The sequence below is a fragment of the Neopsephotus bourkii genome, unplaced genomic scaffold, assembly GCF_033783945.1.
Source record: "Neopsephotus bourkii isolate Nb327-2 ecotype Australia unplaced genomic scaffold, CSIRO-AGI_Nbou_v1 NB_196, whole genome shotgun sequence".
Taxonomy (NCBI): Eukaryota; Metazoa; Chordata; class Aves; order Psittaciformes; family Psittacidae; genus Neopsephotus; species Neopsephotus bourkii.
In genome coordinates, this window is record NW_026900709.1 from 1447192 (window position 1) to 1591370 (window position 144179).

The 144179-nt window shown below is 40.7% G+C and overlaps 2 protein-coding genes across 4 annotated transcripts; one reads left to right on the forward strand and one right to left on the reverse strand.

The window, feature by feature from the left end:
- The first annotated feature begins 5316 nt into the window (after positions 1-5316).
- On the forward strand, positions 5317-120746 carry MYO1B (myosin IB). Of its 3 annotated transcripts, XM_061376529.1 has the most exons (31): positions 5317-5431; positions 21498-21638; positions 37013-37128; positions 56948-57042; positions 60433-60537; positions 63465-63511; positions 66133-66196; positions 74530-74628; positions 74974-75077; positions 75828-75975; positions 76665-76783; positions 77567-77653; positions 77963-78028; positions 89551-89655; positions 91138-91200; positions 91951-92151; positions 94488-94714; positions 94877-95077; positions 96508-96601; positions 97056-97205; positions 99725-99793; positions 101452-101538; positions 101839-101925; positions 104642-104728; positions 107851-107925; positions 108326-108460; positions 109357-109463; positions 112467-112599; positions 114108-114260; positions 115203-115330; positions 117752-120746. In XM_061376529.1, the coding sequence occupies exons 2-31, from the start codon at positions 21504-21506 to the stop codon at positions 117873-117875; spliced, it is 3411 nt and encodes a 1136-aa protein (XP_061232513.1). In that variant the 5' UTR covers positions 5317-5431; positions 21498-21503; the 3' UTR covers positions 117876-120746. The 3 variants fall into 3 exon arrangements, with proteins under 3 accessions (XP_061232513.1, XP_061232522.1, XP_061232531.1); XM_061376538.1 differs by lacking the exon at positions 101839-101925; XM_061376547.1 differs by lacking the exons at positions 101839-101925; positions 104642-104728.
- A 15522-nt stretch (positions 120747-136268) lies between these two features.
- Positions 136269-137228, reverse strand: TSSK6 (testis specific serine kinase 6). Its single transcript, XM_061375653.1, has one exon. The coding sequence runs from the start codon at positions 137170-137172 to the stop codon at positions 136339-136341; it is 834 nt and encodes a 277-aa protein (XP_061231637.1). The 5' UTR covers positions 137173-137228; the 3' UTR covers positions 136269-136338.
- Positions 137229-144179: the final 6951 nt, after the last annotated feature.

The window sequence follows — 144179 nt, forward strand, 5'->3', positions numbered from 1 at the left end:
AGGCACTGTAGCAGGGAAATTTGCATAAGGTTTGTTTAAAAATAGCGAGAGAAGAAAACCTGTTTGGGGTCTCCTGGTTTCATGGCTCAATGTGCTGATCCAGCAGCTGGTGTATCTATCAGACACTGCAGTATCTGCTTCCCCGGGGAGTTCATTTTTCTGTGCGCTGCATTGCAGGTACTTACAAAGAGAAACCAGAAAATGATCACCCAAGTTGGTAAGAGGGAGATGCTCAGCCCTTCAGAGCAGATGAACCACGCTGAGGTTCATTTTGCCTGGTGGGTATTGGGTACAGCTACTGAGATCACTGAATCAGACTGAGGATGTTAGCATGCAAACATACAGGCTAGGCTGGAGAACTCTGATAGCTTGCATCAAGCACCAAACTGATGTCAAGCCTGAATTAGAAAAGAAGTGAGTGCTGCTTCTCAGATCCTGTCCTGTGCTTAATGACAACACAGGGTGAAATCTCCTACGGGTGACCTCTCCTCTTGGATTCTAGGTCTAGACCCTCAGGCTGTCTTATGTAGGTCTTTGCTGCAAAGGATAAAAATACCGTGCTAACTGAAGGCATATTGCTGTGCCTGGATAAAAAGGGGAAGTCCCTATTTGGCACAGTGAGGAGACATTATGGCAAAATGGAAAGCTGACAGTGTTTTGACAGGTGGGAATATAAATCCTGCATAAGATCCACCATTGGAGAAAGCAGATGATCTCAGTACTGAATTTAATCTGTGCTTTCCAAAGCACTTGAGGAGCATTCCAACAAGTGGCTGTACAGAGCCACTGCTTGTTCATTATAACTTACATGCAGTTTAATTTGCCACAGATGGGTGAAGGATGAGCTGTGTTCATGTACAGTCTTTGCTTTCTGGTTTTCCAGTCACGGAACTGGAATTCTCTGGACCAACGGCAGCTTGCTTGTTGAATCATTCACTTGGGTGCAGATAGAGTTCAAACCTGTAGCCGTTTTCCATGACAAAGAAGCCAGACACTTACTATTTTTAAAACCCTGTGCTCGGTCTTAGAGCAAGATTACCTGTGGTGGTGTTATGAGTACTGGGTTTTTTTTGCTTGAAGTGGAAAAGTATTACAGTTCCTGTAAGGGATATTCTCATAACTTCTGGTATGCACCCAGTCCCACTGATTTAGAACAGAGGTATAGCTGCAACGTATTCAGAGGGCATGGAATTTTCTCACTTTTTCCTGGGTGTAGGAAAAATGGCTAAGCTTGGACTGGTGGCTAAGTATGAGATTAGGAGTGTGAACATCTAAATTGTGTTTTCAGCTCTGAGAAGGAACAGCTGTATTTATTTTATTTTATTTATTTAATTTAATTTTATTTTATTTTTGCTTGGTGCCTCAGTTTCCTCATTTATAAATAGGAATAATTTGAACTCACTTAGTTTGTCTCTCCATATATGAGAATTGTATACCCAAACAAGATGAAATAATAAGTCACATAAATCAGTAACTATCTTTGACGACTGAAAGAAATATTAAGAAAAGCAAGGATTGGTTTTATTTTGTTTTCTCTCTCTCTTTTTATTTTAACTGTTGAAAGCTAATTTGAAGTTATAGATAAGGATATTTGTCTCAAGTATTGATTTTTTAATTACAGCATTTAAATTTAACCAACTAAATTCATTTGAGAGTGCTTCTCTCTCCCATCCAATTTTATCTAGTAATGTCAGATGTTTCTGTATTTCTAGTGAGCTACTTCATCCTAGAGCCATGGACACTACTGAGACTAGATTACTATCCTGCCTTGCTGCAGTTCCTGACAGGCAGTACAAATTATGGTTCATAGTAGTTCTGGTTTTGTTCTCTGAAGTGCCTGGCTCAGCTGTTCTTTGCCTGCTTTTCTAGGCAAGCTTGGCTAGGAGGTACTTCTAGCCATTAACTAGTGCTCTTCTAATTGCCAGGGACTGTCACAGACAAATGCAAGGGCTGTTTTGTGTTTGATTCGTGGGCTGTCAGTCTAAACGGGACCATGAAACGCCACAGTTTTGCCCTTACAGTCTTAGCAACAGCTGGTTTTACAGTTGGGTTTGTGTCTGACTTGCTTGGCCTGTGAAGCTGTAGGCTGTAATCAAGAAAGGATAGTGTCCACCCTGTGGAAATGTCGAAAAAAAGAAAAGGAAAATAAAAAGGGGTTGTCTGTAAATAAGCAGCTCCTAAACTGCTCTGGTGGACATGGATGTCTGCCACAGCTTCTGGTGAGGCCGTGATTTGGGAACTGCGAAACAGGGATGCAGCCACATTCCCATTTTCTCTCTGAAATTGCTGTAGGCTCCTGCCAAATGAAGCCTCTGCCCTTTCAGAATGACGTATGTGTGTGCTAAAGAAAGCACATTTAATGGTTCAGTATTTGGAAATTCCTCTTAAATATCCTCTAGGTTAACTAGTGTTCAAAAGAGACCTGAATGTGTGTTGAATACTGATCATCCCTGATCACTTACACACTGATACACCATTTGGCTTTAAGAAATGTGGTATTTCCAGAAGAAAAGAATTCTTGGTATCTGCCTGTACATCTTTTAGCTTATTTTAATATTATTTTCTTTACGTTTACTGCGGATTTCTGCCAGTGGTAATTATGGTAGTCCAGTAGATGTAGTAAAAAGCATCATAGAATGGTTTGGGTTGGAAAGGACCTTAAAACCCCTGCCATGGGCAGGCACACCTTCCACTAGCTCAGGTTGCTCCAAGCCCTGTCCAACCTGGCCTCGAACACTGCCAGGGATGGGGCAGACACAGCTTCTCTGAGCAACCTTTTCCAGTGCCTCAACACCCTCAGAGGGAAGAATTTCTTTCTTGAATCTAATTTAAATCACCCTTCTTTCAGTTTAAAACCATTGCCCCAAATCCTACACCTACATGCCTTGTAAAAAGTTCCTATCCAGATTTCTTGTTAGGCCCCCTTTAGGTAGTGGGAGCCAGCAATAACGTCTCCCTGGAGCCTTCCCTTCTTCAGGCTGAACAAGTCCAGCTCTCTCAGACTGTCTTTGTCTGGGAGGTGCTCCAGTGATAGGCTTCTAATTCACATTGTATTAAGAGCAAGAACGTAAAACTGCCTCAGAATAAGGATGGGTAATAAGATATCTTCTTTCACATGGAGCTGAAACAAGGTGGGAGCAGAGTGGTGGAAGACTAGGGACGAACTCTGGATAGTTTTGGTTTGTTTCCTGGAGGACCTTCACAAGGATACTAACTATTATCCATGTTATAAATGATACCAAATACCACCACCTGTTACAGATGGACATTGTTATTTACGGGAATCTAAGCACCAAAGAGGCACAAAGAGTGCGGCTGATAAGTAACCACCATTAACCCTTTTTGAACCGCAGCTGTAAGGCTGTGGCAGGAAAGCTACACTGCTTTTGTCCTGTGCCGATGTGTCTCTTTGGATGGAATGGGGAATTTTAACTTCTGAGGTAGAAGATGGTGTATTTTCATGCCAATGCAATAACTTTTGATAATTTTCATATGTAAAGTTGAAATAGATACTTTGTGCAATATTTGCAGTGACTGCCTGGTGTTGCTACTTAATGTTCTGGGTGCGGTTTTGGTAAACAGCATTGGCTGGACAGTGACTGCTTTCCTTACAAAAACTGGAATTTAGTTTTCATTTAGATATGAAGTAAAAATAAAGTACTTTTCCCCCTTCATTAATTGGGAAAGAATGCAATAACAAAGCCACAGAACAGCAGCAAAGTCACGAGCAAAGTGACGTTAACCTGAATGAAGAACAGGGCAAAAGGATGGAGTCATGGTGTGGTTCAGGAATGGTTCTTGACTCTTCCAGACCACCCCAAACCTAAATTACTTTACTGAGAATACCTGCATCACACTGTCACTGTTTCTGAGTTTTAACCAAGCCTTAAGTTTTTCAGCGAGTATTTTGTTGAAGCAGTTTTTGACCACTTCTAATGAAAGCAGTCATTATTTTTACAGATTAAAAATGAGAGGGTGAGCCAAATCTTAGGAGCTAATTTCCAGGTAATAAAATAGTGATGAGTTATGAATCAGTATTCACTTTGAAATAACTAAAGTGTTTTAACAAGAAGGGCTTTAAAAATGCATTTTGCATCTTCACTGCGTGTTTCTGATCATATTGAACCTGGTGATGTATGCTGCATTTCTTCCACATACTGTGCAGAGTTCTGGTGTGTGCAGCTGAGATCCTCTTCGCTGTTACCTGTCCAACACAGGGTTAGCTTGTAGTTGAGTTGAAGCTTGTTGTTGTTTAAAAACAACCCAGGTTGAAAAGAGCCTACTTTCAAACATGGAAAAAATAACAATGAGATAACATGGAAGTTGGCTCATTAGGAAAAAGCCCATGCGGTGAAACTCTTCATGGGGGTTTTTTGCTGGAAAGTGTGTGTGATCTGTAAACCTAAATACTGCCCTGTCTCAGCTGGGGAGGTTTTTGGGGGTGGGGAGAAACTTCTGCTTACTTGCCCACAGACCTGGTTTCAAGCCAGAGAATGGCCACACGGTATGAACACAGCCCTTAGGGTTTTTCCTTTCTTTCCCTCTTTTTACACAATGGGGCAGTCGCCCTACATTGTTGATGGCTTATGTGCTTATCAGGGGCAGGGCTGGGCAAATAACATGCGTTACCCGCTGTAAATACTTTTGGGTGCTTACATTTAAAATGCTGGCATGTTTTCAGGAGGTGCTGAAAACGACCTTGCAGGAATCCCGCTGGGGATGTTAGAAGCAGAATCACTGAATCAGCTAGGTTGGAAAAGACCTTTTAAGATCACTAAGTCCAGCCATTACCCCAGAACTGCCAAGTCTACCGCTAAAGCATGTCACAAGGGCTACACGGTTTTTGAACACTTCCAGCGATTCCATCGCTTTCCCGGGCAGCCTGTTCCGATGCCTGATCATCCTTCCTGTGAAGAAATTGTTCCTAAACTCCAATCTAAACCTCCCCTAGTGCAGCTCGAGGCCGTTTCCTCTTGCCCTATCACTCGTTACTTGGGTCAGTTTCTTTGGTTAGTTTCTGAAGGCTGAGGGCGAAGTGTGCAGGCGACAAGACCAACACCGGGGTAAGCCGCACGTGGAGGTGGGTAAGCATCCCCCACAGCTCACGGGACGGGAGGACTGTGCCTGGAGGGGACCGGGACCGGGACAGGCCCCGGCCCCGGGAAGGGCTGCGGGGCTGGGCTCCACCGAGGGGCACCCAGACAGGCCCCGGCGCAGGGAGCGGTGCCCGCCGGGCGGCGCTGCGGAGCCGGGACCGGGGCCGAGTCCGGGACCGGGGCGGGTGGTGGCGCCTCCGCCCCTGCCGTGTGCGGCGGGGAGGGGCCGGGGCTGTGCCCCGCTCCGCGTCGCCTCGGCAGGGCAGCGTCTGCCGGCGGCTCGGGGCGGGAGGCGGTTGCCTCGGCACGGCGGGCAGCGCCCTTGGGCGGCACAGGTACGGCTCCCCTGGCACCCACCCCCTGTGCCCGCACCGCCGGACAGGGCCCCTTTGTCCTGCGGGTCCGGCGGGTTGTGGGACTGCGGAGCGGGACGGGACGCGCGGGGTGGGTCGGGGTCGGTGCTGCAGAGGTCCTGGCGTAACGGGGTTTCGGCGCCGCGTGCTTTGCAGTTAGGGGGCAGCGGTGCCGGGGTGCGGGTGCCGAGCACGGGAACCTCGGCGCGTCCTGGGCGTCCCTTACCGGGACAAACTGCGGCTTGGGACGATGTACGGGCGCTGTGGCTTCGCTCAGCATCTGCTGGATGGCTGTGGGCTTCAGGCGTCTTATTGTAGGCATGAATGCTGGTGTGCACACACGCAGAGATGGTCCGGATCTTACTCTTTAAAATAATGATGTGTGTGTGTGTGTGTGCGCGTGCTTTTTCTGGAAAGAAAGGGACTGTGGCATCTGTTTCTTCTTGTCTGAAATAATTACCGTGTGTGCGCGGCTTTGCCTAATTCAAAAGAGCGGGCTCGGGTTTGGGGAGAGGGGAGGACCGTGGGAAGAATGCTGGTAGCTCGGAGCAGGATGATGAATTCTGCCGTCGGGTAACTCTGGGAGGAGAGACTTGAGGAAGGGCTTTCCAGGGCAGGGTCGTTGTCCCAGAGAGCTTCCCTGAGGGGGCAGTTGCTGTGGCCTCCGAACTAAGACCGTCTGTGTGCGGTTAGGGAGGCTGAGGCTGCCGGGATTCGGTGCAGGACATCTGCTGCCGCTGTGTTTTGGGAAGGGCATCCCTTTGTTCCTCGCAGCGGCCAGACTCCTTGTGCAACACAATGGCCATCCCGGCAGGGCCACAGGCAGCGGGGCTGGTGGTGCTGTCACAAAGTGCATATAGGTACAGCGTGCATTTCTCTTGCCCATGGTACTCGTATGCTCGTACCTCCGTGTACACACATGGTGTTTTGTTTTTTCTTTTTGAGTAATTTAAGCCTTTGCAATTTCAGAGAGTGTGATTGCATCAGTTTTTATGTATTTAATCTAGATCGCCATCCTAAAGGACAAGCATAAGGTTAACGAAATAAAGGCTAACTACTCTGATGTTGGAGAAACTAATTAAAACATATCCCGATCAGAAATTACCACTGAAAAATGTGTAAAGGTCAGGAAAACCGGCTGACTTTGCAGTTTTTGTGTTGAATCATGAGTTTCCCATATCCGGCTGTCCTATTGTTAATTGTGAATTAAGGCTGGCAACAAGCTGCCCATCCTGGATGAATCATCACTTTGTCAAACCCGATGTCAAAAACAAGGCTTTCCCCCAAAGTGCGCAGTGTGAGTGAACAGAAATAGTCTGACCCATCTGTTAAAGTAGAGTTCAGGCTTGGCCGCTTTTAAATGTATTAAAGGTAACGGTGTTCTTCTCTTCATATGTTTTTGTTTCCAGTTGTTCCTGCCTGAGTTTGAGAGTGTCTCTAATTTAGTGCTTAAAGCAGTGCACTGCCTCTGGCTTGATTCTGTGTGAAGGTGTAATGGTTGGAGCGTTCCTGTTATTCCCAGAATAACATACAGTGGCCACCACTCATGTCAATGTTAACCCTCGTGTAGCACTTACTGGTTAGGTTAGGTTACCACAAGTTCCCTCTGGTCCTCAGGAAAGAAGATGTTTCTGAAAACACCTACTTGGTGTTAGGGGATGTATTTTATGTACATCTTAAAAGCTTCATGTGGGCACTACAAACTGAGTGCTCAGCAAGGTGGAGATGAAAGAACTCCCAAAAGCATCTTCAATCACAGAAACTTGCCTTTTATTCTTTCCTTTTTTGTAAGAGGCCTGTTAAGTTGTGTCTGTGGGGAGGATCTCTGAGGAAACAATGCCAGGGGACAAGTAGTTTAGTTTAGCTGTGTGTGTTGGCCCTCTCAAAAGTTGTGCAAGACTAGATGTGATTCCCTTTGGAAGGGAAATGTACATTGCAAGCCTACTGGTGCTAATGAGGGAAGGGAAAATAAAAGTCTGGCAAATGAGAGGAGGAAGTGGGAGAGAGAAATTGGAAAATAAGCAAAGCCATTAATTTTTCCCACTGTGCACTCTTAAGAAACTGCTGGCAATGTACTGGAGATGCTCTGCCTCATGGAAGTGTCATGGACTTGCTTCACATGATCCTCTGAGATCATCTGGTTTCTCTGAGCTCTGTGGGAACAGAAATTCCTCGTGTTGGAGTCTGATCTCATCTTCCTTCGGCAGCAGTACTAACAGTGGCTTGGGAATCTGGGAGGAAGGTGAAGAAAGCACAAGTGGGATCATTTGGAGAACAGCTTAGTGCTTGTGTAGGCCAATCTGGACACTGCGTTTCCTCCTTTCACTTGCCCTATGTGGTCAGAGCTGGGACAAGCGCTAACATACCCGCCAAAGTTAAGTGCTCTGTCAGTCTGCTAAGTGTATTTAAGTGCAGCTAACGTGTCAGACCACCCTATAAATCTTACCTTACATTTCAGTCATCGTTTTTACTGTGCTAATGAAGAACAAACTGGAATGGAAAATGGTGACTTGAGTGATGGTGTGCGTCAAGCCTGGGGAATTTATTGAGTTTGATGAAAGACAAAAAGAAAGGCTTTTTTTCCCATCCCTAATAGCGATGTACGTAGTCTTACATTCTCAGAGCCTCCTGAGTGGCTTCTCCTGTTTGTTGGGGGAATACTGGCGCAGAATGTAGGCAGGCTGCAGTGGTGATGGTCAGCCCTTAAGTCTGTAACCTGATCCACAGCTTTTTCTCTTCAACTGGGAAAGGAAGTAACAGCTCCCGTTACACCCTTATGTAACCTTCTCATTCATATCCTCCAAAAAGGAGGAAATCAGAGCTGAGTTTCTGATATATAAACTAACATCAAGGCATGCTTTGTCATAAAGAGGCAGTAAAGAACAACATTAATCTTTTGTTTTGCAGTTCCTTGGGGAAAAGGAAAAGGTAGAAATAAAAGATTTTTCTTTTGCACTGATGGAATAGCGGAAGGGGCTGCAACTCTTTGTCCTATGCTGTGAGGCAGCTGTTAAGAAGGATACTGGAACAGCAACAAGGGTCTTTTCATGACTCTTTCCTGGTGTGTTTGAGCGTTAGTCTCAAAACATTCACCCTTTACAGCTGTGCCCCATTTTGCTTGTAGATTGTGAAAGCTTTGATCATTTGGTTTGTATGAGTCCAGATTTTGGTGTCTGAACAAAGTGTGGAGACCAGGATCTCCTCTTTGCTGTTGGACTTAAACTCCATCTCAGAGGAGAATGGTGAAGGAAGGGGAGGTTCTCAACTCTTGCCCAGCTACTTTCACATATATAAACTATATAAAAGAAGCATAGTAGATGTTTCCCCTTTGAATAGGAAAAGTACCTCTGCTCAGTGAGCAAATAAAGGGCTTTCTGTGGCCCCGTCTGGGGTTTCCAGGTTCCATACCTCAGTAGGGACACTAACTCATTTCTACATTTTTGCCTTTGGTTTCCTGCCAGGCTGTTTTTTTTTTTTCTCTAACCAAGCGGCTTCTAGTTCTTTACTTACCTCTTAGACCTGCTTCTCATCCTCCAGAAACCACTGGTATATCATGCTTGTTGTAATCATACCCTGTATCTGGGAAGCAGGTGAGTGTGAAATGTGTGGCTTGATTGTCAGGGACCCACCTGGCCTGTGACAGGCTCTTCTGGAGCAGAGCTTTTATGTGTGACCATTTCCAGTGATTCCTGCCATTTTTGGTCCTTTGCTCTTTCTTTGAAGAAACCTGTCTTGCAACCAAGCAGTTTATATTGCCTTTTGCTTACCTTTCTTTAAAGTAACTGTAGAGTGTTTGGAGTTGATGATTTCAGACAAATATATCATCCATCTGCAATCCTAGAACCATCCAAATAGTCCTTTGCCATGAGAAGAGCTAGCGGCATAGATTTTAGAGACAACTGTGCAGTCTTTTTGTCTCTCTCAACTCCTTGTTGCTGGGAAATTTCCCATTTGGTACCAGCAAGTAAACTTGTGTCAATTTCTTGTTCTATTTTAAGCCTGCTAGTGAAGTCAGTGTGGTGATGGAAGTGTTTGAGTGGGAAAGGCTGAAGTTTAAAACTGTAGTTTCTGAGACAAAGAATTATCAAGCCTCCTTTTCAGATGCAAACTCACTGGGGAGACCTTTTGAGCAGAGATGTAGCAGGTATAATTGATCCTGGCGTCAGGATCCTTTCCAGTGGAAAACCTATGCACACACAAGTAACACACACTAATGCTCCAGCCTTTGGGATGAAAGCAATCAAGAGGTGGCCTCTAGCCTAAGCAGCCAGATTTAACATTTCAACAAACAAGCTGAAGGCCCAAGATAAGAGATCCAAATATCCAGAGTCCCAAGGAGTGAGAAACGTTTACTGTCACAAGGATTTTCTCCTTTGCAGGGGTAGGTGTATCATGGGGTTTCAGTAGTTGCCTTGTCCCCAACATTGTGCTGCTCTGTCTCAGAATTGCTTTGGTGTGGGTGTACTAATAAACTTTTGCCTTGTTCTCCCTGTCCTGTAGAGGCAGCAGTCCTTACGGGAGTCTTGTACTAGCAGAAATCCTTATGTTGTTGGGCAAGAGGATGATGGAAGGAAAGATACCAGGAAGAAAGAAATATGAGGAACAGATGCTGAGTAATAGAAGGGTTGGTGGGTGCTCTACTGTCAGCATTACATGCTGTAGATTTCTTTATTTTCTAAATACAGGCAGCAAGAAGAGACTCATTTTTCCCTGCTGTCAGCAGAACTCAGTTTTTAAAAGTTTGTGACCACAGCCTGGTCAGCATTGGTACAAGTTTCCTGGGCCCACAAGTATGCTCTGCGCACGAGTTCTCCAGATTGTTACTTTCTGCTTATCTTTTTCTGTAATTTTCCATGATTTGCGTAGTTTGTATGCTCTAATGTGCTACTGGGCGTACTCTGAATTAGGATTAAGAGTAATTAAACTGCAGGATTTACTATAATGGAAAGAGGTAGAGAGCAGTCGCATCCTGAAATGTTCCTACTCTTCCATATGTATTTTCTTTATGGAGTCCGTTCTTTCTCATGTCTACAAGAGCATAGTGGTGTTTAGGTATCTTTGTAAAGACTTGGCCTTAAGGTAACCAGTTTTTATGCACAGTGGAGCATATGTAAGGTCCTGATACTGTAGTTTAATCTTTTCCACTGACCTTTGAAAACCTGCACCTCAGAAGTGAAATGAGGAAACTCCTGGGTGAGGAAGTGTTGAATTCTGTGTCTTGGGAAAGCACAAGCAAAGGAAGTTGCACTTACTCACTGTATTTTAATGCCTTTGTGTTAAAACCATTTGTAGGACAGTTGAGGGTGTCCTTTTAGATCAAAGAGGTATCCTCAAAGTCCTTATTGCATAAGGACTCTTTGGATGGCACTGTAATGATAAATTAGTTCTTTTAAGAAGAGCTGTTGAAGGGAGTGAAGTTGGTATAAACCCTCTCCCTTGTTCTTCTGCAGAAGCAAGTAAGCCGCTTAACAGAGAGGCACTGGTGACCCTGTGTGAGAGATGAAGAGGTGCTATTTCCTCTGGGAGCAGTTAACTGTGCACCAAATAACTTTGCTAGAGTTTTGTGTTTGAGGGTGGAGAAAAAACCTTTTTCTAGCAGAGCTCATGCTTACCTGATGTGAAAGGAGGAGCATCTGGGATAACTTGCAGCAGGAATACCAGCTGCTCTACCTTTTCATCAAGAGAGGTTTGGAGAGGTGACAAGGAAGATGAAAGGGTTGAAAAGCAGGTTATTTTGGGGAGTAGTTAAACCTACAAGGTAAACAAGTTAAACCTACAGCTAAACCAGTAACCAACTGGTTACTTGAGTGTCTGGAAACCCTCCCTAGTTTTTATAGATGAGGATGGATCTATGACTGATGGACCAGTCGGCTTTGTTGCACAGGGTAAGCTAGGGAAGTGCTAATTCCAGGTGAAACTTTGGAGAAGGAAAAAGAGTAGTGGAGGGAGTGAAAATGAAAATGAATCCCTTTCTTTCTGAAGGGATATTCCTGGTTGTGGTGAGAAAATATCGCTGCCATGATGTGTCAGGAATCACCTGGACAGCCTTGGTTAACCCTGCTCAGCAAAGCTGGGCTCAAATAGGAGTGGGAGCAAAAAAGGACTATTGGGATGGTCAAGGGGATGGGGAAGCCGCCAGTAGGAAAAAGATCAATACTGGCTGTCCTAATCAGAATGAGCACTATAAGATGATCCGCTCTAAATATTTTCCTGTGAGGGAGCAAACACATTTAAATTTAAAACCAAACCAAAACCTCAGTAACATTAGCACAAGGAGCAAGAAGTGGATATTAGCTGACCATGAATAAATGTAGGATACACTGCCGGAACTATTTCTCATGAAACATTAGAAGGCTGAAAAATCTCATTCTGAGTAGTGCAGTATAGTAGTCATGATCGCATGATACAGTGGTTTTGGCTTGGGTCTTGGACATGCAGAACAGATACAGCTACTATTGCCATTGTTCAGTTCACAGATTGTGAGGCTGCGGGATTTAAAAGGACTCTGGAGATTACTTTCAATGATCAAAGAGTGCAAAGCTGTGTTAAAGTTCATTCCAGGAGAACATTTTCTGGCAAGCAAGGGTAGAGCTGGAGCTCTTCGTACCTAACAGATTTCTGACACAGGGAAAGCTTGCCTGTATCTGATATGAAAAGATCTTTTTGCTTCTTAAAACTGCCAGGTGATAGTTCTCACTGAAACAGAGTGAGGAAAACTCAGTACCTGTAAGTGTATGTTGAATTTGTCTGCTGTGAGATGGGCTTTTTTCCTTCTGTGGGAGGGAGCTGCTTTCTACTGATGTTTTAGGGAGGTGTCCCTCTCTGAACGTGTGAAGTGTTACCATTTCATTTGGAAATGCCTCTGTTTATCACGCTAGATGTTAATAAAAACATTGCTGGTTTCTAGCTTAATGGGCGTCTGGACAGGAGTGGCTCCTGTGCATTGAAATGCAGCTTCTTGAACTGCTCTTATTAAGAGAGTTCAAGATGATAAGAGATACACAAAAATAGCTGGAGATACCTTAAATTAAAAATCGATGAGTTTTATCCTGTGATTTCAGGTGTTCTACTGAAAATGACTGTTATGAATGGAAATGACAAAACTGGATGTAGCTCAGCATTTAAGAGAAGCAAACATGTCTAAACAGAACATGTAATTTATCTAAGCCTCCTCTGCCCTTTAATAGATGCCTTTTTAGCTTGGGTTTGGGGCACATAATGCTTCCTCTTCCTGCAACACTTCCATCCAATTTTTTTTTATCCTCCCTCCCCTTCATTAAAAATGGCAGTGTTTTGCTGAAGAGAAATTGATGTGCAGAGTAGACAGCAATGGCAAATGGTGGGGTGAAGCCTTGCACTGTTCTGTTACCCTGGCAGCTAGTCCAGGGAGAAATGGGACTAATCAAATCTGACTTCCCGCAGGTTTTTCTCTTGTGACAGATTGACTTGCAAAGAAGCAATAATTTCCACTTCAAGCTTTTCTACAGCTAGGGAATTTTGTGGAGCTGTTCTTCTGCAATGGCTCTGTGGTACTTAATAACTGGTTTGCTCTCCTTGCAACCCACGTCTCTGATGGGATGCTTATGCTTAGATCTCGTCTCCTAAATATGTACAGATATTACAGGGAGCCCATCGGTGAGATTTCCAGGAGAGGGAAATTGCAACAGGCACCATTTGGGTGGTGTTCAAGTGTCTTTTCCTTCTGTCTTAAATGGAAAAGGAAAGTGAAGGTGACAGTGTTTTCAGCCATGTAAATTTTAGCATCACCCAGATTTTTACTGCTTGGAACAGAATATGGGTGCATGGAAACTTGGACCTTGCTCTGTGGGTAACTCAGTGTGTGTGATGATGGTGCCAGCTGCTCTAGGAATTAGAGGTGTACTCAGTTATCATGGGTGGCTTGGTGGTGGGTAGATAGGGGCACCAATGCCTCTCTGGGATCTGGATTTCCTGATGCTCTTGATTAGCTTTGTGTTGTCTGTGCCTGGTTTAAGTCTGGTTCAGTGACTTCCATGGGGACATTCTGTGGCTGTTTTTCCTTCTGCTGTTGACAGCTAAGTGAACCTGCAGTGTTACCTGTTCTGTTCTTTCATAGTCTGCATATCTCCAAGGCTTATCATTGACTGCTTAACACGCAATGCACACAAGTATTTGAGGAGAAGATTAGCATGTACTCTAGTATTTTAACCCTGTAGTATCAAGACATCTCTTGACACGCACCTTACTGATGCAATATAAATCGATGTTCACTTCAGTTGCCCTGCTGTGAGCAGATTTCTTTCGGCTGTGTCAGGGATATGTGGTTCATGTGCTGTCTGAAGGAAAGTGAGCCTTGCTCTCTGCCCACATGCTTGTGTGGATGGGAAGGTAAAAATCCTATATATATATAATACATAATAAGAGTACAAATGAAAGATCTGGCTTACAGCTGATTGCTGGATGGCTCCCAGAGGAGTGAAACCTCAGTTGAAAGACATGTTTAGACTTTGTGAGGGCTGGTTGGTTTTAAGTGGTGTTTTGTGAGGATCTTCTACCAGGGGCTCTTTTGAACGCAGGCTCTGGTGTTGTAGCAAGCTACTGGTGTGTGACATATAACAAACAAAGAAGATCCCCCAAAACAAATAAGCGCTACCTTGGTTTTTGTGCCCCTGTTCTGCAAGAGCTATGCAAACAACCTTTGGATTGGGCTGGATCCCCAATAATTGGCAGAAAACTTAAGCGGAAGCTTGAAAGATGAAGGTAATAAGTTTAAAAGGGCAATCCCTGCTTAGTGGAGTTGGGATATCCAGTAGTGAAAGCTAATTTTTGTGGGTTTTTTTGTTTTTTGTTTTTTTTTTTTTTTTGGGTTGGTTTTTTTTTAAAGAATGAGGGTGTTTTCTTTGTGTTTGTGTTCTGTACTGCCAAAAAATCATGTGAAGCGCGCTCTCGGTCTAAAATCTAGTCTTTGGTTTAGGGGAAGAAGGCAGGACCTTTGACAGCTTCTGGTTTTGCAGTCACATTTTGCTTCTTGCTTTCAAAAAGATTCCAGAGAATCTTAGCAAGGTATGTGCCAAGAAGAGACCCCCCCCTTACTGCTGAGTGATTCATCCCTTTCTGTAAATGGGGACCTGGGATGGTTATAAAGCTCTGTGGTTAGGCAATGACTAAGAAAAGCCTAAAAGTAAGAAACCACCATGGATCCTGTTTCTGCTGAGTCAGTGGGAATTTAACCAGAATTTTGGGTTGCAGACAGCCTTGTTAGTGAAGACCTATTGCCGGATGCATTGAGGCTGCCCAAGGTGTTCTCCCCATTAAACAGAAGTAATTTTTAAGGCAGAAAAAAAAAAAAAAAAGGAAAAAACCTAATCAGGCTCCATCAGAAAAGGCTTCTCCACATCTATAATCTTTGAAGCCTGCCAATAGAATCCAAAATGCAAAGGTATTTTTGCAGGTAAAAAATGGAGTATCAAATGTCTTTTAATGATTTTAAGACTGTGTTTTAGCAGGTGCCTTAGCAAAGGTGAAGGACCCAAATGTTTCCCCCCCCAAACCTAGTGTGACTGTATGACCAACCTAGATGAGGTAAAGCAAGGCTGCAGGTTGACTTAGGAAATAGATCAGCCCCTGAGCGCAATTACTGGTGGCAGTTACTCTGTTGTGGTTGCAAAATAATTACTAGAAGTAATTTGAAAACCTGTACTGCTGGGATTATAAAGCAGAAACAGTAGAACAGATACACCCCACGGTGTCTTACAGCAGGTAATATCCGTGCTAATGTTATTCCAGCTAGTATACAAAATTAGCAGAAAATAGAGAAATGCAAACACAACTCCTCACTCCTTTGCCCATGTTCATCAATTAGTCTTTTATTAGGGAGGAGGAGGAGGGTGAAGCTGTATCTCCTGCATGCATGGCTCAGGTTATTTTGGCTTTGTGGTGAGGTACTGTGCATTTTTCATGTGACATGAGAGTGGTGCATAGTCTCGTCATGAAGGATATGAACAGAGACATGGAAGAGACATCTCACTTTTTGGGGGGTTAATAATGATTAATTACTGCTTAATGTAGATTGTAACCAAATTGATGCAAAAATAAGAAATCCAGCCAAAACTCCCAACACCCCCCTCCCAAACCAACCCGAAATACTCTCCCCCTTAACAAACCCCCAAAAAACCCTCAAAAAACAACCACTAAAGCTCTCTCCTCTGCATTTATAAGGACCTGAGTCCTGCTAATGAAGAAAGCTTCAGCCACTGTTTATGTCAGTAGGAGATAATGTCCCAGAGAACAGTTCGTACACGTCCTAGTGAAATCTAATTATTACACTGTCAGTTATTCTAAACTGGAGCTAAGCCTCTGTTGTTAAAACTCCTAAAAGATGACGTTGCTTCATGTGGTTGCCAGCTGTTTGCTGAGCAGTACTTCAAGTGGCCTGTTTTCTTGAAAATTACCAAATCTTTAGCTAAATGTGTGGCATTGGGTAGCAAGAGCCAGCGGAGCATTTGTTTCTGCTATGGAATTCTGCCGGACAAATCTGTCATCTGAATTGCAGTCAGTGGTGCACAACTGGCCTAATCTGATGTTGCTAAAGGGCCGTTCCCATTTAGCTGATGCTGAATGCAAACATTACTGCAGTCCAATACAAATATAGCCCATAATGCCACATTTTCATCTGAAATTCACTGAAGCTGTTTGTTGTGAAGTACTCAAGGAATCTACTGCATGTTCGGTGCCTACAGAAAATAAAAAGAAATTGCACAAGGCTCTCAAATAATGCTGGTAGGTAAGATGTGAGAAATGTTAGCTAATTCAAAGCCCCAAATGATAAGCGTTTTCGCATTGGGAAACAACCGATTTGTTCAATAGGACTGTGGGAACAAAAGGAATTCAGAAGATATTCAGACATTGGCCTTTGCAAAGGGAAAGATGGAGATTCAGAGGAAGCAGTATCTATTGCAGTATCTATTAACATTCCTTCCTGCAGTCTGTCTCTCAGGTGTCTCAAGTCCACATTCTTGCAGGAAGAAATCATGAGCTGTAACACTGTGCTGCTTTATGGTGCTTGTTTCTTCACCGTGTTGATGAGACATAGCAACATCTGTGAGCTGAGCAGGAGGGTGCAGGTGTTCCTAGCAGGCAGCAGATAGGAAATGCTGGGTACATTGCTCCCCTGTAGCATCTGAAGACTAAAATGTTAGGGGATGTAGAGGGAAATCAAAGATTTCCTTTGGATGATATCAGTGTTTTTTCATACATGCTGACGTAGGGAAATCTAGCTGTGTGTAATAGTTCAGCACTGTAATAGTCAGCTGCAGAAAGGTGTTTCCAATGAACTTGCACCTTCTGTGCATCAGTCAGAGGCCAGTGATGTGTGGAGCTCACTAGGCAGCAGAATAGGATGAATCTGAACCCTGCCTCTTGTTAAATTAGTACTTAGGCTTGTCATAAGTGGTACAGGATGGCTGTAGTCCCTTTTGCTTTTGTTTGGTAATGACAGGCCCTTCCTAGCTGCTTTTTTGCAGCAGTGGCCTGACTGTCTCCACTCTGTGTGGGTTGATTGCTCCGACAGAGAAAAAAGGGAGTGGGTGGGCAAGCGTAATCACAGCCTGTAAGGAGCTCGGGATCAGACCTGGAACAGGGAATCAGTTTGAACTCTGCTATTGATTTGCTGATGGTGCAGGTTGCCCCTCTCAACAATTAGCAAAGAAAAAGGTGGTTATTTTCTACAATGAGTTGGTGGTAGTGAAGCAAAAGGCTTGTTTGTTTGTTTGTTTGTTTTTAATAGTCAAAGCTAGAAGCATATATCGGGTACATCTGTTGTGTCAATTTTGATGGTAGGGAAATTGCCGTTTTGCTACAATGCCACAAAAGAAAAACAAGCTACTTCTGCAGTGAGTGGTAATTCCAATGCAGCAAACGCAAACGTGTGCTAAGGACTGCACATCTGTAGGAAGCTGCTGACAGTTGTTGCTGTTTTACTGCATGAGGCTGTTGTGTAAAACCTTGGACAATTCTCTAACATGCTGTATGCCAATAATGGGGTATTACTTCATTTCCCCCTTAGAGAATGTGGGAACTTAATTGTACAAGGCTTTTGGGGTTTTGACTATTCTCTGTATCATCTTCTATTTACAGTTTTTGTTAGCTCTTGTTTCAGGTTGGGCAATGGTGAGGCTGCTCTGGTTGTGGAATAGTGGTATTGTTAATTTGCCATCCTTGTGGCTAAGAGGGACAAGAAAGTTTTAAATTTAACTGACCTATCTGAATGGCAGTCCCGGGCCTTGCAAGTAGTAGATACAACTGTCTGTGTTTCAAAATGCTATGTGTAGCGTGGGAGCATGTGAATAAAAGCATTTTACAGACTTAGCATGCTCCTCCCGAGCATGTTGTCCAACATAAAAACAGATCAGGCTGTGAAAGATTGCTGAATAATATGTTTTCATTTTTCTGAGAATGGAAATGTGTTGAAAGTTTTCTCACTCCATTGAATTAATGCCTAGATAGGAGACCAAAGTGAGGAAGAACAGATCTGACAAATGGAGAGCAGGGAGATGTTCTGAAATGCTGCTGATGTTTGCTTTGGGGATAAGAAGGGTAAATGTGGGAGATGGCTTAAGTGGGTGTGGGAGAGATCAGGCAATGTTTGAGGAAGAATATGACTGGCAGACTGCAAGCGTTACAAGAATTTGGGGATTTTTGCTGAGCTATTTTGTTGCTATACTAATAATTTGCAGCTGCAATCTTTATACAACACTCGTTTTCCTTGATGTCAACAGAATGAGACGTCGCAGTCACAAGAGCAAGGTAGTAGGTAAATCGGGGGAGTACTGCTTATATTTTGAGGGTATTCTTTATTGAATTTCCAGTTTGAAATTACAGTAGAGTTCAAGTGGAGCCTCACAGCAGTACCTCCATGTACCTTCCCCTATTCAGCAGTCTTTGTTTGAAAATCACTAAAGGTGTCCTTGTTTTAAAGGACACAGCCCATTCTAGTTCTTTCCTGGAACCTAATTTCCTGTTTGCCAGTGTTTGCTCTCTCACCAGCACAGCTGTGGTTTCAATCCTTACTGATCTCTAATGCACTGGGAGCATGTTTTGGTCCCATTCCTCTCATACTTCTGGTTCTTGAAATGGTTCTTGAGAAACATTCATCTTTTTAAAGGTTCATGGATACAAGCATAGGTAGAAGCCGCTTACTTTTATGTCCCATTCAAATGGCAGTGATCACGCTGTCACCAGCACTGGTGGGAAAGGGTTTTCAGCTGCAAGGCATCCTTGAATGTATGGCAAATATAAATACTTGGACATGGATTTGGATTCAGTTTCTGAGCTTAGTGACATATTGCTAAAATCTTGACTAAAGTTTAGTCTTGCAAAGCAGCAAGAGTTTGATTTTTATTTTTATTTTTTTCTGGTAATGGCGTTTTTTTGGGTGTTTTTTTAACAGTTCCTTTTAAAATTGTTATTTGCTGTTTTGAAAATGCTGTATATATTAATCTAATAATACTTCTAAGAGATGAAATTCAATTACTGATTAAGTTACATATATTTGCTTAATGTATGAAACATGGTTGGCTTTTCTTAACAGTGTTTTTTTTCCCCACTTGTTACCTCAGATAGACCATCAAATTATCCCACAAGTTTGCTGGATTTCCCTTTGCTGTTTGCTGAGCCAGAGCAGGGATTATGATTGCGTTCATAGCACAAAGTGGGGGCTAACAACATTGTTATAGCAGAATACTCTTAAATCGTGCATCAGTGTATGAAACAGTCTTTAATGAATATTTTGCAATGGCTAAGCTATTGCAAGTATCAGTGTTAAATGAGGTGTCTAGGCATATTGTGAGCTACATTTCTAATATTTTCTAGTTTGCAAGTTAATGGAAATATTTCAACCATAGTATGATGTTAAATTATTGTGGAAAAAAGCAAGTTGAAAATTAACCTTTGACCATAAAATGGAACTTTTCAAATGTATTGGTAAATTAATATTTGTATACAACTTTCTGATCCAGCTTTTAGTAGTAGCTATAGCGCTTTAGTGCACCTCTTCTGCAGAATGTGCCTCTGAATTTTGGAATAAGTGAATGTTCTTGATGGGTTTGGCTGCTGTTGCTCTTGAAATTCCCAAGCAGTGATGCATGAAGTGTGGTAGGTGGTATGTAATTTCACAGTGGTAGATGAGGTATACTACTCAGAACTTAAATTTTAGGCTGACATTGCCCACATTAGGATTTTTATGTTGTCTCTTTTTTGTTTGTTTTTGGCTACAAACCCAATATTTAATAAGTTCCATACTTAAGAAGGAGCCTTCAAAATTTTTTTGAGCATTAGCTGGTGTATAGGAAGTAATTAGGTCATTGAAACAAGACTGGTAGTTTAAAGAAGGGGTCTTAATGGGATGCAGAAGTTGAAGATACCTCTGAAAAGATTTTGTGAATGCTTAAATTTTTTTTTTTTGTGAACTTTTAAGAATAGAAGTATCTTTCTCTACAAAAAATATTTGTCCAGTGTTTTTGTTTAAAATAAAAGCTCCCTTGTTTGTTTAGCAGAGTTGACTCAGCTTTGGTTGGTTACCATAGTTCAGCACTGTTTTTGCATTTCCATGTGAATTTCTAGTAATTCCCAGGCTTGGTTCAGGTTTGGGGGGTCTTGTTCTATCACTTCCATTAGCTGCCTGTGGAGCTGTGCTTCTCTTCGTTGAATTTGGAAAAACATCAAACACAACTTAAGTCTTGACCTCATATCTCTCAAATGCCACTCACTGCTCAAAAAATGAAATAACATGTAGTAAAGCGATGACTGTGGACAGAAGCAAGAGATAAAAAGCTTTGCTTGGTTAAAATTAGTTATGTGATGGGTAGCTACTATGGCAAGTTAAGGCTGAGTGTATGAGGTATTTTTAAGGTGCTTTGAGAAACAAGAACAAATATTTAGAATTAAAATAATTCTGCAGGGATAGGGGGAGACGGGACAGCCTGATAGCGTTTCATAGCTGGGAGGTTGCAGCTGACTGGTGAAGTTCTACTGTTGGTCTGTGTAGCTGTGCGGTGTCTGGTTCTTGGTTTTTGTTGTCAGCAAAGTTGTTCTCTCATCTGTGGTTCCCCGTTTGCAGGCCACCAGTGCTAACACAGCCATTTTTCAGTCTTGCAAAAGCTGAAAGCAGTAACTGTGTGCCTGGAGCTCTTGAGGAGCTTTGTTAATCCCTAGCCTTTGTATTGGGAGGATAAAAGGCTGGGAGGATCAAATAGGTGTTAAGTTTTGGCCTGACCTTGACTTCTTTGTCTGAATAACTTGGTGACTTTGATCCTGGTCGCCTGTTTAAGCCCAGCTTCCTTTTGCAGTCCAGTTATAGTGATGCAGAGTCTCCACTTGTCACTGGATTGTTGCTGCCCAACAAAAATGCTCCCTTAAGCAATAAAATTAAAAATGAATCCACAGCTTAATTGTCTCTGGTTAGGAAATGAAGTCATTTGGTAGCCTTGCATAACCAAGAGCAGTAGTGTACTGGAATATAGGCGCTTGTAGTGTACAGGGTTTATGAATTATGATAAAAGAGTGTGGTTTTTTTTGTCTCTGAGTGGGTTCACTTGGTTTCCATGTAAAACTTGATAGAGTTGAAGAAAAGCAAGTAAGGGTGAGAAAGAAATTCAGATTAGGGCATTGAGAAATTTAAACCCTAATTTGATAAACTGGAGATGTTGATGAAGCTCTTGATAAAACTTGGGTTTGTGTACACTTGAACACTGTAATGATGTAGTCCAAAAACTCTGGATATGGTGCCCACTGGAATCTTCATTCCTGTCTCTTGCAGTTTCATATTTAATGCATAACGGACTAGAAGGCATTGTTGACTCTTAGAAGTTAAAGTTTTGGAATTTTGTGTACTATCTGGGTAGACTAAATGACTTTGAGAACGTTCCTTGGAAAAATGGTTTCAAAGTAGTGTAATTCAACGGGTTTTTCACTTGTATTCCTCAAACAGTGTTACAGGATAATGCCTGTGAATAATTAGAATAATTTTGAGCTAACTTTGCTCTTTGTCTTTTTCTTGCTTCTTTCTTTGCAGGAGAAAATGGCCAAAATGGAGGTTAAGACGTCACTTTTAGATGACATGATAGGGGTGGGGGATATGGTTCTTTTAGAGCCGCTTAATGAAGATTCGTTCATCAATAATCTGAAAAAGCGCTTTGACCACAATGAAGTATATGTGAGTATACGTTAACAAATAGCATCCTGTGAGCAGCTATGTTGTAATTATTAAAATATGTGTTTGTTTATATGGATACACATAGACTGAATGTCTGAACATAATCTGTTATATTAGGGACATTTTTAACCTTTCTTTTGCTGCAGTCTTTTCTGTACTGTATTGTTTGCATTTGATCTTTTCTATCTAGGATATTTTTTCTTTTTCCCCTTGCACAATGTGGTGCATCTCTGATTTTCATAAAAACCAGCTCCAGAACTGGTGATGACAGTAACTTTGATAGTCCTATTGTCAGGGGACATCTCAGTTACAAATAATTCACTTTACAGGGAAGGCACTTCCATGATGTTAGAGCAGGTTGATGTTGAAACAATACATGTTTGGAATATGCTTGGGCTAGCTTATAAGTTGCCTGCTATCTTGGACTTGCAGAAAAAAATAGTGTTTATTAGAATGGTTGGACTTTAAAGTAGAAACAGTGATCTTGGCTATATGTGGAAGTAATCGAAATCTTCAGGCATATTAATCTAGGAGTGATGATAAGTAGGAGAGATGTTGTGAACTGATAGTTGAAACGCGGGCAGGGAATGAAGAGACAAACTAATTCCAGTGAAGCCTTTCATTTCCTGCTTCATCTTTGTTCCATTTTTGTTAAAATGTCCTCAGTATTGCATCTGTTGTACCGCTGAGGCTGTGAGAACTTGATGATTTGTAGACTTCTAAGACTGCTGGTGAAAGATAAGTCTTTTAAGAGTAAAGTTGAAATAGTTAAGCCAAAGCATAGCTACGATCTGCAAGTGCAGCTTACTACAATCAAATACATGTGCTCTGTACTTAATTATAACTTAGCCCTCCCCCCCCTTTAATTTTCAGTGTGTCTACATTTTTCCTTCATGTTAAGCATTTGAACCGTTGTGGCTTCATTCTACTTTTCCTTCTTCCAGTATGGGAGGACTGTCATTTTTATTTACTACTTCTGTCCCTTAGTTATAGTCTGTGCTTTTGTACTTTGCTATTCATGGTTTGCTGTGTCTTTCTGCTGGAGTAATGTTCCCTTTTCTGTAGGCATTAGCTTGGTAATGTGCAGTTAACCTCTGTCAGCTATTGTATCACCTCCACCTCCTTAAGTTTGGGCTGACAATTTAAAATAAGACAAGGACTCTCAGTATTCATTAAAACCTTGTTGGAGGAGAAACCAAAATGATCTGTATTTCTAAAGTTTGTTTCCATAATGGTTAAAAAACTAACACTGGTACCTGTGAGAGTTAGGTTTCCAAACATTTGTGTCTTAGATTTTCCTTGTGGCTTGAAGATGCGGTCTGGTCCCTCTTGATAACCCCTGGATGTTCATACAGGCAGGTAGATACCAGGGTTCCCTGCTGCTCTTTTGTCTTGCTTTTGGCAAGTCTTCCATCGTCAACAGTTGCAGTGGCTGCCTTCAGAGGGTTTTTTTAGTCAGTGGCTTGTGTGATTAACATGTTTCACATCAGTTTTAGGGTTAACTATATTCCTGATACCTACAGTAAAAGTGAGTGTTACTGAATCATCTCATTCACTTCAAGAAAATACGAAGGAGAAGAAAAGGAAAGGGAAGTATTTGCCCACAGATTGAAGAAGACAGTCTCTACCTTGCCCACTCTTTGGGTCATATTTGAAAGTTCTGTTTAAATCATTAAGGATGCAAACCTATTTTGTGAGGTAACACTAGACTACACAGTCTCTTAGAAATACTGCTGTAAGTCATGTGGGAGTGGATTTCTCATGGTGTTTTGTGTTTTTGTTTTGTTTTTTTTTTTTTTGGGGGGGGGTGTTTTGGTTTTTTCCCCACTGTAAATTACTATGAATTGGAAAGTATTTAATTACATGTTTCTATTTAATTTAGGCTGGATAGCTTTTTCTTGAAATAAATGTTTGAATGACAAATGGCTAATCTGTTTTATTTTTGTTATTGAGTGCTAGGCTGACAATCATGTTCAAACACACAGTTGTTTGAGGCAGTGACAGTGAAGCATGTTATTCCCCCCTGGTTCTGATTCAGCTGGGCCTGGCACTGGCATGCAGTGTAATTACCTGCATTATGTGCTTTGGCAGGTGATACAAGGTGTCACACTTCTTTTCCAATGTAGGATCCTCTGCCTTGCAGGTGGGAAAGCCTAGTACTTAAATGTGCTCTTTTGAGAGGTGTGAACTGTTGCCAGAACCCAGGGAGGTTTTTTTTTGTGGTATAGTTTTTGGTTAGTTTCTTTTTCTTTCTTTCCTAAATCGTTCTGGTGTAGTTGGTTGCACCATCATTTACCCTTTTTATCTCCAAGGTATTTTGATCAGGAGTTGTTTGTTCGTTTTTTTTTTTAAGGTCTTTCAAGTACTGTTTGTGAATCCACACTATGAAGGCAAAATATTGCAGATCTTTCCAAGCATGAAAACATTCACTACATCGGTGTTGGAAAGAGATGTTTATGTCTGTGCCACATCATGCTACCAGCTGTATGTTAGTTTGTGATCCTGCATGGTGTTATTTACTAAGTCACTTGAGGAACATTATCTCCTTTTCCTACCAGCTGAGTTCTGCTGCCCTACAAATTTCATGCCACTGTTGTGTATTGTAGAAGACTTTTTTAAAGTTGGAATGGTGCTCACAGTAACAACCACGTTAATTTTCAACTGCAAACTCTTCTCCTTATTGCAACCCACTCTCTTCTCCCCAGACTTCACCCATGAAAACTACACTTTCAATTTCTGTTTCTAGACTCAGATGAGCACAATAAAGCCTTTGTTCCATTTGGAAGTAACGTTTGTTTTACTGTGTAAAATCCATAGTTTCAATGCTGTCTTGGGGAAACCAGATTGGACTGTTAAAGTGCTACTGTTGGTGTGTAACAAAGACTGCAGATTTCTTCAGCTCTAACAATCTACATACACAAACTGACCTCTCAGGATGCTTTCCAAGGGCAGTAGGAATGGGTTTGTCTTTTTATGTCTCAGTTGTTGGGTTAAGTTCAGCTCTTATGTCAATGCTCTGTTGTAGGCATTGCCAAAAGTTGTGTCAAAGTTTAAAAAACTGCATCAAACTGAATCCATATGAATGGATTGAAATATTTCTGCAGCAGTAAACCAGGGCTTACTCAACATCAAATTCTAAGCAGTTTTCTGTAGACTGCCAGCTATATCTGTGCTACATATGTTAGTTTTAAAATGGAGTTGCAGTTATAACCTTCAAAAGGGTTTGTTGTGAGGAATGAGTTCTGTTAGCTTTGAAAATGCTGTAACATTGGGCAGACATTGCATAATTGTGTAGCCTGTCTTTATAGGTAAACCAACAAAAGGGGCTTATAAGAAAGATGGGGACAAACTTTTCAGTAGAGTGTGTTATGATAGGTAATGGTTTTAAACTAAAAGGGGTCGGATTTAGACTAGATAACAAGGAAGAAACTTTTACAATGAAGGTGGTAAAACACTGGAACAGGTTACCCAGAGAGGTGGTAGATGCCCCATCCCTGGAAACATTCAATGTCAGGTTGGACAGGGCTCTGTTAAAGATGGCCCTGGTCATTGCAAGGGGTTGTACTAGGTGACCTTTGAAGGTCCCTTCCAATCCAAACCATTCAATGAGATGTGAGAGTCAGATCGAGCCATCAGTGAACAGTGCCAAGTCTCTCCCTGTAGGCAAAGATGACAAGATAAATAGGCTTGTTCCACTGAAAGAAAATACAATTTTTGTCTTTTCCAGTCTCTTTCACAGTAGTAACGTTTGATGCTGGATGTTTGATATCGGAGATCCTAATGCCAGGTCCATTTACCCCTTTGAAATTCCAGATCTTCTCTGTAGGAGCTCCTTTTTGTGAGAGCATTGGGAGCTGGATCTCCTGGCAGCCCTCTTGTACCATCCTGGGTATGGTCACTGTAAACCCTTCAAGAAAAAATAGCAAAGTTTCATGCCATGGTGCAAACAGAGCAATGTTAGAGGACAGACTACAGCTTGGTTACCTGTTGTTCAACTTCATGTATATTTGGTGGAAAGTTTAATGGACTTGGGTGTTGGGTTGCATACCAGAGTGCAAAGCTGGAGGCTGTGCCTATAAAAATAAGCATAAAGGCTGGTGGAGTTGGAGCTAGGCCAAATACTCTACTAAAGACCATCAGATTCTGCAGTAATCTCATACTGAGTGGCTTTGGGGGGCAGGGCTCATTGAGTAACACACGTGTTAATTGGAAGTGGGAATCTTGGAGTTTAGTCATGTCTGGAAATGTGTGGGGTATGTCTGACCAAGAAAAATCTCATTAGAAAGCTGTGATTGTTTATTATATTCTTTTTGCAACTCTTAAACTTTTCATTGATGAAATCTGCATCACTTCTTCACAGAAGTTCTGTAAATATCACTTACAAAAGCGTGAGAGCTCTTCTGTAACTTTACAAAGCAAAAAGTGGCTCACGGGCAATGCAGTTAGCAAGCAGAAAACACCCACAATGCTGATTATTTGAAGGTTCCAGGGAGCAGTTTGCGCGGTTAAAATGCGTGACCCAGAGACCGCATGGAAAACTTCAAATACATTCATAAAATGCAGTTTGTGTGTGACCGATGAATTTTGACTCGTTCTGTTGAACTCCCTCCCTGAACTTTTTTGTTTTTAAAATTATTTATTTTTTTTTTTTTTAGGTTGGCAGAAATATGATGAGCCAATCCGGCTCAGCAGCTATTTCTCATTTGTATTTTGGGATGCTGACAAATGGGAGGGGGGGCATCTGTGTCTATACATGTATTTACAGTGACTCATGAATGGTAGAGTTTCGGGATAAACTGTAGTACATGTATCAGTCTGAAGCTCATTTTGGTGTTGGGTTTGTTGCTTTGTGAGGCGTGTGGAAGCAGCAAGGGAGGCGGTGAGGAGTCTGGAGGGAAGCAGAGCTGCGTAGGCTCATGGGAATCAGCCTTTGAAGGCCAGATACAGCTTTATTCTGCTGCCCTGCACATTTTTTCCCTGAAGTTATGTTGTTTCTTGAAGTCTTCCCAAATTTGCAGAGGTCAACATTTTGTTCCTTACAACAAAATGTTTGTTTGCTTTTCTTGTTCTTACAACAAAACAGAATCTGTCTCTGATGTCAGCATTTAATTTGTGTGTGGAGTTTGTGGGCTGCTTTGGGCAGGAACAGTCTTACGGTACTGAACACATGTTGTTTTATCACCGAGACGTTAAATATTTGGCATTCCAGTGTGATAACTCAGTTTTATCTGTTTGAGGTAGCATCCTTGTGGCTGCCTTCCGGTGGTGTGGCTGTTTGTTGTGATGTGCTTGTTTCACAGACTGAGCTGCTTCCTGTTGATATCTCGTGCTTTAATATTTTAGGAGTAGCCTTTTTGTTTCTGACTTGACCTTATTCCATTATATCTGTCTGTATTATTGATTCACCCCTTTTTCAGATACCTTTATAGTATTTATGAGTTCACTGAATTGGTGTCAAGTGTAGTGGCTTTGTTCCTACTGTACTCACGCCTGGCATTGCAGATGCTGCATTTGGAGGAAGAGGGTGGTGACAAAATTGTGGTGAACGAGACCAATTGCCTTGGTTTGCATCAGCCTTGTGTGTCTATCAGTCTGTATAACTTCATTGCTGTTGTGAAGAACTGAGTTTTGTGATATTGGGAGGATGTAAATGGAGCATGCTGGGAAAATCATTTATTGTAATATGATCAAATGATTGTTGAGGTTCAGTTTTATTCTCAACTTTATTACCTTCTCATGTCAGCATGATCATGTTGGTCAGTAGTATGTTGCTTTTGAAGACAGTTGGAGTCCTTTGTTTGGGTTTTGAAGAGGGCTGTTGTCCCCTGTGGTTTTGGATATGCCCTAGCTGCATACATGCCTGTCGGTATCAGGTCTGTGCCTTAGCAGAAGAGTCTATCCCTCTGCCAGACCCAGCCCTGCTCTCTTGTGCTTCAGTGTATTCACTTGTGTTTGTTCAGAGAGTCCATCCTGGACTGCTGGTCTTCCTTTGGGAGCTTGACATGAGTTGCAGGTGTCTGAGTCATTTCTTAGAGGCAGGATGGTTTAAGAGCAGCCATCCGCCCGCCTGTGATGGGAGCCCAGGGGACCCGCGCTTCCTCCGATCTCCTCATCCTCCCTCGGGGATTGCCTGTGTTGTTCTGAGCTATTTTCCCATCAGTGCCTCAACATTTTCCCTCTTTGAGGGAAGCTACTGAGTTGTAGTAATAATATTGTTGCAGCTGCCACAGGCTAGGACCTTGAAGCCTGCTGCTTCTCCTTCAGATGTGAAAAAAGGCTTGTGTGCCCAAGGCACATCTTTTCCCGGGATAGCTCGTGGTCTGAGAAGTGGTATTCTGCCTCCCTGTAAATCTTGCTTTACTTGTTATCTAGGTGGAAATCTTGTTGCTTCTCTGGCCGTTCACATCACCCGGCTCTGGTTGAACAAACTTCTTGACTTGCTCGGAGTTAGGAGTAAAGATTTTCATAGCCAGCAGGTTGGCTGCTGTGCACCTTGAAGTGCCTTGTGGGAGGAGAGTTACTTTTCTCAAGGCAGTGCTTTGTTTCCCTTCTTTTTTGTACTGCTCCCACAATTCTGAGCATAGCGTTTGAGGCACTTGTTTATAGGCTGTATGCAGTATCTGTATAAGGGAGTAAGAAAACATTAAGGATCATGGAAAGTTGTATGCATATTGTGGGCTGTGTGTTGGGATCTTCTCCTTCCTACACACTCTTACTAGCTTGTGATGTGACACTTTGAAAGAAGAGAGGAGGTGATATACGAAGTGCCTCCTGTAGGGCCCCAGGGACTGTTACGGTGTTGGCTCTGCTGCAGAATGCTGTGAAGAAATCCTCGCTAAGGTGATGATGACATTGTGGGCATTCACTGGTGGTTTCAGTGTATGTGACATGAAATAAAAACAGAAAAGGAAGATTTATGAAAGGTTAGCAAATAACAGAAGCAAGAGTGTCCAAGTGCTGTAAAAACATGGTTTTCACCCTGAAGAGCATAGGTTAGTCTTGGCTGCAGGATGGCAGGAGCCTCTCTTCCCTGCCTTCCTCCCCATTTTATTCATGCAGAATAGTGAAACATTTCTGAATGAGTGCTCTTGTTAATGTTTTCACCCATGGGTTCTTGGCATAGATGCTATCCACTCTCCAACTACTGTTTGCTTATGATAACAAGGTTTTATTTTTTGAGAAATGAGCAAGTACTGACGTTCGGGAGTATTTAAATGCCGTCCTAGTCAAAGTGTCTGCTTTGGGTTGACTTCCTCATCACTCACTTTATAGGTTTTCTATGTAATTTCATCCTGTGTAGGAATTTTATTTGTTTGCATAAAAACTTCCCAATGTAGTCAGAGGGGCGGATGGCTGAGATGATTAATCTGCTTCTTTAATAGCAACATTAGAGTCTGTCATAATGATCTCGAGGTTAGCAGCAATATTCACTGAGCTGTGGAGATTTCTGTGCCCTCAAGAAACTCGGAAGAGAAACCTCATAACCTGTGCACATGCATCCCCTTTAAGTACTCGTTTCAACTTGCCGTGTGTGTGTCTCTCTCTGGGAAATGATCTGCCCTTACTTCAGGGCTCAGATCTAAAGCAGGTTACAGTGTGATTAAGGGCTTGATCATGGCCGGCGTGAGTTACCTGTAGCATGTTCAGACTGCTGCTGTTTGCACAGGGACTTGCAGGATCAAGCCCATGCTGAAGAATAATTTAGCAGAACATGTATTACCTGTGTCATGATTGTTTGCTTTGGGATAGAGATACACGCTTCTGCCTTTGTGTTACCTGGGAGCTTTATTTCTTGTGTCATTATATCAGCCATCAATGCATTTAGTAGACGACTAAGGTACATTATTGCTGAATTTTGTCCCCTCTAGCAGGAAGATGGTTTTGCTTGAACTGTGGATACTGTTGCCTCAGTTTCTTCTTTTCCTTGATTTCTTTATTTTTCTTTTTTTTTCTTTTTTTTTTCCTAGATCTGTTCTTCCCTTCTGAGTTTCAGGAACTCATCCAATGCTCTTCTATGTAGTGTTCTTTACAGTCTTTACTGTCTTGTGCAGGTTTTACAAGGCTGTCTATCATGATTAGTAAGTGAATTAAGTGCATACAATAGCTACCAGGATTTGGGTTATTTTTATTGCAGCATACAGACTTTGCCCACTTTATTTCTGGGGCTTAAATGCAAAGTCCGGGAGGGTGGTCTTGAGTAAGAGAGCTTTAGTCATCATGGGGAACAGGCTGTGTTTGTTCAGACATTGAGTATTATATTTCTTTGCATGATTAGAAAGGACTCCATCTAAACAAGAGTGAAAAATAGTAACAAGGAGAAGGAGAGGTTGCTCTCTCTCTCTCTCTATATATATATATGTATAGGTGTGTATATATATATATATGGAGAGAGAAGGACTGCTTATGAGAGTCTGGTTTGTATTTTCAGTTTACTGCAGACTAGCTTTTGGAAAAATACCACTGGCCTCACAGTGAGGGGGTTGGAAACAGGCTTTCTTGTTTGTACAACTTGCTGATTACTGTGGCCTCTTTAGAGCTGATCAGGAACTTTGCAGAGATGCTGTATTTGCTGGAAAATATGAATGAGAGGAGACAAAACATGGAAGTTTCTTTTGCTAACTGAGGATTAGTGTTGTGATGCTGTGTTAATCCAACCTTTACTGCATATGGGAGAATGCACACAGAGGCTTCTGTTTGAGGAAACTTTGTTAGTTCCTGTTCTTTCCACTTGATCATTGCTCTTTGGGATCCTAGGCTTGTGTTGTGCCTGCGTAGTTGCTTGCAGATGGTACCCAGAAGCTCTGCTTGTGCTTCCAGATCACTGAAGCACAAGGAGCATTAGCCCAGTATTGGCTCAAGGCAAAGTGCAGCTGCACAGCTTGGGTCACAGGTAGAGTATGTGCTGTCATGCCCCTGGAATATGGCGGGATGAAATAATAGAATCATAGAATAGTTAGGGCTGGAAAGGACCTTAAGATCATCAAGTTCCAACCCCCCTGACACCTCACACTAAACCATGTCACCCAAGGCTCTGTCCAACCTGGCCTTGAACACTGCCAGGGATGGAGCATTTGCAACTTCCCTGGGCAACCATTCCAGTGCCTCACCACCCTAACAGGAAAGGACTTTCTCCTTATATCCAATCTAAACTTCCCCTGTTTAAGTTTTAACCCATTACCCCTTGTCCTACCACTACAGTCCCTAATGAAGAGTCCTTCCCCAGCTTCCCTATAGGCCCCCTTCACATACTGGAAGGCTGCTATGAGGTCTCCACACAGCCTTCTCTTCTCCAGGCTGAACAGTCCCAACTTTCTCAGCCTATCTTCATATGGGAGGTGCTCCAGTCCCCTGATCATTCTCGTGGCCCTCCTCTGGACTTGTTCCAACAGTTCCATGTCCTTTTTATGCTGAGGACACCAGAACTGCACACAATACTCCAAGTGAGGTCTCACGAGAGCAGAATAAAGGGGCAGGATCACCTCCTTATACCTGCTGGTCACACTCCTTTTGATGCAGCCCGGGATACGGTTGGCTTTCTGGGCTGCAAGTGCACACTGAAGCTGGCTCATGTTCATTTTCTCATTGACCAGCACCCCCAAGTCCTTCTCCACAGGGCTGCTCTGATTCTCTTCTCTGCCCGACCTGTAGCAGTGCCTGGGATTGCTCCGACCCAGGTGTAGGACCTTGCACTTGGCATGGTTAAACTTCATGAGGTTGGCATCAGCCCACCTCGCAAGCGTGTCAAGGTCCCTCTGGATGGCATTCCTTCCCTCCAGTGTATCAACCAAACCACACAGCTTGGTGTCATTGGCAAACTTGCTGAGGGCGCACTCAATCCCACTGTCCATGTCAGTGACAAATATGTTAAACAAGACCGGTCCCAACACCTATCCCTGAGGACACCAGTCGTTCCTGGTCTGCAGCCGGACATTGAGCCATTGACCACAACTCTTTGTGTGCGGCCATCCAGCCAGTTCTTTATCCACTGAGTGGTCCATTCATCAAATTGATGTCTCTCCAGTTTGAAATCCTAGTTTGTTTGTCTTTTTCAAGTACCCAGCCCACCCCTCCCTGTCTACATTGCTATACACAGTAATGCAGTAAATCAAAGCCTCAGAAATAGTAATGGTCTAAGGTGGCTTTACTTTTAGTCTTGAAGTTCCTCTTTTCCTTATTCTTTTCAAACATAGCATCTTGCAACTTCACGAGTGTTGCCAACCTGAAAAATACACAATGGACCAGAAGCAGGGTGCATTTAGGTATTTTACTGTGGCCAACCACAGTGAAAACCAAATTTGAGCACAGAGCAAGACTGTTCAAATAATAGATGATATTTTACTAAGGTACTGATCCAGCGGCTGCTGTTTATTAAAATGAGAGATTTCATTACAAAGTAACTTTGCAGTATTAAATTTGCCCAGTTCTGTTTGAGTTTGGGATGGTTCAGGAAACTGAGAACATGTAAGTACAGGCTTCCTCTGTGTCAGTCATCTCCTTGGCCTCGGCTATTCTGAGCATGCATCGACACATGTTCTTATGACCTGAACCCAGAACCGCAGTACTTCAGGCAAACATGAAAATGAGTATTGTATTAGAAATATAATTTTGCATATGTCACATTAGAAAAACCCGTAAAACCAAAACGTAGCTCCCCCCAGCAAAGAAAGTGCTGCTGAAGCCATGGTTCTGGATTTGTGCCAATAAAATCTAGTCACACTTCTCTTTGCTCTAACTTTAATGTCTCTCATTTCAGTGAATTGTTTTAGGGGCATGATGTAAAACTCTTAAAAAGTCATAGGAACCCTGTACATTTGAGCATAATCAATACTAAGGAAACATGCATTATACATATCTGGAGTATTAAAACTACTCTGCATGAATGGGAGAATCAGCATCCACACTAGCAATCTTATTTCACTAGAATGCTTTGTTTTCTATTTCTGTGTTCCAATAAAATGGAGCACAGAAAAAAATAAAATAGGGCAACCCCCCCCAAATAATAGGTTTAAAAAAATAGTAGGTTAAAAAAAATAACATAGGGTAACCTTTCTGGCCTTTGGGAATCGAGCACACTTGCAGAGTACATTATCAGTTGGGCATTTTAAAGCTGGAGTGACTTGTGTGCAGTAGGAATTTGTCTGGCCTGTTACTAGCTACCATGGGTAAGAAGCAATGAGTGTCTTTTAAACAGAGCTGACAAAAGTGATGTAGTGTGCGCTTCCAGGTTTGCGGCAAATCTGTGTAGATGCTTAATGATTTTAAACTCTGCAGAAGGTTGCTTTTGCTACAAATGCAGAGGAGCTTTTAAAGATATGAGGGCTGTATGATAACTCCTATGCTGCAGCTTCAGCTGATCTCAGTAATGTTCCCTGGCTCCCGCAGCTGCAATCTTCTCTCTTCTGGGTCCTTGTGGTATTGCAAGACTAACTTCACCAGGAGGAGAAATAGCTTTATTAGTATGCTCTATCCCAGGGTGTGAAATATTCTCCCATAAGCTCTACTTAGTGGTGTCATAAAAGCTCCCCTTCTTGAGTTGGCCTGTATTGCGTCTTCCTTGTGTATCAGATTTTACCATAGTGCTTGTGTGTCCTGGCTGCAGAGGTGTTTGGAACTTTCCCTGCACTCTCTGTAAGGGTTTTGCAATCTCTCAGCTAAAAAGGTCCACAGGGGTTTTAGGCAGTTTGCCAGTTTCTAGCAATAGCTTTTCCCACTGCTTGTCTGGGAACAAGCTGCTTGCTGCCTGTAGGTTTCTCCTAAGTGATGGGTGCCTCCTATTGTCTTGCTATTTCAGGCTTCCTCTTAAGCCAGTCTTAAAGCTGCTTGGGTTAGAAAGGCACAGGCGGCCTTGCAAGGCACATACAAGCTTGAAGTAGCAGCAGTATCTTGCCCCAAGAGGTTATGTTAGCTTTCAGTCCTATGGGGAGAAAATCAGGCATCAAAGTGTCCTGATCCATTGCATCTTGAACAGTACTTAGAAGCGATGTGTAACAGATATTATCATCTTTTCCAGCTGAATTGTGATTTGGAATTTTCTTCCTGCTTTGGGGTGTTAAACCCTTTGCTGAACAGGAATGAGCTGTATGTGTTGTTTTGGTGGAGAATGCAGAATGTGCTGACATTTGACCTGATAGACATTTCAATGCTCTTTTGCTGAGATGAAATGTTAGCCCATTACAGTGTTGCCATACTACGTGACAGATGGACTGATAAACAGCGAGTGAGAGTACTCTTGGTTTGGGTTCTGGACAAACATGCCAAAGAGGCAGAATTTTCCTTGTGAGTTATTGCATTAAAGCAGAAATTTGGAGGAAGGAGTATTATCAAGAGTCTCTAGTTAGCAAAACTTGAGAAGACAGCAGATCTTGTCCAGACTTGCATAACGAGACCATGTCAAAGCCAAGAAACAAACAAATCTCCTGCCTGCATTCTGTGTGTCCATCATCATGAGGCCTTTCCTCTGGGGTTTAATTTTTTTCCTTAAACAGGGAAAATGAAGAATCTCTTTAGTCTCTGGAGTGCCACAGTATGGTCTCCCACTACTCTTGGCATTTTTCTTTCATCACTGGAATGTTTCTATGCTTGTCCCTTGCTCAAGGATTTAAGCCATTTATGTTGTTTGTTTATAATAGAGTTCTGGTGGGAAGGCAGATGTTATGTGGGAAAGCTATTTTCCGGATCTGTTTATCCCTGTTATGTGGAATCTCACAGACCACCAGTAGCAAGTAGCTACTAAGCATCAGCTTTGAAATACTGGCATTTTTAGAAGAGGAAATGCATTAGTTCTTGTAAGCAGCTTTGCAGAAAAAAACAATGATTGCTTGGCATGTTTTGCCTTAGTGTTTAAAATGGACATGAGTATGTCTTTGTTTCTGTATAGCCATCTGACCTTTTGAAGTATTGGTATTTTAGGCAATGGTCTGTATTTGTTCGTGTCTGACAATAAACGGCTGACTTGAATTCCAAAAATACATTGTCTAAGCAATACTTAACCGTGAAGAGGGTTCTAAATAAATCTCATTTGAAAGCCTGTATTCAAAATTAAAAATCAGAGGTTTTGCTTTCACTCATCTTTCTCTACCTTGGTATCTCAGAGTACTTAAGGGAACTTAGCAATTACATTGTATGCTGTTACGGTGGCAGACGAGCTGAAAAGGGCAAGTCTTCAAGTTTCAAAGAATTTCTGTTTCAAAATACAGTCTTAAAGATCTGGTCTTTGTCTCTCTTCTGCTGATTCTTTCCAGTGTGGATTTCACGACAGGCTGATTTCACAAGTTGTGAGGATTTAGGAGGAAACAAATCAACATATTAATGTTTTATCAGGAAAGAGTCCTAAGTGGGGTATCCATGCACTTGTGATTGGCAGATGCTGGTTCTGTTTCATCCAGTGGGTAGTAAACACTACAAGGGTTAACTACAAGAGTCTCTGGAAGCCTCAGGCTATGTGTTTTGTCACTGCAGCCTAGTTTGCTCAACTCTGTTTTAAACAGGACAGAAAATGCCATGGGGGTTCACAGCTTACCTGTGCATATGCATGCTATAGAAAATGGGAAATCTTGCCCTCCTAGATTCCTGCTTAGGACCAGATTTAGTTAACATTTAGCAGATAATTGCTTTAGACAGGAAAGCTAGAAAGGGAAGTATTGCAGCAATCAATATTATTAATTTGTGACTGCAGCTGTGGAGGTAATTCAGTGCTCTGCTGAACCTGTTGGTGAGTAGCTCGGACTCCTCATGCCTCTGTTCCCCAATCAAAATGCATATTACAGCACATATTAATGCATATTACAGCACATATTACTTCTGTGACAAAAGTTATGGGGAGAAATCCAAATAGTGACTGCAAGATGTCGCTGCAAAAAATCACGTATCTCTGTAAACAGCACTGCTTTACTTCTATAGCTGCTAAAATGTAATCCAAATAACGGGAACCTCTGGCTTTTGTGTGCAGCCCTTACACCTCCCAAGATGCCCCTGGTTACTGGAAAATTGTGTTTCACCACCTGTTATTTGTTTCTTTCATGGCTGTGGAAAGAGCTACCGAACACTTGGGGCTTAATTAATCTTTGATCTGTACCTGCAGGCAGGGTGGAATGGGGGTTTGGCATTTTTTGCCACTCTGGTATATTCAAATGCAGCCTTTGCAGCTGACGGGAGGTGTAGGAAGCTGCAGGGCACCTCCCAGTAGGCTTGATGAGGGCAGTTTAATTGTGTCATGTGCTGACATGGTAATCATGGTGTACAGTATCAGTCTTCATTCGGCTCAGCAGTGAGTGGGACCTTACAGAGTAAAACAATGCGTTACTCCGTCTGCTTTCCAAGCGTGTGTAGAGTCTAGAAATAAAAATCATGCTTCATGTCTGCTAAGGAACTACATCAGGACTTTTGACTTGAATCCTAACAGTAAATGTCTTTGACAGAAACCTGTCAGAGGCTATTAGCCTTCAGGTTTCCTCTCCGTGAAGCTCTTCTGTGCCTGAGGCTTTGAAGAGGTAGAGTGAAGCGCCTCCTTGGGTGAGGGCATGCAGTCACAGTATCACAGTATCACAGTATGTTAGAGATTGGAAGGGACCTCAAAAGATCGTCTAGTCCAATCCCCCTGCCGGAGCAGGAACACCTAGATGAGGTTGCACAGGAACGTGTCCAGGCGGGTCTTGAATGTCTCCAAAGAAGGAGATTCCACAACCTCCCTGGGCAGCCTGTTCCCGTCTTCCATCACCCTCACCGAGAAGAAGTTTCTTCTCAAGTTTAAGTGGAACCTCTTGTGCTCCAATTTGTACCCATTTCCCCTTGTCCTTTCATTGTTTGCCACTGAGAAGAGCCTGGCTCCATCCTCGTGACACTCCCCCTTTATATATTTATATACACTAATAAGGTCACCCCTCAATCTCCTCTTCTTCAAACTACAGAGACCCAGCTCCCTCAGTCTTTCCTCATAAGGGAGATGCTCCACTCCCTTAATCATCTTAGTCGCCCTGTGCAAGTCCATCCCTGGCCTTGCTTTACATGGTTTTGTATGAGTGCCTGAGGGCTGCAGCAAAGCTTGTGTGACATTTGCCATGCAGATGGAGCAGTTCTTCAGGGACATCTGTGTCCTTTTTCCTTTCCCTCTCCCAGCTGAAATTTGTCACAGAAATGTGTAAGATTGGGCTTTCTTTTAAAATATGTTCATGAGAGGCTTTCTGTTATGTAAAATAGCTGCTTGGTAATTGCTGAGAACGATCTAAAAGGTGTTTCTGAGCATATGTACCTATTTTATTCATTGCTAGAATTAGGCTGTTTGGTTTTGCATGAGTATTAAATGAGAGAATAATATATAAGCATCAAAAGTATGTTAAAAGTAAATCCATGATAACTTTTCTGTTTTTCTTCATCAGACATACATTGGTAGCGTGGTGATATCAATAAATCCCTACCGATCTCTACCCATTTATACTCCCGAGAAAGTGGAAGAATACAGAAACCGAAACTTCTATGAACTCAGTCCTCACATGTAAGTACAATGAAGACGTTTTAGTTTTCATTCTGTCCTGGAACGGATGGTGCCAGCTGTCTGTCTCCTCTAAAGGTCTGTGTTGATTAAAGCAAACGAAACAAATATCACACCACCACTCCCCTAAAATGAGTTTTGATTAGTTCATCCTCATTTTAAAGAGAAGTCAAGATGAGCTGCTCTTTTTGTTTCATCTATTAAGATTCTGGTATATGCGTTTCAGAACATTTTCCTCTAATTGTTAGCAGTAACCTTTATTACTGCATTGTAAAGTAGTCTGTTTTCAAGGAAATCTGTTTTTTACAAAGTCCAGATTGCTTTGTGAAAGCCTCTAAGTGTCAAATATGTTTGAGTCATATAGTGTTAGTTTTGATATCTGAAACTCTTAATTTCTCTCTGCACAATGCAAAAAAATGAAAAAGCCCTCATGATAAATGCAGAAACATATTGGATGTGTCTGAATGGTAACTGTAGGGAAATAAAAGCTTGGTCTCCTCTGTGACGGGAGGAAATGAGCCCATTCTAAGAGGTCAGCCAAAGTGTCATGAATATATAATGCAAATTTTAAGGCTAAAATATACAGGCATACAATATTGCAAAGTACAATTTGCATATGATGTAAATTCCAAGTTGAAATTTAGGAATGTAAGACTGGGAAGTAGGTCTGAGCTCTTATTCTGACTTTCATTCACCTTCTACAAGTCTTCTGCAGGGGTGCACATATTGCAGAGAAGTCAGAGGCCTTTTCTTGTGGTTATATAGAACAGACATGACCCATATTATTTGGCTGTAATTATTGAGAGTAATGGAATGTGGTTAAGTCCCGTCCATAATAGGACAGGACTCTGATCATGGGTATGGTGGTATGGCTGAAAATGAGGTACCTGGTCTACAGGGTCTGTATGTTGCAGTAATGGTTTTATCTTGTTTGACATCATAGTGATGAGATTAAAGCCAGCTGTTTCTCTCCTCGTCGTGACACTAGGATAGAGAAGTGTTTCCAGTGTATTGGGAGGTTGCCACCTGACTTTTCAGTCACATATTTAGGAGATTTACTTCAGTGATCAGTGGTAGGATAAGTGCCTAAACATGGCCATATATTTATGCATCTTCCTTCAGCGTTAGCTTTTAGGTTAAAAGCAAATTATGCATGGAAAGAGTTCTGGAAGTTACATTGGTTAAAATGCAAACAGCAAAATCGTCAGATCAAATAAGCTTCAAGTAGGTCTTGGCCCTCTTTCATCTGAACTCTGGCTATGTCCAGGTTTTCTTCCTTTATGCTTTTGTTCAGCAAGCACAATTGCTTGCTAAATTAACACAGTTGCTTCCTAAAAGAACTTTCTGCTCTGCTGACTTTGTTCAGCTGCATAAAATTTGTTGTCATATGATGGAGGATTTTAAAAAGAAAATCTGAGAGTTAGTTTGACATTCTGAAAGTCAGTGCTATGTACTTGGTGTCCTGGCTTCAGCAGTAGTGGCCATTTTTCCCTTTTTTAAGTAGCTGGTACAGTGCTGTGTTTTTGACTTTCAGCCTGGGAACAGTGCTGATAACACCGATGCTTTTAGTTGTTGCTCAGTAATGTTTACTCTGACCAAGGACTTTGTGAGCCTCATGCTCTGCCAGGGAGGAGGGGAAGCCAGGAGGAAGCATAGACAGGACACCTGACCCAAACTGTCCAAAGGGGTATTCCATACCACAGCACATCATGCCCAGTGTGTAAACTGGGGGCAGTTACGCGGAAGGGCTAGATTGCTGCTCAGGTCAGGCTGGGTATTGGTTGGTGGGTGGTGGGTGGTTGTATTCTCTTCCCTTGTTATTTCCCTTATCATTATTATTATTGGTGGTGGCAGTAGTGATTTGTGTTATACCTTAGTTACTAAACTGTTCTTAACTCAACCCGTGGGAGGTACATTCTTTCAATACTCCTCCCCATCCTTCCAGGAGCAGGGGCGAGGAAGTAGGTGGGGGAGTGAGCGAGCGGCTGCGTGGTTCTGAGTTACAGGCTTAAACCACGACACTTGGTTACATGTTGAATCAAGTACATAATAATATATTGACCTCCACATTTTTCTTCCTCTGTTGAGAGATGGTTTTCCAGAATAGAAATGCTCAACAGTCATTCTTGTTGTATTTTGAGAATCTTAACTTGGTAGAAAAATGTTTCATAAACTTCATACATTGCTATTGACAATAACTGTGCGGTCAGGCTGCCATCTCAAAGCAAGAACTTCTGGAGTCCAAAAACACTAGAAAACCACATTAAGAGCAGTAGATAGGAGTGAGAAAATGTTGACTTTTTAACTTCTGTCAGGTCATCTCGACTGTGTGATGGGTTTTGCTTGCGAGTTTGGATAGAGTGCCAAGTCATTGAAAGTCTAAGACTAGTTTGTCATGGACAGATATGATCTCTCCACCAATTTTCTTTATTTGATATTGCTTCTGTATGAAAATTTTGTCTTCTGACACCTGCTAAGTAGGCAAAATATCTTTAAACATACAGGATTAGGAAATAGTGTTTCTTATAGTTTCTTTTACACAGTGTTTTCTTCTCAGACTGTAGAAGTATAAAATGATCCTACTTTATGGACACCTTGCTTCCCTTCCCACTTGTCTGTAGATTCTTATGAGAACTGTAGAATCAAGAGCATAAAGTGACTACTTTGTGCTAAAATTGGTTAACTTTCACCGTCTTTAAAACATACTTTTAAAATACTGTAGGTGTATGAAATAAGTGCAGTGTAGGCTGCCTTATGCCATCTCTGACAAGCCTAAACAACTTTTCATCCCTTTAATGTATAGCGCCTTGGACTGTAGTGTAAGGATTCATGCCATTCCAGTTGTTCACCCTGTGAACATAGAGGTGGTACTTGAATGCTGGTTAATAGACCATGAAGTGGGTTTACAGGGTGTCCATATAGTCCTGTTGCAGCCAAGCCTGGGCTGTTCACCAACGGGGCACTTACCATGCTGGTCAGTGCAGGCCAAGGACTGGGTCTGGGACAGAGCTGGCATCATCCCAGCCTTGGAGTTTGCAGCTAATTCCATGGTTGACTGATTTGGTAGTAGCAGGCTACAGTTAAAAGCAGGGTTCAGGCGTATCTGGGGACATTGCTACACTTCCACAAAGACCTTGGAATCCTCAAGGTGGTTTTTTTTAGCTGCTCAGGAACTTTAATGAAGAGCTACTGAGACACAAATTTCAATTTGTGGTATTTCTTGTGATGTGAAGCCCAACATTGATTTGTGGAGCTGTATGTACTGATTTTTCTTTGATGTGTAAATCTTCATTGAACCACGGCCTCTTCAGAAGAATTGATTGTGGGTAAGTTCACTGTATCATTTAAGTGGGCTTTGGGAAAAGACTTGTGGTTCCTATTGTGTCATCCTGAGCAAAGCAGAACTCTTGACCATTTATAAGGAAACTAATGCATATGACCCAGAAATAAAATGATATATAGCGTGTTTCATACTTCAACATCTCCTTTCTACAAATAATCTAATTTTATTACCAGTGCTAGCTAGAAAAAATGCAAACAATTTATTACAAGAAAATTCTAGCAGTGGTTTGGTTTGAGATTCCTATAGAAACCAGGTCTGTATGGCATCAAGTCTTCCATCAGAAATAAACATGCTGTCACCTGTTGGCGTGATTGCTCATATTCTCCAGGGTCTGTGATTTTGGACAGAATTCAGGTTTGGGAATCACAGGTTTTAAGTGTCAGCATCTCTAGATGAGACAGCTATGGGATATTCCCAGAGCTCTGGCTCTGTGTGGGAGCTCCTGGGAAACCAAGGAATCTAAGTAATGTTTTGATTATTTACCAGCAGTTTTGTGTGACCTTCTGTCTCTGCTTGAGGTGCATGCAGGGGTTTCGGTGTGGTGGACTGGTGTAGGGAGGATATGCATGAGAATACCAACTATCCCAGTAAAATAGTGGGCTTGGTGAGCAAATGAAAACAGAAGGAAAAAGGGAAGTGTATAATGACATGAAGGAATTCTGTACCTTAAGAAATTTTTCCCATAGATCATCACTGAAGGAAACATACCTACGGGAATGAAAAATCTGTTCATGAGTTTTCTTAGCTGTAATCTGAAAGAGGAGGGGAGCGAACACTGAGTCATCTGCTCTGTGTTTCCTCAAGAGCGTCTGCGAGAGTGACTGACGCTTTCAGTGACGCCAGTTAATTCTTAATTGCAGAGTTTGAGCAGCGTTGGGTTTTAGTTTGTTTTCTCATTGTAACAATCTTTGGAGACTGGAATAAGGCCATGGGCACACACTGCATGGGCAGCCAAACTGAATTTTTGTGAGAACGTTTCTGTTCAGGTGATTCGGGATCTTATTATACCTGATAAAATTATATATCGTGTTATACCCGATCAAAGAGATTTTATTTTAATAGTTCATTCCTCTCTAAATGCACCACTGTTGTGACATCATGTAATAAAGTGTTACTCCTCTAGGTCTCCTGGAATGCTTGTTTTCATAGTCTGTGGCTATTTTCATAGCTGTAATAGGAAGTTTACCAAACTCTTTAATTGTTGTTTGAAAATATTTTGTTAATCTTGCTGGCTTTGTCTTTATCTGCAAGGCAGGATCAAACTTGCCCCTGACTTCACAGGGCACAGTATGACATTTCAGTGTTCAAACAGTTTGCTGCTCGATATGTGCTGTCCTTACACAGAGCTGTTCTGCTCTTTCAGTTGATGTAATTACTCTTGCAGTTGATGTAATTGCTATGCTTACCTTGTTGGGTGAGCTAGACATGAGAGAGAACCAAGCTAACTTGCTAATTTACATTGATTTCCACCAGTGACAAAAGCAACTGTTGGCATCTTTGAAGGGAAGGCAATAGGCAATAAATCACTTATCATACCATTTATTTGTAACCATCATGCCCCATCACTTTCTTACTAGCTACAGATTTAAGGGATTGCAGAGTAGGTGCCTTCTTGCATTTCCTATCTTAGCGTCAGCTCCTTGCTCCTGTCAGCTTTCTGTCTCTGGCAGGTAGGGTGTGTTTTTGCTCCCCTTTATGTTCTGAAAAGCCTTTACCTGCTCACATCAGAAGAATCACAGGTTATTTTAAGTGGAGGGACAAAATAGAAAGTAGCAACTGTACTGCTAACAGCAAGCTACAAGCAAATAAGAGTTCAGAGTCAGTGTGTGTTTTTTAGCTATGGACTGAAGCATTTAAGGTGAATAACTGGGGCAGCAGGCAAATAGCCGAAGACAAATAGCTCTTATCAAACATGTATTTAATTCCACTTACGTAATGCTGCTGTATATTTTGTTTACTTGTTACTATTTTTGGATTAAAAGCTTTCAAATTCAGACAATTGAAACTTATGCAGGTCGCTGATAAAACCTAGCTTGCCTTTACAGAGGATACAAGCACAAAGATATCAACCTGCTGCCTATTACAATGCAAGAATGAGGAACTTATATGTCTCCCATTTCAGTGATCCTCATATTAGTAATTATTGGGACAAATTGTCACCCTGCAGGTATCTGCAATTACTCTGACAACAGAGATACAATTTGCTGTTTCCTTGACAAGTTTTGAGCTGGTGTAAGCAGTGAATACAGAAGTTACCCTTTTGCTTCTGGCTTATTTTGCTGGTATTCCAGGATTGCATGTCTTTGGAAACACTGAGGTTACAGTAGCTCTTTTTCCTCCTTGATTTAAAGCAAATATTTTTGTCTGAAGGGCATGATAAAGCCCCAGCTATGAAGGGTAGGTTTTGCCTGTGTGTAAAACTAAATTTTTCCTATAGGTAGCAGAGTTTTAACATACACAGTAGCTATCATTTTTTATGGAAGAAGGGGATGGTGGGGTGAGAGCCTGTACCATAATTTAGTGTCCTTTTTTGTTCTAGTATTTTTTTTTAACATTTCCTTTCCAGCTTGTCCTTTTTTTATCTTCATTGAATTTTGTTTTGGGCTTTTTTGGAGGGGTTAATTTGTATTATTTATTTATTGTTGTTGTTATTATTATTTATTTTTTATTTTTAAACCCCCACCATGGCTTTGTTCACCTCACAGCAATTATTAGCAATTATTATTTCTAATAGTCCTTGACTCCTTCAGAGGCTCAGTCTTTGAACTTGCTCATGTGGCTTAGCAGGGTGCCTCTATCAGAGATTTATAGCCAAGGGAAAATGATCACTTTAATGGTTAGTCGGCAGAATTAACCACTGGGCAGGGAGGGAACATCCATGGCTGACAGAAATCATAAATAGCAATTAGGGAGGACTGCCAGGACCTAATTGTTAAACCCATGCTAGGAACAAGTTGAAAAAAGGAGTAAAAAAAACCCTACAGAGAATATTGGAGTCTTATTTTGGAAGGGGTCAAACTTCTTACTTGCTTAATCTCTATAGAGCGGCAGTACTGGATATGGTGTATCCATAAATGTAAATCCCTCAAGTGTATAGATGAAAAGGGGGTGAAACATCACACTTCCTTCAAGAGTCAGAAGCACTTAATGCCTGAGAAAAGCCTCTTCTATTGCAGGCTGCTGGCACACCACCCATGGGATACACAGGTTCCTGAACTTTATACTTGTAGGAGATTTCAGAAGTCCTTCTGAGAAAACAGTTTTGAGAAAAGCAGTTGTGATGTGTCCATATTGGAATGGCCATTTGATTCTCTGAAGAACATTTTGGAAGTGGTGGGTGAACTGGAAGGCTGATGGTGTAAAGCAAGGTTTCTCTCACATACAACAATGAATTTAGCTTTTTCCTGAAATCTGAGCAGGGCTGTTTTAGTTGGTTTGGATGGAGGCAGCCATCTCTCTCACCCCAGTGCTTCAGAGGTGAGTGTAGTTTTATTGACAAGAGCAGTAGTTGGTTGGTTGCTGCTGGTATTAGATTGCACAAAATTTTGTAAGAATGGATAATAATGCAGAAACTGATTTATAGCAGGATGTGCAGTTGTAAAAAGGCTCAAAAAATGCAGCCAACACCCAAGAAATACGAGCAGCCTGGAAAAGCAATGTATAGATGAATGTTGTGCTTTATTTTAGCTTTTAAATGGTCTGGAGTGACATTTAGACGGGGTTCCGAAGTTCACTGGAATGAGCCTTTCTGCTGGTCCTCTAAGTAGTGCTGCCTAAATTAAGAGATGAAAAGGCCCTTCAAATTCTTTTTGTATGGCACTGATGCTGCTATTCTTCTGTAAGTGTCCAGGACACAGGATTTCCAATGTGAAAACATATGATGCTGTGTGTAGCTGCAGAGCTTTAGCATGGGTAAGGTGGAGCTGCCAGAGCTGCCTGCACCCAGGCTTGCCCAGACATCAGACAGTCTGGTGCTGTGGAGTCTAGATGGATTTTTATGTTGTTGAGGCATTTGAACACTCCCTAAGCTAAGGAGTGTATATACACGGAATAGAAAAAGCATCAAGACAAAACTGTCATAGAATCATAGAATAGTTAGGGATGAAAAGGATCATCTAGTTCCAACACTCTTGCCATGGGCAGGGATGCTTCACATGAGACTATATTGCCCAGGCTCCATCCAGCCTGGCCTTGAACACTGCCAAGGCTGTCCTCCCAAATACCCCAGGAGGCAGAAAGGACTCTGCCTCTGGTCTCACGCTCCAGCATCTTTTGGTCCCTCAGAAGCCGGAGCAGCATACACTGCCATGACAAGGTTGCTCAAAAGCGCCAGTTCCCCTGGCTCACAAACAGTGTTGGTCTCATAGCCATACCAGTTGGCAGTACTAGCAGCCCTGCTGCCAAAGCCCGCCCCCTCTGGGCAGGACCCACCTGGCTCCAGTGGCTCCTCCATCAGTTTCTCATTTGGGGAGCTTTGTGTGGTCCTGGCCAGCACTCACGTGTCCAGTGGGCTTCTTGAAGAAGCTTGCAAAAATGCAAGAATCGGGTACCTTTAAAACATGGCAAGTTTGTAAGGGAACCACATAACTCCATATCTGTTCCAGGTGCTTCTGTAACTTTATAATTGTCGTCACGGTGTATGAAAGAAAATAATGTTGGGGCATCCTTCATGAATTAATTGCTGGCTTAGAGCCTCCACAAAATGACTTTGTTTTCAGAACTGTTTTCAAATATTTACTCATACCTCTGTATACACAGCATACTTTCACATTTGACTTCAGTCATGTTGGGTATCGAGAGTCAAATGTTTTTAGTTATCTGTGATGATGTCTCTTCTTTCTTTTTTTTTTTTATTTATTTTTTTGCCTGTGAGTGTATTTGGTGTAGTCTGTGTTTATTTGTAAGCGTAAAAAAGTTCAGGATTTGGCTAGATTGGTAGAGCAAAGACAATTAGAAAAAAAAAAAGAAAGAATAAAAAGCCTTAGCGTATGTTGGATAGCTGGAGATGTGTGTTAATGCGCCAGTAGTCTAAACTAATGGTGACTTCTTTGCCAGATCCCGTTTCTCTCATTTTCCTGGAACTGGAGTGTTCTGGCCTGTGTTCACATTATGCCATTGGTATTTTTAGGACATAAAATGCTGAGATTCTTTAAAAATTAATTGGCATTTTCACCTGACACAAAAGGCTTGGGAATCCACTAGGGATGACTGAATTAAGTGGGCACTTAAAAGAACCTGCAGTAATTTTTCAGTTTTATAGTGCAGTTCTCCATATTGGGCAGACAAAGAACATAACTGTTCTTTGTCTCTTCTTAACGTTTCAAATAGTTCTCCTTCCAGCTCTACATTTGTACATCTGGGCTAGAACTAAGACTAGCCTTTTTTTGTGTTGCCTAACGAAATGGAGTTCTGATTAAAAAATTGACTGATGTTATGGTAGGACATGGAAATAAAAGCATTTTTGAGCGCTTTGTGCAGCTTTAAATGTAACCTGATTTTTTAAAAAGGATCCAACAGCTTCATTTTTCTTTTCATTAGAATTTTGGGATTTTTTGCATGCTGGAAAGAATGAGAAGTACTTATAAAGGAGGCACTACTGTGTTTTACTTCTTAAGTGCAGACTGGAAAAATGAGAGCAGGTAGAAGCCCTGTCAGAAATGAGAGAAATCCAATTTTATATTTTCATTATGCCTTTCCTGAATGGGCAGCATGGTACTCCCTTAAGATCTGGGATTTCAAATTGCAATTAAGAACATCTGTCATCCTTTCATTGAAAGTGCCTCATTGTGTTTAATGGTTGTCTTTTCTCCTTTTCTTTTTTTTTTTTTCCCCTTAGCAGTTTATAACACACCAGGAAATGCCCATCTGCTACGGTAGGAACCTTTGTCATGATTTTAGATGTAGCATAAACAAGGCTTAAAGAAACTTCAGTAAAATTCCAGCTCTTATGCCACCTTTAGCTGCAGAACATTTTTCCATTCAATCTCTTCTTATTGGCAACTTCATGCAAAAGGCTCTGATTTCTTCAACTCTGGGTACATCATAGTTTAATGCAGTTCGGGTTATTAAAGATAAACCTTTTCATGTCGTGAATCAGGAAATACACAGTCTTAATATTTACTGTCTAGCACACTAAATAATCTTTTACTTATGTTTTGAATAGATAAGAGAGCTGGAACTGGGCTTTACAAACAAAGGTCTGAAGTACAAAGACAGTTTAATTGTGGTCATTTCAGTAAATTCGTCCAAATTTGCATTTTTCTTGTATACAGCTTCCTTTTTATACACTACAGAAATGATTTTTAGTTGCTAAACCTTGTAGAGTTCCAACCGCAACTGATCATAGTTACTTCAAGGTGATTCTTAGTGAGGATATATCCACAAGACAAAAAAAGCTGTGTGCAGTTGTCATCTTCCTCGAGTACCAGCAAACCGACCAAGGACACAGATGAAATACATCATCCCTGGAAACAGTCCATGGGGGATAAACTGAAAATTAGAGTTTGAGCAGTCTGAAGAAGGCTTTTAATTTCTTGCTTTAGCCATTCGTGGATAATTTTGAGCATATATAGATATATATATACGCACACAAATCTTATGCACAAACTTAAGCAAATGCCTTTTTATAGACTGAATAGATATTTCAGCTTGATGCTGTACCTGAGCTAACAAGCTCTCAGAAGCTCAGATAAGCTTTAGTGCCTGCTGTGTGCAGGGGTTCATGAGAGGTGCTTTATTTGGAAAAGAGAGCTGGGAGGTGGAAAAGAAGCAGCCTTGTCCAACTTAACAAACCAAGTAGTTTTGTTAAGAAGAGGACTTAAGAGTTACTCCACTCCTCTGAGTGAAGCAGCAACATATCTATGTAATTTCATAGTGTTGACATTGCTCATCAGATGTTTTCCAGATAACTGCATTACTTTTATTGTCACTGTTTCTGCTAAAATTGTGGGCAGCTGCATGCTGGCTTTTGAGTTACAGAGCCTAGGTTTCAAATCTAATGATTAGCAACTTACTTTAGCTCACAAAAGCTGTAAGGATGTGGTAATACTCCTGTTTCTTCCAAACTGTAATGTGACTTTGGTGGAGCGCTTCGCATTTTTTCTGATGGCAAAATGTTGCCTTCCATTGCAGTCTATGACACTAATGCATGGCTGCCATTTCTTTGCCCATCTCACCAGGCAGAACTGTGAAGTCATTCCAAAATATATCTTTTATGTGATGTGCTGTAGCCCTTGGGTATGTGCAGCATTCTGGAGTTTAGTCATGCTACAGTATGCTGTTGTCCTGTGAGATGACACCTTTGAAAGCATGTCCCTTTCTGTAAAGTGAGTATGTTAAGCTGGACACTTCACTGGTTTTCTTCCCCTGAGTACTACAACATGTTTAATTACTTTAGAATAAAGGAATAAATTTGTTTTTCATTCCCCAGTTAGCAGAGTAGAGCAAGCTCGTCTGAGAGTATTTCTACTTCTGCAGTTAAGTTTTTTGCAGAGAGAGAAGTACCTGCATGAGCACATGGTAGCAATACATGCTGATTGTGAAAGCCAAAACCTGACTTGCTGTATCTCTGCTCCCACTGCATCAGGCAGAAATAACTCATTTCTACCTTCTGACTCGAGGGTGATGCTTCTTAGGGCTGCAAATAAAAGCAGGTGTTTCTTTTTGCTAAGCAGCATGGCATACTGCCTGTTTGCTAAACGTTTTTTTCCATGAAATCTGAAGAGCAGCACTCCCCACTCCTCTGCTTCAGGAAAACCTCACAACCAGTATAGATCTATTGTGGTTTCATTTGCAAGATCAATTGCAAATTGATCAAAGGCTGGCATTTTTACATGGAGCATCTGTGCTCTGCCACTGGTTTGAACAAGCTCAAACTATAAGGCCCAAAGATACTTCCTATTTAAAAAATAAATTTAAAAAGAAAGGAAAAAAAAGCAACTAATGGTATATTCCCATCTGTGCAGGAAGAGCCAAGCTATAATGATCATTGTTCCTTTAACAGGGTTATAGAGTCTTCTACATATTTCACTTAACCTCTACTTTGTGCCTGTTGTGTTTTTTTTTCTGAAATAGCTATGGATAATTATAAGGACCTGTGTTTAGCCACCGTCTGTGTTTTAAAGATGAGGAGTAATTGCTTCTGAGTGTTTTATTTTGGTGGAATATGTATTACCCTTCATCATTTAAGTCCAGCTGAATTACACTTTTATTGGGGAGTTTTAGCATACTATTCACACAGTGCAGGAGCATACTCAAAGCATGTCTTGTTCCACAGGAAAAGATTTCTTTTATGTAAACTTTGGCCAAAGCTGACATGAACTGAGCACATGTGTTTGACCAATAAACTTCCCTGTTTTTCAGACATAATTCTGTATTGGGTACAGAAACAAATTCAATTTTCTGTACAGTGTTGAGAGTCTGGTTATTTCAGCACAGAAGGGGAATGACTGTTTTCCCCTGTTCCCCCTTTAACTCCCTGTCCAGCCAACCCTTCATTTCCATATATATGAAGGAGCTCAGAGGTGCAATTCAAATCTGCTAGTACGCAGATGAAATGCCGAACTGGGAGTTTAAAGCATTTTGTACCCTCTAGTTAAACTCTGGTAGAAGCCAAGCACGGCAAATCAGTTTGCACCTCTCTTCCCTTCGTTTCCCGTTCAGCTGTCTGACCCCTTGCTACTCCATTTGAACTGGGGAATATGCTTTTAGTGGAATAAATCCTAATTTTTCATATGCTGAACCTCAGGAACTGGAAAGCTTGAGGAGGCGCATAGGGAAGACCAAACCACTCACCAGTGATATTTCTGGTGTGCCATCAAACTGCTTCCCTGGGAGGGGGCTGTCGGGCTGTCAGGCTGTCAGTTCATGGAAAAGTCTGGTGTTCCAAATTAAGAAATGGCTACCAAAAAGGCTCATCATATACTTTTGCAATAAAACCACTGAATGTAAGGAGTTGGCTGGTTTAGGCAGTCATTAAACCAAGTGTGCAAGTGCTGATTATCTTAGGAAATAAACCATATCTAATTAAATATGGTTTTCAATAAAGCAGTAGAAAACACTTCCTGTACTTCTCTTCGAGGCTATCACAGGCCAGTAAAATGATTGTTTTCATAAACAGAAATGCCTTTTCTCTCCCAAGCAACTTACAATTATTGCAGTGCATGTAACAGACTGATTTGCTTTAGGTCTGTAAGAGGCCCAGCTGTGTCCTCCTGTGTGATTGCGTAGGATCTGGTTGGTGCCTTGGGTAACACAGCCTGATATGTGGGGTGAGAGGTTGTTTTGGTTCCAAACTCATGTGGTTAATGCTGTGTGCCTTGAAATGGGAGTTACTTGCTCATGTTAAACCCATGGGTTTTATTTATTTATTTGTATGGGCGAGGAGGTAATGGTTACATGGCATCCAGCTGGCTGATGTAATTTCAAGGAATGGGAGTATTCAAGGGTGAATCCAAGCCACGCTGCTCTTTTGGAAATCTCATGACATGAAGATACTTGCTACCCCTCCTCTGCCACCTCGGTTTATGTAAATGTTCACTTCAGCTGACAACAGGAACCTGTTCTGAGCAAGAGTTAAATATTTAAATTCCCTCCTTCAGGCAAATGAAGTTGTTTGTTTGCAGCTGTTTATGGTGTGTACAGCTGGCACGGGGCCGTATTAGTTCAATTTGGTATGCCCTAGTGGGCTTTCCATGGTTAACGTGTTACCAGGACAGGAGGCAGGCCGGTTGGCTTGGTTATGTGCAGAACCAAAGTATTTGTCTCCTTGCTCTGCCACCATAGTAGATTACTTTGGAGGACCCAACCTTGGACCCCTGCCCAGGTCACTCTCCTGACAGTCTGCTGGATGCATTTCACTGCCTTCTTACAGGACTGGACTGTTGAATGTGATGTGGACACGCTCACTGGGGTTGATAGCATTTGCTAAAATGTAGAGGGAGAAATTATTTTGTTGTCTGTAACAGATAGCTTCATAGATCCTGTTTTGCACTGGTTGGAGGAAGGTAATGCCACAGTTGGGTCATAGGCTCCTGGCAAAAGGCCCTTCTTGTTTTCCCTCATACTGATGTGCAGCTCTAAAGAAATGCGTTAGGTGTTGTTAAAATAGGCAGAAAATCGGAGGCAGTGTTTTTGGCTTTTGTGCATAGTGCTGGGGGAAGACCACTGCTGGCTTTCAAAAAACTGCATCTTTTTGGTTTGTCAGGAAAAAGGAGGTGAACAAAGCTGATTCCCCCTTGTCTGGAGGGGAAATGTGTGGTATCCTGATACAGGGAAAAGGATCGGGGACAGAGCAGGCTATGGTGAGCTGTGAGGTTTTGCAAACATGGTATTCGGAGAAGAGCATTGTCTGGACCTCTCTGTAGGGATGTTTTTGAGGTGAAGCCCATTGTCAATGTCTGAAATATGCTTCATCCTGAGAAAGACAAGATTTTCAGAAAGAATATTTTCTTCTTGTCCAGACCTCAGAATATTGGCTAGAATCAATTCTCCTGCTAAACCTGCCATGTGTATATAAGAATTGGAGGGTATTCCTAGGCTACTGGAACAGAAAATAAATCTCTCTGACTTAATATTAGCCTGCATTTCAAAGTGGTTTACTTGTGAAAATCAAGAGTGACTTTGTCCTTTTCACCTTCCCTTCCCCTCTCTCCTTTGCCTTCTATAAATTGAGTCTGCTTCTTACAAATCAAATGCTCTGATTAGCACAGCTTTGGGCTTTATTCTGCATCTACTAACGTCACAGTTGCTAATGTGAATAACAAAGTGGGGAAGTGTATGCAGGAGGTACCTTTCTGCTGTGTGCATTGGCCACATACTATTGTTGATAAAACAGATTTCTTTGCTCACCAAGAGAATAAAATCAGAGAGTATGAATAGAAGGAAAGGCTTTCCATCTGTCTTAACACACGTCTTTATCCTGGTGTTTAAACTTGTTTTATTTTCTTCCTGATTGGCATTTTTCAAAGAGCAGCTGCTTGCCTGTGAAGGTCTATCCTAGCTGATGCTCCATCAATTTAGCTGTTACTTTATTCACTCCAATGGCAGGCTAATCAACCTTTTCTTTTCAAGTGTGTCAAAGTGCTGAACATGAGACAGTTTGTAATTATGGAAAATGGGAGTACACTTTTTGTCCTCAGGGTAATTAGATTAAATGATTCTGCACTATGAGCTAATACTATAAATAATCTCTTACGGTTGTTTTTCCTGAATGGTGAATTTTCCACTGAGCTTCAGTGGGTGTGGAGGAACACATACAGCAAATAGTGATGTTTTACAATGTAAAGCCTCAAAGCACTTTATAAAATGTGCTTCTATTGTTCCTAGCTCAGGTTATTAGGAGTTTTTGTAACTAAACAAACTCTGATACTGATGTTTTCCCACTGCATGTTGTGAGAGGAGGAAATAATTTGTTAGTCTGTTACTGGGCACTTCTATGCATCTAGGAAGAGAACGTAAATGATGCTTTTAATTAAACTTTAAAGAATTAATATGAATTACATTTTATGTAAAATGTACATTGAAAATGTATGTATAGTTTATGTTTTACAGCTGTTTTTTTTTTTAGTCTAGCATGGTATATAGTCTTTGATAACCACTGACTTCTAGTATCCTGCCATTGTTTTCAGACACAGTTGAGCAGAAATAAAGTGGTACCAGGGCTCTGCTTCCTGGGGAACTGGAACTGTCAAGAAGAGAGCTTTTCTTAATTGCTTTTGGAAGTGTCAAACAAGTTGGCGGTGGCAAGCCAAGACTAAGCAATAAGTGTTTTAAAATGGGGATTGAGACTTCCGCAATCAAAGCACCAGCCAATGAAAATGGTACGGGGGAATTGACTCAGTGGGTAAGAGAAAGCAATCAGAGAGAGTTTAGAAGAGTGTTAACTAATTACTGTTAATTGAGAATGCTAAAGGAAGTGAGAGGAAGAGTGAAAATGATAGTGGAAAGAAGTACCAATAGCTGGCAAATTCTTATCCTTGTGATTCTATTTGAAAAGTAAAAGATGTTAGAAGAGCTGCTCCTGTGAGCTGGATTTATAACAATAAGAGCAAGGTTTTTTGCCCTTTGTGTATTTCTAGGTGCAATCTTGAGCATTCATCTGAAGCACTAGCAGTTGGTGCTTGTTTTGGGGTGAATGGGTGGGACCCATCTCTTCCTGACCCTGGTGTTTTGTTAGAGCACAGAGATGCTGTTGTGCTGCTGAAAATTGAGAGGCCTATTTGGTGTTTTGCTTTGTTAGACTTTTTTTAGTTTAAGACTTTGTGACAGATTTGGCCATCTGGAGCTATGTGGCTGAAAAAGCAGTGCTATAAAAAAGAGCAGAGCCTTCTTCCTGAGCTAGGTGTGGGTAGTGCTTCAATTTCAGATTGCTTCTATACTTAAGCCCTAGCTAAAAGAGAACTCCAGTAAATATTTCTGTGTGTTGTGGTAGGAGAATGTCATCTTCATTCATGGAAACCTAAAAATCAAAGGAGAGCTTATTATAAGGTATGGTAAACGACACTGCTGACACACTCACCAGATAATTCAAAACACATGGTTTATAACTGCTTTTTAAACTAGAAACTATTCTCAACTTTTACTTAGGTTCTGTAACAGTGAGGTGGCTCAAAGAGTGGTATGTGGCTTAAACCTATGGTTGCAGATGTTTACTTTACAAAGCCATTTCCCTTAATGTTGCTAAAAGGAAAAGAACAGGATTCTTTGTGGTCTGTGGGTCATTAAAATGTGTTAAACTGAAATGACCTTAAATGAAATTACTTTATAAGTTTGTAACAAATAGGGAATAGCATGAAAATACATTTCTGGATCAAACAGAGTTTGAACCAGAAGACTCAAAGTTTGGGTGTTTCTTCAGTTTGTTGCTTTTTTTCTAATTGCAAAGATAGAAGGTGATAATAGCTAGGAAGGACTGTGGGGTGTAATGGTATGCCGTGAAAGTCAACAGAACAAATGAAGAGATCTGTCTTTTACTTTGAGATAAAGATCTTTGTTCAGACTTTGACATGAGTGTGTCTAATGCTGTTTATGCAATGCCAGAAAAACAAAGAAATCCTAGTTATTTAAAACCAAGCTTGCTTATGTCTCTTCCAATGGGATTGTTGGAGTGGTGGTTGAAACGTCAGAGGTAGATTTTAGAACACTTCTATTAGGGAACTTCTGATAAGTGCTTACACAAAACTTCCTTTGCAATTACTTTCTTTGTGACAGGTAATAGTTGATACACTTGTGAAATATTAGGCTTTTCTGGATCATTTAGATTGGAGGAAAAGCTGATGTTTGCCAAGGGCCTCTTGATTAGATTGGATAAAACCAGAACTGGATAAAATCCCACTCTCTCCTCCGTCCTGTTGCAGTATTGTACTCTCAGTTTCTCTGTGGAAGAAGAAAAAACATGATTTTGTGCAGTGCAGTTAATAAATACATCAAGCAATAAAATGTATTTTGTCAGGGGCTGTTGGGAAACTAAAATTCAGTGTATTAGAAAAGATGGATGGTTACTAAGCTGATTAACTCATAACTCATTGTATCAACAGAGAGAATACTTTCTCTGTGCTTGATGCTGACTTTGTTTTCTGGTGTGAGACTGCTGCCAAGAAAGTTGTTCCAACAGTGAAATACTAGTTGATGGCTGAGATTGTTTGAAGGACAGCAGGCACAGAATGAGCCATCCAGTCTGTAAGTTTAAAAAGCATCTCAGCATCTCACCTTCTTGCTGAAAGAAGTTCCCTCAGTCAACCCATGGAAACCGTGGCATTAGTATTAAGGTTGTCTCACGTGGCTCATGAATGCGCTGTGATTACTTTCTTTCCTCTTCATCCTACTCCCTTTTTTTTTTTTTTTTTTGTTTTGCTTTCAAAAAGAAACATAATGTGTGCTGGAACAAGCTTTTCTGAGTGCCACACATTGTACTCTTGAATTTACAAATCTACCTGCGGCAGTGTTCAACAAATATTAACTAATTTCCCAAATATGTCCTTTAAGAGAGTCTGGTAAATTGTTACTGCTACTGTAGTTTGGATTCTGGACAGTAATGTGGATGCCAGAAATTGTGTCATGGTCTCTCAGCAGGAGTAGAACATTATTTTTTTGCTAGTTCTCCAACATATTGGCTGCATCACAAATTGACTTTGTTGTAATGCTAAAAACATTACAGCCTGTTACTTTCTCATAAACACGTTTTCACCTCCAGTTGAGCTACTGAGTTCCAATGCTTCAGTCACCATAGCAGTATTAAGTTTGGGTCTTATTTCAGGCCCAATGATATATGTATCAAAAGAAGTTAATGATCCTGGTTGTTGAATGGATGGCCCACCCATCTGTGCAGAGAGAATAGTAATTTAATGCCTTAGACAATGTGAGTGAGAAAAGCAGTGAGATAGATGGACCTCTGGGCTGGTCATGCAACTAGACAGGCTGCAGGAGAGGGACACAAAGAAGGAGCAATGAATGACAGAAGCATCATTGGCGAGAGCTAGAGAGGGAGGAAAGGGTGAGATTAGCAGTAAAGGAGCTATAAGGTATTTCAAAGGTATTTCATTTACTTGTTTTCCAACCTTTTCAGAGTGCTACTTGCTTGGTTTGCTGGTCTCTTGCAGGGTTGCTGAGCTGATAACGTGGTGCAACCATAAAAATAAAAAACCCAAATAAGCAAATATGCAATGAATCTAATACTGATGACGGATGAGGAAGTGTAAACACTGTTGCATATGCACATGGTGATAAACTGTGGACAATATGACATGCCCTCCGTAAACATTTTTGAGGAGCAAAGCCAGGAAGAACTGCCTGAGCTAAGGGACAGTAATAACAATAGTATCAACTAACTATAGTATACTAGAAAAGGCTCTATAGGGCTCTCACTGCTTGCATTGTGTTATTCATGGTACCCCCCAACTAGTTTCATGACAGATACCCTGCTTATCTTTAAAGGGGCTGTGGTTGCCTGTGAAAGCACTATATGGTTACATTATTAAAAATAAATACTTGATCTATTTGAAGCTATCATAAAATAGGGTTGGAAAGGACCTTAAGATCATCTAGTTCCAGCCCCCTTCCATGGGCAGGGACACCTCACACTAAACCATCTCACCCAATACTCCATCCAGCCTGGTCTTGAACACTGCCAGGGATGGAGCATTCACAGCTTCCTTGGGCAACCTATTCCAGTGCCTCACCACCCTAACAGTAAAGAATTTCCTCCTTATATCCAATCTAAACTTCCCCTGTTTACGTTTGAACCCATTGCCCCCTGTCTTATTGCTGCAGCTGAATGCAAAGCTCCTGAACTATCAGAGAATGAAGATTGAGTTTCTAAAATGTTGCATTGAACCTGCAATAATTATGCGTTTCATGTTGACCTGAGTTTATTTCTGGTTTTCATACATGGTTTGTTTATTCCAAGGAATAAACAATATCCGCTTTTAAGTACATACAAACACTAAATATTTTACCAGGTGCAGTAATCTAACAGAGCTCTTGGTCTGTGGAATGGATGTTTATTTCATGCAAAATATGCTGTGTTTGGCTACCAGATTTTTTCTTTAAATTGTATAATGCAAGTGTGTCTTTTTCCTTGAGATTTTATTTGCTCTTTCATATACTGTTTAAGTTTCTCCAAGGGGTTCTAATACTCAGTTTCCAGAGCTCTTTATTCCATTAACTGAATATGGAATGCAGTTGAAACAAAATCAGTATTACCCATTCTGTGTCTCAAAATTGCTACTAAAGAAAACTAAATATAAGTAACACATCTGCATTTCTCCAAAATATATGGTGATCCATAGCAACAAAGCACATCTGGATTCAAACTGTGGCCCAATAGTTGCAGGGTCATGATGTTCAGAGCTCCATGAAAAGATATTTTTGGCACTGAAAAGCTGTTGATTCCTACTATATTCTTTAATTTCACTACATGGTATCACCCTCTCTGAGTTAAGAATACAGTTACTGGGAAACACTTCTGCACATTTATGCAAAAGTCCAGCAACTCTTGGATGCTTAAAATGCTCAATATTTTATAAGGTTCTGAGATGTCTTCATACTTTCTAGAATAGAAATTACATTTTACGGTATTTTTAGTTTTCAGATTCTCCTGCTTCCTTCTTTGTAAATGTCTATAGCCAGAACACATCCTTTTGATGGATTGATGTTTTGTTCGATGAAGAATATGGCATTTTGTTCAAAATGTCCCTGAAATTATGTGAATTTATTTTGAGTTTGCTATCTTTAGAAAAACTTTAGATTATGCTTCCTTGTTCCTGGAGAAAGTCTAAATAATCCACTAAGAATAGGTATCCATTTTGCTTCTGTGGATCTTTATATTCTGAAAAGTGAATGTTTCACCACTTAGAGAATATTGGCACTTGTTTTTTTGTTTGTGTTGATTTTAGATTTGTTTAGTTCCCCCCCCGGATGTGAAGGACAGATTGTAGTTATTGCTGGTATTTATCTAATTCTCAATTGACTCTTTCTTTGCAGCTTTGCTCTGTCAGATGAAGCATACAGATCTTTAAGGGACCAGGACAAAGACCAGTGCATCCTTATTACAGGAGAGAGTGGAGCTGGGAAAACAGGTAAGAAGCAGTTTTGATCTTTCTAAGAAAAACTGAGAGTTGTTCAGAATCTTGCAAAATGATGCTAGAGTCTGCAAGACTTGAGAGATACCTGTATCTTTCTGTGTCTAGTAATTGCAGGAGATGAATGCTGTCAGGCTTGTTGGTGTAGATGTGAACTTAAGATAAACTAGTGTTTTTCACATAGTCACCATGATGCCATCCTATAGCATGTTAGTACAGTGTCCTCATCCGCATGCAGTCATACAAAAGTAATGCTGGTTTTGTGATAAGAGTATTGCAAGGCCAGAAAACTTTCAGGCTCTCCCCATGGAGAAAACTGAATGCTCATGGCCTTCTAAACTGGAATACAATCCTTTGATACTTTTTCATGTCTTTGAATAAATACAGGCATTTAAACTGGATTATGCTATTTATCCAAGGAAAATAAATAATAGTAGCTGATTACTTTGGAAATTTCATCAGTCTTTAGCATGCTGTGCTCAGCTGCAATTCTGAGATTGGTTTAGATACCAGAACACTGTGTTTCTCAGGCAAAGCTGGGATTGCCTTGAAAATGACTGCTAATTTTTAAAATGCAATGGCAGAAATCAAGTAAGGATTGCATAACTGCAGAACATTTTAGGTAGGCCTTAAAAAAGAAAGAAGCCAGTTATTTTCTGAAATAACGGTTTAAAGCTGAGGTGACTTGCAAAAGAGACAGCGGGTGTGAACGCATACATCTGTTCCATGTAATTTAAGAGGTTTTTCCTATGAATCTGAGAAACGTGAAGCTTTTTATGCTTGTACTGAGGAAGACTTAAAGTGCATAACAAGAAGTTGCTTTCCAAGCCTTTTGTGAAAATGTAAAGCATAAGCTTTGTCTTTGTCTGATTAGTGACATCCAGTTGAGAAGGCTTGAAATAGAATCCTTGTAATATAATCCTTTTCTTTTCAGTTCAATAACATGAAAACACATGCGTTTTCAGTAAAAGTGTATGTTAAAATAATCAAGTTCCTATAATACGGTTGCTAGAGATTCTGTTTAGGAGTACAGACTTTAGAAAGGAGTTCAGTGCTGGTATTGCTGTGAGTTTCTGAACTTCTCTACTTGTAGAGAACATTCTGGTAGATTTAGATTACTCTTCTGAAATTTTCATAGTCATATGGGGCATAATATGAATTATTCCTTCTTTAGAAAGGTAACTACAGAATAGTACCTGGTTTGAAATTAAGTCAATCATCAACTCAGAATGTGTGCTATTCTGTCTCTGACATTTGATGTAATTACTGTTGCTGAAATGGGGCTATTAACTGAAAAGTCAGGTTTTCATTGAAATAAAAAAAGGAGTTAAAGGGGCAGGAAAGAAGTTCCTGGAGCTGAGGAAACAAACTTCTTAGTACAGATCCTATTTAACTCTGGTTTAGATTTTGGAAGCCAGAATATTTGGTATATTTGGGCTGGAAGAATTGTGGGGTTTTTTATTATTTATTTCCAATTTTGTTCTTGTTTTGAGACATGTTTATATGTTAATTGATAGTAATGTTGTGCAAGAAAACATGGTGCATTACCTGAATGAGTGGTGTCTTTACATGTTTTTCTGTGTTAAGGTGATGATTCCCTTCCTGGTGTCTTTACTGCACCAAACAGAGTTCCTAATGAAGGACAGGGCATTATTTTCTCTCAGTGACGTTTGAAGTCACTATGTGTTGTCCTAATCCATGTTATTTTGTAATAGCTTATTTGCTGCTTCAGTGTGTGCTTCTCTCAGTGGCTGAATAACTCTCCTTAAAGGTGTTGTTTGTTTTAGGAAATACTTCAAATAATTTGGTACTTCCAAATCCATTTCTGAGGGAAATGGATTCTTAAAAGGGAGAGCTGGATTTGAGGCACAATTATAGGAGATGCGAGGCCTTATGGGCACCTCTGTAGTTCTTGTTCCCTGCTTGCTCCCTGTGTTGCAGTCTTGCTCAGTTTCCTCTACAACGTGGGAAAGTAATTTAATACTGGCAAACAAATTTCATTAAAAAGGAAAGACTCAAAATCCAAGGCGTAACTTCTTGTTTGTCAGTTCTTTCCTGAAATAAAACCCTTGAATTTGTAACAGATCTCTGAAGAACAAGTAATGGGTGTTTTTTATGACCACTGCCTTGAGTTGGTTGGGATTCCAGCTGTTGGTAATTACATTGTATATCATTTGATATTGCCTCAAATTTCACTCTCTTGCATCATACTAAACGTTACAGACTGTTTATAAACAGAATCCATTCTCAGCTGCTCTCTCTCATGATGAGCAAAAACGTATGGGTTGGATGTATTATTTAATATTTGTTTCTGGCTGTGTATGGGTGATTAATACCCATAGGAACCCAGCTTTGAGAGTCCAGAAATTGTTCTAGACTGTGTAAAAGGGTATACCTTCAAATCAGTTTCATTGTTTAAATGAATGCTTCACTTTCTCTACTTTGAAACAGACTGAATAATGTTATGTGATGTTACTCGATTACTTGTAGTGTGCTTTTAGAGTTATATTGTGTAGTGTTGTGTGTTTACACTTGTGTTATTGTTTATCTGCTGATATAAACTCATTAAACTTTGTGGCTAGAAACTGCTCAGGCCTATTTTCTTCAGGCTAGATTAAAACACCTCTCCTGTGAAGACAGACTAAAAGAGCTGGAGTTGCTCAGCCTGGAGAAGAAAAGGCTCTATGGAGTCCTTAGAGCAGCTTCCAGTGCCTAAAGGGGCTACAAGAAATCTGAAGAGGGACTTTTTACAATGGTGTGTAGGGACAGGACAAAGGACAAAGGGAATAACTTTAAACTGAAAGAGGGTAGATTTAGATTAGGTACTAGGAAGAAATTCTTCCCTATGAAAATGATGAGGCCCTGACAGAGGGTGCCCAGAGAAGCTGTGGCTGCCCCATCCCTGGCAGTGTTCAAGGCCAGGTTGGATGGGGCTTGGAGCAACCTGGTCTAGTAGAAGGTGTCCCTGCCACCAACCAAGTTGGAACTGGATAATCTTTAAGGTCCCTTCCAAGCCAAACCTTTCTATGATTCTCTGATTTCCAGCATGTCAGCTAGTGATAATGTTCTTTCCTTACTAACTGCCTCCCACAGAAGCTAAGTAAAAAAGCAGTAGGTAATGTGCCATATCCACTGGTGGCTTCTTTAGCTTGAGAAGGCTCTAGGTATTTACAATAGGGCTACTGATGTAATGGCATGTGTCTCATGGCAGGATGTGTACCTTTCTCATTTCCAGATGAGACAATAATGTAGAAGAAAACAGAGATGAAATGTGCTTACAGTTCCTGTCTGGCATGGTGAAAATGTGATGGCAATCAAGTCTGCAAATCATTTTATGGCCTATTCACCAGTTATTACAACTATTTTATTTTGCTCTCTCCCCCACAGAGGCGAGCAAACTTGTGATGTCATATGTAGCTGCTGTGTGTGGAAAAGGGGCAGAGGTTAATCAAGTAAAAGAACAACTTTTGCAGTCAAATCCAGTTCTTGAAGGTAAGACTCTTATGGAGCCATGTATGAGTGTATTGCCTCTGCGTGTATCAGCATTCCTGCTGAGCTGCTTTGGAAAACTGTGTTGGTTCTTGCTTTGTTGTTATTTGGTGTCCAAAAACCATAGGAAATGCTTTCTGTAAACACAACTACAAGATTTTGTTCAGTTATGGAAAGGTTTTCTTGAGAAGAAAACCGATTCCCTGATGATGAGAGAGCTTAGGAAGTTAGGTCATATTTCCCAGACTCCTTCTGCAGCTCTCCAAGGGCATACCCTTTCTTAACCCTGCCTTGATGATGCTTGGCTGTGTCAAAAAACTTCAGTCCCTCTGATTCATTTTCTCCCAAATTATATTATTATTATAGTCTCTAGTAAATAAGCAAGCTCTGTAAAGCATTATTTTTCTTTAGGAAAAAAAGGGTGAAGAAATGGACCTTAGAAAAAAATGAGCCAATCCATAAGCATGCCTGTTGTTTCCTGAGACATATTGTTCCCTGGGTCTGGTGACTTTGTTGGCCTGTCTTCCTTTCCTGCTCTCCCGTGAAAGACTTTTTTCTTCTTGGTTAATCATTTTAATTTAAAGACATAGGCTGCCAGAAACAGAATTTTAATTTTTCCTTGAGATAGGATATATCTCCCTCAAAGATTGCAGTTTTGTCCCATTGTCTAATAATTGCTTTCAGAAGTGCCTTGGTTAGCATTGACTTATTTAGGTCTTGATTCCTGGCTCAGTCCTCGCACAGCTTTCTGAGCTGTTGTAGTCCTGAGGCAAATTCTCATGACCACTGTACAATAATTCTGCATTATGGCCCTATGATATGCAGTGTTTGTAAGGCTGTTGAGTCTCAGTATTGTATTTATTGCCTAGCTACCTGTACCATGGTTCAAAGTTTATAGGGAATAAGCATTCCACAAGTGAGAACAGGGGGAGGGAAATAAAAGTAAGGGAAAGGAACGCAAAAGTAGGCTGAGAGCAGTGGTGAACTGGGTGGGTAAAATGTGGTCACTGACCGTTGACATGTAGTCACTGACAAAATAAACATTGTAAGCAAAGACTTGTAAGGATGAAATGTTAAAATGTAAGAATAATAAAAACGCTGGATGAGCCTTTCTTCGATGGTGAGATACGTTCCACATAAGCTGAATGGGGGGATTGCAATCTTCCATTTTTTTGAATTCACAGGGAAAAGCGATGTTACTTTTATCACTGTTTGGGAAGGCAGATTTAAGTTGTAGACAGAAATAGTATGGGAAGTATGGAGTGTTTTTTTTTTCCAAAGCTAGATTGTTCCCTAGGGACTGCCAGCTTCTTGTTGGTTTGTGAATATTTGTTTTCATGCAAGAGGAATAGGCAAAGCTTACAGAAGACTGCCTTATCATTTTAAGGTATTATTTGTTCACTTGCTGCTGTGGTAGCTGACTCTTTAACTTGTTGGGAGGTAGGACACTGGACTATTCCACGAGGCTTCTGAGCAAGCCTGGCTGCTTATATATGCTTTAGACAGAAATAAAGCATTTGTGGTTAGATTTATTTTTCTTTGGTTATGTACATCTGTTTCAGTTGAGCTGCCGTGCAAGAAAATGACAGAAATGTTACATATGCATAATTTATCTTTGGGGATTTTTATTTTTTAACTATAGTTGCTACTGTAAATTAACTTCTGAAAACAATGAACTTAAGGGAAAACTGAGCAATGTGTCTCATGCTTTATAATGGAATGTTTGTGCTTGGTTCTGTGCAGTTATAAATGACTCTACTGTTCAACACTGTGTTTAAGAAAATGCAGCTCAGAGATTTGGTTGTTGAAAATATGATTTATTGCAGGGCATAAAGATTTTTAAAACAATTATTTCACTTATCCTGAGCCTTCAGGAGCAAAAAACTTTTCCTTTTGGCTTCAGTTCTTTGATCAAGAATAAGTCTACTCATGCAAGTTGAATCCTAAAAGCATGTATTTATTTCTGTCCAAAAACATTGACTTGACTTGATCTTTGAAAATATATATGCTTTATAAATAAATACTGGAATAAATAAAGTCTCTTGTTGGAATAGGAGCACTATACTTAATAATGTAGGGGACACTCCTGTTTGACTCAACATGCTTTGAGAATGTGTGATGTTTAGAGCTTGAAGTGCCTTCCAGTCTGAGTTCTTGTCCTGCCTATGTTCAAAGCTGATGGCTGCCCCTACCTGAATGCAGGGGGGCCTGGGAATCCCTTCTTCTGAGACTTTTCATTGTCAGAAAACTCATGCTAAAGTAATTGAAACTGAACTATTCAGAAACAGTTTAGGTCAAGCTGAAGAGACTGCGTTAAACTTTCATTGTAAATCAGATTACTTCAGCTGGTTAATGTTCAGCTTAAGCTAGGATAAATGTGTTGAAATAACACAAATAAATCCATTTCAAACGATTGAACTGTCCCATGCAAACAATTTTCAAGTATCATTCTGTAATTTCCTCAGTTCTGGCCTCAATCTTTTGCCATCTTCAGTTGGAAACTAAGATTCATTTCTTCCTCTAAATTGAAGATAAAGAAGTATTTCTTATATTTAAAGTTATTTGGGTAACAGCGTTTTAAATTTGATCCAAACCCCAAGGATATGTGCTCAACCCAGGTGCAGCTTTATCTTGGAACTGTTTACACTTGTATGTTTTCCTTTCCTTCGCTTTCCTTCGCTTTCCTTCGCTTTCCTTCGCTTTCCTTCGCTTTCCTTCGCTTTCCTTCGCTTCTTTAAACAAAGGAAATGCTGGGACAAAACTTTCTTGACTTCCCTAGGTGTTTTCTCATCTGTGATCATGTCTGTCAATGTGTCCCTGGTGACTGATACCCAGAACTTTGATTCCTTTAATCTATAAACAGTCATAGATATCTTTTGCATTTAAATATTTTGTACTGATAGATTTTGTTGTTATTTGTTTTTCTCCAGCTTTTGGAAATGCCAAAACTGTGAGGAATGACAACTCCTCTAGATTTGTAAGTATTTTCTTCAGGGCTGAACTTGAATTTCTTTTAGGGGGGAGCATGTTACTTTGTTGGCACTTTCTCTTTTGCCTTGTATCAGACATCAAAGCACCTGTAAGGAGGGAATGAAGAATTTGGAGAGAGAAGTTTCTTACAGTTGTCTGCGGGTTGTGGTGTTTGGAGAAGGCAGACACCTTCAGCAGCAGTCAATATTTCATTTGGTACATTCAAACGTGTTCTCCTTCCACAGTGTGTTAGTAGTGCATTTTTAGCAGTCTGATTAGAATTTCTATTAGAAATCTATAATTCTAATTCTAATAGAATTCTAATAGACATCTATTAGATTTCTATTAGAAATCTTGTTGGTGTCTCATATGGGCACAAAGTTCTGCTGAGAATCAATGCTGAGGCAAAAAAAAAAAGGAAAGAAAAACTAAATAAATTAGGATGTGACAGTCTGTGACTGGATGAAAACATAATTACAGCACAGCTGGAGTCTTTAGTTTTCTGGCACTGGTGGCTTTAATGTCGGTGACCATGTCCCTAGCAACTGATCTGCTTAGCAAATTGATCTTTGTGTGATCTCCTTTTGCATCAATACCTATACATTTTTTTGTTAAAATTGCTACTTCAGGTTCTCATTTTCTCTCTGATGTTTCAAACTGTGCTCACAACTTTAGTTTCAATATAAACATTTCTAATGTTACTTTTTTTGCTTATATTCTTTATAATGAACTGGTTGAATTCAGGCTTTTTTTTTAGCATGAAACTGAATGTGGAATTATAGGAGTTGGCAATTGGCCAAAAGTGCAAACTAAAGTTGGGAGATTCAGATGTGGGAGTACTCATCATAGTTTCTCCTGCTAAAATCAAAAGACTGAAGGCAACTTTGTAATTTGCTCACTTATGTGCAGAAGAGTAATATTGTGAGCTGTGTAAAGTAGGCAACAGAAGACAAATTAATACGCTGTGAACATGCTGCGTTGTGAGTAAAACCAAATGAATAAAAGCTGCAATATTGTGACACAGGAAAGTGTCTTTTTTCCACATGGAAGATGTCTCTGATTCTCAAGGGTTGATGATATTGTGAATGCTCTTTCTGCAGCTGTCATTGCCCCTTCTTGTGAACAGAGCAAAGGGTCTTCATTGCAAGGTCAGGGACAAAATTTGAGGCACTGTAGGAAATTTTTTGTGATAGAAAGGGTTAGAAATAATGAGCTGTGAGAGATGGTATACTATGGAAAAGAGGAGGAGACAGCGAAGGGGAGAAGAGGTGCCGTTCGCAAACAGAAGTCTTTCCAGGACAAAGTTGCAACCCACTACTACTCTGCCTTTCAAGTCCTTGCTTATAAACACAAAGCTAAAAATACTTTTGGAAACATCCAGCTGGCCCAGTCCTTGGGAAATTAAAATATAATTATCTGATTTAATTCTTATCTCAGAAATTTGAATCAGCTCAGAATTAACTTCAAACAAGAAAGTACAAGTACTGTCCTGTGTAGCATGCCTCAGCTGCCAGCAAGGAGAAGAACAGAGTTTAAGTAGTCAAGCCAATCTTGACAAAATACCCAGTAAATTAGAAAGTATCATTGAGGGAGTCAGTGTAAAGTGCTTGTTTTTGTGTTCTGTAATTAAAAGAGAAAGAAAAAATAGAAAGCTCTTCCTAAATGCAGTGAATAAGCAAGTATAAACACAAGGCTTCTCTTTTCAATAGGTTGGTTTTGTCCTCTGTTAAGTAAGCACCAGAGAGTGGTGAGATCATTTCTGTGCATGGTTTGTGGAATTTGGTTGAATTACTACCAGCAGTTTTTATCTTTCTAAACTTCTGTGCCAATGTAATCTGCACTGCTTTTGCCTTTTCTACACAGTATGGGTCTGTCCATTTTGTCACTGTTAAATGTAGCTGTTACTACACTAAATTCTTGTCATATACATTAACATGATGCAAAGACAAGAGCGATCTTCTGTGATGTGGAAAAGTCAGACAGGAGTCAGGAAAATGCACTGTGCCAGTACAGCTAGAAATGAAATAGCTTTTCTGGTGACAGTCTGCTAATTGTTGCCTCTGGTCTCCTGAGTTACAAGGGAAAGAGTTCAGTGGGGAAAAATCCATCACTTTTACAAGGCAGGCACACGCTTCGGGACAGACACCCCACGATTAACTAACAGTAGTTGTTGCCAGCCAGTCCTTCATGCCAAACTGTGCTGCTGTCCTTCAGTGGCCTTGATTCACACTCAGAAAACATTTTACACTGAGAAGTCTCTGTGGAAGATCATTTCCTCCTGCATTTCCTGTTAATAAGCATGATAATACCTACATGGCCACATTGGTATTGTTGGCTTTCTAGAGAACATTTACATAACATTTTCTTCATAGAACCTTAGAAACTGAGCAAATTACTGGGTTGTGTTACAAACCTGATTAAAGCTATTCTCATGTAAACCTCTGGCTGTGATAATGCAATTGTCTTAGAAGCTTTGAATCATTTTCTGTTCTTCAGAATTTGACAGTGTGCAGGAGGTGCCAGATTTCTCTTTTAAACTGTAAAAACGACCAGCTAACTACTCTAAAAATGCCTTGAGCAGTTTTTCTTAATCAGAACTTGCAGTCTTAAATTATGTTGCTTTCACAGGGAAAATACATGGATATTGAGTTTGATTTCAAGGGTGACCCGCTTGGAGGAGTGATAAGCAACTGTGAGTATTACACTTGGCATCAGCATATTAACAGCTTAAAGCTTTTTGTTCAAAAAGAAAGATGGTTAAATTATTGAAAAGATGGGCTGCATTTGTCTAATCAAATCTCTCCATTACATGTTAAATTCTGCTTTTTAATTTTATTGTTTTGGTGCTGAATAGGGTGCCTTCTAGTGAGTGAAGACAGACTTGAAAGCATGAATAACGAACTTACTGTGTTGTGTAAAAGGTACTTGGTAATGTGTGTGGGTTCATATGCTGTCTCTGAAGCAGATAGCAGATGGATAATGGTATCTGAGACTCTTCGTGCTTGAATCCCTCGGGTCAGTTTTGTGACTTTATTTGATGTGTAATGTATTTATGGTAGATGGAGTCTGAGATAGGCTGTTTCGTAATGTTTAAAGTGATACAAAGTATGCTGGAGGTCAGCAAATGTTCAGTATGTTTATTTGGAATCAAAGCATTCTGTACTAGTTTTAACATACCTCACAGAGTAGGAAAAGGCTTATCATGAGAGAGGACAAATGGCTGTTGAGTTTAGTTTTAGGCAGAGGTGGCCTTGGAGTTGTTACTTGACATGAGGATGCTGCTATAAAATCTATAGCGATTCAGGAATTTTAACCAGCTTTCTGTTGTGAGCTGAATGCCAGCCCAGTATGCTGTATCTTTCTTTCCTTTTGAGAGTTAAAATGCAGCTTTTAAAATAAATTGTTCTTCTGTGCTATATAAAGCTATGTTTGTTTGCTTTTCTCTTTTTTTAAGAAGGGATGGATGAGGGCAGTGAGTGACTATACTAGGTGTCACTGACCTAACATTGACCTCTCTTTGCACTTGGCCAAATTCATCGCTCTTTCTAAGGCTGACTTTCTGACTCCATTGGCATTTTACTGGTTGTGAAATAATGAGAATCATCCAAGGTGAGCTGAGTGCTCCATGTGCAATACCAACATTTTAAAACATTGTGAAACATTTTCTGCGTAAATATAGAGTTTGAGGTTTTTTTTTTTTCAAAAGGTAAACATCTTTTCTGGACCAGGTCACCTTTTGGAACTGAAAGAGCATGATTTTTTGTGACAGAGTAAATCTGGAAACTCAAGGCAGTCACTATTGAAGTGTTTATGGCTATCTATTAACTTTGACATTTGGTAGTGAAACCAGAGGCCAAACATACTCAGTGTATTCATTCATAATTAAATGTGGACAAAAAGGTTGTAGCAGGCTAGCTGTGTGTTTGTTCCTTTTTATTTTGTGTTCAGAAGAGATACATAGGAAAAAAACTCCTCTTTTGTAGTGGACATTCAGCAGTTTGTAAGTACCCTGCTGATTCATCTAATTAAAATATTGTGTCATATCAAAAGGCAGTCCAAGTAGCTACTCTGTAGTTTATCTGCCTTATAAATCTTTGCATGTTGTAATTACAACATTACATGTAATTATAATGATGTGATGACAAATGTAATCAAGGGCAGACACATTTTTAGGTTTTCCTAAAAGCTGCCTATTTTGGGCATCCTCCTTGTCTTCTCACATTAATACATATCTAATAGCAAGAAGATGAAATTTAAAAATTTAAAGATTAAATTTAAAAATTGTGGTAAAGATGTTACTTGTTGAACTTCATGTAATGTGCATAAAATTTGACAGTCCATCCCTCTCTTTTTAAAAAAGGAGTTTGAATTCTGTATAGTTTTAAAGCAAGTTTATTGTCCTGAGTCAGATCTTTTCCACACACCTGCAGCACTGATTTGTGATAGAAATGTTCCTGTTGTGAGGTATAACCATTCTGGAGATACTGCGGCTTAACATTATTTTATACCACTTATAATTTACTCTGGTTTTAGGATTTGTCTTCTTAATTCATCAAGTAGGAAGTAGTGCTGAAGTTTTCTATCCTTAAAAAGGAAGTATGATTATACTGGTCATAAGTATTCTTTGATTTCTGACCAGCTGTCGGTATTGTGTTAATATGATGTGAAGATATCATAAGATTTTGATTAAACTTTAATAGTTGTATGTGATGAGCTTGATTTCCAAATATCAAAGAAGTTAGTAGGCTTTTTGGGTCACAGCCTATGTCACCAAGCTGTATTTCATATCATGAGTGACTGGAGGCAGACACCGTGGACATCTAATTTATTTTGGTGGCAGGAAAGGTAATGTAGGTAAGACATAAATTTTATCAGTCTGGTAAAGATAAGCAGAGACCCATTAGGCTGAAAGGTCTTGTTTGAAATTATCTGGCCTGTCCTACTCTGAAATGCTGTGAAGCTCTGTGAAAGGCTAGTCAGTCTGTCCATGACCCTTCATGTAGGGCTGACGCTATTGTGACCTACCCTTGGGCAATTCTTCTGATGCCCTTCAGTGAGCGTTTACTTCTTAATGACAGGGGTTAACCTACAAGTGAACCTTTCATGGAATGGAGCTAGAGGGTAAAATTATAATGACAATGCATACTGTGTCTGTCCTGTCCAGTTTGCAGTGAATGGAAATGTCCATTTGCTTTAGTGGGAGCAAAGAGATCTGAAATTTGTAATGTGCCATAAATGGAAGGATAAATCCTTTGAGTAAAATTAGAATGGTAATAATAAAATGGAAGAGATTGTAATGGAAAGGGTTTGCGACACCTATTAAGTCAGAACTGGTATGTTCCCAAACTGAAGATAACTTCATGTTTGAACAGTGTAAAATGCACGTAGACCAATCACATGTACATTACATGGCTGCTCAGAGCTTCCTACTGCACTGATTTCCAAGGCATTTGATGTGTTGCTGTATGTGCAGTCATGAAAAGAAACTGAGAGTGGAAAATCTGAGATGAGCATAATTTTTAGAACTTCAAGTTTATTCCTTGAGTCAGGAATTTTTTCCTTTAGGCTACAAACGAAAACTTATTTCAGGTAGTATGTGTTATAGTTATTTGACTCTCTGTCGGCAGCACCCAAGGGCTGGGGGAGAGCAGAAGGGTGAAGAAGGCTGAGTAAGCTGAGGTATGTTGTAAGCCCAAGTTGTTCAAGTCCTCCTTTTTCGTTAGTTTTATGTGAAGGTCCCAATTTGTTTTCCTAATGCGTGGGAGATGCAGGAACCCATGTAAGATGAGGGGCATAGTCCTGGTGCTAGCTAACAAAAAGCCCATCTATTCATTGGCTGACCTGTTTCCTGCGGGGGTGGGATTGGGAGGCCAAATTACTCCTGTGAGCATTTCTGAACACTGAACTCTCACTGTACTGTCACTTGTGGTTGTAGACATCCCATTACACCAGTCCCTACTGAAAGGTGTGCTGCTGCTTTAAAATGCATTGACAAACAGGTTAATTGCGTTTACATTTTCTCTTACTGAATTGAGTATGAGTGTGTCTGCTGTTTCTGTCCTCCTGTGAGGTGCTCACAGTTGCTGGTGTTGCAATGAAGAGTCTTATCAGTGCTTATGTGCTTAGAGGGTTTTTTTTTCCCCAAAACACTTGTGAGGAAAGGCATTTGGAGAATTGTGTAATTAACTTGCTTTCACCTGGGTACAACATTGTGGAAATACATTACAGAAACCAGTAATACTATTCTTAGTTTTCCATTTACTGTAACTATTCTGTTAGTGGGGGTGAGAGCAGGAGAAAGGAGAATAGTAGTTTCTTTACCTCCTGTAATTATAGAATAATACGTATTTTGTGTAAAAATGGGCATGTTTGGTTTTGAAGTAATAGGTGCAGTATCTTGTACAGCTCTAAAATATGACTCTGTCCACAGATGCCGCATCTGTTTTGTACTGAAGGCAATGTTTGTGTGCACACTTGGTTTGTTAGTTTTGTGACTGTTTTGTGTACACTAAATTTTATGGTTGAAATGGTTTTGCATAGTACAGTCCAAAATATTTCATACTTGAAGTTGTTCAGACCTCTTGAAAAGTAGGGATTTTATAATATCTTTCCCAGAATATTTCTAAGTCTTGAATTTTCACATTTCAGCTGGAATTTCCTGTTGAAAGATACCTAGCTTCTAGCATTAGGTGATCTTTCCTAATCTGCCTAAGCCCTTCACTGATTTAATGATTAACTAGAAGACAACAGTGTTGCAGGTGAAGTACAGTATATGTAATACCTGCTTTTGAAAAAGCTGTTTTTAACCAGCACAGCATACCTGAAGTCCAAATAACAAGTGATTAAGAAAGGCCTCTGTTTGGCCATCTTTTCCAAGAACATGAAAGAAGCCTATGATGTTTATTTAAAGCAGCAACTTTTTAAAGTTAGCGAAGTGATAGTGATAACTTTACAGCATGTTCTTCTTTACAACTTGTTCATCTTAAAAGACAAAAGTAATTAACCGCTTACTGAGAAATCAACAACTTGGGCTGTTGATTTTAGTTGTGTGATTGCTGTTAGTAAGATCCTTTGCTTAGGGAAATATTACACAAATTTTACAATTAGACACTGTGGAAGGAGATACTCCTTGTTGGTTTTTGTTTAATCTTAACTTGTTCCAACATCTCCCTTGGTCTCCCTGCTAGCACAGTTGCCAGTGTTAAGGCAATTGCCTTGCCTAAATTAGAAAGTGTTTAAAAAACTCAAACAATACTAAACATTTTGATTAGCTCATTTTTAAACATCACTTGTCACCTGAGTAATCAGGGTTTAACACTCTTGAAACTGTGTAGTCATTGTATTTTCACTGCACATACTGCCCAAATGGTAGCCTTTGTTTGATACAGTTACCGATCATTTCATTCAAGCGAACATTAGTATAAACTTGATCGGAATAATGGGAAAATACCCCTGAGAAACCACTACTGGATTTTGTTCTTCATTAGTGGCTTTTTTGGAGGCAGCTGAAGAATCGAAGTAGGAAAACAGAAGAGAGAATTCAGCAAAATATTCTGTAACTTTGGTTGAAGAGCTATAAAGGTCCTTGGCCATGGCCAGCTAAAGAGACTATGACTAAAACTTTTCCTGGATTATTCAGAATGTACCAAGGTACTGTTGTTTTTTCTTGGTTTAGCATTTAATTTCATCATGTTGAGTTCAGTTAAATGGTTTAGCAGGATGCTCACACAGATCTCTCGCATTTAAGCCAGTATTATCTGGGAATAACAAATAATCTTCAGCACCTGAGGAATGTAGGTGGATTTTGAGTCATCTGAATGGATGGATATTCAAACAAGATGATTTAAGAAGTGTTTCCAGGGTGGACCTTCCAAAGTAATTTAATTTTTACACTTGCTTTAATACAATCAACATGTTAAATGTTTCCATTCAGGCAGAAGTATTGTTAGATAATGCGGAAGGAATCCATAAATACACCATATGTTGTTCTGTATGTTCTCTCCAGATAAATCCGTATAGTCACTATGTATAATTTATATAGACTATATAACAAAATGTAACATGTATAGAGATTCGGCTTTTTTGCTTGTGTGGGTTTTCATATAGATAAGCACCATCTGCCTGCACATGCTGCTGTAAACAGAATTGCCAAGTGGATGCATGCAGAAGTCTTCTCTGGGATGCTTAATCCGCAGAATTTGTAACCATGTGAGAGTTAACACAAAAGCTACAGGTCGTGCAGTAGTTGCTTTAAGGGAAATATATTTGGTTGATATATTGAAGTGCTAATCAGGGCAAACAAAGGGAAGATTTCTGAAGAGCAGGGCAGATGGTCTGGGTCTTTTCTACCAGTCTGGTTTCAGTCTGCATGTGAACAGAAAGAAAAGGGGGAAAAAAGGAGAATAAATATAGCTTTAGAAAGAATTGGTAGCAACTGCTCTGTTAAGGTAAATACCTGATTTTCCATCAGTAACTGCTTTCTGGAGCTTTTTCCCTCAATTACAAAGGCTGGCAGAATATGGAATGTTGGGGCATTGGGAAGCCAACTGTTAATTGGTTAACCTTGTTGCTTCTTGAGTATATAAATAAGATGAAAAATCCAAGATAGTTATCCTTCTAACATAGCTAATTTGGCATATGTTCAAGAAACTATTTGTTAAATCTGCTGAAGGCATGCATGTAATTAGAAGAAGGCTTACAATATGTAGCTGAGCTTTTGTGACAGCGTTGGAGTAAATTTATATGTAGAATATTTTAAACCCAAATAAGCCAAGCCATACTGCTTCAATACACTTTGGAAATACAGCCGTTTCCTGAACTGTGTGTAACCACTGCGGGAGCTGAAGTTGTTTGTTTCTTTGAGATTAAATTTGGCTGCAGTCCATTCCAACACTTCACTGGAGAGCCTTCACAGCCAGTGTGACTGAACTGTTTGGCCCTCACCTTGCCTTTCTCAGCCCAATTATTAACACTTGGGTGGATTGTGGACCAGGCTCTCCCTTTCAGTTATGCATTAAAATCTAGAGAGGACCAGGTATCCAATAGTTAGATGAGCTAACTGGTTAGGCTAAATAGGATGACTGATTTTGAACCACAGCTCAAAGAGGAGAGCACCAAATGCAGGTGAAGTTAGAAGCAGAGTGGCTGCACACCAGGCTGCTGGTGAGAACTACAGCTTCTGGTCTGTGCTTTTCCAGCATAGCATCAACAGTCAGATGTTAGTCTTGTGTTTAAGGAAAGAAAAGATGTCAATGAAATGGAAAAAGCAAAAGTGGAAATCTGTAACCTGCCCCAGCCTAATGTAAAGATGAGCTGCTGGCAAATGTGGCAGCCACTTGTTTGTGTGTGTCTTGGGTGTGCTTTGTCATCAGGATGTGCAAAACTTCCAGGTGCTGAAACAGGGACACCTTTGGAAGGAAAATACTGCAGGGTTATTGAGTTATAAAAATACAAATCTCTGTTCAGAAAAGGCCAAAGTTCTCATGGGGTCACACAGTACATTAGGTGGGCAACACAGGCACAACATTCTGCCTGTAGCTAGAGAAAATGTGAATGGACTCTATTGCACTGCTCTGCCCATGGCAGGCACTCCCCTTGGGCTAAGCAGTGGTGTGTCAGAAAGCCAGTGGAGCCCAGGGGCTGAAGCCCGACACAGAGGTACCTGCTCCCCAGCAGCATCCCATGGCAGGGATAGAGGGGGGGTTGCAGCACAAAGGGGCTGCACCAATCAGTGCCTCTAACTTTCCAGATTGCTAAAACTAAACAGGCTCAGTTTCACTGGATATTACAGTAGCCAGGCAGGGGAAGAGTTTAGCAACCCCACATGTCCTTAAATGAATTGGTGTTCCCTGTGTTTTACCATTGTTGAATGTCTCAACTTTGTGGGAGCTCTTCTGTAGATTGACATCCAGGCTGTGTTAACTTCCCTTTTGGAGCTTTCTTCTTGCATGAGCATAGCTCATAAGCATGAGCTTAACCCTAGTCAGACAGCTGTGGTGGTTATGTAGTGATAGGTGCAGGGGGAAACTCCTTTGTTGTGTACTTGGAATGAGGCACCAAATGTCTCTGTCTTCATGTCACTGGATATATGTAGCTTAAGAGAAATTATGTACTGGGAACTGTGGGTTTGCTATCTGGAAAAATGGTATGGAGCTCTTGTTTGCCAGTTAGAAAAGAAGGAAAAACCGGTAAGTAACACTGATACCTGTCCGAGGTTCTCTTATTGCACACCTTCCCTAGTGCACTGGGAACTACAGCCTTTCCATGTGGTAAAGGCTGTGGTCCCCAGCTTTGTATTGTCACCTCCATGGTAAATATGATGGAGTGTATGAAGTGTTTGCAAGGTGTTACAAGTCAGGCTGCTTCTGTTGTCTGCCTAGATTCCTGCCCTTATGGGTAAGGTTTAGAAATGCGCCCATCACTCATGGCGGTGGTCAAAGTCATCTTGTCAGACTACTCAATGAGTGCAATGATGCTTTTCAAAGTGCTGCTTTTCCATTTCGCTTGAAGTGTCTTATGATGGAGCTTCTGTCAGTCTCATTGAGAGTTATTTCATAGTCTGATGCACCTGAGGATCACAAAGTGCTCCATGATCATTCAGTTTAAATTCTTTATTTGGCTTCCCCATCTTCCCTGTGCTTAGCCTGTTGACATTTCAGTTCTTTTCAAACCTTTACCCATATAATTATTCTCACCAAGTCTTAATTTTGTGATGGTACTGTAAATTGGTTGACATCTTTTGAGCACCACATTGATTGTCTCCCCGACGTGAGTTTTCTTTGCAGCTCATAGACTGCAGCTTTTGTGAATATACTGGGTTTACAGCTTGCTCAAATAACTCATTTGAGAAATATATACTGATGTCATACATTCTGATAAGGTTTGTGCCTACCATTTATCACCTTCTAATTTGCTGATGATGATATAAAGCAATGAAGTAGAAAACGATGGGGGATTATGTTCACATAAAAGAGTTTTGCTCCATCAGTCTTTCCCTGACATGTAAGATTTTGTTTGCTTGTTTAGATCTGCTGGAGAAGTCTCGTGTTGTTAAGCAGCCAAGAGGCGAAAGAAACTTTCACATTTTCTATCAGATACTCTCTGGTGCATCAGAAGAGTTCCTCTGTAAGTGTTGCCCCTGTGCCATTTTCAGATGTGGGTTTTCTTCATACTTAATGTGCTGTTCCACACCTATCATCTTTTTTGGGAAATGTGATATGGTGGTAGCAGCAATAGTAATACCTGAAGTAAATATATGGTTTGGTATTAGCTGGATATCTGAGTCAGGAATGGCTTTGCAGTGTATTATAAGAAAAGAAGAAAGCCTATTCTTATTAAGAAGGCTTATAATAAAGATCTTTGAAGAAAACTTAAACCTACTAGTAACAACAAGTCTTAACAATACTAATTCAGGGATAAAGGAGCTAACAAGCATGCTGTTACTAATGTTATTTTTATTTGATTTATTAGGCAAACTTAAACTGGAGCGGGACTTCAGCAGATACAACTACCTGGGCCTTGATTCTGCCAAAGTGAATGGTGTGGATGATGCTGCAAACTTCAGAACTGTTAGGGTAAGAAGAAACAGGGGTTGGGTGTAAACCCCAAAGGGCTCAACATGAATAAGAACAAGAGTTCTTGTGCCCTAGGTCTGGCCTCTTGGGCTGGGCTGAGAGGGCCACCTTCTCTGAGTGCTAGCACCTTTCATGCAAGAGTATAGCATATTTGTACAGGGAAACTTAGGTACAACTAGAAAATGCAAAGAACCAAGTTTCTGATATATTCTAGTGGAAATATAAAAAAGACCAGAAATTAAAAAGAAAGGAGAATAAAAAAGCAGCCCAGGCCCCTTGGTGAGACTGTGGAAAAGGTTGCATTGTGTAGCTGCTTATGATGGCAGCGACTGAGCTTCACGAACCCAGTGATGCTGACCAAGTGAAAAGAAAAACAGGCTGGGATGGTTCTCAAGATGATTTACCATGGTGCTTTTTGCTTGATTGTACTCAGGGATAAGGATAATACAGGACCCTGTTACCCAGTCTATGCAAATTGAGATTCTGAAAGTGACTGGCTTTTAGAGCAACAGAGTAAACCAAGAAGACAGCAGTATCTGGTCATTTGACTGTGGAAAACTGGGTTGGGTTACAAACTTAATTAAGTGGCTTTAAAAAAAGAAGTACTGCATTTTAGAAACACATAAACTGGAGGAATACTAGAAAAGGACTGGATTGACGTTCACATCCATTGTTATTCAACCTTTTTATATATATGTGTGTGTCTGTGTAGATTCTTTTATCTCATAGTTTTATCTGTCCCCTTTCCAGAATGCAATGCAGATAGTTGGCTTTATGGATCATGAAACGCAGTCTGTTTTTGAAGTGGTGGCAGCCGTTCTGAAATTGGGAAATATTGAATTTAAGCCTGAATCTCGTGTGAACGGACTAGATGAGAGTAAAATCAAAGATAAAAATGGTAAGATGAGATTAGTGATGGCAGGAAAAACACTAATTTGGCTGAAGCCATTACTAATTTTGTAATTTCTGTAGACGTACTGTACCTTACAGCTGAATTAAATTAGATTGTTTCCAGAACTCACCCACAGGCAAATATGAGTTGAATTCTGTGCAATGTCAATTGTCCTGTTTGAAATTCCACAAATGATTAGTTTCTTTTTTTTTCCACTTTCTTAACACTTTTTTCTGAAATGTTAGATGGTGCTATGAATTTCTGTCAGGGCTTGGTTATTCTGCAGTGAAGGCCTTTTGTTTTTTATAGTAGGGCATCTCTGCCTGTAACGTCAGATTCATTTCGTCATGTTTTTTGCAGTTGATCCCTTTTGAAAGTTCATTTATTTTCATTTGGAAGTTTTTCTTCATGAAAAGCAGTTACTGACAGAAAATCAGGTATTTAGCTTCACAAAAATAACCAGATAGAAAGTGCTTTCAAAACTAATAACTCTGTTTTCTCGTGATATGCATATTTTTAAGAAGCTTTGCTTGGCAACTGTGTAGCCGGCAGGAAGTGTTAAGTGGGGGACATTTCTCTTGAAGAGAACCTGATTTGGGAAAATACTGAACTACTTAAAAGCCAGTAGTTTTGTGGAAGGAAAAGCAATGATACAAAAGGATTCATTATATTTACACTCTGCTTTTTCATGTTAGAACTCAAGGAAATCTGCGAGTTGACAGGTATAGACCAGTCTGTGTTGGAAAGAGCTTTCAGCTTCCGGACGGTTGAAGCCAAGCAAGAGAAAGTTTCAACAACACTGAATGTGGCTCAGGTAAAAAGAACACCTGAATTAAAAGAAAAGAATTGTTTAAAATGGCAATTTATTCTACATGACTAAACCATGACTGCCCAAATAAAAGCTACAACTAATAGGGTGTTCTGAATAGGATGTATAATCAACATAAGCATGTTTTTTCTTCAGCAGTTTCTAAGTGTTCAGGTGTACTGGATGTTTTGCTTGTGGGTTACCTCAAAAAGATGAGGGATAGGAAAAGGTTGCAGAGAATGAAAAGATGAAACAGTTCCGCACAAAGGCATGTTGAAAGTGTTATGGCAGACTGTTTTCATTTAGAGCAACTGGTGTAATTTCATGTGAGTTATATGCCCCCGGGTTGCTGAAAAACTGCTGCTGCCAGTGTGGACTTATCTTTCTGTAATGTTGTGTGATTGCCACCTGTGTCTCATCAGCTCAGGCTAGCAGGAATGTTGTTTCCCTGTCTGCAGCTGCTCAACTCCCTTTGCCTAAGATTAGGATGGGGGATGTGAGATTTTAGAGGATATCTGGGTGAGCAGAAAGGGAGCTGAAATGCCCTCATTGTAGCTGCAGTTCCACAGCAGCCAGCCTGTGGCCCGGAAGGCAGAGGGGTACATCACCAGGCTAACAATGCCAAAGTGTCCTGACACCGCTGGACTGGCTTTGTTGCCTGATTGGACAGAGGCACTGCTTCCTGAGCCATTCCACTTAAAGGTTCATAGCACCTTTAAGATATGTCAATAACAAAAATGTTGGGATTAGCCCAGCATTTATAACATTTTTCTTCTTTCTTCTGTTTAGGCTTACTACGCCCGTGATGCTCTGGCTAAGAATCTATACAGTCGACTGTTCTCTTGGCTTGTTACCAGAATCAATGAAAGCATTAAGGTATCATTGTTTTGTGCCTGTAAAAAAATCAATAGAAACCCTTTAAAGTGGTTGGTAGAATTCTGTTTCCTAGTTGTACACTGTTAGACATGGTACAGGTGAATAACTATATCACAGCTCAACAAATTGCTGTATGCTCTGTTTTTAAGCTAATAAAATAATTCATGCCATGTATATGTTGGGACACCATACTTAACATTTTAGTTTACAGACTTTGACAGCCTACTCATGAGATACATTACTTTTCTTGATTCCCAGGTATGAAATGTACAGATGACTGACTCAATGTTTAATTATTATCTTTTTAAGGCGCAAACAAAAGTGAGAAAGAAGGTAATGGGGGTGCTGGACATCTATGGCTTTGAAATTTTTGAGGTAAGACCTTTATAATGGTAAACATTTAATGTGAGAGCTGTTATTAAAGTTTAATCATGATCATGAATCAGAATACATGTAATTTTGAATCAAGTGTGTCTTTCCTGACTTAGAAAAGTAAGCCAAAGAGAGTTGTCTTAGCATGTCTGGTAATTGAAACAGAAAGTTCTGAAAGCCAAACTTGTGTTTTTACACCATAGGTAAATAAATACTTATGATGGGTAAACTAAATACAGTGATATACATTCTGAGCATAAGAGAAACTGTAGTGTCATTTCTGCCTTGAGGCATTTTGTGGATGTCTTTGAACAAGCTTTGTATTCTTTAAAAAACACAACAATGATACATTTTTTCCCCTGTCAAAATCAAAGATTGAATTATATTCCTTTTCATCTTGATTCCCTTCGTTAAGTATTCTGTACCAAGTCCTAACTAACGATCTGTGGCTCACTGCTGTTTGTTTATGATAGTATTTTTAGACTGGTGCTATTTTGAAACAAAAAATCAACGAGGAGTTTTTAATTAGGTTAGGGAACACTAGGGAGAGAGTGTTTTCATAAAGCTTACTCTGACAGGGTTTTCTAAGAGATCTATGAAATCTTGGTGGGAATCTGTATAGTGTTTAAACTAGAAACTCAACTGAGGATAAAAATCAGTAGAAAACACAGAATCCTTACCCACTTCCCTACATCCTTCTTTGAAAATCCAGGGAGTATGTTTAAACTATGTGGAAGATGGGAATAATCTATAAAAAGAGTAATTGTACATGGGAGGGTGCTGTAAGTTTTATTTCAGAAGCATGATGTCGAAGTATGTACAAATCAAAATGCTTCCATGAAGAGGAAAAACAAAGCTGTTACTTGCTTCAAGGGTTTATTAAGCTAGGTTATATTGTTTGCATTAAACAGAATAGGTATTTATGAAAATATATTGCCAGTGGTCAGGTGTCTAAATGGAGATCTCGGTGCCAGATCTCTTTGGAGCTGGTCCTTGCCATACCTTTAGAAAGCTGGACACTGGGGCTGGTACTGCTGACATCTTCAGGCAGAACTCTGTTTTCACTAGCTCTTTCTTTTATGTTTGATTAAGCATAAATATGTAGGCTGAGGTGGGAGACAGAAGCTTGCACTAACACACAAGCCAAATGAGTAATTGTGTTTATGGGGTAGTGTTCTAGAGACAGAGGTTGTCTCTCGTATGTAATTTTCTTGTTTTGTTGGACTTCAACATCTTAGAAGGTCATGAGTAAGTAGGTGAGTACAGGAGATGTAGTTCTGCAGGAGAAAAATGAAAAAAACAAGGCTCTCTTCACTTTCATACTGAATTACAATGCAGCTTCCCTAATTTGTATGAACTCAAAAGCTTTAAAATAATACAGGTAGTGCTGTTCACTCTTCACTCCTCTCTTGCATGTTTTTTTCTGCTGGGAAAGGTGGGAAAGTTTTGCCTTGTGATTCGAGGATCAAATTCATCAATACATTCGTATAGGAGGTGCTCATGAGGCAAGAGCACTAGCCAAGCAGCTTGGTTCAGCGACACGGAAAAATGGAGTTATATCAGAACATTGAAAATGGGAGTCAAGTAGTATGCCAGAAGCATAAGTGACTCGTACGATACCATAATTTAATTTAAGCATGTTTGAAAAAGAAGATTGATTGGTTTAGTTTTCTAGAGGTCACTCCTACAGTATTAGTATTGGGACTGCATAGCAGTACTGTAATTCAAAAGATGAATGATAGACAAATTGCCCATTAGCAAATCCTGAATCAGCTGTATTTCCTATACTACCCACTTAGTTATCCTTGTGTTTCCAGACAGGTTAATTTTATAATCAGAAACTGTTGACTTATTTTCAATTAAATCAAAAGCAGAGATATTATTTTGAGGCAAAACAATTAATTTTCTATGCAGCTCTAGTTTGAACAAAACATGATGTAATGTCATAATCCTTAAATTGAGTAAAAGAATTCTGTGATAAACAGTTGCTTGAAAGAATGTCATGGAGTAAGGTCAAGCAAGAGAAGAGGATGCTTACCACATATTTTTACGTCAAGTTTTGTAACAAACGATTGAATCTCACAAAAATTATTAAAGATCTTCAGAAAATGCTTACAAAAAACAATTATTGTTGAGAATTTAAATAACCACTTCATGGAAAATATAGTGTTTAAAGTTAATTATAATAAAACAATAAACAAAGTAAATTTTAACAGTGTACAATACTGTAACTCAAGGAAAATTTAATAATGTCTTAGGATGTACAGCGTAAAAAGTATATTGGTAATTGGAGCCGTTTAGTGTGTGGTACATTTGTAAACATGATGGCTAAACATCTGAAATGTTAGCTGAGGTGTAGCTAATGGCAGTAACTATATCCATTTAATTGCAGATTACTTAACACCTTTGACTAAAAATATGCAGTTCCCTTCTGAACCTAATTCTTAAGTCAGATACTGACTTCCGTGTCTGTTCTGAAGGTTAGAACTAACATCATTTCTACAAAGAATGTTTTTTGTCAAAAATGTATTTGGAAGACTTTATCTGTGAAGTTGTGCATTTAAAACTTGTAAGGTATTTGATAGGCTGAAGATAAAAAAGTCTACTTTAATCATGTTTGTACTAAGGAAGCAGGTAGGTTTATCATTAGTGCATGGGCTTTACCTAGAGTGTTCTTATACCTTGGAGACAGAACTACTACACACTACACAAGGGGTATTAGGAAGTTTTTTTATATACATGCAAAATATTTACACATGAAGCTTAATGCCATTGAAGTAAGTAGCAAGATCTGTGTTTATTCTATTTTTCCTTTAGTGCTGCACTTGCCCATCAGGGTAAGAATAAACTGATGATATTCTAATTTAATAAAGATGATAGTGAATATCTGATGGACAACCACAAATAAGAATAAACCAATGATATTCTAATTTACCTGTTTTGTCCTGAGATTCTCACTTGAAAGTTACTGTAATATATTATAGTCTGCTTCCACTGCAAAAACATTAGTTTGCTACAGATTTTTGAGGGACTTGTTTTGATTCCTAATTCAGGGCAGAGACTATTTCTTGGGCCTTATATCTCTTCAGGATGACTCCTTAGCTCATCATACAATTCCTCCTGTAAGAAGAGTAAAGAGATCCAGATTTCCCATTCTGAAAAATCCAACGCTTCACCTTCTGATGACAATAGCACTCTTGTTCTAGTTAAGTTTGCATTCAGTAATGCAAATAGAAGCTTATATAAATGAGATTTTTTTTAAATCTGTTTTTGAAAGTTTATTTGCTGTCCACTGTAATTTCAACATTTTTCTGTAATTTAAGATTGTTAATTTACAAAGTAACCAGAGCTTTCTTGAAATTTAACAATGGAAAGTTACTGAAGTGTTGGTAATGCTGGCGTATACTCTTTGGGATTTGATTTCTGTTAGTATTTTATCAAGGACAAACCCAAAAGCTATCCAAGAAAACAGATTTAAGGACATGGCCGTCCAAAAATTCAGATTAGGGAATTTAAATCTATTGATAATCCTCAGCCTCTGTGAGTTTGCAGATGTCAACAGCAAGCTTGGCTAAACAATCCACAAAATAGGTGCTGCAAAGCTGTGTTTATTTTTGAACCCTGCTGTGCCCTTTGTGATAAGCTGTGTGCAGGGACTGAGTGTTTTGAAAGCAAAATGCTGAAATTCTGGGTGTCTGTGTGAGTTGTCTCCGGGCAAGGATTTAGAGACCAGGATTAGTGTGAAAATGCAGACTGCAGGGCTGGGTTGGTTCTGTGACGTTGCTGGAGCTTGAGCAATAGTTGAAGCCTGACAGTAATTGCTCCACAATGATGTTTGTCCGCATTCTTGAGTAGCTGCATATGTAGTCAGCCTGCAGTCTAGACTGTGATTTGAGATGGGCAGGGATGATGGTTGGTGGTGGCACGGGGAATTTCAGGACCAGCTCGATTGTAGACTTCCTGGGGTAGGTTTAGGACTGCTCCTGCATTATTCCATGTTTGTTTCTATATTTTGGGGCAGAAGTGGTTTCCACATCTCTGCAAAATGTGGAAGGGGTGGGGTTTGTGAAAAAGAAAGAAGGCTGAGGAAGGCAGATGACTGGGCCTTGGCAGGTTTCCACAGAGATGAGAAGAGAATCTGTTCAGTTTGGGCGTTTAATTTTCTGTTGTGTACATTTACTGTGTAGATGAGGGCGAGGGTGTATAAAGATGAATGTCATGCAGAAAGTGTGAATATTTCATCCTGCCAAGCCTTTAGAGATAAAAATGTGTCTGTGCTATTTGGCTTAAATGCTTTATTCTGAGATTTCAGGTGTCACTTATGTAGCTGGTCCATATGACAGAGCTAATGATTTGGAGTGCAGTTTTATGAAAGTTGAGGCTGCCAAACAAGGCTTATTCTTGAAATTTGACAGGCCCTGAGAAGACAGTTTGAGAATGTGAATGCTTTTTGCACAATCCCTTGGCAGAGCAGTTTGTTCCACGTGTTTTAGCCTGATGAGAAACGGGGATGTGCTGGGCACAGACCTGCAGAAATAAAGGCTGCAGAAAGTAAGGGTCTGTTTCCACTTGGTCTTCAGACATCTGCTGAGGGCTGACCTGAGGTGATTCAATACCTTGTTTCTGGGGCCAGTGTCTGACCAACTCCTTTTGCTCCATGTACACAAGAACAGGCAAAGACATGGCAGCATCCACATGCTGCATAAACTCCAATAGTAAATAAAAATACCACCAACAAAAAGATCCAAACAAGACACCCAGCAGTAAAACCGGGCCTGTTCCTCACAGTTTGTGATGCACTTTGGCAATACTTTACATTTTATGGCAGTTAGCTTATTTCTTCTGTGTAAAAGTCCCTTGTGGTGATGGAAAGAAGCTTGGTAATGTTGCGTGCACTACCTAAACTGTCATCTGGACATTGATAAAATGCCAGTATCCTTATTGAGGGAATCTGTTAGAAATATGAAGAATGAAATTTCATTATATTGACATATTCATAGTTGTGGTAATTTTCTGTTTTAAGAAGAAGGTAAGCAAATGAGGAAGGGGTAAACATTGAAAATTACTTTCTGAGATGTTTAAGGCATTTTAAAAAATTGGGGAGATGTTTCCACTTTTACTATAAACCTATACAGCAGCTTGGTCCGGTTGCTGAATAGTTGCTTTGCCTTTTTTTATCCTGTTCATTGCATAAAGGAAATCATAGCTGCAGAGCATGCTCTGAGCTCCAAGGGATTGCTGCTGGTTCAGAAACTTTCCTTCCCACACCCCAAGGATGATTTTAATGGAGAAGGTTCTAGTTATTTGCTAAGAAGACTTGTTAGAGAGGAAAAACGGGGCATATGGAGAAAATTGGAGCTTTTGGGTTTCTTTTCATTCTTTTAGGCTCTGGGGACCCTCTCTTCGTATCTTGACTTTGGCTCTAGCTGAGCCATGGGTATTGGTTGTTTTCCTAGTTGTCTTAATATCCAGACTGTAATTTCCAGCCTCCTTTTCTAGGCACTCTATCTTACAGCAGACTTACTCTTTGAAATTGTTCAGCCCTTTTCTGATGCCCATCCACATATTATATACTGGCAAGGGGCAGTACTCAAATGTGTGTACCTGGCCCTCTAATCAGTCTAATTGCAGAGGGCAAAGCCCGTGTAGTATGAAAGAGAGATGTATTTTTGATTTCTAATTGATCAACTACATCTGCTACCAAGTGTTATGAAGGAAGAGGGCTTTACAGAGAAGGACCCTTGGATGGACTCCTAGGTGCTGTTGAGATTTCAAAATACAGTTAAGGTGATAATTTCCTTAAGTGCTAGAATGCTTAGAAGCAGAGCTACATCCCAAGAAGTTAATCACCATTTAATTAAACACATTATAATTTAAGTATTTAGAGAGGATTATTTCACAAAATACAGGTTTATGAAGTAAATCCCATTGGCTGGCTGTTTTTAACAGAGGAAATGTTTGAAATGCTGGAGCAATAGATACAAATGATCTGCTTTCAGGTTGTGAAAATTATGTTTTGCCCTATAGCATCTGTTCTGTCATAGTAGAGAAATGGGTGTGATTAGGTAGTAGGCTCTTGCCTACTTGTAATTTCTGTTGTTTCAGGACTCTAATTCATCAGGTTGAGTTTGTTGAAATAATCGTACCTGGGTTTCCCTATGGATCACACATACGTTTTGCGCACTGGACTCACTATAGTTGCTTCCCCTTTTAACTCCAAATTTGGTTTAAACATGCATGTCTGGACACCACAGCTGAGAGCAAGATGGATTTCAGAGTGCCTGGTTCTCTACCAGTGCCAGTAAGAACTGAAGCTGGTTTGGTACACAAGTACGGAAAATGGATGAGCCCTGAAGCTTCAGCATACGTCTTTCTTGCTCCCTTTAGACACACTGCAACATAGTTTGATTACATGTATGTGGAATATTTATAGTTAAATTATATGCTTCCCTGGTTCTTAGCCTATAGAGATATTTATACAAAAGCGCAGACATTGTTCTGTTTCACATGAGGTATATTTCAGTTACATTTGATTTCTCAAATGTTTGTATATAAAACCAGAAACACGGGATGAATATTGTTAACATATCTTCACTGACTTTGCGAAAACTAGAAAAAAAATGTTAGAACTGAGCACATGAGAAACATGTAGCTTGTTTTTTCTAAGATAAAAATGTGCCTTTTTTCATTTTCTTTAAATGCACTTTCCCCTTCTTGCTGGTTTTTCATTTTCTAGCATTTGTATTTCTTAGTTTCACCTCATAAACTCACATGCTTCTGTGGTCATACATAAAAAACCCTATCCCCAGACACCACAGTTAGATAGAAATTAAATTTGCTGGTTGGTTTCACCATTTATTCCACCATTCATCTCAGTGAAGTAAGTATGTTGGTCTCACTACTTTTGCCATCTGGCTTTTTCTCTGCTACTCTCAGTAGTAGTCTAGGGGGCTGATGGAACTACCTGGGATCACCTGCCTATGTCAGGAGAAGGTCAGAGAATTCCAAGTCCTGGAGCTGCATGGATGCTGAAATAAGTTACTTTCTGGGGCTATATTTGTTAGAGCAAAAGCATCAGTCTCTGTATGCATTATCCCCTCCATATTGATCAAAAAGTTCATTTTAATAACATTGGTTCTGTTCATTCCACAGTCTTGTCACTTGAAATGTTTAGATTTTCTTTTAAATTATGTTTTTTCTTTAAATGTTTCTCATATATTATTTTGTTGCATGTGTTCATATAAGCTACTTGAAAAGGTGTTGCCCAACACCTTTTTGTTGGTGGTTGTAGACTAAGCAATATGTAGTTTTTTTAATAAGAACTGGTATCATGAAAGATTATTAAGGAAGAGGAAATATTAGGAAATACCGTGTATAGGTTTTATACTGATGGTACAGCTGAGTGTAGATTTGGACAACACTATATGTTTGATTTGGGGAAGACAGTGGAGAAGACATAAGAAAATTGTATATTTAAACTAGGGCTTTATTAGGCAAGGGGGAAGATAAGAATTTATTCCTACCTCCTACTAGTATGGAAAAGTACCCAGCTTTCAGTTTTAAGTAGGTATCATCTTAGTTGCCTCAGTGTCTCTGGAAGTTGCTGGAATCTTGTTACTTATGGGTGAATTTGAATTCTCTGTGGGGAGAGAAGGATAAGAGGTAGCTGGTTTTCATATGAAAATATCCTGGATTAGATATTTTGTGTTCTAAATCTAGTTAAAGCAATTACATTCATCATCAACATATGGAGACAATGTTTTTGGTATTTTACTGGTATAACAGTTTTTAAGGTCAGGAACATCTATACATGTTTTTTCAGATGATTCCATGATATGCATGACTAGAAACTTCCTGTGAAGAAATTAAGTAAAATATTAAGGAACAAGAAATATTTTCCTTAGACTTGCAAGTACCTATTTGTAACTTACATAAGAGCAGTGGTTCAAAAGAAGAACTTTTCATCTTTCATGGTTGACTCTGAACAAACTGAGCAAATACAACATCATGATCTGCTTGTATATGAAACTATATTTTTACCTGAAGCAGAACTTTTTAGAGTTCACAAACTTGCTATTCATGAAACGCCACCCTGATGCCTGATAGTTTGAAGGCTGATAAAGTATACAGTTGTATGAGCAAGACACCCTTATCTGTGAAGTGAAAAACATGGTGAAGTAGGCTTTGATTTTTGTCAGTGAATTTTTCTACTTGTCTAAATGTATTGTTGCACCTTATAAAAGATTGAGGGGATAAGCTGAGGGTGGTTGTTTTTCTCTGTATCTGTAAATTTGACGTGACTTTAAGCTTATCTCAGGTGACATTATGTTTCCCAGCACTTTTAATTTAATTTGAGAGACTGAGTGGTGCTTTTCTTTCCCAAAGGTTACAATTTGTATTCTGCAGTGATTTCAAAGGGATAGTTTGAAATTCTGCTATCAAAATGCATGGGTTGAAGTGATGCTCTCGACATTAAAGTAGCAGAATTACAGCCTGGAAGAGAAGCTGACACTTTGAGAAATAATGCTCTTAAATTATTTTTTTCCCCTAAAATTTCCTAAGAATATTTGAATTTATGAACTCTTCCTGAAATTGTGGGTCTTTCTATGTTGGTTAAAACCCTTTCTGTTGCTTAATGCAAATTGTCAGCATAAGGAACAAACAGCCTCTGGTGGCTGGATCCTACCAGTTCATTTCTCCTGAATGGGTTTAGTGATGTGTTATCACTGATAATAATCATTCTTTATTGCCTTCTAAAAAACCATGTCAGAAGTCCTTTAGATCCATTCTGGTTCTATCATAGCAATTTCAAGGAGCCTTCATTAAAAAACTGGGGGACAGTTCATTTGCGAGAATTGGTCTATGCTTTGTGAAGCCTTCACATAATTAAAAATTACAGATATACAGTAAGAGAGAATAAATTCACAGGCTCTGTTGCCTTACTCAGATTTGCCCTGAGATAAACACTCTAATTGTTTTTTCATACAGTGTTTCTTAAAACCTGTAAAAGGAAATGCCTCTTTCTGAAGTATATTTAATTTACCAAATGTCTTCTTGTATGTTCAAAGTGTTTTGAGGATTTCTGTAATTCCAAACTTTCTTCCTCAATTTGGTTGCTGTAAATTAGCTGTTAGCCTTTTGCTCTGTATCATACATAAAGAACAAAATTGCTACTGCTCTTCAATGACTCTTTTCCTGGAACAGCAATTTTCAGTGGCTTGGCAATATCAAATAGAATTTCATCGATTAAAGTGGGTGTTTTCTGAAGAAGTCTGTGGATTTTGGTTTGCCTTTCTTTGGTGAGCCATAAATATCACAGATACATAGCAAATCAGGAAAGCATCTAGCAATTACTTTAATATATTGTTAATGACCTTTTAGTGACATGGTTTAGCTGGATTTGCAGTTCAGTTTCCATCCTCTTTTGAAGATGAATGCTGTGTATAATATGTGAGTGAAAAGTCCTGTAGTGCTTGTGATCAAAATAACATGTTCTTTCGGAGAAACAGTCTTTCTGTGTTGGATGCATGTGCCTGGCAGGAGGATACAGAGTGTGTTTTACCCTTCCTCTTTGTCAAGGTGATGTGTCAGTTGGGGTCCTCTTTCTTCAAACTCAGTATATCTAAAGTGACGGCCTTATCCGAATGTATCAAGCTTTTATTCATCCTTCCTTCAGTACTCTCTCTTTCCTTCCCCGTTCTCCTCACCCTTTACTGGTATTGTCTGCCAAAGATCATATATATATATATATATATATATATATGGCTTTTTGAGACAAGACACGTGGTGGTTTAGAGATGTGACAGTGCAAGAATGCTGTTCTGTGTCACACTCTGATGTGCCTCAGTCCGTTGATTTATTTGATAATCTTTGGGTAGTACCTAAAGATACACTCATCTACAAGAAGTAATACATAACATTTTTGTAGTACTTTCAGTGATGTACAAACATGATTCTGATGAAAAGACTGATCTACTTAGTACACTAAATAAATGCTAACAGATATATTTTGTGTTGTTATGGAAGTATAAGTACTGACTGCAGTTTGTGTAATTTCTTTTTGCAACAGAATGCAGTAAGTATGACTTGTTTGCAGTGCTGATTTTGCTGCATGCCAAATTTTAACTGTCTTATCTAGAGCTATGCAAGTTTTGCAATCTTTGATTGATAACTGCAGTTGGTGTGAGGGGCAGTTTGATGTGGCTGAGAAAGTTTGGTGATCAGCTATGATTTTGCTTTACCTAAAACTCAAATGATAAAAGTAATCTGTGCTACAATATTTTCTAATCTGCTTGCGTGTTCTTAATCTCAATTAGCAACCATATCCTTAATTTAAACATTCAAATGATTGCATTTGCCCTTAATCATAAAAATTCTACCACCATAATTTGATCTTCACAGGTAATGTATAGCAGACTTTATTTAATAGTGTATAAAGGCTTAGTGGTCTATTCTGCAAATTTTCAACCTTCCTGAATAACCAAAATGTTCTTCATGACTAGTAATTAGAAAAGAAAACAAAAAAAAAGGAGTGGCAGAGGAGAAAGAACCCCACAACTCCAAAGCCAAGAAGAGAAGACCAGAAGCTGATACCCAAATTTACTCTTGGTTGCAGTTATTTCTGTATATACATGTATGGAATTCTTATGCTAATGACTGACACAAGTACTGGGAAAGTCTAATGAAGCTGCTGTTCCCCATTTCTTTGAAAGGGCCATTTTAAACCAGTCTGCAGAATGGGCACCTGGCCTCCAAACTGCACTCGTTTAAGATAATGGAGATGAAGTGGTAAACCACAGCTTTTACACTGCAATCTTGGCCCTGGTGATGTCATCAGTAAAACACCAGTTGACTTGAGTGAGCGAGGGCTTTACCAGTGGTCTTTGGTTTCTGCAAAGAGTCACACTCATGCTTGCTCCCTAACCCCGTTTAATCAGAATTAGCCTTTTAGAGGATTTTTGGTTGATAAAGTTCTTTGAATTTCCCTCATTTCAGGGGGAAATTACATGAGCAGTCTGTTGGCAAGAAGGAGGTGGGTTGACCTGTGGAGCCAATAGTCTCTTAACCCAGGCACAGCTGCAACCAGAATAGCAGCTTGGGCTGCAGATCTGTAGTGAAATATTGGCAACTAACTGGAAAAGAGCTAATGCTACTGTCATAGTTTTGTTCATCAGAACCCACAGGAGATGACATTTTACATATGGGGACAGATTAGTGCAGGCAAAACTTCTGTTGTTTGTTCCCTGACACCACAGGCGCTTTTATGACCTGTCCCAAAAATGTTAATACAGAGGCATCATGAATATAGCCTACGGAATTTTTGTCCCTCCCAATGCAGAAGGCCTCAGGGAAGGATTTGGTCTAAAATTTCCAAACTAATCTCAATAAAATATTGCTCCAACCATCATAATCACAAAGCTGGCAGGATTAGTTAATAAAGCAGCTTGTTGACTTGCAGTAACTTACTCCAGCTGAGTTCCAGGGTGTTTATGCAACAGCAAACGCAAACATGTTTTGTCTGACAGGACAACAGCTTTGAGCAATTCATTATCAACTACTGTAATGAGAAGTTGCAGCAGATCTTCATTGAACTTACCCTAAAAGAAGAGCAGGAGGAATACATACGAGAGGTAATACTTGAATGGATCTTTCCTTATCCCCTCCTCATCCTGTTGTTCCTGTGAAGATACACAGGCATGTGTGCTGGAGCCTTTTCTTAGGGAACAGTCATTTTCTGGCATGGAGCATGTTTATGTCGGACTGTGTGGTAGTTACATTAAGCAAAAAAAGAGTTGGGTTTGGTTTTGTTTCATGTAATGAGTTCTCCAGGTAAAAACCAGACCCAACTCTCATTCATTGGCAGTGACTAGTAGTTCTGAGCAAGGGCTCGTTTATTAGAAGACTAATACCACTTTCTGTATTAGTGCCACTACCCTACTGCCTGTGTTTTAGATTGCACAGTAGTGTCTGGGATACACCCCAACAGTGGCCACAACTAATCCTGTTTCAAAAGGGGCATGGGTGGGTAAAACAATAGCACACACTATGAAAGAAACTACAAATAGATTTTTGGTTCTGGTTTTTCTTCAGCTGAGTTTTGAAGGGAGCTGTGTCAGCTTTCTGGGTAAGTTTATGATGTGCTTTGGAGCCCAGACTCTGGTGTTTGATGTTACTCTGTGAGTAAACATCGAAGTTTTAATAGGTTTTAGCAGTACTCCCCATGATCTACAGAGCTCAGACAAAATACCAGCTCACAGCTGTGCAGACTGGCATGCACTGTCCCTACTCAAGCTGGATGACACCATTTTGCTGTATAAACATTTTTAAAATATAAATAATGTTCCTGCCTCATAATCCTGAGGATGTTGATGAGGAAGTTTGGGAATGTCTGTCTTCTTGTTTGCATCCAGTGGTGAAACTCCTGAAATGTCATTCCAGCCATTTGGTTCTTGAATGATATTTAAAATGCCCTGAAAAAACCAAACTGTAAGAAGTACTGCAGAATACAAATTAAGAATGGAATTAATATTTGTTTTTCCAGTCCTTTGCCCCACCAGTGTTACCTCCTTGATAAGTTTTATTGCTGATATTTGAAAAAAAATAGGAATATCTGGACAACAGCCAGATTCTGGATTTTTCATATGGTCTCATCTGAATTTATCTCTCTCTCCTACCCCCATTAATTAAAAAGACAAAAAGGAAGAAACCAAACCACTAAGAGCTTAGAAATTTTGTTCTCGGATGCTTGCAGAGGAATGGGTTTACTTCCTTATTCCCTTATATCCAGTGGGATCATGGGCAAGAGCAGTACTGGGCAGGCGGACACGGGAGGAGCCTGGCGGGGTGCCATGGGAGTGCATGGGAAGCTGACACGGGTGGGGGAAAGGAATGGAGGGAGGGCTTGGCAGGCACTCAAGGACAGTCATTTAGCACAGATAGTGGTAGTAGTACATGATTGCATTTCTTTCTTAACAAATTAAATGTTGGTAAGCATATAGAATTAAATTTAAAAATAGTATCTTAGTTAACTGGAATATAATGTAGTTGTCTAGAGGAAAAGCTGCCTTGGTTGTTTTCCTGTTCATACATTTGCTTTTTTTTTTTTCTTATAGGGGATTGAATGGACTCATATTGACTATTTCAACAATGCTATAATTTGTGACCTAATAGAAAATGTAAGTTATATTCAGGAATCTCCCTGAATAATTTTTCAGTGCATAGATTGAATTTAGCTGTAAAATCTGTATGCATCTTCGCATACTTTGATTTTGTAAGCCAAGCCACTGATTGTATTAGTCATCGTATTTTGTATGGTAAAAGTTTATTTTACCAATTTTTTTTTTACAAGGCCATATGTTACTTTGTTAGAAATGTTCAGCAGCACCTACACAAAAAAAGAAACCAAACACAAACAATTCTTAAATGTTTACATTTAGTTCTGTTTTCAATAGCAGATATCACATGCTGCATTATAAATAACATTTCTTTTTATATGGAAACTAGAAAACTCAATGACTTGTTACTGAGTTCTTCAGGTACAGAAAGTACTTGTATCTAATAAGAGGACTTCTTAAGGCCTTAGCGAAGCAAGAAAGATAAAATTCCTTGACAATTGGAAAAGAACAGGTTTTTAACCATTAACATGAAATGTAGGATGGTTTTACCCATAAACAGGCTACTTCCAGTTAAATTGGAGTCTGAGTAAGTTATGCAAAATTCCAAGATGAAGTTCAAGACTGCTTCTGATCTCAGAAAGCAGACTTTCAAAACTTCAGATACTAAAACCTGGGGATGAGGAAAAGAGGCAAACTTTGAGATGGCTTAAAGAACATTTTACTGGGTAGCAGAAGTCAAGCAGAAGAGAGTTATATCCTTTTTATGTGTTGGTGGAAACAAACACTAAAGCTCTTGTCTTGAAACTTCAGAACCAAACTGGAATCCTGGCCATGCTAGATGAAGAATGCCTGAGACCAGGAACTGTTACCGATGACACCTTCTTAGAAAAGCTGAACCAAGTCTGTGCCACTCACCAGCATTTTGAGAGCAGGATGAGCAAGTGCTCCCGGTTCCTCAATGACACTTCCTTGCCTCACAGCTGCTTCAGGATCCAACATTACGCTGGAAAGGTACCTGATGAAGCAGGGAGTACGTGGTGTGTGAAGGGTGCTGCACACCTGGCTTTGGTAGAATGGGGAGGATTTCTCCATTAAATGATGCTACAGTAATGGAGAAGAACTGCTTGAGTCAAATAGTTGATAAAAAATCTAGATCTGCCTTAATCTTTTCTGTCTTAAGCCTAAATTTCGTGATTTGGGCTGGAAGGTTTTCAGAGATCATAGAGTCATAGAATGGTTTGGGTTGGAATGGGCCTTAAAGCTCACCCAGTTCCAACCCCCTGCCATGGGCAGGGACACCTTCCACTAGACCAGGTTGCTCCAAGCCCCATTCAACCTGGCCTTGAGCACTGCCAGGGATGGGGCAGCCACAGCTTCTCTGGGCACCCTGTGCCAGCACCTCAGCACCCTCAGAGGGAAGAACTTCTTTCTTCTTAATGTCTTGATCTCAATTCTCTGTCAGTTTTAAAGCCATTGTCCTGTTACTGCATGCCCTTGTAGAAAGTCTTGCTGCTCTAGCTGAAATCAATGGCCGTTCTCCATCAAAGGAGAAAGATGTCCCACATATTTGATGGTGAACTGCTTGTGCTGCTAAGTTTCTGGAAATAAAACGTTTAGAATGACAAAAATTCACACATTTGAAGGCAAGATACTTTGGAAAACATGGCCTTTGTTGCTGAACTAGCTGAAGTCCTTAGTCATGTTGATGAGAAAGTGGAGGGTTTGTACATTTGAAGAAACCGAGTTTATTTGGACAGTCTGCATGTTTAAACAGATGGAAGAGAAAGCTATATAGAGGGCTTGCAAACATATTTGCTTTTTGCAACATAAGCGGCATGAATAAATACAAGTCTGACAGTTTTTGCTGTGTAATTCAGTATGACTTTTTATTAGTTAAAATAATTTGTGAAAAGATATTTTATTAAAACAAAGTGAAGCATAGGGGTTGAAACTACACTTCTTGTTTGAATCTCCTGAACTGTTAATTTCACACAGTGAAGAACATTTGGAAAGTGTTTTATTTTTTCCAGCACTATTAAATACTTCCCTAATTTTTAATGATTTCTCAGTCTTACCATTTTGAATAGCTCAATAATTTTCTCATTCAGAATAGTCTTGGAAATACCATCTTTTCAGCCTTTGAAGTGGCCATTTGTTAACTTTACATTATATATTTACCAAGAAGATTTTATAATTGCATATAGCTTATCAGGGATTAATACTTAGATATTTCTTTGGTTGTCAAAGTTAGAAGCAAATTGAAAATGCCCCAGTACTTTGGGAAGGACTTCAAACAGATTGTGTCTGAGCAGGCACTGGGGGTCTTCAATTGTTAGTGGCATTTACTCACTTACCCAGCAGAGCAGTCAGTGGACTCCTCCTATTTTGGGAGGAATGTTGGTTTTCCATCCTCAGCTGAGAACGTTTTGATCTAGTCACTGGACAACAACTCTGCTTTTATGAAATACAAGCAAGTTCATATGAGCAGTTCTTGCAGCAGTGGTATTTACCACACCTGTCAGAAACAGAAACGTGTACTCAAAAATGCTGCCTGAGTTCCCAGTCACTTGCTGTTGTGTAAAATATGGCTATGTCTGTACCAGTTTTATTCAGTATTCTGTGTACATAGTTTGTATCTACACAGAACTGAGAAATCATGAAGCTGAAGAATCTGCATTATTAATTGTCACAATTAATCAAACTAAATTCCCTACCCTCAAAAATTAAAAAGAACAGTAGCAATGTGGGATCTACATGAAGTTCCCCTAGATGCCTCCTGGGTCTCCAGCTGCAGGTCAGAGCTTTGCATTTATGCTTGTTGTTGTTGGACTCTTCTCCTGGTAAAAGTCCTTTAAAAGAACAGTCCCCTGAGGAGTGAAGATAGCTGCTTGCTGCTGTGATATCAAGAGGTGATATTTCATATTTTAGTTAGGCAAATAATGTAAGCATTAATACTTTGAAGGGAAAGGGTATTTTTGCTGCTGTGATTCAAAAGAAAGAAAGAAAAATCTTTTTTTTTTTTCAGCCAGAAAAAGATTGTTTTGGACTACTGGCAAGTGGTGGTGTATCACAGTTGTCATGGGAGGTTTTTCCCATTTCAGAAACCAGAGTTGATTAGCACAAGGACCTGTTAGCAGTGTGAGAAAATGCATCTTTCTCAGATAGCATGTTCACAGTAATTTTATCCAACTAAAAATCTTCCAAATGTCAAATCTAAAATGAAAGCTGAAATGTCTTTTGTGTTGGATAGTGAGAAAGATGAAGAAATCGATTTCTTGGGTCAGTTTTGAAGTGGCCTATGTGATAGTACAGAGCATGCTCTGATGAGATTCTTCTCTATTGTTCAGGTTATGTACCAGGTGGAAGGATTTGTTGACAAAAATAATGATCTCCTGTACCGTGACCTCTCCCAGGCCATGTGGAAGGCCAGTCACTCTCTTATCAAAGCGTTGTTCCCAGAAGGGAACCCTGCTAAGATCAATCTAAAGAGACCACCGACAGCAGGTTCACAGTTCAAGGCTTCAGTGGCTACCCTGATGAAGAACCTTCAGACAAAAAATCCGAACTACATCAGGTAAATTACCCTGTGGCGAAGCTCTGGTAAACTTATGTTAGGCAAAGTTAACAAATAATATCTTGATATCCAAGGATAAACTGTTGAAATACATGGTTTAAACTTGTATAATAGTTGTTGACACGCACAGTGCTACAAACAATTGTTTGCTTCCCTTTCCAGATGCATCAAACCCAATGACAAAAAGGCTGCACACATCTTCAATGATGCTCTGGTGTGCCACCAGATCCGCTACCTTGGTCTTCTGGAGAATGTCCGGGTCAGAAGGGCAGGTTATGCATTCAGGCAGGCGTATGAGCCTTGCCTGGAGAGGTACAAAATGCTGTGTAAGCAGACGTGGCCCCACTGGAGAGGGCCAGCCAGGTAGGAAAACATCAGTATTCTTGCCTGTCCACTTCCAGTGACTGGAATTACCACCTTCCATGTGTTCTGATTTTTTTTTTTCTTTGTAATTTAATGAGCTTTCAAGTACTTTTAAAGTAAATTAAAAAGTAGGCCAATGTGGCTCAGGTGTTTTACTTGTATGTTGTTCTTTAGCATCTTGCTCCAGATTTTGGGTAAGTTCAGTCACTGGGAACTTCCATTAACTTTTCATTAGGCTAAAAATTAACAGTTCTTTGGCAAAGGTGATGATTTTAGTGATGAACTGATCTACTAATGGAAAGGGGTTTACAAATGAACAAGGAGATCATGTTGGCTTTAGAATATATTTCAGCCTTTACTCATTTGGGCCTGAAAGAAAGTAGGGGGCTAGGGAGGAAAGGGAGAAGAGAGTCTGGGGTGGAATAAAAATTACTAGAAGGTGTGGAATGATCAGAAGGACACTTTAATAACCAAAGTGTAGGAATACCCATTTCTTTGAAGGCAGGCACTCAATCTTCCTCTGTCCTTTCAAGAATGATATTACATAATGATTGGTGAACAACTATGAGATAATACCTTTTCCAAATAAATTGTATTAAATCTATAATTTGAAGCTGCATGATATTCACATATGTTTTTCAGATAATGTCCTATTTAGGCAAATGGGCTTCTCAATTCTTTTTACACTTGGCCACCATTAGCATAATTTAAATTTCTTTCATAATGGTTTCATAACTTTAGCTACAGTTTAAATCTTTAAGTTATCAAGATAATGGTGGAGGTGCAGTATTGATAACAATGGCATTGTTAATCATCACTAAGATCAGTGCAATTCATAGAATCATGGAATGGTTTGAGTTGGAAAGGACCTTAAAGCTCATCCAGTTCTAACCCCCTGCCATGGGCAGGGACACCTTCCAATAGAGCAGGTTGCTCCAAGCCCCATCCAACTTGGCCTTGAACACTGCCAGGGATGGGGCAGCCACAGCTTCTCTGGGCACCCTGTTCTGTTTTCTATTTTTGTTGACACTTAGAAAATGCAGTTGGTAGAGTGTGGAACATGAGCATTTGTCAAATCTGTCAGTCTTTATTTCACATTTTGATGTTAATGTGAGATCCCTCCCTTTTTTTTTTTTTTTTAAATAAAATTATTACAGATACAAGAGGAAAAAATAGGCCATTGCTGATGCTGTTACAAAATTGCCTTTTTTTCCATCAAATTATTTTGAATCTTTACAGTGATTATCCTTGCCTTTAGCCAAGTAACCAGTGAGTAAGTGAGTTAGGTTTTCAATCTTCTTATGTCAAGCACAATTTGAGAATTTAAAATATGCTTTCATATACTTTCCATAAATTATTCTGTGAATATGTAAACTAAGAAGTTTTAGAGCTGGAGGTCATGTTTGTTAAGCTCATTTGCTTCTTATTAGGGCTGGAGTAGAAGTCCTGTTTAATGAATTGGAAATCCCTGAAGAAGAATTTTCCTTTGGTAGATCAAAGATATTCATCCGCAACCCAAGAACAGTAAGTGAAAAATGTCTTCTGCAAAGTCAAGCCATCTTTCATAAGAGTAGCCTGTTACAAACGGCATAATTCACTAGTTGGCTACTACAGATTTTTCTAGACACAGCACTTTGATACATTGCTGTGAAATTTATCACTAAAAAAAGGCACTTTTTAATGTTAGACCCATTAAAATTGAAGTGAATCAAGACTCTACAATAGTTGTCAGCCGAAATTTAATGTTACTTTTGTGGGCCAACTTGTGGCAGTGTATCTGATGCAAACTTTGTTGGCGTATCTGCCTATAGGTCTGGAGGTGAATAAACCAAAAGACGTCTGAAGGGGAACGTGAATAAAGGAGAGATTTCTCTTGCAATAATTGCACTTACTTTTTTTTTTTTTTTTTTGGTTTCTTCTCCCCTGATGTTTTTCTTCTAATGTCAACCAAAACCCTAAAAAAACCACCCAAACTCAGCTCTTCAAGCTAGAAGATCTGAGAAAGCAGCGGTTGGAGGATTTGGCTACTCTAATTGAGAAGATTTATAGAGGTTGGAAGTGCCGTACACGCTTCTTGTTAATGAAGAAAAGCCAGATTGTGATTGCTTCCTGGTACAGGAGATATGCAGTAAGATACAATCCTTACTAAATGGGGGGGTTCTTTTCATTGTTTAATACATCTTTTCATATAATCTTGATAGTATGCTTCATATGATGAAGCATTCACAACCTCCTTGGGCAACCTATTCCAGTGCCTCACCACCCTAACAGGAAAGAATTTCCTCCTTATATCCAATCTAAACTTCCCCTGTTTAAGTTTTAACCCATTACCCCTTGTCTTACCACTACAGTCCCTAATGAAGAGCCCACCCCCAGCATCCCTATATGCCCCCTTCAGATACTGGAAGGCTGCTATGAGGTCTCCACACAGCCTTCTCGTCTCCAGGCTGAACAGCCCCAACTTCCAAGGCCAGGTTGGACGAGGCCTTGGGTAATATGGTTTAGGGCGAGGTGTCCCTGCCCATGGCAGGGGGGTTGGAACTGGATGATCTTAAGGTCCTTTCCAACCCTAACTATTCTATGATTCTATAATTCTATGATATGTATGGGGAAGTGTTGGAAGAATTCAATTTTATGCTAATATTTAAGTACCAATAATGTGAATAAAGGTGATTTAGTTTCTGTAGGCCACTATTAAATGTTTACATTGTGCTTGTGCTTAAGTAAAAAGCTCACCAGAACTCCTTTAGCTTTGGGAGAGCAGGATTTTGTGGCCCATCTGGGAAGAGCCGTTCTCATTCAGGTAAAATGGTGGCACTTACGGTGCTTTCAGAACGTATGGTTAATAAGTAAAATGTATTCAGTAATATACATCTGCAATTGTGTGGAATTCAGTCATTCCTCAGGCTTTTTGTATTTTTGCCTTATTTGGAACCGTTGCATTTGAGGCTCAAGAATGCTGCTTGGGAGGATCTCAGGGACTTATTTTAATTATAGCTCATAAGCCTCGTAGTTCAGTATTGTTATTGATTCAGTTCTAAACTAGTTTCAGATCTGTTTGCACAGAATCCCTTGTACAGAACACTGGGTATTCTGTGTCATGAAGTGAACAGTATTGTTATGACTCTTTAATGTCTTTGTCAGTAAATAAGATTAATATGATAAAAAAGTTTTATCATTTTTAAGTTTTAAAACAGTTCTTAAAACATGTCAGATGCATTTTGTTACTGTGTGCATATCAGAAAGCTTGTTAAAATATATGATATGGAAAGAAAGCATTTTAAACTGCAAGTTGCAGAATTGACAATCGCTGTTTTTCATTTGGCAAGCACTTCTGTTTGTCACCTTGAAAGCTGTTAGTGTTTGGTTCAGTTATCTCGGATAATCAGAGAGAAGTATAGATCCTTTGGAAAAAGTATGAATAAATGTTGGGGTTTTCTGAACTTCTGTGGCAGAATGCACTATTTCTGCAAACAGCATTATTACAGAATTACATTGTGCCCATATGGCTTCATTATAATCTTATACAATCTTATGAACTAAAAGTGGATTTCCACAGCTAGATTGGTACAAATTTTAATACAAAGAAATGGACAAAGCCCCATGTGACCAAGTTCACATTGCTGTTGGTTTCTTAACTGTAGTCCTTTATTGGTTCATGGGTAGAGCATGGCAGCAGTTGTCTTTGAATACAGGAAGCAGTCATAGTGAGACCCTCAGTTACTTAGAGGTGACAATAGTGATATTTCTTCAGCCTCTTCAGGCAGATGTAGGGCACCATTCTCCTAACCCAACATGATTGCTAGGCACTGTGATTCATAAGGAGTCCCCTGCATGAACAAAGCTTTTTGACAACTCCTTGTGCTGGAGGCTTCTCTAAAGGATCTGCAGACACTTGCCTGTCTGTTGCATTGCAAGGAATGAAATGTCAGTCATGGCATGAATGTGGCCTAGAGGGGATTCTCTCTAGCTTGCTCGAAGGGCTGTTAACTGTAATTGAGTGAGCTGAGTGTCACACTAAAAGCCTTGTTGCAAAGTCTGTCAATTATTGTTCACTTAGTGTTATACTAACCGCTGGACTACTAGAAAACTGAGCTTTTTAGAAGGAAAATGTTCAGTTGTCCAGGAAATTTACTGTTCAAACTGGCATACTGGGATAATGTTCCATCATGTCATTCAGGAATCCATGGGTTTTCTTTTTTCTGGTTCCTAAGTCATCATCAGCATTTGGTATTATAAACAGATTGTGGGTGATAGGAACAGCACAGGTCTATGAAAAGATGGTAAAAGCTTAGCCAACAAACCAGAGCATTTATTTGTATGCAACTCTGTTGGTGAGAAAGGCAAATAAAGCTGTTACTGTTAGTATTTAATCCATGTCACTTTTGTGCTGCTGACCACGAATTTAGTGTTTCTGTAAATAGAGAGTGGCATTGTCCATGCAGCATTGTTGATGTGCTTTGTTTCCCCTCGAGTTGAACACAGAGTCTACGCTCTGATCTGCCTGGTCAAAAACTGTTGACTTTTTACATGTAGTGCTTGTGTCTTTAATTGTACTAGCAAGTGTTAGTAACGGAAGTCTTATTATGCAGTATTTTAAAATTGCAATATTCTGTTCTAAGCATCACGTATTTATTTCCAATACAGCAACAAAATAAGTATCAGAAGATAAAGAGTTCGGCTATTATAGTACAGTCCTACATCAGAGGATGGAAGGTGAGTTCCCTGTTACTGTGGCAAAGTCTGCATAGTGAGTAAGTAGCAGGTCAGAAAACCCATTCCAAATGCACTGAGCTTTCTGACTTCAATGCCTTTTGGCTGTTGAGCTGTGGCTGTGCCATAGCCATTGTTAAATACTTGTGTTTGCCACAGAAGTGGTGAATTTGGGACATCTGCATGCAGCCTGGGCTGTAAATCCCTGCAAACAGTGCAAGGGGAAGGCTGGGACTGCACTGAACTACTGTTGTTATCCTTGGAGCATCCTCTGAGAGGTGATTTGGAGAGAGATACACTCTTTACATGGGCTGGAGTGTGAATGGGTGCATCTGGTGTTCAGACCTAGGTACATGCTAACCAGGCACTGCGGCAGCTCCAGAGTGGAATGCTCAAGGACTCTGTCACTGGGCTTACAAAAACTGTAACATTGGACTGATTTGGTAGAAATAAGTTGTGGTTGGAGTTTATTTTACGGTTAACAGGCTTCTCAGAGAATGAACAAAATGAAAGCAGGCTTAAAATAAAGAGCTTGGGTCACCTGTGCAGTGTGTTAACTTGGCTTAAGTCTTCGATTCTCTGTGTGCTACATGGAGGGGTGAAAGTACTGTACTCAACTTGTGTTGAGCAAATACTTTATTGCTGTTTTCTTGTCCTCTGCCTCAATTTGCTACAACTTTGCTTCTTTGAGAGGTTTGTATTTCGTGAAGGTATAATCGCTCAGCTGTAGTAGGGACTTAAGGAGTGATGCTGTAATAAGAAGTAAAAACGAGGTTAACAGCTCACATGAAAGCAGCCGCAATGCTTAAAGCAACTACTGCTGTCCAGCTTCAGAAAAAAATGTCCCTGGGCTCCTCTGTTTCCTTATTAACCTTTCCCCACCCCACTAAATCTGGCTTTCTCCCCTAGGGAAGAAAAAACTGCCTTTAATTCTGGAGTCACTTCCCTTCCTGTCAGACAGGGAAGGAAGGGGCTGCAGTTACTAGCTATAGGTGTAAACAACCCTTTCCTGCCCAGAAGGTTTTAAAGTTGGCCAGCAATAAGCTAGTGTAATTTGATTTTACTGTTTTCTTGATTTTTACTTTATTATTTTGTTTAAATGAGTTAAAAATACCCTTTCAGTCCAACTATTGACCTACTGTCTTTTCCCATGAGTGTTACTTGAAGAAAACCGGGTAAAAGCATCATCTCATCTAGAGTTATGGTTTTCTGTTTGCTATTGGAGAACATGGAGAACATGCGGTAGCACTGCCATGGATAAAAGCCTGGTATGGCAGCAGCCTTTAGTGTGACCTAAAGCTAGGCAATTTACTTGTGATTTATTCTTACTGCAGTCTAAATGGATAAGACATCTACTGTGTGGAAGAAAAGCATTGTTGCTGTTGTAGAGACAGGCATACAGATATCTCAGATGATGCAGCAAATCTGGGAGAAATCTAAACATTGAGCTAAGGTCCCTTGAACTGCCACTCCCAAACTCTCCCTTGTGAACAGAATCCTCTCTGGAACAGTGAATGTTAGGCTGCGTAGCATTTATGAATCTATTTGCTTGGGGATTTGGAGGTGGTGTTTTTTGTCTTTGCCTAAATTTCCAGGTTGTAGTGCCTTAGTTTAAAATCATTATTTTTTTTTAATAAAATAACATTTTCAATTGCTTACAGGCTCGGAAACTTCTCCGGGAACTTAAGCATCGGAAGCGTTGTAATGAGGCTGCCACAATAATTGCTGCTTATTGGCATGGTACCCAGGTAAGAAAATGGCAACAAATGGTGCATTTAATTGTCTCTAGGTAGATAGAATGAAGAAGGCTCTTCAGGATAAAGTTATCTGGGAGTATTTTCAGTGGCTTAAACTGCTGATTTTTTACTTCTGCTTCTCTTTGTGCTCCTAACATGTTCTAGCTGGTGCAGTCTGGGAAGCTGGGACATGCTTTAATATTTGCTGGTTTTAATGACTGGTTTCTTTCTCTCTTTCTTGCACCATTGGGAACTTGCAGTAACCTTTTCTTTCCTAAGCTTTTCTATATCCCATTTTCAAATGCATCACAGGCGCGAAGGGAACTGAGACGACTGAAGGAGGAGGCTAGAAATAAACATGCTATTGCTGTTATTTGGGCTTACTGGCTTGGATATAAGGTATTTCATGCACATATCACATGCCCCTCTCCATTACCCAACAATAGAAACATTTAATCAGTAGTAGATGGTGAGAATTAATGACTAATACAGTTGACTTGAATAGAGCATGATCATTGATTCCGCTCATTTCCATCCATGCCACACTTAATAACTCTGACAACATTCTGTATGTCAGTTTTTTGTAGAGTAGGGAATTCTTTGCATGGCAACCAGGTAGTGATTTGCACTAACAAGCCATAAAACTAGATTAAAAATTACTAGATTAAATTATCCTCAAATTAGGAAATGCATTTAACTACATGTAAATATGCAAAGCATGGTTTGGGGGAGGGAGGAGAAGGCTGTGTTTTTTGATGTGTTCCCCCTGCCCTTAACAAGTGCTTTCAGTGACACTGTATTAGTGGTCCAATGGAGATTTTCACCCTGTTGTATATTCTGCGCCCTGGGTGACTTCATTTACAAGTTCAAACCAATACTATTAAGTTCTGCTAAATTTTAGGTCTAATTGGTTTGATTCTCTGGTTGCGATTTGAACCAGTGTGAAAATTTCACTCAGTACAACTGAAGCGCGGTTTTGCGACCTGATCTTTTAGCAGAAAATTATGTTAGTTTGCAATTCTAAACTTACAGTCCTAGAAAAATCCCAGGAATTCCAGCATCAGCTGTTTGTTTTCAGAAGCAAAGTCCCACTGAAAGATTCTTGCTAATCCCCAGCCTGCAGTTGTGGGTTATGTGAACATTTGAAATGCTGTTCACTAGCCATCAAAATTTTAATGGTTTCAATTAATAAATTCATAATTTAGTTGAAAACTATAATCAGGAAACACATGAAGCTTAAATCATTTTCCAGGTATTGTTTAGGTTGGAGGGGAGGTGTGTGCGTGTGGGGGGGTTGTGGTCAGGACACCTTGCCAGTTAGATGGAGAAATGTGCTCAAGTTACATCTGGAGTATAATGCTGAGTTCACCCTTTGTTATTTTGATATAAATCTAATAGATTTCTAATGAAATGGCAGCCCTGGGAATCCAAACAAATGAACAGAATTTCCCTCATACCAGAAAGACTTTGAAACTCTTCAGTTCTAGCTGATGTAATTATGTGCCTACAGACAGGCTGTTTCCACTGTGTTTGTTTAAATGCAGTACACTAATAATTTATGTTACTTTAACCAGAGTTCCTTTCACCAAAAAGCATTTGCTTAGTGCTGCAGAAGTGATACTTACTTTCACAGGTTTAAGGTTTTCTTTAGAATCAAAAAGGGCACATCCAGGAAGTGGATGAAATAGTGTTAACTGTGTTAAAGCTTCTCATTTAAATATTTAGTAGATCTGGATAATTTTAAACATGCTTTAGTAGCTATTTTTATCAACTGGCTCACATTAAATATTGCTTCCTTATCCCTTAAATATTCCTTAAATAATTACATTGAATTAAGATTAGAAAAATAATTACTGTGCCTGATAAGAGATAAAACTTCCTCTTGGTGTGATGTTTTCTCTTTTCCCAGAGGAATATTTAAAACAACCATTTCTAAAAGTTTTCATCAGCGATTGCTTGATTTACTGAAAAATGAATAAATAAACAAACAAATACAACCAACCAAACAAGCAAAAAAGCTGTGAACCTCAAGTCCTCAGTTTCCTTCCTTTTCACAGACAGGCAAACACTTAGCTTGGCAGAGTCCTTGTTTTTACAGTACTGTATAGCAGGAGCTTTTGTTCCAAGCAGATGAGTGAAAATATGTTCTTTGATATGATATTCTTTGGCCTACACCTAATGCCAATTAACCTTCCTAGCTACATCAGAGAAAGGTAACTGGCACAGGCTGGAACTGCTGTTGCACAAGTCTGTCTGACAACACAGAACTTGACAAGTGCAAATACGTGGCTAGAGCTGCTCTGACTGATCCTCTAATACTGGAACTCTTTGGTTTAATTGACTTTTATGATCAGATAACTGAATAACAAATATACTGGTGTCTCCTAAAATGTGAGATTCTGTTAAGTTGTCCACACATGCCTTTGTGTTTAGAATACTTTGCAAACTGGTTTCCTAAAATGGGAATGATTAATAAAATGTAGGTAGGTGCCTATCTCTTTGTACATGCAGAAGGCACTAGGTTCGGGGAAGTTTACCCTTTCATTCCATAAAGACAGACATAATTTACCAGGCTGGAGACACTTTTTTTTTAACCATAAAAATCAAAATAAAAAGTAGCCTCCAGAATAAAAACCTTCAATAGAGCACTGGTAATTCATCATTACATACATAGTTTCAGAGTTGATTCTTTTCTGCCCAGGCACTTGCCAATGGAAGTTACCAGATAGGAAGATTTTAGTAAGCACTGATTCTTGTACACATCATTTTGATCATGCAACTGCAGGCAAAGGTCTCCATTAGAATCAAGTTATAGCTACTTGCCACTGATTGCGAGGTGTGCATGGAAGAGAAGATGGAAACACTGATAGCAAATAATGGGGCTGACAAAGTTCTTATCTATACATGCCACTTGAGCAGTAATGGAGGCTTTGACCTCCAGTGTGGCTTCACACCAATTCACACTGACACATTGGGTTTTAAAGGTTAAACGCTGTTCTTCCATCTTTCCATATCTTGATTGTAAGTTGGCTGTTCTATTTGGGAGAAGCCTTTTCCTGGTGGTTGTGCTGTCTGCATCGGGCTGTCTCTTTTGTTCACTATCTAAACCTTTTAGGCTCGAAGGGAATTGAAACGCTTGAAGGAGGAGGCTAGGCGTAAGCATGCTGTTGCAGTCATTTGGGCTTACTGGCTTGGACTGAAGGTACTTTCTCAAACACTCCCATCTGTCAACTTGAACTCAATAAGCGTGGCACCTTACTAACACTTAATAAACAAGCAGTTATGTGGGCTCACTTGTAGAGGTGGTTTTTACACAGAATGGCATTGTTTAATTTTGTCATGGACTGTTCCAAAAATACATAAGCTGAAAATGCCTCATTTACAGCAGTATGTGGGCATCTGATTTTTAGAATCAGGAATTTAATTTAGAATCAGGAATTTCAGCTTTCAAGTGAAAGACAAATGGCATTAAAGGGACTCTGTCATGGTTGTTGACTTATAAACCTGACCTACGTTGGCAAAGATCCTATGAGGAAAGATTACAAGGATGTATTTTCTTATTGTGACCTCTGCTTGTTTGAATGGGAAGTAAGGTGGAGCTGTGACTCTCACTGCTGCTCATGTTAGACCCCTGACCCCAGTGTCGAGGGCATGGTGTAAAGCAATTGATAATGTCCTGTTGCTTTCATCACTGTTTTTAGGGCATGGCATTGCATGCAGTTACCTATGGCTTGTGGCAGCCATGAATTCCCAGAAAAACTGAGATGTACAAGAGTCTTTTGGTTTTTATCCCTTGCTTTCAAGGGCTGGTTGGCAAAAGAAAACACGTTTGTAATCTGGAAAAGTGTAGTTCTGGTCTGTAAATAGACTATGAAAATGGCATCTTGAGATGTTTCAGGTCTGCGCCCAGATGATTTACATCATACAGTTTTCAAACATAGTTTGACAGATGTAGTCTTGAAAAACTGTGGAAATCTAAATCAGTCTTGCTTGGATGGGTGTCACTTTTGCTAATTAGGGATATTGTAGACTTCAGGAATATAAAAGGGAATAATTAATTTGATAATGCAAAGTCCAGCTCTTATATTCTCATACTTACTCTAACGATGCTGGAGTGGGGAAAATAATTACAAAACAATTCTGTATATGTATGTAATATATATAAAAAACATCCATTACAATACATACATGGAAGCCAGAGCTGGAAATACAAAGGAACCATTTTAAGAAGTCATTCTGCAGATCAGAATCGCACTGTGGGTACTTCTGCCAAAGTGGGTCTGGTTTTATGACTCTAAAACAAGAGTATGTCCCTGCTGAGAACTCAGAGGCTGTTTCATATCAAACAGCAGCATGTAAATGAAAACCGATGAATCCAAAACCTTTAACGCACATTACAGCAGAAATATGTTTTTGCCTGTCTGTGGTGTGGTTTTTCAATGTATTTTTTAATAGTGTAAGCAGCATTACCATCTCACCTAAAATACACAGATTTTTCTGAATGAGAACATAGTCTGTAATTACAATATATCACTGTTGCCAGAGGCATTTCTTATTTGATGGCAAAGTATTTTCAACCATAACATATGGAACCAAAGATTTGAAGTTGATTCAAGTGATCAGGATTAAACTGTTAATTCTTGAGGGTTGGGGTTTTTTTTATGGTATGATAAGTTTATTTTAATAGCACTTGTGGTACTTTCCAGATTTAGGCTTTTCTGGAACGGCTTGCATTTTTCAGTGCTTGCTTTGCAGCTTCCCTGCAGCGCCAATAGGACATGTGGGTATAGGTTAGTCCCTTTGTTCCAAACTAATTTGCACACGTTGCAGCTCATGGGGAATAATATAAAGTAACATCATTAAAGAGAGTCTATGAGAACACGGTGAGATTTGGGATGATTGTGGTTGGAGTGGCTTTAAGTGTGTTAATTTCCATCCCTGAATAAGTAGTAAAGGATGTACACTACTTATAGAGCACTAAACCTTACACAAAATCAGTGAATAAGAACTCTAATAATTTTTTCTCACAGAGTGAGGAGGAAAAAATTATGTGCTGTATTTGCATAGAATGATGACAGCTGAATGCTGCCAGTCGTGTTGGTGCATTTTAATGTGTAATTTTTTTTTAATGTGTAATGTGTAACTATTTATCGGGGGGGGGGGGGGGTGTTAAACCCAGAACGGTGACAGATTCTTGCTTCCAAAATGCTGGCTTATCTTAAAATGCATGACACTCAGTATGGGGCAGAAGGTGTGCCAGGGTAAGCCAAGCAAATTTTTTCTTACAGGTTGATGTGGGTTTTTCTTCTATGGGTTTTCCTTAATTTTCTGGTTGCAGTGAACTCGGCAGCACACAGCGAATAGCTAAAACCACTGAATTTGCTATGGGGCAAATGAAGTAAAACTACGATGTTTTCCCTGGTTTTTCTCTAAACCTGTAACAGGTGTGTTGCTGCTGTGCCAAAGTTTGGGGAAAGCTGGGGGATGTTTCAGCTAACTTTATGTGAGCTTGGGCTCCACATAAAACTGCTCAGATTGCACTTTCTGCAGGGAGGAATATAGGTACTCTGCTAAATAGCATTCTTAGGAATATGAAGGGCAAAACAAGTGTTCTGAAACTTGGATTTACCAGCATGTATTAAAAATGGGTGTCACCCTCAAAATGGTTCTCAGCGATTCCTTGTTCTAAGTAAATTTCAGTAGTAAATATCAAGCTTGCTGATATCAAGCAACATTTGTGTTGATTCTTTGCTCTTACCTGGCACCAAAATCTTATTTTCCTTTTGAAACAAAGACTGCTTGTGTGAAAAGAGATTTTTCATGCATAAGTCTGCTCTGGAAAAAAAGAACAAACCCCACCCTTTTCTATTATAGGAACTCTCTATTAAGAATCTCAAAGGAGAAAAATCAGAAATATTTAACCAATTATGCAATTAACATCACCTCAGTGTCACTTTAGACACAATAAAATATCTAGCACTGATGATATCTCACTTTATCCAATCCAACTTTATGCAAAAGCCTATGAAAATAATTCATGCTGTGAATTCAAGAATATTTTAATAGGTTACCTTTTCAGAGGAAAGCATTCCACATTGTCTGTTGAATTTGCAAATGACTGTGCTCAGCCGAGGTGACTTTCTGACCACTCAGTCCATGGTCTGGTTCATATATTTTATGTGTACCCAGTTACTGTTCCTATTTCAGGGAACACTTTGCATGTTCATGTGCCTTTTTAGTATTTTCTGCGATAGAACTTTATAGTACAGTGCCTGTACAAACAAATTCATGTGTTATATTCACTTTAAGGGTTTAATTTTTTAGGTCCGTAGAGAGTACAGGAAATTCTTCAGAGCCAATGCTGGAAGAAAAATCTATGAATTTACCCTTCAGAGACTTGTATGTATATATCCCCATGAAGCACATTGCATTTTCTGTGTTTTGAAGTTTTTGTTTGCTAGCAAAAGTAACAGCTGTGTTATGGCCTTAATAGTCTTTGTAAGGAAATGCCTAAGCTAAGCATATGGAAAATTGACAAATAGCTGTTGTAAGGAAAGGATAGTGGTAGTGTTTTGAAGGTACGGGAATGGTACTAACTAAGCATTTGCCACACTTCGATACCTAAATCTGCAGTTCTCAATATACCTGACATCTTAGATCTATATCCAGGTTTATGAAAGCTGAGAGTTGCAGTTTGGTGGCTGTGCTTTTAATCACAGAGCATCTGCTTTTCCTTGCTTATATCAGTAACTCTGGTATTTGAATATTATTAAAACATCTTGCTTTAATTTTGTCACAGATGCAAAAATACTTCCTGGAAATGAAGAATAAGATGCCTTCTTTATCACCGATAGATAGGAACTGGCCAGCAAGACCTTACCTTTTCTTGGATTCAACTCACAAGGAGCTAAAGAGGATTTTCCATTTGTGGAGGGTAGGATACATCCTGATCCAGTCTATGCAGAACTTCATCATGATTTTCAATAGTTTTGTTCATGAAGGGCCTATTTTTAGGATGTATTTCTTCCCGTTCCAGCCAGGATGATTTTATTTCTTTGGAAGATGTATGGATTTTGATCATTATCTTTGGCCTGCAAGGGCTATAACTATCCTGCTTACTGCTTTCTGGGGCTGAGGAGGGAGGGTTGCTTCCTGCCATCAGCTTTTAATATAAAACAGTATGCCCATTGCCTGTTAATTGGTAGCTTATAATGCTTGTGTCCATGGGCAGGACTGGGACTAGCTCTTAGACCAGCACTTGAAGTACTGGGTGGAATTTTTTTACTGAAGAACTGTTGTTAGCTGAGGTTTGATTTGGATCTTTAGATAGAGAGAACAGTGAGAATCTGTGGAAGTGCCGATGATTCGTTTTACTGGTCTTGTGGGCTGTGTTTTCTGTGAATTGTCAAAGAACAGCTTTTCTTCCTGAGCCTGCAAAATTCATTCTCTCAGCTGTGTTTTGTTCTTTCTTACATAAACTTCCACAATGGTGGAACTATATATATATATATGTTTCTGAGAACCTTTTTAGCACAGTCTTCGAGTGACTGGTATCTGATATATTAAGCTTGTGTTCAAACTCAACATGCTTAAATTGAGATGGTTTAGACACTGGTTTTGGTGTAACTATCTAGAATGGGTGAGGAGAAAACTACCTCTGTTGCCTCTTACTGTGCTACAGTGGCATGCAGGATGGAGCTGAGTCACTTCAGAACTATACAAGGAATGTGCATCTTGAGCAATAAGCAAACATGAGTCTGTGGTGCTGCTGCTTCAGATCAGATTGGGAAAGATAATTTTGGGGTTTGTTTAATATATTGTGTTTTGTAGTGTAAAAAGTACAGAGACCAATTCACAGATCAGCAGAAGCTTATATATGAAGAAAAACTGGAAGCAAGTGAACTTTTCAAGGACAAGAAGGCTTTATATCCAGCCAGGTAATGACTTATTCTGCTGCTTCTAGTGTGCAATAAAGTCAATATCCATACATAGATTTAGGAAACCAAGCAAGATTTTGCTTTTTATCTTAAGCAGGAAAGTGCATTTTCCTTGTTTGATGATGTCCCTCCATCATTTCACTTTACAATCCTGCAAATTGGCCTCAGTTTGCTTCTAACACAGATGTTGTTGCAGCCCACTAATCCTGTGATACTGAGCACTTCTGTCCAGAAGCCATGATGTTCTGTTGTTCTAACCCTCCGTGACCTCTTCACATTGTAAAAGCTTGGAGAACTTACAGAAGGGAATAACTCTCACCCTTTCCCCTAGTTTCCATCATGCTGGTTCCTGCAACCAATAAATGCAGAGTGAATTGGAAGGCTGTAAGTGACCATGTCACTCCCAGATGAGGTGTGCCAGGGATTCTCTTAGTTCAGACTCAGTACATTCACCATAATGCTCTAATGTGAAGACTAGGTAATTTAAGAGTTAGATCATCGGTATGTATCTATTTAAAAGGATAATTAAAAATAGATATTTAAAGTGCTTAAAAATTTAAAGGGGGCTTTTTAAAAATGTGCAATCTTTGCAAATAAGTTTTTTGGTTTCTCTGGTTACTGAGTTCTTAAAAACTGATAAATTCTTGTCATTGCAGTCTGCAGAGCTAGCATTACTCAAAGAGCAATAATATCTGATGTTGCATAAGGAATGTACCTCTTTTGCATCAATAAAACTGACAAATATAGGAACACAGGAACTGTGTTTTTCTTAAACAAAGGTCTTGTCCATCTCAGGAGAATTTTGTTTCAGAAGCCATAGTTTGAGCTGAGCAGGAACAAGGCATTGTAAAGTGAGACACAAGGTTCAGTAGAGGGAGGATCAGGAATCTGCATGCATTGATGAGAGCAGTTCCATGCATGGACAAGCTCTGCTTAGTTGTGTGTCTGTAATTTATTGGTTTTGGTTTGTGTAACTGAGACATTTCCTTTTTTTCTCTTATGGGCTCAGTGTATGTTTCCCTTTCTTCCTTTCAGTAGATAACTTATTTAATGGCTGTATATGTTAGCTTGTGGTTTGCTCCTTATTTCCTTTGGGATGTCTTTTTATGCTGCTGAAAAAAAGAGAAAGATGCTGCCTTTGGACTTTTCTAGGAGCAAGGTGGTTTTTTTTGCTTTGGGTCAGTGTAGATCTGATCAACACAGAGCTCCTTGGGAAGGAAGGAATTTTATTTATATAACTGGTTTGGTACCTTTTACACCAAGATCAAACAGTGAAATATTATAAAACAAAACATATATCTGAGATCACTTTATCCAAGACATTCTGAAGTGGTATACATGATAGTAACTGTTGATTCATTTGAGTTTTAGCTTGTGATTCATCACAGTTTGATTAGGGACAAAGTCTACGGGGAATCTACTGGTTTGGTGGCTATGGTTTCATAATGCTAATGAATAAAACCAAAAAGCCCCTAAAGCTCCAGTGTGGTAGAAAGTTAAAATGCTTTCCCCACCCTGCACTAATTTAGAAACATTTCCATCTCTTTTTGCCTTTTATTCAGAGCTGATTAGCTCTTGTTGGAGCTTTTTATCAGCCTAAGGGTAGAGGAAATTAGTATATAAAGTTTCTGAGTAGTTAGTATGATAATGATTCGTTGGATGGGGATAATTTTTGTGTATAATATAATTATTTAAGAACAGAAAGGGACTTTTTATGAGTACTAAAATACCAGTAGCATTCGTTTTCTCTCCCATCTTGCTGCGTACCAGACACGCAATTACAAAGGTAGTGCTATTACACATAATATATTGGTTCCTCTTGGGCTCCGGTTGTGGATTTTTTTGATTAAATTACAGTATGGAGTAATTTTGATTAAATTACAGTCAAAGCACTTTGCATTTAGTCCTTTGATTGTAATTTAATCAAAGTGATTAGTTAAAGTGACTTCCAAACAAAGCAAGCAGCAACTGCAGTCAGCAGGTCTCAAATGATAGCAAAGCTGTTACTGAATAACCCTGAGGTGGATAAAGGTGAGGTGATTTGCAGGTGCAGCAAGTCTTGATGAAGAGCTGATACACATTTAACAAACAGATCTTGAAGGCAAGTTCTTGTCTATCACTCTGAAGTATTGAGAAAGGGCAAAGGTGTCAGTCCTACTATTCCCTGTTTTCACAGAGACAGTTACTGTGCGTTTTTAAAACAAAATGGATTGCATATGCAAGGATGTACTTGTGTCTTACACCTGTAGCAGTCTGGCCCATTTGATTGGAAAATGTTTCCAAAGCAAAGGCAAAAAAGGAAAAAATCCTATTACTGTCTCTGGTGATAAATTTCTCTTTATTCACTATCACTGTGCTGTAAATATATGCAGGATTCTGTGTCCAATACACATACTGTTTCTAGCCCTCCACCTCCTCCTTTCACTTGTCCCCTGGGATAACGTGCTGGGAGATATATCCACACTGCTCGGTAGCAATTCCCAAGTTATTTTCAGCTGATGTAGGATGGCTGAATGGCACAAATTAATGCCAACACCACCTCACTGAGTAAGCAGTGGTACTGAGCTAGAGAGTCTTGGGGCTGAGCAGGGCACTGCAGTTCTCGGCTTCTCAGCAGGATGGAGGACAATTACACTGCAAAAATGAACACCATGTTAAAAGCTCTCTTTGCATTCAGTTATGTATTCTCCTAATTACTCTGTTAGACAGTAGCAAATTATTTTGCACTGCTGTTGTTTAAAACAGGTAGAAATTGTGAGTAAAAGTTTTGGGGCTGTTCACAGTATTCATTTGCTAAAACTGATGCAGCTAATTACTTTCCCTGGCAGAGAGTGTATCACAGCTTAAGTGAGCTTCCAACAGTATAGAGTCATGGAAAATGGTATTTGGTGTATCTCCTGGCTCCATGAAGCCTGAAGCAGAGCATGATGGTTTAATAAGGTTTGCTTCTTCCCTGAGATTCATATTTAACTCATGTTTCCTATGTCTTTTTTTGTTGGGCAGTGTCGGGCAGCCATTCCAAGGAGCTTACTTGGAAATCAGCAAGAACCCCAAGTACAAAAAACTTAAAGATGCTGTGGATGAAAAGATCATCATTGCAGAAGTTGTGAATAAGATCAATAGAGCTAATGGGAAGGTAATAAAATTGAACTGTTTTATGCAGAAGAACAGATCATTTTTGTTATAAATGAACTAAGATGGAGACTTTGTTTCTGTCTTGTAATAGCCTGAGGATTTTTTTTTTAATGCCTTTTTCTAAGGGCAAGAGTGGTAATGTTGGATTTAGGTTTTAAATTTATGTAAATATTACTAAAATCTTGTTTGGGTTTGTAGTTTTCAGTGACTTTTCCAAACAGAAAAGGCATCTCCTCAACTGGAAACAGACTGGACCAATTCACAGACCTAGCTCTTCTATTTACCAATTGAAGAAAATAAATATTTGGAGAATATTGTTCTTGTTCAAGTATTTAGAAAATGTAACTTTTCAAAGTTCACACTGTCATTCAAGCTCCTGATTATCACATTTTGTTAGGTTTCAAACTTGTAAGTGGCATAATCTGCCAGCTTTGCCTGTCTTCTGATTTATAATTTTAGAATGAAGAGGCAAGTTTCTTGTATCATTTGAATAAAGCTGTTAAATATGCTGGGTACTGGTTTATTTTGCCAACAAAGAACTTGTTTTGCATTTAAATTACGCTTATTAAAGCTGGAAGTATTATCCTCCTTGAGTAAATGTAATTGTTTTCCCCATATCTGTCTAAATATTAGAAGTAGTAGATCTCAACTTCTCAGATGTAGATGTCATATGCTTTTGTAGGAGTGAAATTAGGTTGTCTGTTGTTGATTCCAAGTTAATTTTCCGGTTTAGAAGAAACTAATTAAGTGAAGACAGTATCTTTCCTATACTTGCATAGGCTACAGCATTCAAGATTAAAAAATAATAACAGTAGTAATGAGCTATGGTTCTGTGTGTTTAAGACAGCTAATTTTTAGTATAAACAATTAATATTTTATTATTTAAAATTTTATAGGAGAAAAGGCCATGTTCTCTTTTCTCTTTCTTATACTTTCTAAGATAAATTTAAGAACTCACATTCATGCTTTATGAATATTTGCTGTTTGAAAATACGAATGATTATCCTCCTAAAGAATAATTCCAATAGATAAAAGGATGAGAACATAACATTGAAAATACCTACATCATTTGTGTTCTGCAGCAGAATTTTGGTGAATAACAGTAAATAGTGAGGCTTAGTCCTGAATTATCTATCACTGAAAAGGTGCAATTGGTTTCCTGGTGATAGACAGAGCATGAGAAATGAGGTTATCCTTTTTTTTTTTACATATTTACATAGTTTCCAAGTTTCAGTTTCTGAATTCTATAAGTTAGAAATTAAAGGACCTCTTTATAGCTAAGTATAGGTGCCAAAATGAGCTAAGCTTCTCAGTCTATAATTAGACACATAAGTAAATTGGACCCAATTTTAACTGATCTGCAGCTTTTACTGAACATCAGATGTTCATATGTATTAATGGGGTCCAAGCTTATTAACACTGTGAACTGCTTATAGTCTTAGTAGCTGCTCAATAAGGACTCGTTCTCTCTCTGTGTACGTAATGGTTGGCATTTTTGTGTTTTCACAGGCTACATCCAGAATTTTCTTATTAACCAAAAATAATGTTCTTCTTGCGGATCAAAAATCTGGGAATATCAAGTCAGAGGTTCCACTGGGAGATGTTACCAAGGTGTCCATGAGCTCCCAAAATGATGGCTTCTTTGCCGTGCACCTCAAGGAGGTTGGTTACAACTTTATAATACGATCATATGACTGGTTTACATGCAGTGGTGTAAAATATATTTATCAACTGCCTTGTATTGTTAAATTTTGGTGGTCAGCCTGTAGGCTTAGAAATTTATTGAATTTCGGCACATCTGCAAAAGCTTTGATATAAAACTACTGAAGCCAAATGAGAACAGTTACTACATTATGAACGATCATTTACTTGTGAAAATCAGACTTCATATTTCACTGTAGCCTCTTCAGGACTGGAGTTTTCCATTGGTAATACAGGCCTTTAATCTGGCTCAGATTCTTTGTGGCGGTGCTTTCCTTTTTAGCTGCTCATATAATTCTTCCTGACACATTGGCAGAATATCTCTCTTTTCTTTATGGGATGCCAAGAAATCCATGTTATGGCAGAGCTAATTCAGTTACTCAGTTCTAAGGAACTTAGTTCAGTGCTATATTTGCTTCACTGCACTGTCAGCATTGCTGTGCTAAAGTCATTAAGCTGGCATTTGCATTGTAGCTTAAATGGATTTGAAGAATGTACGTATGAATACATATGTAATGTCTTTTCATACTGACTGCCTTCATCCTAATACTGGTATTGGTAATTGCTTTCTGTTCCTTTCTGAAAATACTTTGAGCATGCTGGGGCATAAGCAGAAGAAGGGTACAAGAACACTAAAGTTTTGTAGGACAAATGAAGGCGACCCTTCTTTAGGGTAAGAAGGGGTTTTTAACTTCCTCAACAGGTTAGTGGTTTATTTGAGAGTGACTTACATTTTGATCCTATACACTGCACTGCATCTCTCTTTGATTTACAAGGCAAGAGTCTGTTGCTTCATTGCAGTGTGGAGAGAATAGTCCTTGTAAAACCTCCTGGTTGGATGGCATTTAATGCTTTCCAGGTTCTAGATTTTGGTAGTTCTAACTACTTTCCTTTCTGTTTCAGGGTTCAGAAGCAGCTGGTAAAGGAGATTTCCTGCTAAGCAGTGATCACCTTATTGAAATGGCCACTAAACTTTACCGCACTACTCTCAGCCAAACCAAACAGAAGCTCAACATTGAGATATCTGATGAGTATGTTTCTTGTTTGCTTAAAAATACATTTGCAACATGCTAAAAAGTCAAGTATCTAATGTTAGACAAACAAAACACTGTCATGTAACTTACAGTTCTTTTCTCTTGACAGAATACATGTAAATAAGGATCCAGTTTTCAATGTGTATTCCTTTAAAGTCCTTAGAGAAAATGCGCTTTTAAGGTAGTTTTGAATAGGGCTGTGAAGCAGAGTGGCATTTGAGATAAGTGTTTTGTGTGACTGAAAATTTCTATGAGGTGTTCATTGATTAGAATGGACAATAGGTGCCAAGTTCTAGTGAAAGCAACATAAACAGAATGAAAAGCTCCTCCCCAGACACACAGAACAATGGTGGTAATGTAGGTCTATAAAGGTCTGCCTTATCTTTTGTGAAAGTGAAAATGGTATTCTTAAAATTCCTGCTATTGGTGTTTGAACCACCTATTGTTGTTTTGGGTTTTTGGCTGTTAAAGGCTTTGTTTGATAAAAAAGTTGCATCTCAAATTAGTATTTATTTCTGCTTGGTGCAGTTTCATATTCTGGCCTTAATAAAGATTGTACTTGCAGTGTTTATAGCTATGGAATAAAAATGCTTGTGCATGTGTGAACTCCTAAAGCCTGCTGAGTGGGAGTACCTCACTCAGTCCACAGTTTGTTGTGTGAAGTGCCCCCTGGTTTCAGCAGTGTTGGTCTGGTGGCTCTATTCATTATGAATAAAGAAGAAAATTTGGAACACTTTAACAATAGTGAAATAAAATTTCAGTAGGAAAAAAATTGAACCTTTTCTCTGGCTGCACCGCACTGCTTGCATTTAGAGTCATGATGGTGAGTACAGTCTGTACCTGTTCAGATCTGAGGTTTTATTTAAAGGCTAATTTTGCTCTTTCCTTGAAAAGGACATCTGCCATTTTCCTTTGTGCTGTCACCAGATGTGATTTAATTTGCTCAAGGGTGTGTGTTTTTAACATCTAAAAGAGCGTGGCTGTCTCCAGGAAGTTTCTAGTTTAATGATGCCTACAAAGGAATAAACTACTAGAACAAAGTTTAAGCATGCACTGTGCTAGTCTAGACTGACTGCCTTAGGTCTGGAAAACAGTCTGCTTTCTGGGAGTCTTGCATTTGGGGATGTGGTTTCATCTCTTGTCTGGCAGATTAAAAACATTCAAGTGTGTGTTGCTGTTGAGTTTATCCAGACTATAGTTCTATCTGTTACTGGTGAAGCAGTACTCTTTTTCTCTCTACTGGAGTTTAGATACAAGCACAACTAGGGATTGAGGAGAAAATGGCTTTATCTTGACAAATCTACACTAGTTTTTGGGAAGAGAGCTGATAGGACCAAAACTACTGTTCAATAAGAGTATGTCTAGTAAGAGGCATACCGTTTACGTATATAATGCTGGAACAATGGGTCTAGGAAAACACAGCACTGGTGACAAGAGATGCTGGCTGTAAGACCTACTTACGTTTTCCGGATGCTTGCATGGGTGCGAACAAGTTAATCTTTGAGTGTCTGAGCTGTGCAGCAGGAAAGCAGGACCGAAGGGCAGCTCAGCACAGCAGAGGCCACTTCCTCCCCCGAGCTCTGCCATCAGCTTGATTTGTGGTTTCCGGCTACAGTACACATTCTTTGAAGTTTTTGGCCTCTGCTGGAGGACTTTTTAAGGATGCTAAAAGGGAAAATCTGCTGTGTTACAAAGGACTTTTCAGGTCAGCAACTGCTGCATGTGAGCTGCTGCTGCATGTGCTTTTAATCTCTCTATCCAGATCAGTGAGTGGTTTGAGACTTCACAGGGGGAGTTTAAACATTTTTTTAAGCCATTCTCCACATTCAATGAAATTTCTCTTCCAGTAAAAAAGTGAAGAGTCAAATCCAAATTAACTTATCCTAGACAGTAGGAAATACCTCAGTTTGGACATTGCTGGGAAGGAAGTGTATTTTCCCAGTTGCTGAGCAGGGGGCTGTAAATTAGAAATAGAAGAGCTGCTAAAATACCAGCTATGTAATAAATCAAGCACAAAACAGGAGGAGTGCTCCCAGTGTTACTATAGAAGTATTTAGCTTCTTTCTGTGAAAAAAGAAAAGTCCCCTTGGGTGGCGGTGAACCAGTTGGAAATAGTCTTTGCTGCATTTCTGGTACATTAGAAATTCTGTTTTAAACTGCCTTCTTTCCGAAGGAATAGCAAACTACCTGTTGTATAAGGTCGACAGTTATCGGCAGAAACCAGTAACTAAGGTATCTACCTAAAGGAGGTTCAAGCCATACCATAACACATAGCACTTTTATTCTCCAACTCTCATTTATTAATGCAGACCTGAAAATGACATCCTTGGAGCAATGCTCCAAACCAACAGGAAAAGACTTCTATTTATGAAGTTTTTTTCCACCTTTAATGAAAATGTATCTTATTCCTTCTCCTAGGTTCCTGGTCCAGTTCAGACAAGACAAAGTGTGTGTGAAGTTCATACAAGGCAGCCAGAAAAACGGCAACATCCCAACTTGCAAGCGAAAAAACAATCGGCTTCTTGAAGTGGCTGTCCCTTAACTGCAGCTGGTGGCTCTCCCTTTCACGGACTTGTTTCTTTGTAATAGTGCAATTTTAGTTTTACTGGTTTTATCCCTTTCTGGAGCTGTTGATGGCTAATAGCTTTAGGAAACCCTTGGCAAAACATTCGATCAATCGACTTTTAAATCCTTTTGTTCATACCAGAGTCTTAACCCTCAAAATGCAGATTTTTACCCAGTGAGGCATTTTTAGCAGCTGGAACATACCTGTCATACACAAATCATTCTCTTTGTTTAGCGGTCATATTTTAGTGCAGCATACCATAAACCTACATATTAATGCTAAATTAGTCGTACTCCTTAGTCTAGGGATCTGCTTAACAGGAACTATAAATAGATGGCCTTGATGCTTGGTGGCCATTTGTGCCCAGTGTCATAGAATCATAGAATGGTTAGAGTTCGAAAGGACCTTGAGATCATCTAGTTCCTATTGTGGTGGTGTGAAGGGCTCCTGGCTTGTCACTGCTGGGGAGACCAGCAGGATGGAGGCTGACGCACTAACTCCTGTAGTTAACACTAGGACCTATGTAACTCAACCTTTTAGTCAGTACAGCACAGGAACATCTAATTCTGCAAAACTGATTATACAAGCAGTTATATGCATAATTTTACCATAAAAATGCAAAATTTTGAAACAGGAATTTTAATCAGGTCAGGTATTTTTAATGACTTTATACAGTAGGAATCAGTAAAATTATAAAAGCTTGCTTCTTTCACAAAGGCTATACAGTTCAAGGCATCTTTTCTGTTCTGCTTTTTTCTTTTAAATTATCAGTTAAGATTAGAGCCTGAAAAATGCAATAGTATTCATAACACAAGTAAATGCTAGGTATTTAAACAGTTAGTTTAAAGCAAAAGGTTTGAGCCTTTCTTTTAGATATTGGCATGTACAATGTGCAATAAAACATACGTGACATTTTGTGAAAGAATTATTTATAATACATTTTTGTGTGCAAGAGAGGATTGGTGCAGGCTGCATAGACAGTGTAAGGGTTAAACTAGATTTGTGTTGTTAATTTGCAGTTTTTTAGGGTGTACACTACAGTTGTCAACTTGGGAAGAATACTCAGAATTAAAAAATCGTTAATTTGGGGGTCTGTATATAAATTGTTATGGTAACAAAACTGTTCTAATTCTGTGCTATTTGGTACTCCTACATTATAACCATATTTTTGTACTCCAAACTGTTTTATATAACTTGTGTGCCTGATGTAAATGTGTGCACAGAAAATACAATCAAGAGCTGCATTATAAACTTTCAGTGTAACTGAATGCACTTAATCTTTTATAAGCCAGAAGCATTAGTTGAAATCCTTAAGAGGAGAGATGCAGTTTTAGATAGAAATAACTACTCAAGTGAAGGGTTTATTGGATGTGACTGATTTGTTGATGGAAGAGCAATTGAGAAAGCATTGTATTTTTGCAGTCTGATATAGGACAGATTAAGACCCTGAGTATCTGATGTGAAGTGCTGGAAGTCCAACCATAAATAAAGGAAAGATAAAGAAAAGTTCAGAGTCTCATTACTCTCCTGGTGGTAAAGTGATGTAGTGCTCATGGCTCTGAAGGCTCCTCTGGGTAGTTCAGCATTAAACAGTGTCTCTCCGCACTAAAACGGCATTTACTGCTGTAGATGTTGTATAGTGCTAATGGTTATTGGGCGGAAAAAACAGCTGGGTTGGGTTATGCCATGTTTTGCTTTGGGATTAAAGTGCATATTTTTCTATGATTTGGATACAAAATAATTGTTTTTAACTGGTTGCTTTAATGTTGCTGTTGAAAGGCCATGTACATGACCTTCAAAGGTGGGAGTAAGCAAAAGATACATCTCCCTAACTATGACCAAAAGTTGCCTCTTCCTTGTGATCATAGTTTGAGCCCTTCTTTTACTAATTGAGTTGGCTTAATAGTTTAATAAAATTTAAATAATTTTACATGTAATTAGGGATGTTTATGAAGGAAATCTTGCTATCAATTTGTAATGCAAAATTAGGATACTTCAAAGTGATTACTCCATTGCCTTAAGAAGACAGCATGTAATAACATAGCGTTTGAAACTCCTAAATCCTGTATTAGAATCCCTGCTTGGTAAATGTTGGAAGGTTTGTAAAACTGTTCACTATCTTGAAAACCTTGCAGTAAGGACCACAAGGAGCAAATTTTAAAAATCAACACAAAAGTCAGGAAAAACATTTGAAGTCTGATATAATCCTGTAGTTGCTTGCAGGTAGGAAATGGGAGAGTTTAGAGTAAGTACATGTGGATATGCGGCCCATGAAATTAGGGTATTGCAGGATAATGTTAGGATACTTAACCCATCCCAGAGAGACCCAGCACACATTCCGTTCATGTTTTAGTCTTTGCAGCAAGACATGATAGCCATACCTGCAAAAGACTGGGAGAGGGGTAAATTCCTCACTTTGATTTCTGTTGTTTCTTTTCTTTTTCTGGACCTTTACAAGTTTTACCTTGCATATTAGCTGGCACTTTGTGGTGGTTATTATTTGACACTTAAATATTTCTCACTGTACAGAGCAAGTTTTGCTGGACATGAATTATTTAGATACGCTAGATGAGTCATGGTATCTTGATGTTTAGATTGAAGTATTTAGGATGTTGAAAATGAAAATGTGAGGTCACGTAGGTTTCTTTTCCTCTGTTTTCTTTTATAACTGTCTATTAAATAGTCTTGTAAGGAGCAGAATATTCCTCCTATGGTGCTAACCTTACACGTCCTTTTACTTGTGGATTTTAATCTGTCATCGGAAGGCTTGGCAAGGATCATTAAAGAAAATGAGATTTGTTGCATGAATCTTTCAAGAATCAAATAAAATTCTGTTCTAGACCTATACTTTCTCTATATCTGTATCTTCCTTACTGCCACCAAATCTAAAAAGAGCAGGTTGACTGGGTTTTAGGTTAAAGATGCACAACACGGGTGTGTGACTTGGGGAGAGAAGTTGTTTCTGGTTTTAAGAGGCAGCATGTCTTCCTCAGTGACTCACTGTAGCCTTTTGCAGTGCAGTTCTTCAAGGCAAGTCTTTTACTCAACAGTTTTCAACTTTTCTAACATCAGGATTTGGACTGATTCTCTAAGAACCATATTGAAAGCCAGATTAAACTGATTTTTCAAAAATAGCTTTGAGCCCCAAACCTATCATATTCCACAGTTTGTCTCATGATCTTTTTCTCTCTTTTTATCCATAGCACTTTTGCTCTGATTTATGTATCTTTTTGTTCGTTGTACAAATTATGGAAGAAAGAAACTAAAGCATCAGAAAAAGCATCTTTAGTTTTAATCCAGGTTTGTTTTCATTGCCAAAATGAGAGCCTTTTCCTACATAGTTCTGGGGAAAAAAACTTGAAGAATTAATTCAAAATTTTGATATGAAATGTTTTCCCCACTTGGTGCACATGTTAATTCTTAAGCTTTTAGAGCCTTAATCTTGAAGAACAGCATATTTTCCATAATTATCAGAATGGTCATCGTTATTTTAAGGTTGCACTGTAGTGTGATGCTGATGGGCAGGAGGGGGATACACAGGTCTACGCTTCTTTGGACATTAGAACTTTCCAAGAAGCACACATTTTAAAGACTGAGCTGGAAGTGTTTTATAATGATGCTGTCAATAATAACAATACAGAGAAGCATGAATTTTAAGTAATCTCTGGCATCACTAACAGATAAGGTCTGATTTTTCTCCTGTCGAGCTTCCATCCTTACTGGAGTGTTTTGTAGCTTACACAGATACACATGACTGTGAGTGGAAGGGATAAATCTTTACTAACTTTTGTAAAACCCCTCAGAGTGATCAAAGTTCTCTGGAAACTGCTTTTAATAATGTGGTTTAAAATAATCACATGTTATGTCAGTGCCCCATGGCCTTCCAGTTAAATGTAACTAAAGGTTATTGGCATGTAGCATCATCTTGTAGGCCTTCGAGCATGATATTTACTAATTGGCATTACAGACCTGTCTCTCTGAAATTGTGTGATCTGTTAAGTATTTTCAGGAGACTTCAGGCAGTAGCATCCTCCCTCCAACACTTAGGGATGGGGCAGCCACAGCTTCTTTGGGCAACCTGAGCCAGTGCCTCAGCACCTTCACAGGGAAGAATTTCTTCCTGATCTACATCTCCCCTGTCAGGTTAAAGCCATTCCCCCTTGTTCTGTCCCTACAGGCCCTTGTAAAAGTCCCTCTCCAGCTTTTTTGTAGGTCCCCTTTAGGCACTGGGAGCTGCTCTAAGGTCTCCTTGGAACCCCCAGGCTGAACAAGCCCAACTCTGTCTGCCTGTCGCCATAAGAGAGGTGCTTCAGCCCTCAATCACCCTTGTGGCCTCCTCTGGACCTGCTCCAACAGGCTGGTGTTCTGTTGGAGGTCCCAGAGCTGGATACAGTATCCCAGAGAGCAGACTAGAGGGGCAGAATCACCTCCCTCGACCTGCTGGTAGTGCTCCTTTAGATACAGCCCAGGACATGGTTGGCCTTCTGGCTGCAAGCACACACTGCCAGCTCATCCAACACCCTAAATCCTTCTCAGGTCTACTCTCAATCCAGTCTCTGCTCAGCCTGTATTCATGTTTGGAATTGTCCTGTCCCAGGTGCAGGACCTTGCACTTTGCTTTGTTGAACTTCATGAGGTTTGCACTAGCCCACCTCACAAGCATGTTGAGGTCCCTCTGGATGGCATTCCTTCCCTCCAGCGTATCAACCGAACCACACAGCTTGGTGTCATCGGCAAACTTGCTGAGGATGTACTCAATCCCACTGTCCATGTCAGCAACAAAGGTTGAATACTGCCAGTCCCAATACCAACCCCTGAGGAACACTTGTCACTGGTCTCCACCTGGGACACTGAGCCATTGACCACATCTCTGAGTGTGACCATCCAGCCAATTCCTTATCCACCAAGCGGTTCATCTGTACTGCTCAATCAGCAGCACTGAATCCCTCAGTTCTTCCCACTCTTGAAGCAAGAGGAGGATTATAGAGGGTGGAGGATTGTGGTGAATTCATAGTTGCTGTTAATAATTGTTGTAAAAATGTATTTAGGTTGGGGCAGATTTGCATTGGCCATTCTCAAAAATTAGCTGGAATGCAAACAGGAAAAAAGTGCTCCTGCTTATTTGTTGTTTTTAAGGAAACACATCACTATGTCATATCTGGCTGTATTTGTCTATAGTAAACTAGTGCTATTTAAAGGATTGGGGCTGCGAGAGGGATATCAACTTCATCCAGTTACCAGCTAAAACCAGTTCTGCTCTTGTTCCCTTGTGCACATGGATGAGTTGGATATTTGGGCTTTAACTTAAAATGAGAGTTAGGACAATTTGAGACCACTGCAGTTAACTTTGATTATGATCAATTACTGAAACTGAGTACTAAAAGATTTTTAAAGACAGATTCCCTCTCTCCTTCATCCTAAACTAAGACATCTGATGATGAATTGACCAGGCAGCATTTTGAAGTAGGAAGCACAAAAAGTTTTATACATGAATGAAAAGAAAATGTGAAGAATCTGAATATCTCTTACTAATTCAACTGATTTCCAGAGCTGCACACTGCATTACCCCAAGGTAAGGATCTCTTTGCTGTATAACATTCTACTGTTTATGCTCTGTAATTATTAGAGAAAAGATAAAACCTAAATATTCCTCTGGCCAGGGAATCTTCTTCCCTGGAAACCTGGCAAAGTGCTAGGGACCTGCATGGAGTCCTTCTGTAGGAGTCCTTGGCCAGACCCCTGGGACTTTATTGACCAGGCTCTCCTTCACTCTCTGAAGTACCAGATGCCTTCTGGGATGCTCTCTGAAAGTGAGTGGTAATGCTTTTTGCCACAAGGAATGGTGATTTCTACTGGCTTGGCAATGTCCCTTCTGGACATTGCAGATCTCTTCCCCACCACTATCTTGATGCTGAGTGGTCTCAGAGATGCTGGGTGCCATTCCCCACTCTGGCTCTCATTACATTCCAGTTCCATCCTGCCTCTGGCATTCTCTGCAGTGATAAAGGGAGATGTCTCCAGGGTAAAGCAGCAATGTATTCTTTTAGGGTTTTTTTCTTCCATTATCTACCACTGAGTCTTGGTGCTTTGGTTTCAGCTGAATATACAGGAAATGTTTTATTTCCCTTCTAACCAAGAGCTGTTTTTAATGAAAGATGCTTTGTTCCCTTTCGAGTTAACTCGCTAGCTGTATCAGTATCACCAGTGTTTCCCAAAACTGGCAAAAAACAAAACTGAAGCCTGAAACATGAAAAGCTGCTGTTACTATGTGCTCTGTTTCTTCTTATTAGAATAGAAATTCACTTGAAGTGATGTTGTGATGAAGTCCCTGCTGGCTTGATTCATGCACACAGCCTTCAAGGTTGCTGTGTATGCATCTTGTAGCCTGAAAAAAGGAATCCATCAGAATATGAAATAGGTAGTTTCAAACTGTGGTGCCAAAGAGAGGGAATTCATTTATATTCAGATGTAAAGGAGCATTAAATAGCTGTGAATACACCTATATGTGCTTTTACTTGGCTGTATGCTGCTATAGCTATGGAGAAGAGAACTTGGCGTAAGTTTAACCATGAAGGCTCCAATCAGAGATGTTGAAAGCAATGCTGTCTGATCAAAATCACCATAAGCTACTGATAATTATTAAAAATTAAATGTTAAAGTCCAAAAGTTGTGGATGAGCTTGCAGTGGAAAATCCTAAATGTTGACTGCATCCTAAACTTCTCAACATTGTACGGAGACTGTGGCCTTGTGATGGCAGGTTCCTAAGTTTTCATGAGCTGTTCTGGGGATGATGCAAAAAATAACACCATCAGCTATTTCTGATACAGGAAAAAGGTGTCTATTTCAAACCAACAGCAAACTCATTGCAATATAAACTTAAGGCTTTTTCTAGCTCACAATCAACCCATTACTGGCACAGAGACGTTCTTCCTGAGCAGCCTCTATTTGAATGCTCTATGTAGAAAGCACTGCTCTATTGACAGCATGTGATGACCCACATGTGCTTGGCTCCTGAGCACCACATGGTCCTGGAATGTGGGTTTTGATCCTACCTGGGTGGTTCTCTTCCTTTTTTTGAGGCAGAGGTAAGATTTCTTGGAGTAAACCCAGTAAATAAAAGAACAAACTGGAAAGGAAGGATGGCTGAGAGCCAGATCCATGCTTCAAGTTTCAGTCCCATTTTCAGGCTCTTCTCTACAAAGGGGGTGAGGAAACCCTTGTCAAAAAGAGGGAAGGCATCTTCTCCAGCTGCCAGGCCCTGGGATTCTATGGGTGGGGATGCTATGCAGTGTCTTCCTCCAGGCAGGGTGGAGTAATGCCTGGGGCAGATTTGATCTATTTCTGTGTTACTGAGCTAATCCTGGTCCATGGTGTTATTTAGAGGCTTCCCTTGGAGTAGCTTTCTCCTCACACTCAGTTTTGCACTGCCAGATGTTCCTTTCTCTCACGTAACCCCAGTGTGTCCTTTTCCCAAGACATCTCTGCCCATCTCTGACAGGGCTTGGTCACACTTGTGGGGCAATTTCTAGAGACTGGTGGGATGTAAGGGGGAGCAGGAAGGGCAATCAAATCCAAAGCAGGGTATGGGTAAGAGGCGTCCAGAAAAGGTGCTTGATTTACAAGACATCAGGAGTTTGTTAGGGATACCTAAATAGTAGGCTAGTGGCTAAAGGGGGCCTACAAGAAATCTGGAGAGGGACTTTTACCAGGGCATGTTGTGACAGGACAAGGAGGAATGGTTTTAAACTGTCTTTATAAGAGAGCAGATTTAGATTAGCAATGAAGAAGAAATTCTTCCCTGTGAGGATGCTGAGGAGCTGAAAGAAGGTGCCCAAAGAAGCTGTGGCTGCCCCATCCCTAACTAATGTGGTTGGACAGGGGAGGGGACATGGGGAGCTGTAACGCTAGCTCAGATGTGATGCAAAACCATGTCCTGGGATAGCAGTTGTGCTTTCGGTGGTCATAATGGGTTTCAAGGACCTCATGAGCTCTCTTAAAAGACGCTGTGTGCCAAAATCCCAGGTTTTCTACCATAAGACAGACAAATATGCCCAAATTTTCTAGCTGTTCTTTTAAAACATATGAAAGAGAACAAGGTAGATACAGACCCTGCTGCAATGTCATTAGCTCTTTATAAAGTGCAGTTCAAGATTTTCTCTCACCCCCAGCACTGCCTTTATTGTTACAAAAGAGGATTTGTTTGGGGAGCGGGAGCACTGGTAGCACAACAGCATATGTCATAAAGAGCACAGCTTTCAGAAGCCAGACATGCAAGGCAGAAGATGGTGTGAATGCAGACTACCGCATGACTGCACCGCATGCGTGTGGATCATTCAGAGAAATCAGAGATGAACACAAATAAATGACTGTGTGAAACCTTCACCCCCCTCTAGCTGATGATAAAATTCCCATCAGCTCCGCAGGGGCCAGAATTTCTCATTCTCATGCAGGTTTCTGTGCAGACACCAAGCAGATCATTACAGAGCTTCCAGCTGGGATCATAATGTCATTTCCTCTGCTACTTGCCTGGATTCCTTTTTCATATGTTCCCATCCCCTCCTCCAGGCTTGCTGAAGAACTGCTTTGTGAATGTCTGGTTTACCTGGCCAGATAGCTCCAGTGAAAAGGTGCTCACCCAATACAGATCTTGTGCCTACAGCTGGCAGGGAGCAAATCACATGCCTCCTATTTGGGTGTGTGGATGCAATATGCAGCGTGCACACGATAGCATCAGTCCTCATGCTGGTTCGTCTCCAGGTCCCGAATCGCATCTCCCATCCTCAGGGGACGTGACGTATCAATCACTGCAGCTCAGCGATGCGGGGAATGTGCCACCAGCAATCCCTGACCACACTCCTCTCCAAAGCAGGCTGTGGCTGCCCTCCCCATGTGCTTACAGCAAATACAGAGTGACAACCTATTTGGAGGGCCTCTGGTCTCAGCTCTTCAATCCCGCTTTCTATGCACAATCTGACAATGGACGTGAAGAAGGAAGGAAGGAGAAGAAATGTGGGGAGGCAGCTTAGTGCTGGCATGCTTTGAAAGCCGACTCCTTCACTCCAGATGTTCTAAATCACATGTGGAGAAGTGTTTGTGGTCAGATGCTGCTTGAAACCGATTGTTGACAGTCTCCTGAGACTGCTCGTGACAAATTGAATAATAAAAATGCTGAAAATAGCATAGTTATTCCCTGGAAAAGCAAAGTTCCCACAATCCAGTGAGCTGGGAAAAATGTTGAACTTTCTTTGGACACAACGTGCTGCTTTTTTTGTGTGCATGTTCTTCAACCTTCCATGGGGCTCTTGGCATTTTTTCTTATGAGCCTTCCTCCTCCTACCAGCTCCAAGCAAACACATTTCCATCCTCCCAAACCCCTGAAGCAGCTGAACTGACCACTAGTCATTGATGTGAGAAAGAGTCTCACGCGATCCTTGATCCTCAGTTTGTTCCCCAGTATTGCTGGTTGTTGTGAGCTTGTCTTTGTAGAATGTTTTAAGCTGTGAGGAAAGCTGGCTCTACAAGTCACACAGCAGTTGCACCATGATGCAATAGACCACCCTCAACAGCAGCAGTCCTCTGCTGACCATGCCCAGTCTATGCCACCATTGATTTCTTCCTTACATTGCCTGCTTGTGGCACTACAAGGCTCATCACTGATCTTCCCTAGGAGATGGGCAACCTCCACACAAGTGTTTGGTACTCTGTGTGTTGTCCCCTAGGCAGTGCTTGGTGAGGCCAGGTCCCTGATGAGGATTTCATAGTTTAATGAGTGGAAGTGGGTTTTTTGGGAGCAACAGGAGATTTGCTAGGCTGCTTCTGCTGCAGTAGTGAATTGCAAATCTGGTGGCAGAGTCGGTAAAAGCCATGGGTTATGACAAGCTATGGAAATGTTTGGTGCACCTGGATTGAGATTGCATGTGCTTTGCTAGTTGGCAACTGCCCTTATCATTTGACAGGTACTGAATGCACAGAAGTGACCTGAGTCTGTCTACTACTGGGAAAAAAAATGTCACCATTACAAAAACTACCCTTCTCTGTGCTATTGTTTTCATTTCTCTGATACTGGAATTAGCTATAGATTCTGATATTGGTATTAGCTATAGATTCTGATATTGATTTTAGTTATAGATTAGATTCTGATATTGGTATTAGGTATAGATTCTGATATTGGTATTAGCTATAGATTCTGTCCTGCTCTGGCATGAACTGCAGCTCTGAAGGCATGTATATTTATTTCCTGCCAGTAAATCTAGGGGAAGGTCTTGGAAACATGAGCTCAACTTCAGCAATGCATTGTGACGATCTTTTCTGTGCGTGATGATTTCAACCATAACTCAGTATAATGATTTGTTTTATCTGGAGACCAGCAATATTTAAGCTTTCGGCAGAGTTAATAATTGAGCCAGTCAGCATTTTAATGTATACGCTTGGTTAAAGTCCTGGTCCTACATGCCAAAGTCTCCTCTGATGCTTTTTTACTCCATGGGAAATCTCACACACGCACCAACCCTGTTACCAAGACCTCTGTTGCTTCCCTGCTGTCAGGTAGGTCATGAGCTGATGCCCATTTTGGTGTCCTCTCTGAGTGCTGTGTGGCTGTGGAGTTTTGCTAGCAAAGCATTTGAGGTGCAGCTGCTCCTTCCCCATGTAAAAATCTGAGGCACGCAGCAAATGTAGGGGTAGGGTAAAACCAAAGAAATGGAGCAGGGTACAATGGAAAACACAGATGTTTTACAAGTATAGACAAAATGCAAAAAGGCTCCAGTTTCATAATGAAATTAACTTTGTGCTGAGCTGTTGGTCTGAAGTTCAAATCCTGGATGATGTCTTGAGAATAGCATTTGTAATAGATTTAATCTGCTGTCAGACTGATGCTCTGTCCCAAAACCACCGGCACAGCTGTCTCCATGAATGTCTTCCTGCCAGACATTGCCTGAAATAGTCTAACAAAAGATAGATTACTGAAGTTTCTTTTTTTGCTGTGACGATGAAATGAAATACATGGTGGCAGCAGGAAAAGCTACAGTCACCACTGTGGATTTCCTCAAGGTAATGTCCTGGATGTTTTTCTGCCCTGGTAATGTCACTCACTCACATCTTCATAGTTAACTATGCTGCTGAATCAGATACTGCTCCTTGTCCCTACCTCCACCAGTGGCACCACCGTCCTGCCTGCTGCTGAACTGCATCCCTGGACACATCATTCCGCATCCTCCCCTCTTGGGCTCGGGAATTCTGTCCTTACTGGTTCCTGGGCCACCCCTCTGCATCCCTTCACCAGCAGTAGTTTCCTCCTACTGCAACGTGGTGGTTTGAAGACCTGCTGTTGATGAGGACTTGCTTTTGATATTTCTCTCCCTATTGATAGGAATACATGTATTTACTTGAAGGCTATGTGTATTTATTTGAAGGTTGCTACTTGTTCCAACTCTCCCATGGGTCTTTCCTCCAGGAATTCCCTGGATCCATCACTAGTAAATAAACACAGCAGTCAGTATTGGAAAAGATAATTAGCTGTATAATGCAAAATTGCTTTCCTCAGGATTTATTCATCAGTTGCAGTTTGTCCTGGATGGCTCAGCTTGAACCGTTTTCTGGGCAAGGGAGAAATATGTTAAATAGAAAAAGAGGAAGCTATTGTTATAGTAAATGACTGGATACATATGTGCATGACTGCGTGTTTTAGGTCTTCCGTAACAGCCATCCTACTGACAAGCTAATGAACATGCAAATGAGGAACTAAGGATTATCATTGTATTTGAGGCAATAATGCGTATTTTGGGGTGTTTTGTTCTTAATTAATGTGAATGCTGTCTGGTTGGTTGGTTACTGTTCTCTGCCAGAAGCAGCACAAAACTTGCCTCTCCTCTTTGCAACCTCCCTTTGCCTTTACTCACCAAGCCCTACCTTGTGCTCATGGTGGAACTCCAACAGCTTACCCGCCTTCAGGCTAGGGATGCCAGCAACTGAGTTAAAGCTAAAGCCAAGTTCAGCTGCAGTAAAGGCTCCTGCTGTATATTTAATTAAGGTTTTAATGAAAATGGCACGTTTATCCCTCTCTGGAGAACACACTGATATGACAGTGCTGTGCAGAGCATTAGAAAAAAAATGATGTTGCCAGTTACACTTCCAGTGGGTCAACACAGTACATGGAGAATAAGCAGAGTGACCATATGGAGAAGGAGTAGTCAGGGATTTTGAAGGGCTTGTCTGGATGTGCTCAGTTCCCTCAGCTACTATTTACTTTAAAACCATTTAGTGGGACTTGAGAGCTCTCAGCATCTGGTAGAACCCAGACCCTTTGTAAATACACTCCTATGGGGATGCAAGGTGATCTGTGAACCTGTCAGCTACCATGTGGACTCTGAGGATGCTGCTATTGACCTTGTCTCATTATTGGTGTTAAATTGGTTGGCCGAGAGGCATTTAAGTAGTTCCCTGGGTTGTTTTTTTTTTTTTTGTGCTGGAATCACTTGTTTTGTAAATCAGGCTGTGAGCTGTGCTGCCCAAGAATGCTTCTCTGATGCTAGGTAAGGCATGAGGCAAACCAGATCTCCATGGTGTCCTATTGCCTGTTCTTTGTGAGGCCACCTACAAATGGCATGGTCCAAGAGAAGATCCCCTCCTGTGCCCAAGGTGTCTCTCATTTAAGAGGTGAAATTGTCTGAGGCAATGAAGATCAATAACAACATCTGTACACAGGACCTTTCCCAGTAGGGCTCTTGTGACATTTAGGTGCTACCTGAATATAATGAACATCTGTCAGCTGAGAGAAAGAAATAACACCAAGTATGTCTTTCAAGGAATCTGTGGGTTGCTGCTGTGGCTGATAATAATGTGAGAAGGCAGGAAGGAGAACAGACACCTCAACTATCCTTGTGCAGCTCTTCAAAGAGAAGCACCTAACAACCATGTACACCCCCTGTGCTCTGCCTTTTTCGGTGCTTATGTTGTTGTCACCCATAAGAGAACTCAGTAATAACCAAAATGTAGTGTTAAATGCAGTGAAGAAATTTGGACCCCTTATTCAGAGCATGGAAAAGAAGTATCATCCGTCTGTTTTTTGTAGTGCATTTCCTTTCGTTCGTTTATGAGACAAGACCAGATTGATTTGGAAGCAGTCTGGGGAGAGAGAATTCACATGTCTTTCCAGGCCATCAAATATTGTTGAATTTATTATCACGTCAAGACAGAGTCATGATCTGACCAGAAGACTGGAGGCTAGGGAAGTTTTGAACTGCAATGTAAAATGAAATCCTCTTGGCTTTATGTAAGCCACTTAGGCTGTTCACTATAATGGGGGGAGAATAATGTTTACTGCTTGGTGCTAGTGTGAGGAATAACATTTGCTGGGTGCTGTGAAAATGAAAATATTCTTCACAGAAATCCTCTTGTTGTGCACAAAGAGCCCTTGGATCCTGAGAAGCTCTCATTAGTTTAATTATGCTTCATATAAGCAAATGGCTCAAGACAGGAATATGCTTGTCCCCTTCCTCCCTATCTCTTCCAACAGACAAGTAACCTGTAGAGCGATGGACTATGAAAAGAGAAGAGGAGGAGATCTTAAACTGAAGAAGGGCTGAGATGCACACAAGAGCATGGAGGCCCATAGCATGGGGTCTGAAAAGAGAGAGAAGGATGGTAGGTGGTAGGATAAAAGGCTGCCAGCACTGGAGACTGCAGCTATGGTAAGGTTAATGTATTTAAGCAGAGTGAGGTTTGTTTATCTGCTAAATGGCCTGTTGAAAACTTTGCCTTCCCAGTGAGGCAGGTCACCCGCGTGTGCATCTCACCCAACCTGCCTGTGCTGGCTCAGCCAAGGGTAATTGAAGCAGGTCATTAGCTGCAGGCTGGGTAGCCCTCCTTCGCTGTAAGCAGGAATGTACAGTCCTGAGAGCACCAGCTTGAGAGTTAATGCAGGGATACATGAAGTGTTTGATTACCCAGCAGTGTTTTCTCACAATTCATGAATATACTTATCTCCAGAGTTTGGTAGCATGTACACTTCTAAACAGCTGAGTCCTAAAGCTTATCAGGCACATCAGCCCTAACATCTTGAAAGCAAATTTTGCTCAGCTGAAGAGGGAGCTGATGTCAATGTGCAATGAATTATGTCCCATCCTTTAATTTACCCGAAATAAATACTGTATTTCAGGCGAGATGATGCTGAATTTGGACAAAAGAACAGTGGGAGGAAAGCTATACTAAAAGTCTGGAATTTTTTAATGCTCTTCTCAGATTAAATAAATAAAATTGATTCAAGATGTTTAGAAAATATCCTGAGAAAATTCTAAACACTGTATTCTGATGAATATCCTTATGAGAGTCCCTCTGATTTAAAAAATCTGGAAGACTTTCCAGTGAGCCTGTCAGGTGACACAGGGCATGACAACAGGGCTGTGGACAGGATCATGATCAGACCATGTAGTAAGCTAACAGGAGCTAGATGGTGGCGCACCACAGAGCTGCCTTGTACGGTCTCTGAATGTTCCCCTTCTTATCCTTGAAGAAGGATTAAATTAAATATAAAATGTATCTACTGTGTATTTTGCATGGTGATCAGCTGCCCCACTGAAAGTTATTTATTTGGTGCTGGTATTAGGACCCTTCATTTCCAGATCACACCACACCAGTACGTTAAGAACAGCCTGAGGACAGTGTCACAATGCAGAGCGATACCAGTGGGACTGATCGGGCTATTGATAACGCAGTGTCTGTCCATGCCTCCCATGGGTGCACAGTTAAAGGGCTCTCCCATAAACACAGGGTGCTGTGATTCACAGCTGGGATAGTGGGGCCCATCTGCCAGCATCAGAGAAGAAGCACGTGCGTTGCACCTCCAGGAAGGTTAGGAAGCATTTCTACCCTCCTGATGAGGAAATGAGCCCAGGGAAGTGGCAGGCTTAGCACACACAGCGACGAGTGCCTCTGGTGCAGAGAGAATAGGGGAGGGATGCAGAACATGCTCCTAGCCCTGCCACTGGGGCATGGACGAGCAGCCTTCTTGACAGCCTGCTCTCTCTGCTCTCCTCCAACACTGATTTCCCATTGGTGCAAATTAGATAAGAATTGGTTCAGAGTCTTTAATTGTGACTTTAATTTTTAATCTGCATAATTAGATTTGTAATGGGCTATTTTCACAGTCTCGGGACTGCTCTGAGGTCGTTAGTGCTGGGCCCTGTGAGATTACCATCTGCATGGAGAAGGCAAGGGCTGCAGGGCAGCCTTACGAGCCTCCTGTGGCTCATTCAAATCACTTCCTACTTGAACCCCAGCTGCTTTCCCAAGCCACTTAAGGGGGCACATCCTCGCAAAACATTAGTCATCTATCCCTACTCATGTCCTCTCAACTGATGCAATAGTTTAGGAGAACACAGTGCTGAGGGGAGATTAATAGGATCTGGGGTTTAGAGAGACTCCTTTTATATTAGCTTTGTCTCTAACAACAGAAAATCAATGGAAAGCAAAAGGAGAGACAACACAGTAGCGCCAGGACTGGCACCAGGTTTCTGCTTTCCAGGCTGTGGGGAGGTACTTGAAGGTAAGCAAAGGCTGGAGTGAGGCATGGCATGAAGGTGAGAAGCTATCTTGAAATCACAGAATCATAGAATAGTTAGGGTTGGAAAGGACCTTAAGATCATCAAGTTCAACCCCCCCTGCCATGGGCAGGGACACCTCACACTAAACCATCTCACCCAAGGCTCTGTCCAACCTGGCCTTGAACACCGCCAGAGATGGAGCATTCACAGCTTCCCTGGAAAACCCATTCCAGTGCCTCACCACCCTCACAGTAAGGAACTTCTTCCTTATATCCAATCTAAACTTCCCCTGTTTAAGCTTTAACCCATTACCCCTTGTCCTGTCACTACAGCTCCTAATGAATCGGGGAGCTCTCCCAGTGGAAGGTGGTGGCTTTGGGATGAGGCCGATGGGGTGGTTGGAAGGAGAGTAGGAAAAGGAGAGTTGAGCCTTGCTGAAAATCTCACTGCCGTGAAATCCGCCTCCTCACTTCCCACATCCTTATGATTCTCTTCTACTTCTCCATCTGCAGAATCCTCCTGATCCTTCCCAAGCCTGTTTCCCCAGCCACGAATGGCCCCAAGACACTCTTCCTATCCCTTATTCTTTCTACTTTCGACTTCACTGCTGCTATAAAGTCCTATTTTGCAGCTGCAAGGGGGAGAACAAAATAAATCTTCATTCTGGAGGTGGCAAAATTCACTGTAGCCTGCATACTGGAAAGTCTGGGGCTGACTCTGCTGCCACATCTTGTTCTACTTAAACTGCTGCTTTTAATAGACCCAGAATGTTTGCTTTGCCAAAGGTGTTTCCTTCTCTTCCATGTGCACTGGTGTGTTCATGTAAGATCGAGCCCGGCCACGGGAGTTGCTTCCAGGGCTGCCTTGTGTTACCTCACGTGGCACCAGCAACACGATGGAGGCTGACGGACCACCCAGCAGGAGCTCTCCTGACTTCAGTTGCAGTGGGAGCTGGATCAGAGATTGTCTAAATGGGGTTTGAAATGTCTCATGTCAGATGCCAGCCCCTACCTTCAATTAACCCCTTGAAAATGTGACTTACCAGTGGGGATCTGTAGTAGATTTTGTTGTTTGCATTTGGGGTCAGTGGTAATTTCTATGTTGAAGATAGACAGCGGGTGTTAGCAAAGCAGTTATCCTTTGTATCTTTATCTCTTTCCCATTTCAGGTTCTCCATGGTCAGTGGCATTTCTTTCTCATCAGGTATCTTTTGGCAGATATTTCAAATGTTGGTAAGAATCAATATCTGAAAGATGCAGTTAAACTTCAGGTGTGGATCTCAGGCCCACACATCTGGCTCGGTAATGTGGTCCAGTTGCCTGCAAAGCCCCTGCTATGGATTTGGGCTACTAATATCATAGGCATACAAAACCTGTGAGATTTTCTCTGCAGGAGTGATTTGCAGGACCACCGTTTCTCCCCTCCCAACATCCAAATACAGTTTGGTGGCCAACAAGGCTGAGGACAAGCCAAGACCTGTGTGAGAACAGCTTTCCTCTTGCAGTGCAGGGCAGGGCCCTCTGCATACCACAGCAGAGAGGGGAGATGCATGGGAGGTTCAGTGCTCATTACATGTACTAGGGAGCAAGCAACATAAAGGACTGGTGCTGCACACTGCATCTCACCACCCTGCCCTGGCCATGCTGGCTCCATTGGACAGCCCCAACCTATCTGGCAAAGGATTCAGGTTCCCCCCCCCCCCCGCCAAGTCAGGCTGGTTTAAGCAGCCCCACACTTTGCTCTTACTGCTAGCTCAGCATGGTCATTGTATCTTGAAACCTAATCAACAGCAGGCTCGTGAATTGAGTGTACTATCAGCAAGTTTGCTGATGACACTAAGCTGGGAGGGGTGGCCGACACGCCAGAAGGCTGTGCTGCCATTCAGCGAGACCTGGACAGGCTGGAGAGTTGGGCGGGGAATAACTTGATGAAATATAACAAGGGAAAGTGTAGAGTCCTGCATCTGGGCAGGAACAACCCCAGGTTCCAGTATAGGCTGGGGAACGACCTGTTAGAGAGCAGTGTAGGGGAGAGGGACCTGGGGGTCCTAGTGGACGACAGGGTGACCATGAGCCGACACTGTGCCCTTGTGGCCAAGAAGGCCAATGGCATCCTGGGGTGTATTAGAAGGGGGGTGGTTAGTAGGTCGAGAGAGGTCCTCCTTCCCCTCTACTCTGCCCTGGTGAGACCTCATCTGGAATATTGTGTCCAGTTCTGGGCACATCAGTTTAAAAAGGACAGGGACCTGCTGGAGAGAGTCCAGCGCAGGGCAACTAAGATGATTAAGGGAGTGGAGCATCTCCCTTATGAGGAAAGACTGAGGGAGCTGGGTCTCTATAGTTTGGAGAAGAGGAGATTGAGGGGTGACCTTATTAGTGTATATAAATATATAAAGGGGGAGTGTCACGAGGATGGAGCCAGGCTCTTCTCAGTGGCAAACAATGATAGGACAAGGGGAAATGGGTACAAACTGGAACACAAGAGGTTCCACTTAAACTTGAGAAGAAACTTCTTCTCAGTGAGGGTGACAGAACACTGGAACAGGCTGCCCAGGGAGGTTGTGGAGTCTCCTTCTCTGAAGACATTCAAAACCCGCCTGGACACGTTCCTGTGTAACCTTATCTAGGTGTTCCTGCTCCGGCAGGGGGATTGGACTGGATGATCTTTTGAGGTCCCTTCCAATCTCTAACATACTGTGATACTGTGTCTCCTCTCTGGAAGTATCTCACCACCTTCTGGGAGCACGTGGTCTTGGTGATGCTTGAAGCTCAATCAGCTCCACATAGTGGCACCCCCAGGGCTCAAAATGATCAATAAACCACAGAAAGCTTTTCTACCACAGTACTGATTACAATAACATGTTACTGCTCTCCCCACTGTCTGGGGAGAGTTTCCTCATTCAGATTTCCCCCTGCAACCAGCTGTTCTTAGCTACCTGCCCCACACTGGGCCGGGAGGCTGGGCTGTACTGGAGAAGTTGGGTGATGAGGGCTTTGCAGGGCTCTGGCAGTGGTGGCAGCCCCTCAGGGTACAGCACTCCTTTCTTCTGCTGCTGCAGTATTTTGCAGATGTGGGTATTGTCAAAAGGCATGCAGCCCGTCACCATCACGTACAGCATCACCCCCAGGCTCCACATGTCATACTTCTTGGCGTCATAGGGGATGCCCATCAGCACCTCTGGGGAGCTGTAGGCTGCTGACCCACAGAATGTGGTACTCAGGTCTGGATAGCTGCCGGTCTCCTTGCTGAAACCAAAGTCACTGAGTTTGGCGCGGTGGCCATCAGCAGTGAGCAGCACGTTCTCACACTTGAGGTCCCGGTGCACCAAGTTACGGTCATGCAGGTAGCGCACAGCACGCACAACCTGTGCAAAGATGTCCCGGGCCTTGGGGACACAGGGCAGCTTCCCCAGCTGCTGCACCAGCTTCAACAGGTCAGTGTCTGCCGCCTCCATCACTATGTAGAGCTTCCCATTGCAGACCTCAATGAGCTCCAAGACGCTCACAATGTTGGGGTGCCGGATCTTGCACAGGATATTGAGCTCCCGGGGCAGAAACTTATACACAAAGTTGTGGGATGCTCGCTGCTGGTCCACCACCTTGATGGCCAGGGGGCCCTTGTATTTGTTGGAGGTGGCTGCCTTCACCTTGGAGAAGCTGCCTTCCCCAATTGTGTGACCCAGCCTGTAGCCCAGATCATGAAGTATCTTCTCTCCTCCATTGGTTTTTGGCATGGTGTCTGATCTTGATGGTCTTAATTGAAGCTGGTGCTTTGCTCCAGGATTTGAAGCTTTAATGTACAGTGTGGCTGCTGGTGACCTTTAATCTCCTCTGTGGCCTGCTGGGTGCACCTTTGGGCTCTAGGGCACACCCGGCTATTGTGATGGGGTGAAGTTCTATGGCAATGGCTTTGTGAGATCAAAAAGGTGTCTGGTGCCTGCCCTCAGATCATGGGGGCCTGAGGTGTGCCCATGCCCATGCACATGCCAAGGGAGAACTCCCACAGGTGATATTTTATAGGTTTTACCTTTTTCACCTCTTCAAAAGAGGGCTTTTTGGATGACAAGGGATGAGAAATCCATTTGGGTACCTGTACCAGATTTCTGCAGGGTATTAGTTATATGAAAATCAAACTGCACAAAGGGGTACAAAGGAGTGATTTCTACTGTCTCTGACTGCATACCACCTTGGCTGGCTGTAAATAGTTCCATTTTCATTATGATGGTGCAGGGAGATATTCTACTAGGTAAGTTTTCTGATTTAGGGCAATGTGGATGGGGAACTTTAAAAGCATCTTTCAGAAGAAACAGCTTTTCAGTTTCTTAATGTTGCAATTGCTCTCCTATTTTTATCAAAAGGGTATTTTGGAGATTCACAGAGGAGTGAGATCAGGGAACCTTCGTAGAGCTTCTCTAATTTAGATTTTAAAGGCTTTTATTCAGTTCTAGTTTCCATAAAAGTGATGGTCAGATTAAGCATGGGGGCAGGAGCTGGGCTGGGTTCCACATCCACTGCAGAGCAAAGCATCCCACCTCTTGCATGCTGCTTGCTAGGCCAGTGTCAGCTCCTTCCTCCAAGTGCTGCATCCTTGGCTCTAACAAACAGTTGTTTCTGGTTTGTGCTGGGCTTTTCAAGCTGCTCAAGGATCCTGTCCTCCCTATGGAGCCCACATTCCCTTTGCAGCTGTACAAAGGAGCCTAGGACCACAAAACAACCATCTTCCAAAATACCAACCCAAATGCTATTTTTGAGTTTTGAATATATGTTTCATTCTGCTTCTGAAGAGGAATAAGACCCAGATGAAGACAGAATAAATCTTTCCTGTGAGTCCATCTTGTCAGTGCTCTGAAGTCACTTGAGGAAATTAAATTAATTCAAAATATTGAAAACATAGGTCTGTATGTGCTGTGGGGGTGCTTTGCCCTGACTCCTAAGGACAAGTAATGTAATCATCATGTCGAGTTTTGTCTGCTGGAGAAGTTGTAGGTCAAAACCAAACCACTTCCCCACTTCAGATGCTATTTCTACGGGCCAGTTGGAAGTGTGGGAATTCAATGCCCTGTGGAAGTGCAGTTGCCAGGCATGTAACATTGGGCATGTTGTCAAAAGGCCAGGCAAGTGGCAGGTATGTTGCATGGTGGAGGATTTGCTCCCGTGCAGGGCTACCCTGACTGGATACATTCAAGGCCAGGCTGGATGGAGCTTGGAGCAACCTGGTCTAATCAAAGATGTCCCTGCCCATGGCAGGGCTGTTGGAAGTAGATGACTTTTGAAGGTCCCTTCCAACTCAAACCATTCTATGATTCTATGCTGGCCATTGAGGAATGTCCTTGGTCCGTACTTATCTCCTCTGAAGAAAGCGGAGGCCTTATTTGATGGCAAGGGGCTGATGTCTGCATGGAGGTCAAGTGCAAGGAATTCCACACACATGCAGAGGTGCGGGACGTGACCCAGCCAACGCTCCCTTTTTGTTTGGGATATCAAATAAAAGCCCCCAGATTTCTTACTTCTGAGGCAGATCAGAGGCCAGTTCCATAAGTCCCTGATCAGAAACTGCTGTTACTTAAACAACTGCTGCCCAGCAATCAGTAGGCCAGATGCAGAAAGCCAGTTTGCTGCACACACGTGATTTCGTGGCACTTCTGTTTAGCCCGTGAGTCATAACCACAGTGACTTCAGCAGAGGTCTGAGCTGGACTTTTCACAGGAGCTGGGAACTCTTAAGATGGCTAAGCATAACTGAACCAATGTGGGCCCTTTTACAAGGGAAAATGCTTAGACCAGGAGTCCCTTTCCCACTGACTGCCAGAGCACCTTTGGAAAAGGCCATCTTTGCAAGCTCTGGGAGATCAAAACGAGTGTGTAGCTATCTGTAAGGGGCTTGCTTGGCTGATGTTCAGCTCGTCTTTTAAAACAGGAACAGGAGTTCACGTTATAGACGTGTTCCCAAAGCCTACAGGTAAAAACTTCATTTATGGGGAACCTCTTCAAAGCCCCCAGGAATCACAAAACCAGAAGAGGTGTTGACCAAACCGCAGTGCAAAAACCAACCTGGTGGCTACGAACCACACTGCGATGGTAAGGACTAATGTCGTGGAGTCCCATGTGGCTGGTAGCTCCATCTGCTTGAGGGAGCTTGCTGCTTTTGGGAAGTATTCAGCAAGCTTTGACGAGGAGGGCAGTTTCAGACTCAGTAAGCATTCCTCTAAGCCCACAAACATCAATCTGCAGTTCGATGCTGCAGGAGCATCCAGGGGGCTGAAGGGCTTGAGCAGTGCCTCGAATAAAATAGGGAAAAAAAAAAAAAACCCTAGTGAAAACAGTGTTTTTGCTGGCTACGAAAACATCGTAGCAAACACTCCCCCTCCTGTACACTCCAGGCTAAACCTCTGCAAGCTGGCTTTGCAGGGATCATTGCTGCACACCTCCATGCTCCTGACCTGCCGCTCATAGCATGGCCTGGAACTGCTGCAAAAAGCTCCAGAGACAAAGAGCAAGAGCATGAATGAAACGTTTCAGCTTGGCAGGACACTGTTAGGCAGAGGGGAGGAGAAGTGTCTGAGCTCAGCTGTTTGTGCCGTGCTTAAACCTCAGAGAAACAGAATTCTTGCCTTGTTAGCTGCTGGCTCAACATTTACTGGTATAAATATGCACAAAAAACATCTTTTGCTTTCAATCCCTCCGCCTCATGTACCTGTGGTATAAATATTTCCGTCACACCAACATACCCAATATAAGGTACTCAGTACCAACGTATAAACTGATGCTGAGCTCTTGAGCTTTCTGGTACCTTTTTTTGCATCAAAGCTGTGTTTGTAGATCTGACTTGTTCCATCGCTCTTATAAATGACAGCAATTAGAAATCAGGCAGCAATTACTGGTCTGTTAAATCTGGCACATGAGCAGGAGGAACTGGTCTGCAGAGGTATAAATTACTGGAGCTCACCATCAGGGTTTTCATTATGGGGATGTTTTCTGACTCTGGCAGTGTGGTTGTGAATGAGCCTGACAAGCAGTTAGCTCCTCTGCCAGGGGCTGATCAACTCCTGCTGTGCAATGCAGGGACACCAGAGATCTATCAGGTGCCCCAGAAGCCATTTGCTTGTTCCAAACTTAGCTAATGCACCTCTCTGGGTAAGTTCATCCTAGGTGAGTCCTGCATTGCCCAGGGCTGGACTGCTCAGCAAAGACCAAGTTCTGCTGGGCATCACTTCACACCAAAACCAGGAGGAGCTCTGAGTTAACCCTGCCTGGGTCTTGGGTGCATTACAATTACATAGCATGGTGTTCCCTGGGGGTAACTCAACCTTGCTGAGAAGTTAATGCAGATGAAGGTCTCCAGCCTTGTACACAGCTGCCTTTGACCAGAGAAGAACAAACAAGCAAGGAGGTATAACAAGGTCGGATGTTTTTCTGTGTCATCCCATAGATATATATTTTTTTTTTTCACTAATAATTAGGCTTTCTCTTGCAGGAAAATCCTTGCAGTTGATTGCTGGGAAATCACCAGTCTGCTCTCTGAACACCAGCATTCATCAAACATACCCATGCGGTGCCTTTTGAGTGGCTGCCCTCTTGCCAAACCTTAGCAAGAGGCAGTACTACATCAGTGTGATTACTGGACTGAGACACCAGCTGTCACGCAGCATGGCAAACAACTGAGCTAACAAGAGGGCCATCATATCATGCATGCTTCAGAAACGTCTCCCTCTCCCCTGTGGTCCCTTCACAGTGCCCCATGCTGTGACCCGATCCATTGTGGCAGGGCTGTGGGAGTCCCACTGGTGTTGGGGCAGAAGGGGCAGAGCAGCCACAAAGGCTCAGAGTGCCTGTTATTGATCTGATGGCAGGCTGAAACCTCTGGGCAGGGATTTCACTCACTGTTGAGCATGTGGGTCCTGCTGGCACAAGCATGCCAAAATATAACTCCCTTTAAAGCAGACATCTTAGAAGCCAAAAGAAACTACAGATTTACACCTTATGCCATGAAGCTGTAAGTTACAATGTGTAGAATGACCTCTGTACTGGCACAGAGCTCTTGAGACTTCTTTAAATACCTCTATTTCTATACAAGCAGAAACATTTTGCCCAGGAATTGTACCTTTCAAGAGCAGCCAAGTAATTCCTTGGTGGCCCACTTTGTGGCCAGCCTATGGTCAGACCTTATTGCTTAGCACCCTGTGAATGTGGGAATGGGCAAAGAGCTGCACAAGAAGTAAAAATAACTAATGCTACCATTTTTGCTTGACTATCTCACTACAGATAGCACAAAGGGCAACCACATTTTTTCCTAGCAGATACTGAAGTTACCAAGATCTCGCTAGCGATGAGTATTGAAAGCTCTTTAAACAAAAGCTTCCTTCCTATGTTTCATCCCGTGTTTTATTATATCCTTTTTAATGTGATTGGTTTACTTTCAGTCATAATGAAATGACTGAAATGAAACCGAGAGCACTGTCCTGAAGAGAAACCCGCTGCTTGTAGCACCATTTTCCGTCTATCTGGATGCTGCAGGTACTGAAGCCTGGTGAAAATGTTGCAGACGAGAATCCTTCTGTAGTCCCATGGAGTCGTAATACACTCTTTTTGTACAAGTACCAAAGACAACAAGCCAAGGTGAGGAGGCACAGCCAGTCATTGGGTAGGGCATAGCTAGCAAAGGAAATAACACTATTGGCAAGTAGTCATTTGTCTGGTGATGTTATTTGCCCCTTACTTGCCAAGTACTATTCAGTGAGCTATTCAAAGGTAATTGGTCACTGGCCTGTGTGGTATCTGAGCAGCTGGAAAAATGGGGCAGATCCCATGAAAAGCATACTGAACCCAAGCTGCCTCAGGAGCTGAATTGGTGTCATTGCCCCAGATCCTTTCCTGCAAAATCAAGCTGTCTGTGAGGTTATTTTAAGCACTGGTGTTAACCGGACCTGGAAAGTCAAAGGTACAAAACTAATTGCAAAGCTTTGTCCCTGAACATCTGATGAAAGCTCTGCATATGAGCATACAACTGCAGCCTAAATTTGGCCATGGTCTTGTGGCTCCTTACTGGCAGCAACAGCAGCTTTGGCAATGGAGAAGGCCAAAGTCACAGGGAGTCAGAAAGCTGTGCTCGGTAATGTGCTGCTGCTGCTTTCTTTCTTCTCATGTTGTAATGATTGGTGTTTGCTTAAAATACTCTGTCTATGTTGGGTTTTCATCCCTTTGGCAGATAAGGAGATGGAGGACCTCACATTCCTGGTGTTCAGAAGCGGCTACCTGTCATCAAATCTTGCCCTTAGTCTCCTGCTCAAACAGAATAAGCTAGTGAAGCTGGCTGTGGGACTAGTAAGGGGTCTCCTAGAAGTTCAGCAGGATGAGTGGAATACCAAAGAGAAAACTCTGTGGACGTCCATTTGATTAACCAAGGTTGCTCAGACACCATAAAGAAACCTCCATCTGATTAACCAAAGTTGTTCAGACACTGTAAAGAAACCTGGGACTGGCATGCCTTGTGTGCCAGAAATGTCTCTTCATGTAAATCAGAATTTAAACTGTGTGAGAGACATAAAATGGGCTTGTAAGCCATCAGAGGGAATGGATATATGGGAACAGGCCATACCACCACCTCTTGGAGCAGCTCATGACTGCCTCAGTAGGTGCCAAAGAAGATGAAGGATGGAAAGGGCTAATGGGCTGGTCTGCAAGCATGATTTTGCAGCTGGCATTGCTGGGCTACACCTGCCAAGAATCTCAAACCTGAAGGCAATAAACTAGAGTGGAGTAGGAGACACAAGAGGGTAAACAGGCTTTGCCAGGCTGGCTGCTTGAGGAGCAGGAGGATTTCCCTGGTAGGTTTTCTACTGAGAGGCTTTGCACCAAAACCCCTTTGGAAAGGGGGCAAAAAGAGTGGTCTTATGCATCTGCCCTTGTGGTAAGTGGAAAGTCATGCCTGGCTTGTCAGAGCTGTGTAGGGAAGCAAGTTTTCCTTTCTGGGGCTGGAATGCTCATTGAGCAGGGGGAGGCATGGCCTGGGGAGAGCTGGGAGCTGAGGGGGGGGTCTCAGCCTCAGGAGCTCATCACACCCTTTCCTGGCCAGAGGTGTTGATCTCCCCTTTTTTTTGTGCAAATGACTCCTTCCCACCACCTCTCTTCCGAAAGCTGGGAAGCTTTTTGTTCCTTGGCCTATGCTGCAGACACTTGTCTTGGCCTTCTAATGGCTGATTCCTATGCACTCACCAGGACGATGCTCACAAGCCAAAGGGAAGGGCTGTGCAGTGCTGTCGGGTCGAGAGAAGTGTCTAAGCTTGCTCCTCCTGCCCCTCCTTGAGGCTAGGGAAAGAGCCTGGCAAGCCTGCTGAGATACCCCCTTGGCACTGGGCAGCCAATAAGAAAGGTGTGGGTATGAACTAGGTCTTCACGCTGCACATCTCCTGAGAACATGGAACATTTCTCTGCTTTCCATGTTGCTTCAGCATCAATGAATCTCTTCACAGATGAAAGATTAAATGCCTGCCACAGCTGTTTACTTGCGTACTGTATCTGTGTGCCTGCTACCTATGTCCTTAGGCAGAGCCAGCCGGTGTTTTGTCATGGCTGGCTGTCAAACAGGAGGGAGAGGGCTTGAGGTGGGGCTTTAAGCAAGGCAGAGTTTCAAAAGCTGCAGCAAGTGCCTCTTGGGTTAATGGAAATGGAATTGGGTGGTGATGAGGGACAAGATGAAAGTTGGGAAGTTAAAAGCTTTTCTTAACACATCAAGTTATGTCCAT

Coding starts and splice junctions, on each gene's coding strand:
- MYO1B (XM_061376529.1), top strand. CDS start 21,504: ATGGCCAAAATGGAGGTTAAGACGTCACTTTTAGATGACATGATAGGG. Junction 112,600..114,107: donor TCAATAGAGCTAATGGGAAG/GTAATAAAATTG, acceptor GTGTTTTCACAG/GCTACATCCAGAATTTTCTT. Junction 114,261..115,202: donor TTGCCGTGCACCTCAAGGAG/GTTGGTTACAAC, acceptor TTTCTGTTTCAG/GGTTCAGAAGCAGCTGGTAA.
- TSSK6 (XM_061375653.1), bottom strand. CDS start 137,172: ATGCCAAAAACCAATGGAGGAGAGAAGATACTTCATGATCTGGGCTAC.